Raw genomic sequence first — 144,179 nt, 5'->3', positions numbered from 1 at the left:
GTGAGGATGCTCGACTCGTAATGTGAGGGTCGCAGGTTCGAATCTCCTTTGTACCAAATATGCGCGTTCTTTCAACTGGTGTGTGTAGAGAGGGGTTTATAATGCATTTGATTGTGAAGTTGTTAACAATACATCGATATGAAACATTTATTGTGAAGTTGTTAACAATACATGGATATGAAACATTTAGTTTGTTCGTTATCGCCCATTCTCATAAGTAGCCAATGCTGGTTGTACGACTTTTACAATCAAGAGATACTCAACTAATAAGGAAGGAACCCGGAAATGTGATTTAATCGTGAAACCAAACAGCATCCGGTTGTTGTACGTATGTATATTTTATACCTAGATTATAAAAAGTCGTAAATCATATTTAATGGAGTCCAGGTCTTTAAGTGTATTTGATAGAATGTCATTTATCATGTGATATCGTGTGTCTGAAATTGGATAGTTTAACAACATACAAAGCAAGATTGGTGGGTTTATTCACAATACCATCTTACTATAGTGAACTTTGCTAGCCTGTTTTAGATTTAAGCATGTGAGACACTTTTACATTATAATATGAGAAATGGCTGCAAGCACTTTATGTCACTTACATACGGAAATCCTACTATTTTCTGTAGGATTATAACATTTTTCGACGGAAATCAGAGAAAACGCTAACTTATCTGAAGGCTCTTAGTAATCAGACGTGTTTTTTTGTAGCCCTCCTTTCAGAAAAACGAAAGACAAATGTGAAATCGATAGCAAATTTATAAAATTTGCTTAGACGGATGCTTTGTGATTGCATTTTTTTCCCTTTAAACAACTAAATAACGCCCTTCAACAGATGTAATGTATTAGTTGAAAATAATATCTTTGAGAAATGGGAGAAAAATTGCGATGAGTTTTTATCCTTCTGAAAGCAATAAGTCTAAAAGTTATCTTAAGCAGAAAATGAAGTCATTTTCTCTCCAAATCTTCCATTTATCTACTTCTCATCTGAAAGTCTTTTTGAAATAAATTCATTTCGCTTAACACCACCAAATAAACACATACTCACCATGTGCAATGAATGAGTCATTGATTGAAGCTACGAAGGTTCATGTAGCGTGATCTTGATTTAACATTAAACTGTAGGGTAGCGCCACCTATCGGACAACAGTTGAATTAACTATCAACATCATATGCGTGTCAGCTTAGCATTAAAAAAAGGGGTCATTTGACGGCAGAAACTCTTTTTTTCTCTTTTAATGTGCAATTCTATTATATCTACTTAAACTTTAGATTCCAGTAACATCAAATATAGCAAAATACCTCGAGACCTTAAATCACAGAAAGATCAGTAGTAATTATTAACTGAACGAAATTAAATGAACAATTTCAATAAGTTTTTCAAAATTTTCACAGCAATAGATTACAACGAAAATGCTCTAAAATGTGCTTGTAATAACAACAACGAAAAATACACACTGCTTTAATGAGGTTCAGCACAATAAATATGACAAGGAGAACAAACCGCCACTGTAAAGTGAAGTTCGTTTCTCACCGGCTTGGAATTTTTTTTTTTATTTGTGCAAAGGAAAAATATATCCTATTTGAAAAACCAAACTAAATTTTGCTAAAGTAATGCAGATTGCAGGCACGTGCGCTTCGTATTCATTTCGTTGTAATTACTTGAGTCGGTGAAGTATGTTTTGGTTTTTGTTTTTAATTTCGCGCAAAGCTACACGAGGGCTATCTGCGTTAGCCGTCCCTAATTTAGCAGTGTAAGATTGGAGGGATGGCAGCTAGTCATCACCACCCACCGCCAACTCTTGTGCTGCTCTTTTACCAACGAATAGTCGGATTGACCTCCGCATTTTAATGACCTCACAGCTGAAAGAGCCATCATGTTTGGTGTGACGAGGATTCGAATCTGCTACCAACCCTTAGATTACGAGTCGAGTTCCCTCACCACATGGTCATGCCAGGCCAAAATCGGTTAAGAAATGTCCCATTAAATTATGTCAAAATTTCTCGGAATATGCGCATATGTGTGTGTGTCTATGATAGATACTATAATCCTGAAAAATAGGTAAGAAAATTCTAAAACAAGAGGCGACTTAATACCCTGGTTATCTTTCTCAGGTGACACGCAAAACTTCTATTTGACCGCCTATCTAAAGATGTGTGTAAAATTAAAATGTTGAAGGTAAGATTTATGAAGTTTTTAAGTTAACGCTAAGTGAGTGAAAAACAATAACATACAGAGCCGAATTAGGCCCTAAAGTGAAATGCCGAACAAAAGTGTGACTGGAAATAAATCACAATCCATTGATTAATAAAACGACTGTCAGAAGTGGTGATATATTATCGCTTCATAGGATGGCATAAGTACATAAAATGGTCATAGTCATTAGAGGGAATATGAAACCTACTAAACACGTATTAACTTATTGTTAGTAAAACTCGTCTATAAACGACTTTGCCGTATAAAGGTTTTACTTTGGTTTTCTAGGATACATTAACCACGATTTTCATAAATCTATTCGATAAGTATTAAAAATGAACAATAGGTGGCGAATGTTTGATTACTTGGCGATTAATGTAATTTTATTAAAACAGTGTCTCGTCGTTGAAACTGTGTGATGGACTTGTTAAAAAGCAGTTTTTGGTTTGACCTTCAGTACGAAACTGATAGGACATTTTACTAAATCACAGTTTCTTTGTTTCGTCGTTGTTAATATAAATTTTATGAAATAGAAATATTCACACAAATAAATGTAAACATTTACTGATAGACTATGTGCTACCGTCATATATTTATTAAAATAATCAATTTTTTAAAACAATAATATTATGTTCAGTTATGATATATCATAATGTAAGATATTGTACCTTCTGGATGCAAACACTATGTATTATAAAAAAAACTCTAACACATCTATAAAAATTCCACTTCGCATAAAACATTTGTCGCTAACTTAGCAAATTTATATACGTCATGCTTATGTATGTTCCACATCTACCATAAGTTCAATATTGATTTTTGTACAGGAAATATAATATCGATCGACTTGTGTTACAGAAGACAATATTACTATGTCCATTTCGAGTATTAACTTGCATTGTGTGAATATAATGACATTTATTTGTATCGTGTGAATACAGCAAGATTAAGGCCTAGCACGGTTAGGGTTCTTTACTTACAACCTAAGGTTTCAAATCTTGTCCCACCACACATACTCGCCCTTTCAGCCACGTGGGAGATACAATATGTGGCCAATCCAACTATTCGTTGGTAAAGGAGTAGCCCCAGAACTGGCGGTGGGTGGTAATAGTTTGCTACCTTCTCCTTGCCCCCAAGTGGCATAGTGGTATGTTTGAGGACTTTTACCGCTATAAACCGAGTTTCAATGCTCATGATGGACACAACAGAGATAGCCATTTGTATGGCTTTCTACGTGATAACAACAAACCAACAATAATAACGTTAACGGCGCCATCTGGTAGCTGTCGAACAAGAGAGAAACCTAATGATGTAATTTATTATAATATATATATTAATTATTTTAATATTTGTTAGTTTTAGGATATATTTCTGTAGGGCACATTCTACATCTACTTTAATTTTAAAAGCATAGATAACCGTATGTATCTTAAAATTAAAACAAATGAGCTCAAACTATAATCATGAACTCGGAAATGAAAATGCTAACTACTTTTATTGTTTCTTAGTCTTAAAAAACGTACACTCGAAATTAAAGATATATTTACTCTATCGTCGGTAGATCGGTCGCACCAAACATGCTCGCTCTTTCAGTCGTGGGGCGTTATAATGTGAAGATCAATCCCACTATTCGTTGGTAAAAGAGTAGTCCAAGAGTTGGCGGTTGGTGATAATGACTAGCTGCCTTTCCTTTAGTCTTACACTGCTAAATTATGGACGGCTAGCGCATATAGCCCTCGTGTAGCTTTACGCGAAATTCAAAAACAAACATATTATCATTGGTTATAGCAAAAAAAACACAAGTTCACACACTGGCAGATAATTAAAAGTCTTACTGTTAGGTTGAAACTATCTAGTACCTTGTAAGTTATGTTTATTGACTAATTACAAAGTAAAAAAGAAAATAAAGAGTAAAATATCAATATTTCAAAATTTAAAAAATCGATAATATATAAAAAGTTAACTATTGTTTTAACAATTGTCAGAGAAAGTTCATGATATTTAATCGATTTATATGGTTTTTAGGTTTCAGTTTATCACCTTTCTTTGCCACTCCTTTTGTGTAGGACACTAAGAAGTTACTTAGGGAAAATTAATAATTTTTTTTTTATAAAACTGTTGAAACTAAAATAAACATATTTTATTTTCGTTGGTGAAACAAATACCTTTAAAATTGTTTGTTGATTTTGTTCAAGTACCATTATCATTTAGAACAAAAGAAATAATATTTATTTACACGTAAAAAAATAATCAGAATATTTATATGAAAAGGCTTAATTGTTTAAAGAGATTGGGAGAAAGAACATTGGATAATTTATCTCTTGTTTGTATAGAGTTACGCACAAAACTACATAATAGGCTATTTTTACTTTTCTTACCACGGATATTGAAGCACAGTTTCTAGGGTTTTAGATCTGTTGTGCTATTGGTGGATATGTTTTGGCAAAATTATTATTATTATTATTTTCTTAGCTAACTCACAACCTACCTGTAGCACGTCTATGTTTGGATTTTGAAGTGTAGTAATTAAACAAAGGCTGTTACTGCTGTAAATAGAAATCAGGGAAAGCCTTAAACTATACCTACATACATAATTAAAACACAATTAAGACTTGAGAGATAACCTGTGGAGTAAACAACTAGAGAAATTGTGCGTTAAGTGCTTAGTAGATGTGCTTATTTCAGCACGGTAGTCGATAGGATTCGTTTCTTGATACAAAAGTTTTATCAACGGTTTGTTACAAAGTTTGACAGTCTTGTATCGTATCGCTGTCTCGCCACACTTTGAGTATTTAGATATATAGACATTTACAAGAATTAACATTTAAGTTATATTAACTTAGTTAACTTGGTTTGGTTGTACACCTGGTGACCTAATACGTGGACGTATAAAATGCATATTAAAAGATAAAAGTAGTTTCTTTCGTTAAGTGATCTCTTTAAAATATCTCACGTACACAGATATATAATATTGACAGTTATTTCAACTGTTTTCTATTAGGGGAATTACATTATGTTTTTGCATTAAATGAAGATCACACTACCTAACACGTCCAGAAGGCTAAATAGTGGGTGGCCTGATACATCCAAGAGATTAACCTGTAAACTGATACGTCCATAAAAGGCTAATTGGTCACCTCATTGGAGTAAAGTGGTTTTATTCTTTTATTTTATTAAATATTTCTGTGTGTGTTATATATATTTGCAATTATTGCTTTCTACGATCATAGTGATGGCCTGGCATGATTAGGCAATTAGGGGGCGCTCGACTCGTAATCTGAGGGGCGGGTGTTCGAATTCCCGTCACAACAAATACGCTTGCCCTATCAGCCGTGGTGAATGGGTGGGTTATAAAGCTAGAGTCAATCCCACTATTCGTTGGTAAAAGAGTAGCCCAAAAATTGGCGGTGGGTGGTGATGACTAGCTGCCATCCCTATAGATTTACACTGCTAAATTAAGTATGGCTAGCGCAGATATCCCTCGTTTAGCTTGGCACAAGTTCAAAACAATCTATCATACTGTAAATAATGTCAGAATATGAATTAATTTGGACATTGTTATATGATTCAGTTTTTAAACGTTGTAATAAGTTAAGATATATTTTATGGATTTGTAAAGTTTAAATACATTATATCTATTTGCCTCCTATGTTCACATTAAAAACGAATTTTTTTCAAGGAGAAATCGTTAGTTAACATGAAGTATTTCAGAAATACTTTCTAAAACATCAACTGATTTAGTAAGTCTTCAATCTCGTAGATACGTACAATAACTTACACACTTTACAAGCAGTTGCTAATTCTTACACAATCCCTCAATATGTATGTACAAATACATGTTTTTCAGTTTATTTCTTTTCACATAATGCAATTTGCATTCTCAAAAACAAAAACAAAACAGTAATCGCAGTTATTTTATATTTTGTCACTAGATGTCAGAAGCATACAATTTAGAAATACTGTACTTCCAAATTAATACTCCCCCGTGGCTCAATGGTATGTTTGGACTTATAAAGCTAAAGTACTATTTTGATACAAGTAGCAGGAATGGGATATATATATATATATATTGTATAATTTTGAACTTTATAGCAAACATACAAGGAACCCTAAATGTAGCTAGTTGAAAAAGAAACAGAAACTACATTGAATTAAAACATAACGACCCAGTAAAATTTAATGTACGAGGCAACCGTTACAACAGAAATACCTAACTTTTCGAGGACAACTTCAAACCCATTTCTGAATTCGAATATACACTTGGAAAATGCTCTGGCAAAGCCAGAACCACAAACATTCAAACATTACTATATAAATATAGTACCAGAGTCAATTGCTACGTGGTAAAAACAATAATGATAATTTGAAATTAGAGAATTAGCATCTTTTTACAATTACTTTTCTTCCCACGCATGTCTCAAGTTATAGAGCTTGACATGTAAAACGCATGAGCATAATGATGTTCAAAGAATAGCTCTAAAGGTTAGTATGTGTTTTTGCTCTTCATTAAAAAAAATAAACCATGTACTTTACTAACAGGAACTAAACATACAAACTTAGAAATGTCTAAATTATGAACTCACTCCCGACGGGCCTGGCATGGCCAGGTGGTTAAGGCGCTTGACTCGTAATCCGAGGGTCGCGGGTTCGAATCCCCGTCACAACAAACATGCTCGTCCTTTCAGTCGTGGGGGCGTTATAATGTGAAGATCAATCCCACTATTCGTTGGTAAAAGAGTAGCCCAAGAGTTGGCGGTTGGTGATAATGACTAGCTGCCTTCCCTCTAGTCTTACACTGCTAAATTAGAGACGGCTAGCGCAGATAGTTCTCGTGTAGCTTTGCGCCAAATTCAAAACAAACCAAACCACTCCCAGCAGTGGCTCAGTAGTATATTCGAAGGCTTATACGCTAAAAATAGAATTACGCTAACTAACCAAAGTGGGCCGAGCACAAAAAAAAAGTAAAGTATGCATATTTGTGCTTAATATCAAATAATACAATTTGAATAATGCTATTCAAACGGTAATCACGAAACAAAATGTTCCTAAAAGTTTCTGTATATGCTAAGATGAAACGTCTTCTTGCATTAGAATATACGAAAAAAAACTGTTGAAATATTGTAAACTTGTAAAAATCAAAGCGACAGTTATGATAAAAAGTATTGAATGTTTATATACTAAACATGAGGAAAAGTTGGTAAAACACAAATGTCATAAACATGACTTATTGTTGTGATTCTGGGTTTGGTAGCTAACAACTATTACTTTTCTTGGTTGAGGGAATCTTTTTTTTTTTTTCCTTCAAGCACTACTTTGGGTATATGTCGGTATTTGTGAGTTTATTATTTGTTTGTTTTTAGAACTTTCATGAAAGCCATACAAAGGTTACCCTACCTGCTGTCAGGTTTTCTTGATTTTGACTTAAGAGAATAAAGGAAAGGCAGTTAGGTTAGTCAACAAACAGAAGTCACCGTGAGAATTCTTGAGCTACTCTTGTCTGACGGGATATTACGATTTAAACGTTGCTCTTAAAGCATATATGTATCAATGACTCAAAGTGAGATTTTTTTTTTTTTTTTAAGCAGCGAAACGTGAAACGCGATCATTCAGAATTATAGCCAGATAGAACGAGTACGCTCATTTGCATCTTTACAAAGTAAAATACAAATGTATTCAAACTAAATGGATGGGAAAATGTCAGACACACATGATACAATTTACTCAAAAGAGAGGTTATGCAAAGAAAATGTTTACAGTTATTTCGTTATACAATAACTGTAATTTCAGCGGATCTGTTATCCTTACGTCTTCTGAGATCAAAACATAAATTTCATATATTATTACTCATAGTCTTTTGATATCAGTACTTCACCTCAAAAGTAAACATATTCATGTACTAACTGGCATCAAACTAATCGAGTTTATTTTGTAATCATGCACAAAGCTACACATGGGCTATCTGTGCTCTGCCTACTTCGGAAACCCGGATTCTAGTGTTTTAAGTTCGCAGATATAGAGTTGTGCCACGTGGGGGGTGAGGGGTAACTAATCAGGTTATAAAACTACGAGTTGAAGATATCTGTGCTCTGCCTACCACGGATATCGAAACCCGGATTCTAGTATTTTAAGTTCGCAGATATACAGTTGTGCCAAGTTATAAAACTATGAGTAAAAGATATCCGCGTATTAAACAGGTAATAAAAATAGTACACATTATTCTGAAATAAACGCCTAAAGTGCTTAAAGATTAGTTTAAACAAAAATAAACAAAAAAAATTAATGTCCTCCCATGAGCCAACAGTATCTTTGAGCGAAAAACAAAAGCTTCAAATACATAACTCGTCCTGATCGGAAGCAATTATTAATAAACCAACAATACAAATATTGAACTTATGTAGCAGCTCTTACTTGTCACCATTAAGTGATGACAGATGTTAGTAAACAAGTAGCGAGATTGACCGTCAGGGTTATGAAGCTCTCACAGATTAGAATGTGGAGCGTGTTCAGCAGTACATCACAAGCTCGAACCTAGGACCTTTCAGTAAGCTGTCGTAAATTAACTTCAACGTCTTGCACAGCTCGTGTTCCTTTTAGACATTTTAACCAGCTCCATAAGATACTTAAGTCTTTAAGACAAAACTGTTTGTTTAGTCTAGTTTTCTGTAATTTACAGCCTTTCTTTGTCTTATTTCTCTAGCGAAAACACAACGCTATAATGAAAAAGAAAACAAAACATAGCACAGTGTGGTTTTTCTGAGGGCAAAACTTTACAGAAAACATATGTTTTCCAAGGATTACACAGGGGAACTGCGTGTGACACGAACTTGAATATAGCTGTTATGGAAACGATTAAAATAAGTTACATCAAGCGGCCTTCTTGTCTTAACGTGTTAAAAGAACACGGAATATCTCAGGTAGGTGGCCCATTCTGTATCTTTACTATACTTTATAGTTACTGGGATATGATTTGTTTGTTTGTTTTGGAATTTCGCACAAAGCTACTCGAGGGCTATCTGTGCTAGCCGTCCCTAATTTAGCAGTGTAAGACTAGAGGGAAGGCAGCTAGTCATCACCACCCACCGCCAACTCTTGGGCTACTCTTTTACCAACGAATAGTGGGATTGACCGTAACATTATAACGCCCCCACGGCCGGGAGGGCGAGCATGTTTAGCGCGACGCGGGCGCGAACCCGCGACCCTCGGATTACGAGTCACACGCCTTACGCGCTAGGCCATGCCGGGAATTGGGATATGATTTGAAACCATTGTTGTGCTCACTACAAACCCTTCTTAAAAAAAACTGGAAGAAGTACTGTACAAAAGACAAAACGAAAGATATTTTGGCACATTGCCAACTACCACTAACACGTGCTATAAAACTCAAATAGTTTGTTTCCGTGTGGCCATTAGTTGTAATAACTATCAAACGTAAAGACAACTCGTATTTAATTATACATCTAAGGCAGTGGTCTCGTTTGGTTCGTTTCAAAAGGCCTCAGTTCCTTTCCGCGAAGCCGTGAGTTGCAGTAGCAAACCAAAGACGACTCGCGCTCAAAAGTGCTTAGCACAGTTCGTTTGGTTTCATGAATGTGCTAGTTATCAATACGTATCGAGACCTTCCAATATTAACATTAAATGTTTTCGAGCGAAACAAACTCAGTTCTTTTACTAAACAAACTGAGGCCCTCTCTTATAGTGAACTCTGTTCGGTTCGGTTTTTGTGTTAATCGAACTTTGTTGTCCTCACTATTTTCTACACGAACAGATCAACATTGAGTGCGAAGATATAAAATTCAGTAAGTTACTTTTAAGAAACAATATATAAAAGTACAGCCACCGTTTCTTTTGGTTTTTTTACACTCGTGTCATGATTTATAGCGAAGATAAATTATATCAGTGTTAAGTAACTTTTGTATTTAATGTGGATCAGAGGTAAAAAAATAGGTATATTCTCGTCCATCGTTTTCTCAATCTGAACTACTAAATGTCACCAGCGACATACAGAGAGAAGGCACTTTTTGCCATGTTCTTATAATGATAAATATATAATTAGAAATTTGATTTTACGATTTTTATTCATCTTTAGCTTTGAACTGATGGCCTATAAAGGAAAGGCAGCTAACTCAACGACACTCACTGCCAACTACTATCCTATTCTAATTGAAAAAACGGTATTTTTCTGTCATTCTTATAACGCAGACACAGTTCAAAAGTTAGGAGCACAATATAGAGGTCGCATTTTAACTTTGTTTTTTCTATTATTATATTTAATGGTAACAATAACTAGAAGTTTTATTTCTGACACAGTTTATATTTTGCCTAAATCTGTAAAATACATGTTTAAAAATATCTACTTTAACCCTTAAACGGTGGCCATCATCAATTGATACTGCTACCTACAACATTCCCGCTGTTTAAGGCTTAGTGACTATGTTACAGATTTATTTTAGTTTCACCCAAGGTAAAACTAGCCCTAATGCATTCTTTGACTCTGCTCTGCTCTGCTGCGGACTATAGTTTCGCATATTCAAGGCTTGTCGAATATTGAGCTTACTGCAATGCCATAATAAAATAATTACACACCCTATTAATTTATATTACTGCATAGTGAGTGAGAAAAAAGAATCAGTACTCCATAAGTTTTTTTTATATTTTTGAATTTCGCGCAAAGCTACTTGAGGGCTCTCTGCGCTAGCCGCCCCTAATTTAGCAGTGTAAGACTATAGGGAATGCAGCTAGTCATCATCACCCACCGCCAACTCTTGGGCTACTCTTTTACCAACGAATAGTGGGATTAACCGTCTCATTATAATGCCCCCATAGCTGAAAGGACGAGCATGATTGGTGAGAGGGGATTTGAACCATCGACCCTCAGATTACGAGTCGAACACCTTAATCCACCTGGCCATGCCGGGTCAACTCCATAAGTATTATCTGGTTTAATTGTTTATTAGACCAAGTTTGGTTCCATTAACTATAGAGAATAAAATGTTTTCATCACTTATTTCATTTTAGATATTCATGCGAAGCTATACAAGGGCTATCCGTGATATTCGTCCTGAATTTTGAACTGATGGACCAAATGAAAGGTAGCTGCAGCACTTACTACCAACTCTTATCCTATTCTAGTTGAAAAACGGAATTTTTCTGTCATTCTTATAACGCAGCCATAGTTTAAAAGTGCATAGCACTATTGTGTTGTAGCAGGATGCGAACCACGAATCCTCCACTTCGCAAGTCGGGACGCTAACTACCGAGCCACACCTGGCCGTAAAGAAACGACCCTTTGTCTATACTATACACATAATGCGTTTGATATCTCTTCTTTTGTAAGCACCAATATGGCTTAGCGGTTAGCTTGTGAGCTTATAACTTTAAAAATCAGGGTTCGACACATCGCAAGTTGTTCGTTGTGTAGTTTTGCGCTCACATTAAACAAACAGACGGAATTCGATTGACTGAAACATTTGCTTATTCTTACATTTATACATAAACATTTGCTATAAAGAAATAGTTTGTTTTAAAAAAATCAATTAGCGCCAAATTGATGTTACGTAATTAGGAATTATGGCTTACATTTTGTCACGAGGGGGCGCTGAAAACCCTAGCTACGCAACTGATATTCGCTACAGGATTAACATCGCCGTTGATTAAAGGTTGCGACGTAATTCGTGCTAGGTGTTCAAAAGATTTCGAATTTCTATATTGCACTTGAGTTTTCTCAGTGTTGTTGCCAATTATACACATGTAATCGACTTATTCTGTCCTAAATGACTATAGCTACCTAATCATACTTGGCTCTGTTTATTCCATCAGAAGGCAGTTCATTCCAGCAAACGTTCAAGACAACTTTACTAAAAACAGTAATTTTTAAACTAGGTCAGTTATCTTCTAAAGAGAATCAGACAAGTCGAATTTCGTCCTTTACTTTTCCAAAGGATTCTCCGGAAATATCTGAACATTTTACGCTTCTGTAATTGTGTTTTATTTGTTTTTCAGCTGAAAATAAATAAGCTGAGGATAAAATGTTTTCCGAAGACATTTATTAAGATTCAGGTTGTTAGAACTGACAAAAAAAAAATATGATTGAAAGAAAATATTCGTTCTTAATTTTCAACCTAAAGTTTCAATTCCTTATCAACTAACAAATGCTGTTATTTTGCAGCTAACGAAGCTTGTAAAAAATATAAACAAAACACGTTTAGTTGGCACGAAAAACGAAAAACAAACAAACTGAGAGACAGTTGTATGCTCTTGTAACATGTAGCATCGTTATATCCAGTTCGATGTAGCTATAACATTAGCAATTTACTTTGGTCCATAATGTTGATAAAAAAAAAAAAGTTGTTCATTATTCTGTAACCCTCTCACAGAAAGCAGTCCAGCTTAAACGAAGACCATTTGCAAATATTATTGTCAAAATAAGACGCTCAAATGATTAACGACAGACTTGCTATAAGAGGTTTATTTTCTAGTTTTTTGAAGTTATTTTGGTACTTTCAAAGAAATAAAACAAAATGTATTCAATAGTTGATGGCTTATTGAGCTAATGACAATTTAAAGAGAATTATTGGAATACAATTGTTTTGAAGAAGGGTGTCCAGATTCAAATAAATCAAAGAAAAACACTTTACCAGAGACGATCCAATTTGACAAGATGTCTAAGTTTAGTGTACTGGTACAAACTTTAAGAACCTGTTAGTAACGTTAGGAGAAAAATCCTACAGGTATAAAGTGATTAGAGAATTTTGTATCCGGTTCAGGAAGTATGACCGCCATGACATGCCGAAAACATACAAAACAATACGTCGATTAGCGGCGTAACCTCGCTACAATGCTTGTGTAGCATCGCTTTCTAGTTAGCAGTAGGACTGCACTAATGTTGCCGCCTCTTCGTTTTACAAGAGGTGTGAAAAAACAAGTCACCTGTTGGCGCGGTCACTGGGTATGTCACTATGTGCTGCATTTCATGACAGTCAAACCATACGGATTTCGACTCTTGTTTTTGTTTGTTTTCAACACAATGCCACGCAGTAGAAGTTCTGTCCACTGCGGGGAATTGAACCCTGGGTTTTATCATTGTGTATCCGCACGCTTACCGCTGACCCTCCAGGGGATGAATTTCAACTCACAATGCACTGTTTTTCTTCAGCTACAATTATCTGAACCAAGAGCAGGACTCTATAAGAATGTGTCAGCTATAAAATGTGTCAACTAGAATGTTCGGTTATAGAAACTCACAGTTTAAGGTACAGAGTAAGAAGTCAAAACAAAGTTGAAACTTTGTGTTAGTAATAATTGGAAACTAGCTATTTATACATCAAAGAGAGAATTCTAACTGAAATAGACATTTATTTATGGAAATTATTCGTAGCTTAATAAGTATTGGTGAACACACATGTGAAACGTTTGTTTGTTTGTTTTTGAATTTCGCACAAAGCTACTCGAGGGTTATCTGTGCTAGCCGTCCCTAATTTAGCAGTGTAAGACTAAAGGGAAGGCAGCTAGTCATCACCACCCACTACCAACTCTTGGGCTACTCTTTTACCAATGAATAGTGGGATTGATCATCACATTACAACGCTCCCAAGGCTGAAAGGGGCGAGCATGCTTGGCGCGACTGGGATGCGAACCCACGACCCTCAGATTACGAGTCGCACGCCTTAACACGCTTGGCCATGCCGGGTTCAAATGAAACGTACGAGTGAGTTTTGTAACATCATCCAAAAATTCTGGTGCCTAGAATAAAAGAAAATTATGAATATTCTTCTAGTTTTGTTGATACTTTTGCGAACGAGAATACTTGGTTTTACAAAGTGGGTTAAATGATGTATGTGAACTCCAAGCATTATCTTTTATGGCTGTATTTATAAGAGTCTTTATAATGTAGAAGTTTCGTCTGCTTTTATAACGCACAAATATTTCTGTTAAGTGAACATCACCCAAAAAGTAAGTTCGATTATGTTGTTAAGTGCAATGGACTATCCGTGCTCTCTTGTCCGGCATGACCAGGTGGGTAAGACTCTCGACTCGTAATCTGTGAGTCGTGGGTTCGAATCCCCGTCACACCAAACATGTTCGTCCACTCAGCCGTGGGGGCGTTATAATGTTACGGTCAATCCCACTATTCATTGATAAAAGAGTAGGCCATGAGTTGGCGGTTGGTGATAATGACTAACTGCCTTCCCTCTGATCTTACACTGCTAAATTAGGGATGGCTAACCCAGACAGACCTCGTGTAGCTTCGCGCAAAATTCCTAAACCAAACAAACAAACAATCTGTACTCTGCCAATCACGGGTATTGAAACTCAATATTTAGCGCTATAAGCCTACAGACTTACCTTTTAGCCACTAGGATGTACAAAACGATTACGTAAGAATTAAATTTCTTGTCATCATTAAATATATACTTATGTACAAATCAATGAAAGGTTAGATCTTTTAACCAGAACACCAATACAAACCAATGAAAGGTTAGATTTATTAGCCAGAACACCAATACAAACCAATGAAAGGTTAGATTTATTAACCAGAACACGAATACAAACCAATGAAAGGTTAGATCTTTTAACCAGAACACCAAGAAAAAGTATTTGAGGTTGAACTTTTTAATATTCTTTCATGATTTTCTTAAAGAGAAAAAAATGTATATCTTTGTTTATTTTTTCATACTAATATTTTTCTTTTATAAGAGGATAAGACAGCGGTACGCCTATTATATAACATTTTCCAGAAGCTTCTAATAACAACAGTAGTGCTGAAAGAGTCATAGTGAAAAAGAATGTTCGAAGAATCAAGCACGTTGTGAAACTGCAGTAGATGTAACAAATGAGCATGCGCATCTCTTTAAACTTTCGCAGATATAAATACATCACCGATTCTAAACCAAACAACTTTGGAATGAAGTAAAAAAACACCAAAAGCTAACTAACTAAGATGTATTATTAACAGATACACTTAGGGTTATTGGTAAAGTTTTGAAATCATTTTCATTCGGTGCAAAATTTAATTATGTGATAGAGGTAAGGTGCGTTAATTATGTGATACAGGTAAGGTGCGTTAATTATGTGATACAGGTAAGGTACGTTAATTATGTGATAGAGGTAAGGTACGTTAATTATGTGATACAGGTAAGGTACGTTAATTATGTGATACAGGTAATATACGTTAATTACGTGATAGAGATAAGATACGTTAATTATGTGATAGAGATAAGATACGTTAATTACGTGATAGAGGTAAGATACGTTAATTACGTGATAGAGATAAGATACGTTAATTACGTGATAAAGATAAGATACGTTAATTATGTGATAGAGATAAGATACGTTAATTACGTGATAGAGGTAAGATACGTTAATTACGTGATAGAGGTAAGATACGTTAATTATGTCACCATTCTTCTATTATTTTCCCTTTTTCTCCCAAACACCTTTCAGCCGACTTCATTTCTCAGAGGGTTATCTTGAAAGCCGGTAGGGTTATACTTTGATCCAAGACACCAAGACATCTTTTAATTTTTTTTAAATTTATATTTCTTTCGAGGATTATATGTAGCCAAAGGGCATAGAATCCGCCATTATTACAGTAGTCAAGTTCAAAATTGACATAAATATAAATGTTCATGCACCCAACGTATTTACATACAAAGTAATTCGATTTTTTCTTTTTAGGGCGGAGTCATGGCTCACAAAAAAGCATAATTTTGGGGTCTAGGATCAATTACTCGACCATATTTTAACAAATTTACTTTAAATTTGATATAAATATACTTCTCTGCAGGTCCCACACATTGACAAACAAAAGTGGTAGATTTGCTCATTTTAGTAATTGTATGAGATCAAAATTACCACAAAAAGCATAACTTTTAGGTGTGCTTTTTTTTAAAATATTACTCCGCCATATTTCTACCAGTTTACATGAAATTTGGTAATACGGTACTTTTTTACAGGTTCTATATAAATACATACTCCACTTTGGGTTATACCCATTTTTGGTTGTCTTTAGGGAATCAATAGGTTAAACAAATTCATAATTTTAGGGGTTTTGGTTGACTACTTAGCCTCGTTTTAACCAACTTACATGGCATTTGAGGGGCAAATATATATATTTACAGGCTCCAACACAAAACTATAACGAATTTGTAAGATTTGTCTTTTACTCATTTTTTTCAGTGAGGAAATTACAGTTGGGGGTTTTCGTGAATTTTTCCTGCGTTTGTCAACCAACTTACGTGGGATTTAGCAAAAAATATCCTTTTTTTTTTTTGCAGGTCCCAAGCAGTGATATCGGCAGTTGTCGATTTTTTAGATGTTTTTCACGATATTTTCTGGTGTCAAAATTGGCCATGCTAGAATTACTTGTAAACGTTGTTCACTTTAAATTTATACTTCCATATTCTGTGTAATTCATAAATCTTTACCACAGTTTTTCACGATCTTGGATCAAGTGTTTAATTTTTTTTCTTTAATTTTGTTGAAATTTATTCAGGGGTAGAAATCTCTTTACTTTGTTTAAGTAAAACAATAAAAGTGAGGCAGTTCAATCAACTGCTCCATCCGTCAATTATTGGACGACTCTTAGTTAAAATAACAGTGAGATTCAATTGTCACTCTTATAACGCACTCAGCACTCTAAAATGCAAAGTGAGTTATTGCAGTAACAGGACGCGAACATTGAATTCATAGCCAAGAAACTTAACCATTAGTCTACACCGGACCATCTGTTAAACACCCGTTAATTTTTAATTTAACACCAAAACTTGTTGACACGATAAACGTAAATTCATATGAAGAGGGTGCATCGTATGTGACATTGCATAAGTCACTGACAGCAAATGTGTCTGTTTGAGTCCTCTTCGTTGTTCATTGCATGACATTGCTAGCTTCATGTTGTGTGCGTATGCCTTTGTTTAAACATCGTTCGAAAATTCTCCGATCAGTACCACGCTCCCGTATAGAAGGTTTCTAGAAACTTCTTTAATTCAGAACTTGCGCAAGATATTCATCGCAACACGATAAAGTACTTAACTACGTAACGACGACATTTAAAACTAAGACAGTGTTTTACGTTAAGCAGTGCAATGTGAAGCCCAGACAAGAATTAGCTATTTTTGTTGTTACCGGCTGGTACTGATAACTATCTGAAATGTCGCCATTACTAGATGTATCGTGTCAACACACCGAATATCGATTAGGAAGTAGTGGACAGCTGTTTCAAAAACATATATGCGTTATATTGTTGAATAATTATCCTGTACTTAGCAGCATAAAGCGACAATTATTAACTTTATTTATTGAGGTTTTCTTGATCAAACAACGATATTTACACCAAAAACGTTGTTCAGAGATAAAAGCAAACAGAAACCAGTATATTGTGGGCAACAGAGCTTCAAATATTGAAATACAAAAGGTGAGAAAAAACATGACAAAATGAGATATTACATCATGTTTCAGTCTCGGCATGGCCAGGTGGTTAAGGCACTCGACTCGTAATCTGAGGGTCGTTGGTTCGAATCCCATCACATCAACTATGCTCGCTCTTTCAGCAGTAGGGGTGTTATAATGTGACTGTCAATCCCACTATTCGTTGGTAAAAGAATAGGCCAAGAGTTAGCGGTGAGTGGTGATGACTAGCTGCCTCACCTCTAGTCTTACACTGCAAAACTAGGAACAGCTAGCGCAGATAGCCCTCCAGTAACTTTGCGCGAAATTCAAAACAAACCGTCATATTTTAGGTTAAAAACTCGGATTATAATCGGATTTACACCACTAAAATCAGTGAATCGATTCCCCTCGGAGGGTTCAGCAGATAGTCCGATGTGGCTCTGCTATAAATAAAACACACACGCGTATTATAATATATTTAATACACATGTAAGTTCAGATTTCGTACTTAACGATAGAAACGTAACCATCACATATTTCATACTCAATTAATATTAAGAAAAATTGAAATAGTACATTTTTCAATTGCGTAATGGCACAATCAAGTAAAATGTTTTTCGTTTAATTTTTAGTGTAGTAAATAACTGAATGTATTACATGTATTTGTGATGATTGTTTGTTTCTTTGTTTATTTTTTGGAATTTCGCACAAAGCTACTCGAGGGCTATCTGTGCTAGCCGTCCCTAATTTAGCAGTGTAAGACTAGAGGGAAGGCAGCTAGTCATCACCACCCACCGCCAACTCTTGGGCTACTCTTTTACCAACGAATAGTGGGATTGACCGTAACATTATACACCCCCACGGCTGGGAGGGCGAGCATGTTTAGCGCGACGCGGGCGCATTTGTGATGATACTGATGTATTTCGAAATTGAAATTCATGAGTACAGGTAAAATTTACTAAATTTATGAAACGAGAATTTTCGCTGTTTAATATAAAACGTTTGTTTTTTGAATTTTGCGCAAAGCTACCCGAGGGTTATTTGCGCTAGCCGTCCCTAAAATTAGAGTGAAGGCAGCTAATCACAACCATTCACCAGCGCCTCAGCGGTATGTCTGCGGACTTACACCGCTAAAATCCGGGTTTCGATACCCGTAGTGGGCAGCGATATAGGTAGCTTTTTTTTTCTAAATTTAAAAACAACAACATAACTAAGATAATCGCATAAATAGTTATGGAGATACATGTTATTTAGATATAATATGACCCTCACATACTTGATAAAATTTCGAGACTTTTGGTTTTTTTCATTTTCATGACTTTGGAATTCTGCTACTCAGAATCAGACTTACATTGAAGCTAGCCGATAGCGGAATTACTTTAGACGAAATTCACAACGGCCAATTATGGTAACCATATTTTTTTGTTTATTTACTTGTGTATTCTATAAAATTAAGTTGACAATTTTACGGGTTATGTATTTTAACTGACATCGAAATATTAGGTCATTCCAGCTCCTGGAGGTAAAATCAGTCGTTTCTTCAAGACTTTCATTTTCCAGGAATGCTAGGACTTATGCTGATACTTAAAACTGTTAACTGTCACAAAATGATGTATTTTATAAAAAAAAAATAATGCTTTTACAAAAGCAACTTAAATTTGCTTTTAATACTGATATAAGTAAAAAGAAACAAACACATATCTATGTTTCGTAACATATCAAGGTCACATCTGTAACAACTTGCAAAATATATCCTTAAATGCCATTATACATTTCTCCCTGAAAGCTCTTATAGGACTAGTTAACAGAAATGGAATTAAAAGTTACTGTTAGTGGTATTGAGATGTAACATCACACAAATTACCAATAAACATGTCATTGTCTGTCAGTCTAGATTTGATGTACAGGACTGTATCATTCCTTATCTATCGCCCTTAGTTAATATGTAGCTTTTCCTTTAATTATTGTGTTCTAGAATTTTGGACGTGGTAAGATGCTCCAGTAACGTGTTTAACTTTTCGTTTCTCTATTGCACAGGCAAGAGTATTCACTAACTGGATTTTATTGAGGTTCTCCTATAGAAAGATGATTAGTAACAGTGTGAGAGACCCAGCTGTTTTTCTTATCGGCAAATCGGATAATAGTAACAAACTCGGATTGCTGAGACATTGCTTATTTATTTTTTATATTTAAAAACCTGAACTGAATTAATAAAGAAAGCTCAAGAACTTAGAAATTCTTAAGGTTTTTTCTTAGGAGCGATTTAACTTAAATTTGTCTTTTCCTTTAATTTTTACTTTAGTGAACTTATCTTGGTATACTTTTAGTTCATAGCTTACCCTGATTTCTTAAGTAGTTGAGGTTGGTTTTGGGTAAGTTTTATCTTAAATGTCTGAATTTTTTGTTTTATTTTAACATAACTTGTTGGAGTTATTCCACATTTTATATTTAATTGGATTTTATTGTAACTTGCAAGAAGAAGTTCAATGAAATGGTAAGAGAAACTATTATAGGTTTTTCACGTATTTCTTATCACATCAACACATCTGCTAACGAATCCATTAGCATTAGATACTTAGGCAGTAGGTGAGATGGTGAGTCCTCGTGTAAGAGATCAATTATAGGTAGGGTATTAGGAGAGCTTTCCCATGAAATAAGTTGCCCAACCTTATTCAGGGAACAAGTTGTCATTGGTGAACAAGCTACTTCTACATATCGTGCTGATTTTATTGTACCCTCATTATAACAAATTGTCCAGTCTGGACCACCAAAACTCGAGCTACTTCAGTGAGATCTCCATTTAGACCATGCATTCACATGGTGGGAGCAAAGTACGACGCTCCACTGATGTTTTAGAAGGCAGCAAAGAATGACCCACACCACTTCCTTAGAACATTCTGAAAAGTAATTGCATGGAACTTCATGTTTCAGGAGAAAGCAATGTAATGATGGGTTTGAATCTAAATTATTCAGCATACGATGTTACTGGGTAGTTAATGTAGGTACAGATGACTGACTGTGACAAAGTCGTGCTTCAGTTATACCGGTGTTTTGACCCATTGGAGAACAAAGCCAACCACCAAGCTGTATTTAAGGTTGTTAACAATTTGAACGCCTTCAATTATGAGCTGTGTTGTAATGACAGACCAAAAGAACACTCTTGTCCAACTTAATTTACATGGTATGAGTGGTGATGAGGTTTGAGGTGACAACCTTGGACCATTTGTAAGAAACGATGAAGCCAACAGCAGTATCTCTCATGGTACCTCAGAATACATCTTGCTCAAACCAGTGCCTCCAATTGAGCTTGGATTCCAGTAATAGAGAGCCAAAGACACTTTAAAGTGCAGTGGCATCAGCAGACTGGTATCCAGTGATTTAGCAAAGGAATCAAACCTCTTTTGACGTTCTTTCCACAGGAAATGCCTTCATCAGGATTCAACTTTGGAAGGGAGTATTCTATCATTTGTTATGGTTGTCGATTCCAGGGATATTTCTGCTTGAATTTATCACATGTTGCCAGGCAAAAACAGACAGGTCCCTCTGTCATGACAGACTGGTTATCTCCATAGAAAAATATAGCAGGCAATTTGTACCAAAGGGTCTGGTAATCAGTATAGCACTTTTATGGTTGGGTTGGGTATATGCTTACGAGAGTGCATGGTAGGGTATTGGAGTTCCTGGTTGACACAGGTAATGCTAAGGAAATTCAGATACTGCCATGTATCAGGTGCTGGAATATGACAACAAATTAAAAGTAAGTAAAAAGCCTTGTCTTCAATTAACTCTTAACTTTGCTTGTGCAACATATGTGAAATCAATTCAGTGCTAGTCAAAAGTGACCTGAAGAAAGTGGGCCACTCATGTGTACCTTATGGAGGGGATCATAGTACCTCTATGTGCGCTGGTTTACGATGGACTAGAGTGAGTGTATTGACACCATCCTTTATGACGAGAAACCCACTTGAAATAAAATTGTATCTCAGAACGACTGGTGTTGATAAGCCATATTACAATGTTGTCAAATCAACACAAGTCACACTATATTTTGTCCAAAAAACAGGGAGCAATGATATAGATATTGATTTTTCCAGTTTACATGAAATTCCAGTTCTGATATGCAATTTTTGGATGATTGACTGTCCAACTTCCTGTTGAAATTGTCATTAAAGGAGAAAGCAAAGTGGAGATGACCAGTACTAGCTGTGATGATATGGTTGCTTCTTTTGTACTATATCCAAAAATGATTGCTAGTTAGGGGTTGCAGCATACATTTAGTCTTAACACAGTGCCAGAACGTCAGTGACCTGCCTGGCTAAATATGCCAATGAATTTATTGAACTAGATGGCCAACTGAGAAGAACTAATTATGTGTTAACACTTAGAAACAAGTGTGTGTTTTATTCAACAGCATTTTTGTATGCTTCTCTGTAGCACTAAGAATCTAGTGTTTGCACTTAAAGGGATGCAATGAGGAAAACGCCTGGTACATTTGAAAAAAATATATTTTGTATGTGATGAAACCTTCATGGTTTTTCCTCTGTTATGAATCTGTCCGTGGTTTTAGAGGAGATAACAAGAATAAGTTTGTAATCTGGAAGGTGTGCTCTCATGCACACACGAGAATAACTTCTTGATCATATAATGAGTAGAAAAGGCATCTCGACTGACATTCTTTAGTGCCAAACAGTTTGGGATTAGACCCAGCTGGAAAGAGACAAGAAGTTCAAAATTGCCAAAGTTTAATCTCATGTAATTTCCAAGATTACCACACCAAAATTTGCTTTCATTAACATTAATCTGCATTTCAGTGTGTCCAGTAGAAGTATCTGTCCTGGTGTACAAATAACAACTCTGTGAATTCTTATTCAATACTTATTATATTAAAGCACATTGGATCACAACATTTCGGGGAATATGACATGATTATATGGCATCATATGCAACAAGAAAATGTAGCCTATTTTGTCACACAAAGATATTATCCATGTTTGTTAAGTGGCCTGATTCAGTACATCAAATGGCTTTCATCTCCAATGCAATACAGGAGGCAATTTGACTAGTGATTGGATGCCAAATCATATCCCTCAAGAGCTTTATGAAGAGCATTTGAGCGAACCAAAATTAGCATGAATACTCCGTGTTGTGAAGTTGCTGCAAGAGTATGCACATTCAGTGCGGGTTGAGAAACTGAGTATGGGCACATATAATTTGTGACGTCTGTGCAAGTGTTTGCAGATGCACAATGTCATCTTATACTGATCATACCAACATTAAAATGTGATAATCAATCTATGCTACTGCCAATGGGCCCCTGTGAGAGTATTTCTTCATATCTCACATAATATAAGGACTGTAGTTTATCAGGGAGGTAACCAAACTAGTGTTAACATTTGACAGTAATTCTACTGGCTGGGTTTTAATTGAGATGTTTAGTGCTGGTACCAATACTAAAGTATGTTTCCAACACAGTGAATACCTAGCACATAGTTAGTGGGTCTTCTTGCCAAAGAATAGCCCTAGGCATTGCCAATCCTTTCTCAGAAACCAAGAGAGGTGATCAATATTTAGTGGTCATAACTGCTTACTTTACTAAGTTGGCTAAAGCATATCTATTGACAGACACTTAGGGACATTTCATCAATGACGCATTGGTAGAGCAGTAAATAGTATGTTTTGACACCAATGGAGAAATACATGGATCAAAGAACCAATTTCAACATCTAGTTATTCTCTTTGTTCTGCACAGTGTTTGGTGTGATGAAAACGTTCCTTTCACCCTGTTATACCCAATTAAATGGTTTGACAAAAACGGTGAAACAGACTGTTAAGCACATGTTTGTGAAACCTGGTATGAATATTTGACATGTTATGACGGTATACTGTGCAATAGAAAATACGTAAACTGTTTGGTTCCTTAGTATACTCATGTTTGGATGGGAAATGGTGTTCTCTGTAGACGTGATGTATGGTCAACTTCCTAGTTCTGCAATACCACAATATCAATAAGTCTATGTGGAATATCTGAGGACACTACTGGTAGATAAACATAGGTTTGCATGCTAGGAACTAAGAAAAGCAACTATACAATAGAAAAGATACTTTGAAAAACAGTCAAGGAAAATACCTTTTACCATTTTGACTGACTATAGTAATGATACATGTCTGCAGCACAAAAACTGCTTGGCTCTGGCCAAATTGGTTCATTTTTGGTAACAAGTCACTCGCTAGTACAGCAGTAAGTCTACGGATTTACAACGCTGAAATCAGGGGTTCAATTCCTCTTGGTGGACTCAGCAGATAGCCTGAGGTGGCTTTGCTAAATGAAAAAACACACATTTTTTTGTAACAAGAGAATTTAGTTTTTGACATACGAGATCCAACATTCCTACAACACACTCAAGCACATGGATGAGTTGTGACTGTATGTTCCAGAAAAGCTCTGGCCTGGTCAGGAATCAGAATTTGAGGATCATTAGTCTGAGAAAGAATGAGACTGTTATGAAGCATCTCAGCTCACCTGATGATGATGGTCATAGTACTCATCTGGTTGTGTTTCATTTGTCAGGTGTAGAAGTACCTAAAGAGGTGTGAAAAGCTCTGAGGTTGGCTGAGTAACCAATGACAATCTCTTGACTGTTATTATTTGGATTAATTGTGACACCAACTAGGATAGTTAAGTCACGTCATGACTGAATGAAAGTGTCCAGTCACCTTCATTTGGTGGTGATATATGATCCCATGTATGCACCGTTAACACAGTTGATTGGTCAAAAATAAGTTGCTAAAAAGGCTTAGTGACTCTTTCGTACTGAGTCCCATGGTGCCATGTAACATATCAGCTGGGATGAAATTGAAAGACTACTAACTGAAAGGATTTGATATCCTTTGCTTTCTGGAGCATCAGGTGGTAATGTGAAATATGATGAATGTATTATATTGTACAATTATTTGTACAATATTGTACATCCAGTTATTACAGCTAGGATGTTTGTTTGATTGCAAATCAATAACTGAAATGCTTTTGCAACCCTTATTGCAAGCTTCCAAGCGATGTTTTCAGGAACGGCTATACTGTGCAGTTAAATGTAAATAACTCTTCCATGTGCATAAGTGTTGAAAGATACATAGGGAGCTAATTTCAATGAAATAAGTATTTTTCATGAAGATTATTTAACATTCTAAAGAGTTTCGATACTTACAGACAGTAGGATGTTACTGTCCGTGACCACTGACAGAAAAGACATGATCATAAGCCTGCAAAAACTACTATAACAACAATGAGCATACGATAGGTAGTATGTTGAAAATAGGAAAACTGTAGAAGTTGGGATATAAGTACCCATCAAAACATGTATGTAATTATATGTAAATAAACTGTTTTGTGTACGCGTAAAATTTTACACAATTCATTTAAACATGTTGGATAACAAAACGAGAATGTAAGCTGTAGTTATTAGCCTGTCAGGTATAAGTTTAAGAAAAAATTATGTGTTTTGTTTTCATTAACCTTCTGTATGTAAAACCATGGTTACTACACTAATGGGGCTTAATATCTTAGTTTCCTGGATTTTCTTAGAACTGAATTAACTTTTAGTTTAGTGCATTTGCCTCAATGTACCTTTAGGTCATAGAAGATTCTGACTTCCAAAGGAATCAGAGTTTGTTTTGATTACTTTTTAGCTTAAGTATTTGAGTTTTCTCTTTCGTTTCACTTTAACCTGTACGGGTTATTTTTCATTTTATTCTGAACTTAATAATAGTATAACTGGTACAAAGGAAAATATATTGAACTGGTTATAGTTTTTATATACTCTGATCAGTTGCCCCCCTCGTTGGTAAGTAACAAATTTAATCGACTTGCAATGCTAAAATTTGGGGTTTGATTCTCTACTGTGTAGCTTTTGTGCCAAGAAGACACACTGGCTTTTGTGTTTTGTTTTGTATTCTATTGTGTTTCTTTCAGTGTAGACACCCGCTAGTAGAGCGGTAAGTCTACAGATTTACAACACTAAAATAAGTGGTTCGATTCCCCTCGGTGGGCTCAGCAGATAGCCCGATGTGGCTTTGCTATAAAAAAAAAACACTTTAAATGTATAATATTTTTGTTTCAATTGTGAAAATGTGAGCAATATATTTCTGTGCAATGGGCTTGGTCACAGCTGGGGTAGAAACACACTCTGTCACTTGATGTCTTTAAGCCTCCAGTTAGCAGAAGCTATTTTGTTTTCGTATTTCTTTCAGTTTATCTACTTTGGATTCCAAATCAAAGGCGTGTAAAGACAGATATGAAATGTTCTTTTAAAATGCATCTGATTGTGATTACGAAGTAGACAAATTAAAAAAGGTTTATAAAGCAGTCACAGTATATGTGTGATTTTTATCGCAAATCTTAGGCCTATTGGTTTTTAATGCTTCTCCAGTTCTGTAACTTATAATGAGGAATTCTAATCGTGCTTGTTAGTAATACTGCAAGGAAATAACAGTATACATAAAAATTGTTCAGACAACTTTTAACTAAGAAAAAATGTCTCCGTATAATGTTACATGGAAATAATCTGTTTAAAGTTGTTCTTAAATGGTCAGCAATGCAGTGATTGAAAATAAAAGTTTTTGACACTCACTAATGAATACATATAACCTTTAAAAACAACATAGCTATTACTAATACAGAATTGATAATTATTGATAAATGTTTCTCTGTGTAATAAATATTAAAATAAAACTTAAAACTCTACAGTATTGATACGCCCGTTTCAAACTTTAAATCTGTTGGACAGAGGGAAAGCAACTGGTCAGCAGAACTGAGTCAAAAAAGAGTTCGTCTGCCTTTGGATCAAATAACAGAACTAAGTGTCACAAGGACTTTGGTCTTGAGCTGAATAACGTACTGAGTGATACCTTTGTAATGCATTCACACATGAACATTGGGAGCTTCTTTAGTGATATCGCGACTTGAGTCTTTGAATTATTCTTCCTCTGCAGTCCTGTACAGTAAGCACTAGGTCACTTCCGGTTCCTGCGAATGTGGATATTGTGTTTCAAACTCGGGTTAAATTCTACAGCAAGCGCTGGGTTAGTTGAATAAATAAATCGTGGTAAACTATGTGTTTAATTGGTCTGAATTAATTATTAAAAATATTTAGGAACAGCCATTTTTAAATAAATAGGCGAATGGCAGCGAATGAGCAAGCCATAAGTGCTTCGTCCGGCTCCTGGAACCAAATAACATGACAGACTATCACTTTTATAAAGCGCTCACAATTGAAAGTGTGAATCGCGTCTCGAATCTTAACCTTTCCGATTCATAGTCTGGAACACTATAATAACTATGCCACATCTGACAAGTTAACCACTAGTTCATATCTCTGTGTTTTCCTTATGGCAAAGCCACATCAGGCTATCTGTTGAGCCCACCAAGAGGTTTTTATTTTTGTTTGTTTTTGTAATTTCGCACAAAGCTACTCGAGGGCTATCTGTGCTAGCCGTCCCTAATTTAGCAGTGTAAGACTAAAGTGAAGACAACTAGTCATCACCACCCACCGCCAACTCTTGGGCTACTCTTTTACCAACGAATAGTGGGATTGACCGTCACATTATAACGCCCCCACGACTGGGAGGGCGAGTATGTTTGGCGCGACGCGGATGCGAACCCGCGACCCTCAAATTACGAGTCGCACGCCTTAACGCGCTTGGCCATGCCAACTCCACCAAGAGGAATCGAATCCCCGATTTTAGCGTTGTAAATCCGTTAGTCCATATCTATCAATTTTATTGTAGATTTTTATTTTGGTTGCGATTGATCATATATTAGGCCCGGCATGGCCACGTGGTTAGAGCACTCGTCACACCAACCATGCTCGCCCTTTCAGCTGTTGGGGCATTGTAATATTGCTATAAATACCTCTATTCGTTGGTAAAATAATAGTCAAAGAGTTGTTGGTGGTTGGTGATAACTAGCTGCTTTCCCCCTGTGTAAGCCCGGCATGGTCTGGTGCGTAAAGGCGTTCGACTCGTAATTTGAGGGCCGCGGGTTCGAATCTCCGTTGCACCAAACATGTTCGCCCTTTCAGCCGTAGAGGCGTTATAACGTCACGGTCAATTCCATTATTCGATGGTAAAAGAGTAGCCCAAGAGTTGGCGGTGGATGGTGATGAATAGCTGCCTTCCCTTTAGTCTTACACTGCTAAATTAGGGACGGCTAGTTCAGATAACCCTCGTATCGCTTTGCGTGAAATTCCAAAAAAAAACCAAAAAAACATAAACCCTCTGTGCATAGAATAGTGTACTGCAGTGTTTGATTAAAATGCTTTTATTTTGTAGTTGGGAAATTTGTATTGCAGATCAAGAGAAAGAAAGACCTGTCCTTGTTGTAGTTGTACCAAGTTCTTTCTTTTCTTGAAGAACAAGTAAATATATTTAAAATTATTTGCTATGTCACGTGAAATGGTGTTTTTTATTTATTCAAACAATATTTTATAGAGTTCACGTCCAAACCATATCGTCCTTATATCGGCTGTTGTAGTATCTTATGAGATTACAAACAGATAAATAAAAAAATAAATTCTTTGAACTTAAGACTCATTGCATCACGTTAAAGAACTGAACATCTAGACGAGTGCAAGAGATATCTCTACGCACCTGTATTTAACATTTTAATTCCACAACCGTGATACTCACTGCTTCAGTCATCAGTTAATAAATTCTGTCATTTACTTTTATTAAGTCTACTACACTTTGCTTCGTTACTTCTTACGTATATGTTCAAAGAACACTTTTGCAGCGGTTGAATAACCTCAACTAGGTAGGTGTTTTCTTATAGCAAAGCTAAATCAGTCTATCTGCCGGGTCCACCACGGGGAATCGAACCCCTGATTTTAGCGTTGCAACTCGTAAACGTACCGCTGTATCAGCGAGGGACATTGAATAACCTCATCTTAAAATAAGATACTTGTTCTTTTCGTTTTGTTTACGAGGCAGTATATGTGCTATACTTTTCACGAGATAATGACGAAAATTTTTTTGAACAGAATATTCATCTAAGATAATTCTTATTAGCATAGAAGGTTATTTTATCGTCAGGTTATAGTCACGAGAACTTGAAGAATATTACAGAGAAAATCGAAGAGAAAATGAACAGAAAGGCAATACACAGTGAAATAACTGTTCTTGACACAACCAGGAAGGTTTTAACAGCTTCCTGAAGTGACGTCAGCATGACAGGGCTTTGTTACAAGAAGAATTCTTAAAACGCTTGAGACAAACAATTTTGGCTGTCTGTGGGTGAATACGCTCTATGTCTTTAAAATATAATCGTTTTACAACAGAACAGCAAGGATGTCCCTGGTTAATTACACAGGTCTAATAATCTGAGTGAAATAAAACTTTTTTATCGAAAGTATTTGTTTGTATGTTTTTGAATTTCGCGCAAAGCTACACGAGGGCTATCTGCGCTAGCCGTTCCTAATTTAACAGCGTAAAACTAGAGGAAAGGCAGCTAGTTATCACCACCCACCGCCAACTCTTTGAGTATTATTTCACCAACGAATAGAGGGATTAATAGTAACATTATAATGCTTCAACGGCTGAAAGGGCGAGTATGGTTGATGTGACGGGGATTCGAACTCGCGATCCTCGGATTACGATTCCAGTGCTCTAACCACTTAACTTTGCTGGACCCATCTATAGTATTATAATTGCAAAAGGAGTGCCATTTTCAGTTTACAAGTGCTTGTTTATATGCTAACTCTTCCTTGTAAACTTTTGCATGTTATAGCAACTATTGATAACGTTTAGAGTACTCACATATTGATAATTCAATGTAGTATTTAAATAAACTCCTTGACAATGAAGAAAGAATTTTACACCTCGGATGTACTCTAATTACACTGGGGAACACTCATTTTGTTGCATTAAAAAAAAGATCTTTCTATAGTCAATTTGAGTGTGTTGATTTCAAATCTGAAGTCGGTTTTTGTCTGCAAGCTACAGATTTTATGCAATTTGACATTTGTATTTATTTTTTAATTTTTCGTTATTATAGGAAATTATAGGAATAGCTTATCAATTTGTTTGTGTATTTTATTCAGGTAGGAATTTGCGTTTGTAACTTTTGCGTTTGTACACTTCATCTGGACAATCTCGTTTAATGCTCCAGCAGTAGTCAGCCATCATACTTTTGTCCCAGCGCCCTTGGTAGCGTTCTTCCATGACCTTTAGGTCTTGGTGGAATCGTTCTCCTTGTTCGTCACTCACAGCCCCCAGGTTGTCAGGGAACTTATCAAGGTGGCTGTTCAAAAAATGAAGCTTGATGCTCATGTTGCACCCGAGATCACGAAAAGCGAGGAGCATTCTGTTCACAAGTTCACTGTAGTTCTCCGCCTTATTGTTTCCAAGGAAGTTCTGAACGACTGCCACAAAGGATAACCATGCTGCCTTTTCTAAAGCGGTCATCTTAGCAACAAACTCATCATCACGAATTAGGGTTTGAATCTGTGGGCCATCAAACACGCCTGCTTTGATCTTCTCAAATGATAACCCTGGTAAAGCTGTGATGATGTGTTGGAAACATTCACCTTCGGTTTCCAGTGCCTTGACAAATTGCTTCATCAAACCTAATTTGATGTGAAGAGGAGGAAAGATGATCTTATCTCTGCTTACAATTGGGTCTTGTATGATATTTGGCATGCCTGCTTCAAGGGTGTCACGAATAGGCCAGTCCTTCTGGACCCAATGTCTGTCTCGTGCTCGGCTGTCCCACATACAGAGGAAACATGGAAACTTGGTGAAACCTTTCTGTTGTCCAAGAAGAAAGTTGACCATCTTTAAGTCTACACAAATGATCCAATTGTGCTCATGATATTTTAATAAGTCCATAATCATTCTCATATCATCATAATCTTCCCGCAAATGTACTGAGTGACCGACAGGTACTGCTCCATAAACATTCCCATTATGTAAAAGAACACACTTTAGACTGCGTTTTGAACTGTCTAAAAAGAGTCTCCATTCAGCAGGACTATAGTAAGGTACACCCAGTTCTTTGAGAAGCCCTTGGATGTCATGGCAGTAAACAAACTGTCTGTCTTCTGAAAAGAAGGTCACAAAAAGCTGGTCACGCTTTCTGAAATATGATACTTTAACAGAGTGATCAACAAGATTTCTGCCTTGTAATCTTGATGCTAAAAGCTCTGCTGCTTTCTTTGAAAGACCTAAATCCCGCACTAAATCATTCAGTTCAGCCTGGGGAAGAGGCTTGGGGACGGGGAAAGGTTCAGTGTCTGAAGAACAGTTCTCTGATTGTGTACACTTTTCTGACAATTCACTGTCACAACTGTCTTGTTCGCTTGTATCATGTCCAATGTCTTTATCGTCCAATGAAGGCAAGCCTTTGAAAACTGGAACAGGAACTTCTTCAGAGTGCGGAGCAGGCCGAATAGCTGAGGGAATGTTCGGATACGTAATCTTATGTCGGTTTTTCTTCCCAACACCCGTTGTGTTTACCATGCAGAAATAACAGTCAGTTACATGGTTGGTGGGTTCGCGCCAAATCATTGGAACACCAAAAGGCAGACCATTGCGTTTTCCTTTGGTACAGTCTCGAAGCATTTCCTCACAATTGTGGCACACAACATGAGGAGCCCATTGCTTGTCTTGATCACCAAGATGAACTTCAAAATATGCCTTGTAGGCACGCTTGACGAACGAGGATATGTTACGTCTCTGACGATTGAGTGTGTTGCATCCACATATGTAGCAGAAGGCATCAAGCTTGTTTCTGCAATGATATCTATTTTTGGAAACCATGTTTGATCTGAAACAAAAGAAGAATGATCAAAATATTAGAAGCTATCAAAATATATGGACGTGAAAATGCTAAAACATGGTTTACGCAAGTTCACATTTGTACAATTTCATTAACCTCAAATTGTATACAAACTAGAGCTTGTAGAGAAAAACTGATTTCAGATTTGAAATCAGCGCCTAAAACTCCTTCAGAATCAGTTAAAATATCCAATGCAACTCAAAGTTACTGAAAAAAGTGTTTCCCAGTGTCATTGCTCTTTGTCAGTATATTTACCTATAAACCATTGAGCTGTTCGGGTGAATGCTTTGGTAAACCTATAATCACACAGCAAAACGATTGTCATTAATATCGTATTACTTCGAATTTAAGACGCACCTTTTTCACTTCTTTCCGAACTGAAAATTAGTGTGCGTCTTAAATTCAAGGTATTATTTTTCACTCTTCGAAAGTCTCGAAAACATCATTTTCCTCGAAGAATAAAGATTTTCGAAAAGCTCCCACATTAAAAAAACATAATGGACTATATTTTAAAAAGAACTTAGCTTAGAAAGTCCAAACAAACACGTACAAAACGTCAATTTTGCCGATGTCAGCACCTATAGCGGTGTAGTTAGGTATCACCATCCACAGTCTTTGCCTCCCTTTCCTGTTGTTCAAACGTTAGTTTATTGTGTTTTTTATTATTTTTGTTGCGTTATTTTTACCAATAGAAAAGCGTTTTACGTACGATGCTTAGTTTTAAAAGAAAAGTTATTTTGTGCGCCGCAGAAAATCATTTTCTGGCCCAAGAAAAAAGAAGACATCTTGAAATTAAGTACAAAATCATTTTCTGGCCCAAGAAATAGAAGACATCTTGGAATTAAGTACAAAATCATTTTCTGGCCCGCGGAAAAGAATACATCTTGAAATTAAGTACAAAATCATTTTCTGGCCCGCGGAAAAGAATACATCTTGAAATTAAGTACAAAATGATTTCCTGGCCCGAGGAAAAGAAGACATCTTGAAATTAAGTACAAAATGATTTTCTGGCCCAAGAAGAGGAAGACATCTTGAAATTGATGCCGCCGTTTTAACGTATTTCAGAAAGTTTGTTTCTTCGTTTTTTGAATTTCGCGGAAAGCTACACTAGGGCTATCTGCGCTAGCCGTCCCTAATTTAGCAGTGTCAGACTAGAGGTACAGCAACTAGTCATCATCTACCACCGCTAACTCTTGGGCGCCCTAACCACGTGGCTATGCTGGGCCTTTCGGAGAGTTACGAAATAAAGGACTGTCTGTAACGAGGGAAGTCTTAATGTTAAAAGCAACAGAATGTTCTATAAATTGTGGTATTTCATTCAAGGGTAGTCGTGGCTGGTGTGAGAAATTTATGAAAAGAGAAGGTTTGTCATTACAGCGAAGGACAACAATTAGTAAAAATTGCAGTCAGATTTTGAAGATGTTACGCAAGATGATATTCTTTCGAACAATGATGAATCAAGCGATGAAGATGCTTCAAGTTCAGAATGTAACAGTGAGTCAGAAAAAAACATCAGAGTAACATTCCGATTAAATAAATAACCATTGTTGTAATGAAACTTTCTAAGTGGCTTCATATTGGCCTGGCATGGCCTAAAGTGTTAAGGCGTGCGCTTCGTAATCTGAGGGTCGCGGGTTCGCGCCCGAGTCGCGCCAAACATGCTCGCCCTCCCAGCTGTGGGGGCGTTATAATGTGACGGTCAATCCCACTATTCGTTGGTAAAAGAGTAGCCCAAGAGTTGGCGGTGGGTGGTGATGACTAGCTGCCTTCCCTCTAGTCTTACACTGCTAAATTAGAGACGGCTAGCACAGATAGCCCTCGAGTAGCTTTGTGCGAAATTCAAAAAACAAACAAACAAGGCTTCATATTGTATATATTTTTATTACATTTCACTTTAGATACATTATTAACATTTTTGATTCGTTAATAAACTTTTTTAAAACATATTTACTCATTTCTAATTATCATCCTTGTTTTTTTGTTCCTGAATCTCTCTTTTCAAAAGGAAACGCATCTAGTCATCACCACCCACCGCCAACTCTTGGGCTACTCTTTTACCAACAAATAGTGGGATTGACCGTTACATTATAACGCCTCCACGGCTGAAAGGGTGAGCATGTTTGGTGCAACGGGGATTCGAACCCGCGACTCTCAGATTACGAGTCGAACGCCTTAACCCACCTGGCCATGTTGGACCTAAATTCGAAGTAACACGATTCTTCCCACCGTAAAACTAAAACAGTACAAAAGCGCTGAAAATAATACATTACAGGTAGGGTTTGTACTAGCTACAAAATAAGTGCAGGTGTGATCATATCGTAAATGTATGTCGACAAAGTGAAGAAATCACAAGATCTAACGTGAAGTTAGAATTAATTCATCAGCTCACCTGTTTTCACTGACGTGCAACATACAAGATTTTGATTCGCTGTTTTCTAGTGATGTCATTAGCCACGTGTTGCGCGTGTTCGTGCGTTATAAGCTCTAGTAAAAGTAGCTTGCTAATATTGCAGCTGACATCAATACGCAGTACTTATAAAACACACTGAAGTTACCTTCAACAAGTTTACTTGCAGAAACCAGCTCGTAACACCAGAATCCTCGACATACAGCTATCAGAGAAAGTAGAAAATCGCGTATCTGTTTAATATAAAGTTGAAGATTTTATAAGCTCGAATGGGAATCAACATCTCTTCAGTTTACAAGCAGGTAGAAATATAACTGAATTTCATTATTCATATCTTTACTGTCTTAATGTTATAATTCAACTTCGGAGTTTTATTCATTCTATCTTCGAGGATAAGTGTTGGCTACAGTCTGTCTTATTACTTGTCACTCTTTGTTTTGTTTGAGATAATAGTTTTTAGTAGTGATAAAAGTAAGTCTGATGGATATTAAAACTATACATGTGATCAAACTTTACAAAGAAGTAGTAAATATATGCCTTTAAATTTAACGAAAGATGTTTTCTTTACAGAACATCGGTTTGTTTCATAAGTATGTTTAATAACAAAGTTTTCATTTGTTTTATTTGTTATGTAGTTAATGTAAGTCTTGTATTAATACGACGAAAGGGATATTTTTTAGTTTGATGAATTCTGCGTTTGAGAGAAAAATCGCAAAATTCGATACAACTCCGTAATTTTCACTCTGCATCTAAAGTGTATTTTTAAAAAACCGGTTTACAGGGGAAGTAAAAAAACTAATATAAAAATGTCTCGTATGAATGTGAGGCCTGTAAGATAGATACGTAACAAAGATCAACCTACAAGTCATGAGTACAAAATACATATTAAGTGCAAAATACTGTTATTTGTATTTGTTCTATCTATTTGTTAACTCACGTTTCACTATTTTTTATAGTTTGGTTTTCAGAATCTAAATAATTTCATACAGGGAGTTTAGTGTTCATATGGGGAGTTTGGTTTCCATACAGAGTTTGGTATTCATATGGGGAATTTGGTACCCGTATTGGTATTCTGTGTTATATAGAAAGTTCGAGTATTTATTTTTATTTCATAATTTGTTTCAGAATTTTCGCGCAAAGCTACACAAAAACTTTTCTGTGTCTTCTCATAGTCTATCCTAATCTTTGATTAAATAGATCTGAATTTAGAGGAAAGCAGCCAATAAATAGCAGCCACCGCCAAGTTATGAAGTATTGTAATCAAATAATGCGGTTTAACACGGCCCCGACATGGCCAGATGATTAAGGCACTCGACTCATAACCTGAAGGTCGCGGGTTCGAATTCTCGTCACACCAACCATGCTCGCTCTTTCAGCCGTGGGGGCGTCATAATGTGACAGTCAATCTCACTATTTGTTGGTAAAAGAGTAGCCCAAGAATTGGCGGTGGGTAGTGATGACTAGCTGCCTTCCCTCTTGTCTTACTAGGACAAATTAGGCTAAATTAGGGACGGGTAGCGCAGATATCCCTCGTGTAGCTTTGCGCAAAATTCAAAAACAGACAAGCTGTTTAAGAGCCACTTTTATACGGCATACACGGTCCGAACGGGCTGCGAACCATAAACCCTCATATTCCCAGTCGAGGCACGCTAGCTGCTTGACCACGATCGGTCCATTCAGTGCTTAAAAGAAAGTATAACTCTTTATTTTAGTTGTATTTGAAAGTAAAATATTCAGACTCGTGGATGTATGAAACTAGCGACAAGAGGGATTGAAATTAATAGGTGAGGTTTTGTGGTAGAATTCTAGATTTCGGAGCAAGCGAGCCAGGCTCGAATCGGTACGATACTACAAAATATTATAAACGACAAAGAGGATCTTTCAGGGTTGGTGGTAGTGTTCTGGTCTATTCCTTCTGATCAGAAGTTCAAAATTATGAATCGCGGCGGATATCATAATTAGCTCTGCCATAAATACAGAATCGGAACACCAATGCAAGCTGCTGTATGAGATATTTGTAGAATGGATTCGCTTCTCGCTATTAATAGTAAATTTTATATTTCTTCTTAAACACTTAGCTATTAGTATTTGCTACACTGAAAATTATATTTATGCTAACTCAAGGTTATGTGGTTGACGTCACCAGTCGGGTGTACCTAAGTGTCGTATACAATTGTGCTGAGTGCCTGATGATGCTACGTTAACAATGGCGAAACGGCGTTTTTAAAATGATGCGTACGTCTTCCATCTCATTTAGCATTTTTTTTCAATTCTAACTGCTGAAGAATATTTATCGTCACTATTAAAATAACCAAACAAAATAAGTGAAAAATACCTGAATACGTATCACGTGCATTGACGATTCTATTATAATAATTGCTGTACACACACCATGTTAATTTGTAATTTAGCACAGTCGTAATATATATATATGTATGTGTGTAATGGATTCTTTTGTGTAGCTACAAGTTCTTATCACACTATATCCTAGATTTGCTAATCTATCTATCCATCAATAGGCCTGTGCTCATGTGTCTGTCATATATTATGTGTCATTCTTTCTATCTGTTTTTCCTCCATGACACCCTATGCCTGTTTTTGTCTAACTTTCTGTTTTTGCTTTTGTATTTATATCTGTGTGATACTCTCTGTATATTTCTATGCATGTCTTGATATATTTATGCACTGCCACCTATTTTTGCTAGTTAGTTTTTGATTTTTTGTGTCTTTATATTTATGTATTTTTTCACTATTTTCATATTTCTATTTTTCTCTCTACGTTTCTATCCCACCTCTCTTTACTTGCATATTTTAAATATTTTCCTCTTTGCCTAGCTTTCATTTTTTATCTCTTCTTGTTTAGTTTTTTACAGTCAACAACGTTTTCACATTCTGTTGTTATCTTCGTAGACACAAGATTCATAACCCAGTTTAAGAGATGATATTTATATTGTGTTATATAATCTGAAACATTTGTGGCTAATTTAATCCTCATTTAAGGTAATTCCAATATGTTATATTACCTCTGTGGGCTATATAATCTGAAACATTTGTGGCTAATTTAATCCTCATTTAAGGTAATTCCAATATGTTATATTATCTCTGTGTGTTATATAATCTGAAACATTTGTGGCTAATTTAATCCTCATTTTAGGTAATTCCAATATGTTATATTATTTCTGTGTGTTATATAATCTGAAACATTTGTGACTAATTTAACCCTCATTTAAGGTAATTCCAATATGTTGTATTATCTCTGTGGCTCCTAATAATTAACAAAAAAACACAAAAAGTTAAACATTTCAGAGAAGTTTCTTTTTTGCGTCTTATTACACGTTCCACTAACAAGAGGTAATCCTAGAAGCGTAAAACTAACATGCTAGAATAATTAAACAACATGATTAAGCTAGAGTTTAACTTTAAGAAGTTAACTTATCTTCTAGTCTCTGATTTCTGTTATCAGTAGATGATTACTTGTCTTTGGTAATATTCGATATTGGACTATAATTTATATTTTTAAAAAATTCTTAACAAAAGATAAAAAGTGTTTGTAGCTGCTAGGATGTTAAAATTATTTGTTTTGAGAACATTTGCTCTCCCTTAAGTTTAACAACAAATTAATTCTGTGTCATTTTATCTTGAGAATTTTATTTAGTGATACAACAAAAATATTCAACATTTGTTTTCCAGGATATTTATTTGTATTATCGAGTTCATCATTGGTTTTTACGTCAGGCTGATAAGGAATAATTATACTGATAACTGCTTACTTAGAGTTAAGCAATAGGGATATCTGTATCGAAACCCGGCTTCTAGCGTTATAAGTCAGCAGACATACCGCTTTGTCACTGGGGGGAGGGTGCTATACTCATAATAAATACTGTATTGTATGTTATTGCAAATAATAGATAAATATATAGATAGATGGATATAGAGAGGTAAGTAGGTAGATATTAGATTTCTGGAGAAAAAATCACCGTAAAAATCTTTAACTTAATTATTTATTGGCTTCACGATGTTTGCAACAAACTTTCTTTATGAAGCCTAAAACAAGCCTGTTAGTTAATGGAAAACTACTGCATAATTATGAATAATGTTTCCATTTTAACAGTAAAAAAAATGTTCAAGCTATGTAGTGTATTTAATCTCCGCTTTAAACCAATTATGAGAACAGCGACTAAGTGAGAAGGGGCGACTTGGTGATGGCCCATACCAGGCTCCTTCTGTTAGCGTACACACATATATACATTCAGGTAACAGTTTATATTAGCCCAGTATTTATGCTAATAGCATAGCGTGATTGGTACAAGAAAACTTCACAAGCTGTGAAGGTACAGAGCTCATAGATAGCAGACATGAACTAATGTTTCATTTTTCTTCAATCGGTAGAGAGAATGTTAATGTATTACGTCACCCTACATTGTGCCTTCAAATTCATAAATTTAGTTCAGTGTTGCACGGAAACTGTGCACATTGATACTGCCGCAAAAAAAGATAGTTCGTTTTTTTTATAAACTGCATATTTTGCGTAAAGGTTAAGAGGACACACATGTATTAGAGACAAGTACAGAAAATACGTGTATGTTCATAGCTTAATTTTACAGTGAAGTACACGTAAAACCAATGGTTACATTTTATCACCGATGTTTAATTACAGTTTATTTGGATAATGAAGCCTAAGTAGTGTCAGACTTAGAGTGAAAAAAAAATATTTAATGAAAAATGTTATCGTAGGTAGAGTCGAAAATTACGGTACGTTAATTCATCCATGCCATTAAATAGTCCCTGAGTCTAGCACATGGTGTTATTGAACACGAAAGCAATCACGCACATACATGTTTAAAAAAAGAGAGAGAACACTTAGAACTACATTTACATTGTACATTTGCGATACACATACACAATCTGTATAGTTGAAACAGACAATGTGTAAGCAATCAGATAGGCGTACAATAACAAGGAAACAAATCGTTTCACTAAATAAATAAGCTAATAATATAATTAGGTTACAAAGAGTGGGTTTTGCACAAACAGAGATATAAGTCGATATCACTTGTTGACAAACGTACACATCGACTTATATGCACACTTGAAATATACATTTGCGTGATGTTAAGTTTCTTTGTTTATTAAACAGATTCTTACGGAATTTAGGAAACCTCCTTTTAAATGGCAGTTCTAAACAATTTATATGTATCAGTTTAAAGTACTTATCATGTTCAGACTCGCGTGTCATAATTATTGGACAAAAACTGCATGCGGTAAGTTACTGTGTTTTTGTTATACATGATAATTTTGGAATATATCTGTATATATATGTATATTCTTACACATTCTTCCTCATAACTTTCATTAAACTATTCCTAAGATACGTTTGTAATGTTTTAGAGAAATTTTGCTAGCTTTCAAATAACTTTGCGAATAAAAAATATAATAAAGATCAAATATTAACATTTTGCCAAAATGCGTCAATGTAATGGAAAATATTTCACACAGAAGAGTTCTAACTCTTCCATAATTTAAAAAAAAAAATTCTAATGAGTACGCTCGAGGTTTTCGAGAATTCCAAAATGAAATTTCTACTTTTAAAAAATTTAAATGTTAAAAATTAAAATTTAAAGTTTCTATGAGTGAAGTTTGAAAATGGGTTTCGACACTTTCAACAAACATGTTTTCAACCGTAAACACCTTGAATTAAATACCACTAAGTTTATATTCTATATTATTTAACTTTACGAACAAAATATAAGTAAACGTTGTCACATAAGGGTGTTTTAATACAGAAAATGAGCAAAAGGCCTTCGGTGACTTCGAGAGAATACAAACACACAGTAAGTTTTATCCCAGGTGTTATTAGTTGTATGACAATATGTGCCACTGATGATAAAATATAACGGTAGTTATAATACAAGACAATATATTGATTGACTGTTCGGAATTAACCACAAAGGGACTATCTGTGCTCTGCCGACCAGGGGTATCGAAACCCGGTTTCTAGCAGTCTGAGTCCGCAAACATACTGTCATGCCACTGGAGGGCGACAATATATCGGCTCACAGTGAATAAAACACACGCTAAAACTACCTGAGATTAGAAACTTGGATCAATATCAGCTTAATTAGATTAACGATAAAAGATGTAAGAGCCAATGGAGTTTGGTGGACGTGGTGTGAAATATGGCTTTTGTTAGTTTTATGGGCGAATAAAATCTACCGGCTACAAGAACTAGTTGAGAACTGCATGTCTGTCAGCTCTTTTTTTTTACTATGAAAAAGGTATTAGGGGGTAGGCGTGATGGCCCGGCATGGCCAGGTTGGTTAAGGCGTTCGACTCGTAATCTGAGGGTCTCGGGTTCGAATCCCGCTCGCATCACACATGCTTGCCCTTTCAGCCGTGGGGGCGTTATAATGAGACGGTTAATCCCAATATTTGCTAGTAAACGGGTAGCCCAAGAGTTGGCGGTGGGTGGTGATAACTCGCCTTACACTGCTAAATTAGGGACGGCTAGCACATATAGCCCTAGTGTAGTTTTGCGCGAAATTCAAAATAACAAATGTAGGTGTGAATATATATATATATACATATTAACAAGTTATTATATTCCCATATTTTTTGTTCAGTTTTGTGATAAAAGCTCTATTTTTGTTCACTGGATACTTTGTTTTTGTTTTTTTTATTTGCCATACTTTACATATGTTGCTCTACTCTATACCCACCAGCGGAACAATAAATCTCTGTTGTCAAGTACACTGGCTGAAACTGGAGGAATGGAGTTGTACAAGATTGTTTTAGTAGTGGTTTATAATACCAACATATATTTTTATGTTTTGGTTTCTCTCAGGAAAATTTATCAATAAACATACAGCTTAAGCTTGATATGAAACAAACGCACAGACTGTGTTTATACAAATGGCTAAACCATTTTGTTTTATCTGAGCAAGCAGGAGTGTTAAATAATCTACACAGTTTGAAAGTAGTGCAATAGTTTGGTTTGTATAAAAGAAAGGTGTTTCTAACAAAGTTTTTAGTCCACCTCGTATTCAACGGTCAAAATTTATATTTTATTATATTACTTAAGTTTTCACAGCTGAAGATTTAGAGCTGGTGAGCTCATTTTATTAAGAGCTTTTTTTCTCAGCATATGATTTAGCATTCTAAGGAGGAATTCTTCCTGAGAATGGAGAATGAAACAGAAAAAAACTAGTGGTAGACACAAAATCGCATACAGTGATTGGTAACGCTGAGGGTGTGGTAGATTTTTTGTGTTGCAGCCTTCTATTATTTAATCGCAGACCCTCAACCAAGAAATGGGTGCACTGTCACTACAACTTCAATTGTAGAAATGTAAAGAAAAAAACAAAACACGAACTTCTATCGCTAATCTATTGCACATGGAACTGTCGTACATGGTTTATTTAACCTCACCTTCTTCATTTGTTTCTAATTAAGCACAAAGCTTCACAATGGGTTTGTTTTGTTTTGCTTTGAATTTTGCGCAAAGCTACTCTCGACGGCAATCTGCGCTTGCCGTCCCTAATTTAGCAGAGCTGAAAGGGCGATCATGTTTGGTGTGATGGGGATTCGAACCCGCAACTCTTAGATTCCACAATGGGTTATCTGTGCTCTGCCCACCACGGGTATCGAAATCCAATTTCTAGCGTTATTAGTCCACAGAAAAGACCGCTGTGCCACTGGGGGCAGGGCCCTTTTTTTGAGTTCAGATAAATAGTGTGAGCTAAGGTATGTTAAGAAGTATTTAAAGATAAGCGCCAGGATAAGCTACGTTATCAAGATACTATCATGACTATTATGAATAAATAATATTTCGTTATGGTATCCTTCACAAACAAATGTGGTATGTGAGATTGTTAATATACATACGCATTCTTCATGTATTAATGAAGACTTAATGCACACTGGATCGTTTACTAATATCAATAAAGATGATCAACGTTACGTTCGCATATCAATACGTTTGGACAGAATTAGTTAGTTCTGTACAGACAAGTTACTTCAGAAGTAATTCACAATTGTTGTTTTAAATACGTTATTTTTTGTTTTATCGTTGAAGATATCGCAGAAGCGAACCCAACTATGAATAGAAGAGTCAAGGTTCGAGTTGTGATGTCGCTGAACTCACACCACAATTTCAAACGTATATGTGTTATCCAAGTGACAGTCAAACTATTTATTCGTTCAGTAAAACGGACAACGTACTTCTGGCGGCGAGTTTGTCACTTTTTTCAAACTTTTGGGACGGTTATGCCTAATTCTTAGTGGTCCCAGACTCGACGGATTGGTAAATTTGTGCATAAAATCGAGAATTACAAGTCTACATACAAAAGTAGTTATTGCATTTCTGCATGATGAATATGAAATCGCACTGTTCATGCATCAATTGTGTGGTTTTGACAATTACATTTACTTCTTCGGTTATATTAAAGTCCTATTAAAAAAGGAAGATATCTGATAATCTCCCAAGGATTTCATCACTGGAAAGCTCGTGTTTCATTCTAAATTTGTTTGTATATAGGGATTCAAAATGGAAGCTACAATGTTTATAACATTTTTATTACGCTTTGCAATACTCGTAAAGCTTCCCAGGAGAAAACGTGTTTTTGTTGCGCTTTGCCAACACGTGTTGATGTTAGATTATGGAAAGACATGTTGATATTGGGTTATGGTGACAAAACCAACGTAATGTTAGGTTAGTGCGACATATTTTGGGATTCCATTACACGGACAGTATATTAATTTTTTGGCTCAAACTAAATAATACGGATCCAAGTTTACACTGAATTACTGAGACGTGTTTTGGTGTTATTTTATTGGAACACATATTATTATTATTAATTTATGGATTTGTTTTTTAATTTCGCGCAAAGCTACACGAGGACTATCTGCGCTAGCCGTTTCTAATTTAGCAGTGTAAGACTAGAGGGAAGGCAGCTAGTCGTCACCACCCACCGACAACTCTTGAGCTACTCTTTTACCAACAAATAGTGGGAATGCCTGTCACATTATAACGTCCTCACGGTTGAAAGAGCGAGCATGTTTGGTGCGACGGGGATTCGAACTCACAACTCTCAGATTACGAGTCGAACGCCTTAACCGATCTGGCCATGCCGAGCCTTAGGTTATGGAAACACATGCTGTTGTTTTAGTACATATGTAATGATAAGTTATAGTAACACATACCGAGATTGGGTTACAAGATCTGAGATTATTATACATATACATGGGTGTGTATGTGTATATCAAAAATGTAGTTGCGATTTTATCTATCTTTTCAGTAAAAGTTAATTAAAGATAATTTTAAATGTAAATTTCATAAGACAATTAAGTATAATGCCACCGTGTCGCAGTAAAATAGTCAGGCCCTAGAACATTGCTTGAACGAGACATGTACTGTAAAATTTGCTTTAGAGGTATATCTCTGACAGGGCCGCGTTATGATTCGTTACGACTACCTGTCATTAGACCTAATGATAGCAATATATTTTATTAAATTTTGAACTCGATTTTCAGTGTTTATGTACATACGTATAATAACCTCTTTTACATGGCATTGACAACATTACACTAAAAACATTCATAATGTAAATGGTTGTTTTCTAAAAACTATAGCCTAATTGAAGAAACAGCCTAAAATACTATTTTTAATACAAAGTACAATAGATTATATCATTATTAACTTAAAACTTAATATTTACATGACCTGTTGTCACTTGAGTATTCATTAAAACGTCTTAAAACAAATCACTAGTATGATTATAATAAAAGTTCGAAAATGAAAAGCAATCGTAACGCAGACCTGATGTCTGGGAAATAGAAGTGCAACAAGTGATAAGGTTTTGTACCATTTAAATACATATTTCTTGAATAGTTTAAGGGAGCATCTGTTGAACACATGAAAACTGTAGACACACAGAAAATGGTGCTAAGTTATTACGGAAAATGAATTTCACATTTATCAAATCGCATCTGAATTGCAATGCAACGTTTTTATAAACAACTAATCTTTTCCAACGCATGTAACACATCCAGTCACTCTGTACAGGCTGTACAGTGGTTTATAATTTTCGGGGATATTTTGGCGTAAAAGTTAATAGTGTCATGCAGGTAAGCCATAAAGGTTTTACATCTCTTTTGACATGAAAATCTATAAAACCAGTCAATTTTTACAGACAGATTGGTAGCAATAACCTTCATACGTGGGAAATTCAGACACTGTTTGAATGTTAGAGCATATTTTCACTGAATATATAAAATATATATACTTATTGAACATACTATGTTAAACAGATGTGTTTTCTTAGAGAAAAGCCACATCGGGCTATCTACTGAGCCAACCGAGGGAAATCGAACCCCTAATTTTAGCGTTGTAAATCCGAAGACATACCGCTGTACTAATGGGGAGTATGTTAAACAGAGAAGATAGTCTTTCCTGTTTTAATGGGTAGAGAGTTTGAAACTTATAACCTGCCAGAAAGTAGTAATAATAATAAAATTCAGTGTCTCCACCGTTACTCGGTAATAGTTGCAGAGAGCATGTTAAATTTGTTTCATTTGTTTTTCAAATTTCGCGCAAAGCTACACGAGGGCTATCTGCGCTAGCCGTCCCTAATTTAGCAGTGTAAGACAAGAGGAAAGGCAGTTAGTCATCACCACCCACTGCCAACTCGTGGGCTACTCTTCTACTAACGAGCGGGATTGACCGTCACATAACGCCCCCACGGCTAAAAGGACGAACATGTTTGGTGCGACGGGGACTTCATATTACGAGTCAAACGCCTTAACCCACCTGGCAATGGGGAGCACAGCAAGTTAAGAGTGCTTGTAAATCCATCACATTACCGCTTAATAAGCTTGAAATATCGTATCTTCTGAGAAACTAACTTCCCGGACTCTAACGCTTGACCAATTGGAGATCTAGTAGGCCCCGAAATCCTTTTTAAACTTATTTTGGCGTGGTGTTTGTACGTGTGTCTTTCAGTCATGTTTTTTTTTTTTTTTTTTTATAGTTGGAGGGGTATTCTCAGGAAGATTAACGAATCAGAGAAAAATTAATAGTTTTTGACATACTTGCTGTAGGAACTCAGAACACACTCTACACAACATTTATTTCACTGACAAGATGATCTAATGGATGCTGGTGAGAAGCGTGCTAATTTGATAAAACTTCCGTATATAAAATAGGGATAAACTTTAAATCCATTCTTACATCAAGAAAGGTTTACATTATCCATTTTAATTTGCGAACAGTTTAATTTAACACTGCACAGGAAGAAAAGTTTGTTATTAAATGAACGTTTATATAGTGAATAAATAACTGTGACCATGTGCTCGATCTGTAAATGTCATTTGTAAAGAAGATTAACTGACCTGGGAGGAATAATGTCATCTGTTTTTCTATACTCCTCAAATTAGTTCTAATATCGTTTTATCTCAAAACCCTTTATATGCAACGAAGTCACAGGAATTCTTTCCTTTTTCTGTGGTTCTGTAAAATTACTTCAAAGCTACCCTGAAATTAACCTGCAGGGGTTGAAAGCTCGGAGAAAATGGCTGTATGTTTGTTGGTGCTTGATAGATTTTATATGGAACTACATACATCAAACACAAAAGAAAGACAGCATTAATTTCTTGTATTTGAATACAATGAACAATTAAACAGATCAAAATTACAATTATCTGTAGAAATTATGGGAACAATTTTTCTCAAAAGTATAAATTATTTTTAACTTTTTTCCTTGCAAATATCACTTTATTAATACGCTAACTATTACAATTAATTATTAAATATGCTATAATTGTGAAGTTATAAATTAAGAGCTTTATACTATGTTATGTCAAATTTGTAGTTTATTACATTAAATATTCGATAATTTCTTTCTGCTACAAATGTTTAATAATAGTTTAATTATTGAAGTAACAAAAATTACCGTTTGTGCTCCGTAACTGCTCTTACCCCAGTAGAAAATATTTCGAAATTCATGCGCTGAATTTTCCACTAAAAAATAAACAAAAAAGGTAAACATGCATGTATACATACTCACTGCCTGTTAGAATACGACACATCTTTTGATTTCTCTCTCTCTCTCTATTTATTTTCTGTTTGCCATGTGTAGATTACTGATAATGAAGTTCATAACTTGGCAAATTATCTGTATTCTGTTATACAATATATAAAACCTTTTAGTTGTCAGTAAAACATTTGTCAAGTTATCTGAATGTACGATTTAATAACATTAAAAGTTCTTTTGTTTCAGTTACCTTCGTGAATTGAGGGATTTATTAATTAAAATATTACTTCTGTCATGTAGAGGTAAATATATAAATAATTCTTACGAAAATACTGATAAGCCAGTTTTCTCTGCTCTTCAATGTCACAAGCGGGCACAAGAATATTAAAGTTGAGAGCAGCTGCGCCAGACGATATATGTCAATTCAGTTACCTCATTCCTTTAATAATTTATACATATATTAAAATAAATTAAATGTCTCATGATAATACTAGTTTTCGCTGCAAGAAAGGTCTTCCAATTCGATGATTTTGACGCGTTTGGGTTAAGTTTATCAGCGTCCACTAACAGCAAAATGAAGGATATGTTAAAAATGTAAAGCATGATTTATTTTGATAAGTTAAATGACGGTTGAAGTTTACGTTCTATTTAATAGTAAATCTCAACATAACCCTTGGAAGGAACTTGTACGTGTGTTACAAATAAAAAAAGAAACATTGACAGACAGGTGATTAATAGACTTGGCACTTTGCCATACATAACCAGCTGTTGATTATGGAAAGCTGTTATCAGAAGCTTCTTTTGTACCATTCTGGAAGAGTTTGTACTATAACATATCTGCAAGACCTCTACACGCTAATGTTTACACTTCGTACTTATCAACTGCTCACGTTCTCATATTATTGTGCTGAAACCACTCGTACGAATCCACTTAAGCCATGACTGATCTTAAGTATTAGATCCCAAGGTAAATTTTATGTTATAAATGTTACTAAAATTAGGGGAAATGAGAGTTAAAACATACTACTAGTGAATAGAAAAAAAAAGTCCAATCAATTACTGTTACTTGCTACACGGACAAGAACATTCAGCGAAGCAGAAATTCCACACACCAGACTTCTTAGCAGTTGGGTGTGCAGATGAAATAATAAAGCGATTAATGCGACGAGGCTTAAAGTGCTTAGCTCCACTAACACATGTATTACGAAAGGCAAGTTACTATATTGGGAACTCGGTATAGTCACGAACAGTACGTCATTTCCGTGGACTTGTCAATAGCATTTGCTCGAATACAAATTCTCAGTGAAAAAAATTAGCTAAAAGAGATATAACCGTATGGCCCAATCAAATATGAAAATATTATATAGGAAGCTCTTTTGAAAGAAAACTAAAATTCTCTAACAATTAGTAATTTACGAGTAATAAAACCCGGTAATGTAATATATATAGATACATATCTAGCGTGCTTGTTTGGTTTTTGAATTTCGCACAAAGCTACACGAGGACTATCTGCGCTAGCCGTCCCTAATTTAGCAGTGTGAGACTAGAGAGAAGGCAGCTAGTCATCACCACCAACCGCCAACTCTTGGGCTACCATTTTACCAACGAATAGTGAGATTGATCGTCACATTATAACGCCCCCACGGCTGAAAGTGCAAGCATGTTTGGTGCGACGGGGATTTGAACCGGCGACCCTCGGATTAAGAGTCGAGTGCCTTAACCACCTGGCCATGCCGGGCCATCTGGCATGAAATAGTAATAATATGGTGTATATATATATAGCTCATTATATTGAGTTTTAGTTCGATTATTAAAACAAATTAAAGCTTCACAATCAGAAATATATTCAAATACCACATAACCATATATACATATATATGCATGTATAAAAACACGTATACAAACACACAAATATACCTAAAAAATGTTTTCGTTCACGTTTAAACACGTGCTTACACACAGAGGGAAAGAGAAAAAGATAATTCAGACTTTTTTCTTTTCATCTTGGTCTTTGTCTTAATATTTCCATTTTGTTTTAATAAAACCAAAATGGTTGCATACATATACCAGTGTTTTATCTTGTGTCATTTGGTCAGACGTGACTACCATCACCTGGTTGGTATGCTGTGTTGTTAGTAGTTAAAATGCAGCTGAGGTTTTGCTATGAAACACATGTTAAAAGGCTGTTCTAAGAAGTAAATGTATATAAAACTGGGAGAACATCTAAGGAATTCTACATACTGCTACATGAAGTTACATGTTAGTTTGAAGTTAGATTACTTGATATTATTTGGTCCATTCGTGAAATCATGTTTGTTTTTGGAATTTCAGTCAAAAAGTTACCTATTTCATCCACATCCTCAACTTCGAATGTTAAATTAATCGTAAGCAGTCTTTAGTAAAATCAAGTATAATTTGACATATACTACATAGCCAAAAGTATGTGGAAACCACTTCTAATTTGTGGGTTCGGCTATTTCAACCATACCCATTGCTAACAGGTATAGAAAATCAAGCGTACAGCCATGCAATCCCCATAGGCAAACAAGGGCAGTAGAATGGGTCGTACTGAAGACCTCAGTGACTTTCAACGTGGCACTGTCATAGGATGTCATCTTTCTAACAAGTTAGTTCGTCAAATTTCTGCCTTGCTGGAGCTGTCCCGGTCAACTGTAAGCGCTGTTATTGTGAAGTGGAAACGTTTAGAAGCAACAACAGCTCAGCCACGAAGCGGTAGACCACACAAGTTAACAGAAAGAGACCGCCGAGTGTTGAAGTGCGTAGCGCGTAATAATCGTCTGTCCACTGTTGCAACACTCGTTACCGAGTTCCAAACTATCTCTGGAAGCAACGTCAGCATAAAAACTGTTCATCGGGAGCTTCATGAAATTGTTTTTCATGGCCGACCAGTCACATACAAGCCTAAGATCACCATGAACAGTGCCAAGCGTTGACTGGAGTGGTGTAAAGCACACCGCCATTGGACTCTGAAGAAGTGGAAATGTTCTCTCTGAAGTGATGAATCACGCTTCATTATCTGACAGTCTGACGGACGAATCTGGGTTTGGAGGATGCCTGAAAAATGCTACTTGCCTGAATGCATAGTGCCAACTGTAAAAGTTTGTGGAGGAGAAATAATGGGCTGGGGCTATTTTTCATAGTTTGGGATAGGATCTTCAGTTCCAGTGAAGGGAAATCTTAATGCTACAGCATACAAGGACATACTAGAAAATCTTGTGCTTCCAGCTTTGTGACAACAGTTTGGGGAAGACCCTTTTTTTGCTACAATTCCCTCGTACACAAAGAGAGGACCATAAAGACATGGTTTTCCGAGGTTGGTGTGGAAGAACTTGACTAGCCTGCAGAGAGCCCTGACCTCAACCTCATCAGACTCCTTTGGGATGAATTGGAACGTCGACTGCGATACAGGCCTTCACCCCGACATCAGTGCCTGACCTTATTAATACTCTTGTAGCTGAACAGGAGCCAATCCCCTCAGTCATGTTCCAAAATCAAGTGAAAAGACTTTCCAGAATAGTTGAGGCTGTTATAGCAGCAAATTGGGGACCAACTCCATATCAATGCCCATGGTTTTGGAATCAGATGTTCAACAAGCACATATAGGTGTGATGGTCGGGTGTCCATATACTTTTGGCCGTGTAGTATATCTATTTACATAACATCTTACATTGGCTAAAATTTTCAAGCTACACAGAGCAGGTTTATTTGTACTCTGATTAGTTATGTAAAGGTTTCATGAATAATGATAATTGTGTTTTCTAAGTGTACAACGCTTGCTAATTTCTCATTGGCTGTTTTTCAACGATTCCACGATCAACATGAGAAGAAGTTGGATTTTTCTTCGTTACTGATAACTGCTGCTTAATAATTGTTAAATCAACTCAACGTAAAATTACATTCTTGATGTCAAAGAAGTAATATTCATTACTTTGTCATGCGTTTCATTATCAAGGATTTCATACGATTCAGAAGAAAAATAACCTTTCTTATATAATAGTTAGAAATAAATTATTATTAAAGTTTTTAATGAAGTCTGACCCTGTTTTCTTTAGTTCATATAACATAAGCAGTCATACGGCAACGTAGCAAAGGGAGTATATTTAAATTTCATATCTGTCCTACATTTTGAAGTGCCTTAAATAATCATAGAACAGTACAATTTGTGCACTATTCGCGACTTTTATATTCATATTCCACATATCTGTCTTAATGAAAATTTCGAAGTACGATACTTACACACCGCACGTGATTTATTAAACAGCTTACAATGAGTTAACTTGCATCATACTGTGTCCACCTAGGGGAATCGAATCTCTGATTTTAGCGTTGTAAATCTGAATATTTATAGCTGTTTCACCGGGGGACGCAACCTAACAGAACAATTAAGTAGCCAACTATAAATATATTTTAGGTTTGATCCCATCTCGAACATTCATTCGTTGAATGGAAACAACTTCAATGAATTAAGAACTCTTTAGTGAACATACTGAGCTAATTCGTTCAGTTGTGAAAAATGCTGAGCATAAAGTATTCACTAATGTTGAACACTACTTAATAATACACAATTATTTAAATTACTTATATTTCGATTGCTGAAAATATCACAACTATATTGGCCCGGCCTGGCCAGGTGGTTAAGGCGGGTCACAGGTTCGAATCCCCGTCACACCAAACATGCTCGCTCTTTCAGCCGTAGAGGTGTTATAATGTTACGGTCAATCCCACTATTCGCTGGTAAAAGAGTAGCTCAAGAGTTGGCGGTGGGTGGTGATGACTAGCTGCCTTCCCTCTAGTCTTACAATACTAATTTAAGGACGGCTAGCGTATATAGCCCTCGTGTAGCTTTGCGCGAAATTCAAATCCAAGCCATAATTATAAAATATTAGAAACAAATATGATAAAAATTTTAAATCTGTTGCTGATAAATATCTTAATTCAAAAGTACAGTAAAATATAACTGTTTCACTGTAAAACTAGCATTTATTGCAGTGCTTGTGAATATGTTTTTAAACCTTATTTTTCGGGTTGGAAATTTTCATCTCCCCTGTCTTCCATTTAAATTTATTATGCATACGTCTGACTGGACCCGTCTTAGCTTTCAACATAATTTACAATATTTACTCTTTTTGGTCTTAAATTCATTGATCATTTCTTTTCAAAAAAAGGAAAAAACATAATTTAGACAAGTGCCCTTCTTAAAAAAGAAAAATTTACAGGAAGTAAATATTTACAGACAGTCGTGTTTTCTTCTTCTTCCATGTTTGTATTTCCTTATATAGATCTACATAGATTATCGGCAGGAAGGATAAAATCTTGGTTCGTTGAGAGCAATGACCTAAAAGATGAATTCAGAGAGCACAAAACAGTCTTTGGTACTAGGTTTCAATAAAGACTCGACAACGTGACTCAATAAAGAAAATCTTCGTCCTCAATAAAGACTATCCAAAGGGGTCGTGTGTTGTAGGTACTTCTCAAACAGAAGTAAATTATCTTTGATAGTCTTCTGTTCATCTTAGTTATTCGTTTTTTCAGAAGAAAAAAACGTTTTAATAAGGTTCCTGTAAAAGATGTCATAAATATTTAATAAGTAAAGACTTGTGAAATATAATTTTCATTACAGTATAGATTTCTCCACATAAATACTTGAAGTTAGATAAATGTAAAACTTGAAGAGGGTTAAAACACAATAATTCTAGCTCATGGTCAGTTACGGTTTCAAAGTTGTAACTATATCTTAACAAGTTCACTGAATACGTTAAATATCTAAACATCCACTCAGTTAACTAACCTGCTACTTCAACCACTTTAACATTTTGATTACTTTTCATTGGAATTTTATAAAGCAAAAACTTATAATGACTAAAATACATTCATTAATTAGTTGAGTACTCTCGTTAATATCGATAATTTTGGCCATAATTCCAATAATATCTCATGAGATTCGGCCATCTTTAATTTGTGTTAAATCAAACGTGGGTCGTAAAAAATTGTTAATACCCAGTTTCAGCTGTTATAACACTTACTTTTGTCGGAACAATAACTTACTTAAGCAAACAACGTATAGAAACGCTGATAACAGCTTCAACAAAATCTTATATAATTTATTTATCAGCTCTAATAACAGCTGGACCAAAATGGAATATATGCTATCAATCAACACAAAGTCGTAACATATTGGTAATAAATATTTTCTGCTGCTATACTGACTTTTCGAACAGGAACCGTTGCTTATCCAAATTAATTTTGCTGAACCACTATATAAATCAATATATAATGTAATATATATCTATACACAACCAAAACAAATACAAATTTCCTCCTATGAATAAAAATTAAAAAAACACACTACAATACTTTGTTTTTCTTTCCTTAATTAATTTCTTCCACCGGTTTGGTAACTTCAAAGGTCCCTCAATCTTCAAGGTGTAACTTTACAAAGAATCAATAATCACATATCACTTGTGTGTTTTCTTTCAGCACAGCCACATCGGGCTATCCGCTGAGCCCACCGAGGGGAATCGAACCCCTGATTTTAGGGTTGTAACTCCGGAGACTTACCACTGTACTAGCGGGAGGCAAATATCACTTTTTAATTAAACATAACCTGAAATAAATGCATATGTTTTTTTCAAAAGTTATAAACATAAAATACAATTATTGTACAAATTAGATATACTAAAATATAATACAAAATAAGTGAAATTAATTTAAACTTAATCAAATATAGTTTGCTTTCTTTACCAGTTTTATTTTTATTAAATTTGATATTAATTATCTCAACTTTTATTATCATATTATATGATATTATTAGAGAAAAGTTGGTTATTTCTATAATGTTTAATTAGTTAATACAATAATATACTTCCTATTTATTTTATTGCCGTTCTTATGGTCCTAAGTAATAGTTTTTAAGGATTCACTATTCCAAATAATTTTATTTATTCTACTCTCTTATTTCTGTCTTTTTAAAGTGATGCAAAATATCTTCATTTTCATGAAACATTTAGAGAAAAATTATATTTTATGTTTCACACCACATGCTCAGAAAGGGAAACATTGATTCATTAAAACATTTGCTAGCGTGTGTGTATTTTCTTATAGTAAAGCCACATCGGGCTATCAGCTGAGCCCACCGAGGGGAATCGAATCCCTGATTTTAGCGTTGTAAATCCGGAGACATACTGCTGTACTAGCAAGGGGCGTTTGCTAGCATATAATAATATTTTTCGGGAAGTCTAAGATTGGATTTACTAAAATTCATCCTTAATCGTAAAGTATGAGTTTCAGCAATGCAGAATCCATTGAAACGTGTAAATTCTTAATACATATATTAGATTCTTTTGAATTGTAATTAAATAAACTAGTGATAAAAATATTTTTAATTATTTTTCTTTGTTGTTTTTGTAGTATACTTGAGTATACTTCCATAACACAAAACAATCATGTAGAAATCTTTTCAAATTGGTTTTTACGTAAACTACAAAATTATCTTCAAAGTAATTACACCCTTATGCAAATTAATTGAAACAAATGGTCATTTTACAATATTTTCAGCATGGCGGCCGGTGTAGGCTTGCTGATTTCCTTTAATAGTAATTTTTTTACACAGACGGCGTCATTAGCTGTGTTTTGCAGTACGGTCGGTCTATTTTTGGGATATATGACGAAATTATGAGGAATATTACGTCATTCGAAATTGCGTTAGAAGGGCAAGGAGACCAGTCAAAAACAACTTCTTACCAACTCAATGAAGAAAAAACGGTATCAATGGGGTCTGAAATACAAGAACTGGACGCAAGAACAATGGAGAAAGGTGTTATTCAGTAACGAGACTCATTTCTTCGTACAGGGTCAAAGAAGTCTGCATGTTCGCAGATCTCCAGGTGAGAAACTTCGAGAATATCACATCAATCAGTTCGTAAAACATCCCTTAAAGAAGATGTTTGTTGGCTTTTTCAGCAACTATGGCGTCGGAAGCTTACATATCCTAGAAGGTATGATGCGAGGACCACAGTACATCGAAGTTTTGCAGAGAAGAGTTGTTCCAGAATTGAAAAAGAGATTTCCAGATAGATCTGACATTTTTCAGCAAGATCTGGCTCCGTGCCACATCGAAACTTGTGAAGAATTTTATGACTACAACGCGAATAAAGGTGCTGGACTGACCTGGAAACTCTTTGGACTTAAATCCTATTGAAAATCTTTGGGCGATTTGTAAAGAAAGACTTCGGGGAAAAGACTGCACTACGACAGATAAGCTAATTGAGACCATAATTGAGATGTGGTACCGCGATCCAAAAATTAGTAAAGATTGCAATCAACTCGTGAACTCGATGCCAAAGCGGATTAATGATCTTCTGAAAAATAAAGGCGGTCATATCATGTATTAATTTGTGAGTAATTTTTTTGATTCTCAGAAATAAAACTCGAAAAATTGAAAAAATTGTAATTTTCCGTCTTGTTTCAATTAATTTGCATAAGGGTGTAGGTACTATATTACGTAACAGAAATGGATTGGTTAAATATTGCCGACCAAAAATGTATTTATTAGTACAGTACATTTCGGGTTACTGCTCCTCCTTACAGTTTACAAGTCATGGATGCAACAGTGCGGCCCGGCATGGCCAGGTGAGTTGAGGCGTTCGACTCCTAATCTGAGGGTCGCGGGTTCTAATCCTCGTCACGCCACATATGCTCGCCCTTTCAGCCGTGGGGGTGTTATACTGTAACGGTTAATCCCATTACTGGTTGGTTAAAAAGTAGCCCAAGAGTTGGCGGAGGGTGGTGATGAGTAGGTGCCTTTCCTCTATTCTTACACTGCTAAATTAGGGACGGCTAGCACAGATAGCCGTCGTGTAGCTTTGCGCGAAATTCAAAAACAAACATTTTAGGAATAGAATATAATTAGGGGTGTAGCATGATGGAAACACGTTAGCACGTGGTACTTTTTTTAACTATTCTTTTAGCCGTGACATCAGTAGATTTCGTGTTCTACCACGTCTTTATTTAGCACTACACAACTGACAATAATTATTATATTCAGTTATTACAGGTTGTAAATCGTTTCGTATCGATTCTGGTTTAGGAATTATTATTTTAAAATTTTCTAATCTTAATATTATATAGTTGTTGCTCTTCCAATAGTATTGATTCTTGATTTGCCTTAGTAACATACTTTTACGGAATAACAGGTAATATAATAGCCTAAACGGGTACAACAGTTCAGTACTTTGGCGATAAAACATATCATTCACATGTACTGTGTTATAAGAGCTACAAACTCTATCCTGTTTTGTAAGGTATTGTTCTGGTCTTTTCAGATGAGTTACACACTTGTTAGAAAACAAAACAAATAAAAAATTTGTTAATTTATTTTAAATGTTTACTTTACTTACATTACTTTAGCAACCTCTTTTAATGTAGCTGAAAGAACAATTTCCTAAAGTTTCACTTTTTCTTTTAGAAACTATATATAGTAGGTATCTGTCATCTGTAGGAATAGTAATCTTTCGTGACTAGCAATTTCCTGAATACGCTATGAATACCGTTACGTGTGCATTAGTAAGTGGATCTAAACTATGCAGTTCATAATGGTAATGAGAGTTTTTTTTTTAGTAGTACAGTTATATACAATTAAATGGTGAAAGCGCTTCGATGGTGAAAATTAGATACAAACTAAAAAACAAAACATTGTCACAAAAACATTTAAAGTTCTTATTTGGGTTTAACACCATTAAATTTAGAATAAAAATAGTGTGTAATTTATACAAGTAACGATACAAAAATGGTCATTCTTTGTTACGCCTTTAACTATTGTCAATACTTTAGATATACCGTATACTTGTTGATGACGGTATCGCCTTGTTAACATCATATGACATAACAGCAACCGAATTAATGATTTCCACCATACTCAGTGGTTATTTTATTCAATGTTTTTTAGTATCCATTCTATCAAAGCTGCTCAAGCATCAATTCTCTCTCTCTTCTTTTTCTTTGGAAAATATTAGTAATTTCTAAACTTCTTTGGATATCTAGCAAAGTATTGGAAGCTAAGAGTTAGGACTGTATTTTATAACAATGTGCAGTGTAGGTAGCAAATGAGAGCCAGTCGCCTTGTAATATTCACTAACTTCAATGAAAAACAATGAACAATATTTATAATTGCTGAAGTTTCACTGGAACGTTATGCATGTGTTGTTCATTAGCGTGATTATTGGAAAGTTGACTCATCAAAGTTCTATATGAATTTCTCAGAATTTTCTATACACATACAGTGATCAGAGCGCTCGACTCGTAATCTGAGGGTCGCGGGTTCGAATCTCCGCTACACCAAAGATGCTTCCTTTTTCAGTTGTGGGGGCGTTATATGTGACTGTGAGTCCCACTATTCGTTGGTAAAAGAGTAGCCTAAGAGTTGGTGGTGAGTGGTGATGTTCAAGTGCCTACCTTCTAGAAATGACATAAGAATCATGACACTGACGTAAAAATTATATTTGTCAGAAACTGATCTGTAAATTAAAACACTTCTTGAGAAAGAAGTACAAGGACAAATAGATAACAGTGTGGTTTATTAACCAAATGTACGTGGTTGTTCTGGCACCCCCACTTTAAACTTTCTTGTTATATTTACGAACATTTGAGAAAATATTGCAGACTTCTATCATATATAAAATGGAAAAATGCATACTAATAAGCAACGTCATCTGTGTGAATCCGAAGGTTCCAAGTTCGCGCTCCGTTTCAAATCAAACGCATCTCGCACTTAGGGGTCGTATCTACACTAATCGGGGAATAGTTAAATCCCTTTGTTCGGTTTGTTTGTTGTTAAACACACAGACACTCAAGTGCCTTTCTTCACTCTGTCCACCACATGGACACGAACCCAAGATTTTAGCGTTCTAAGTTAGAAGAGTCACCGCAGATTTTCTGGATAATTTTCTGTATGTTCAAGGTGTTTCCATACAAAGAGGTAAAATGTCTGAAAACACATTTACCTTTATTATAACGTTTTCTCCTGGTTATAGGTTTAAAAAATTATAATTTATCGTAGAGACAAAGTAAAACAGGGTGATAAATATGGTATTTGTGCAACTGTGATTTAACAGACATTGGCCATACATGCAAAAATTTATAACTTAAAATAAAAAATGATAAAATAACTACAAGTTTACAATTAGTAAAGTTATTCAGTCCTGTGAGTATTGATTCTGTGTTTAGATGAAGAAATAGATACGGAAAGTACTGTACATAGGAGAAAATTAGCAAGTAATTTTACAATACATTACTAATAGTTGTGAGGGGGCGAGGATATCTTGTTAAGAAAAATAACCATCTTCAAGATAAAGACGAGATTTAAAAGTTAAAATAAATGATGAAACGATAGAGAGGAGATAAGAGAAAGAGTTGGAGGGAAGTTTGGATACAAGTGTTCTCGTCTGGGTTTTACGTGATGTAGCTCAATACGTGTCTTTCTTTTTAAGCACAATGCTACACAGCGATGCTTCATGTTTTGCCCAATGTGGGTATTGAAACTCGAGATTTAGTTTTTTTGTGCTCCGTTTGGCCAGATGAGTAGGAGCGCTCGACTCCCAATCTCAGAGTTGAAGTTCGAATCCCCGTCACAACAAACATGCTCGTCCTTTCAGCTGTGGGAGCATTATAAGTTGATGGTCAATTCTTTAACTTGATTGCAAGTCCACTTACTTGCTTTTTTGGTTTCACAGAAATATAAGTACGGGACAATCCAGTGAATCAACGATTATTATACTTAGACCCACAGCAGTTGTGTTTACAATCCCCGTTTATGAACATGTACGAAACAACTGAATACAGTCTGCTCTACTGAACTTCTATCTGCTCCTCTGTTGGACAAAATGAGAACATTTCGCAAAACGGTTGGATGGTATAGTGCTTCGAAAAATCGCTTAATAACCTGGAAAGCAAGGGTCAAAAATTAACTGCGTTTTTAAATTTATATCACTCATTCTCATTTATGCAAACTATACTAAGTATAACTAGCTATCTCATGGATATTTATTTATGAAACTCTGTTCGATGGCTCGGAAAGAAATGGTCGTAACGCTCTTTTCGTCCTGTTAATTGTTTGTTTGTTTGTTTTTGAATTTCGCACAAAGTTACTCGAGGGCTATCTGCGCTAGCCGTCCATAATTTATCAGTGTAAGACTAGAGGGAAGGCAGCTAGTCATCACCACCCACCGCCAACTCTTGAACTACTCTTTTACCAACGAATAGCGGGATTGACCGTCACATTATAACACCCCCACGGCTGGGAGGGCGAGCATGTTTTGCGCGACAAGGATGCGAACCCGCGACCCTCAGATTACGAGTTGCACGCCTTAACACGCTTGGCCATGCCAGGCCTGTTAGTATAATGATCAATAAAACTTCCTACGTTTGTGAATAATGAGGTAGAAATTAGCTAATATAGCACTTACATCGTACACTTACATCACTTGTTATCTCAGTATAGCACTTACATCGTATACGTACATCACTTGTTATCTCAGTATAGCACTTACATCGTATACTTACATCACTTGTTATCTCAGTATAGCACTTACATCGTATACGTACATCACTTGTTATCTCAGTATAGCACTTACATCGTATACGTACATCACTTGTTATCTCAGTATAGCACTTACATCGTATACGTACATCACTTGTTATCTCAGTATAGCACTTACATCGTATACGTACATCACTTGTTATCTCAGTATAGCACTTACATCGTATACGTACATCACTTGTTATCTCAGTATAGCACTTACATCGTATACGTACATCACTTGTTATCTCAGTATAGCACTTACATCGTATACGTACATCACTTGTTATCTCAGTATAGCACTTACATCGTATACGTACATCACTTGTTATCTCAGTATAGCACTTACATCGTATACGTACATCACTTGTTATCTCAGTATAGCACTTACATCGTATACGTACATCACTTGTTATCTCAGTATAGCACTTACATCGTATACGTACATCACTTGTTATCTCAGTATAGCACTTACATCGTATACTTACATCACTTGTTATCTCAGTATAGCACTTACATCGTATGCGTACATCACTTGTTATCTCAGTATAGCACTTACATCGTATACTTACATCACTTGTTATCTCAGTATAGCACTTACATCGTATACGTACATCACTTGTTATCTCAGTATAGCACTTACATCGTATACGTACATCACTTGTTATCTCAGTATAGCACTTACATCGTATACGTACATCACTTGTTATCTCAGTATAGCACTTACATCGTATACGTACATCACTTGTTATCTCAGTATAGCACTTACATCGTATACTTACATCACTTGTTATCTCAGTATAGCACTTACATCGTATACGTACATCACTTGTTATCTCAGTATAGCACTTACATCGTATACGTACATCACTTGTTATCTCAGTATAGCACTTACATCGTATACGTACATCACTTGTTATCTCAGTATAGCACTTACATCGTATACGTACATCACTTGTTATCTCAGTATAGCACTTACATCGTATACGTACATCACTTGTTATCTCAGTATAGCACTTACATCGTATACGTACATCACTTGTTATCTCAGTATAGCACTTACATCGTATACGTACATCACTTGTTATCTCAGTATAGCACTTACATCGTATACGTACATCACTTGTTATCTCAGTATAGCACTTACATCGTATACGTACATCACTTGTTATCTCAGTATAGCACTTACATCGTATACGTACATCACTTGTTATCTCAGTATAGCACTTACATCGTATACGTACATCACTTGTTATCTCAGTATAGCACTTACATCGTATACGTGCATCACTTGTTATCTCAGTATAGCACTTACATCGTATACGTGCATCACTTGTTATCTCAGTATAGCACTTACATCGTATACGTACATCACTTGTTATCTCAGTATAGCACTTACATCGTATACTTACATCACTTGTTATCTCAGTATAGCACTTACATCGTATACGTACATCACTTGTTATCTCAGTATAGCACTTACATCGTATACTTACATCACTTGTTATCTCAGTATAGCACTTACATCGTATACGTACATCACTTGTTATCTCAGTATAGCACTTACATCGTATACGTACATCACTTGTTATCTCAGTATAGCACTTACATCGTATACGTACATCACTTGTTATCTCAGTATAGCACTTACATCGTATACGTACATCACTTGTTATCTCAGTATAGCACTTACATCGTATACTTACATCACTTGTTATCTCAGTATAGCACTTACATCGTATACGTACATCACTTGTTATCTCAGCGAATAAGAAACACCGCTTCCTTTCACTCATTTTTCAGTAACTGTCTTAATTGCTTGATGGTTTAATCCAAACCCGTACTCGGTGGTATCATTTCGGCCGATCACCAATCACTGAACCATATTGGTTTAGCATCAGGCACAGCACTGTCTCTCCCTTAATCTATTCATTTCAGACAGTGACCTATACGAAATGTTTAAAGAAGTGGTCTAAACCTACCTTAGGTGTGCTACTAAAATATCAGGGAAGAAATATGTTTAGCCCGACTGACGAGAAAGTGTGATGATGGCATAAGTCTTCCTACATGGAATTTTACTGGCACCACACTGAGAAAATATAATGTTGTCAGCAGTTACAAGAATCACTACACTTTGACAAGTGTTAAATCCTCGTTTTTCAGTCGCAAAATAATGCGTTACTAGAGGTATTTCATCCACTATTTCTGTCTGGCCCCAGGCTTTCCTTGGCTAGTGACAGGTAGTATTACTAGAGCCTGGGTTGAACTGACTATTCTGGCAGGTAAATACCTAACATTCCTATAAAGACTACTCCATTTAGTCGTGGATGTGTCAGATTATTTGCCATAATGAAGATCCTCAGTCAACCATGCCTCCTGTGGACTGAGGTAAATCTATGAGGAATAGTATTATCAGTCATTATGGATGCATAATATTCTGGTGCTGCTCCCTGTTGGATCTTGTCAGTAATGAGAAAGATGCATAGGCCTTTGTGGAAATGACAAAGTCCTATGTCTAGGAAAGGGCTTTACCTGGACTTGAAAACTCTTTCTGACAATAGTTGGTCTTCAGCTTCTACATCAATCAGCTGACTCAGGAAAAGTATTATTCTCTCGATCTAGTAACTTCAACTCAATAATTTGAGTGACAGAAATGCACTAACAAACACATTAATCAGAAAGAAAAACATTCACTAGGCAGAAACAGATCCTGATCATGGCACCAATTTTTCTCTTTCCTACTTACTCTGTATTTTCAGATTCAGTGATTTACCTTTGGGTAATCGGGTAGATGGTTTGTCAAAATATGTTTTTACGAAACAAAATCTTATTGTACCTTACATTGATTGAGTCTGAAGTAACCATTGTATCACATCAAGAAACAATCTTTATTCTCAGATACTTCGTAAACACAATCAAGATTATTCAAGTCAATTGTTTAATTGTACTTTTCATGATTACATAATGGATTAAAGTGAATCTATAATTACTGTAATTACAACGATATTTCTCTCATTTATCTTGTTCCAATACGAGAAAACTTGGAATTATGTATGTAAAACAACAAAATAATTTCCTGAAGCTATTGCATTTTTAGGATGTCATCTTAATTGCTGGTTAAAAAGATAACTAGTGGCACATGTAGTATGTGTTATATGTGAAGGCCAAGCTGATTAACCCAGTTTATGAGCAAATAGAGTGAAAGGAACTTAGTGGACTTTTTTTTACCTACTTTCCATATTAAGAACACAATACTCAATATCAATTTCATAAAATATTAATTACACAAAAAGGAGCTTATTAATCCATCAAGGATGTCCCTTCCAGCTTCCAACTGTAACCACCATTTACTACTTATGTACATCATATCCTTGATACACATAGAGGACTTATGCTCAGTGTTGTTAGATGTCTGACGCAGAATTTAGGAGATACTGGCTATCCGGATGATCATGAAATCTTCATCTGTCAAGAGCATATGTAACAAATCATGAAGTGTTGAATGAAATACATTGTGATAGGTTACTGAAATCCTGTATGGTAAACATGTCGTTTTCTAACAAACATTACACTTCAGATATCTTTAAAAAGAGAATTTACATGATGTATAAAGAGAAGAATCTTTACAAGTGACAGAAGATTACAAAAAAATAAGAGAGAGAAGATCAAAAGCACATTTGATGGAGTTTTGTGAAACCTATAATTCATACAACTTGTAAAAAAAAACTATTAGATTGAACAAAGAACTAATGAAACTTATTGGAGAAAATAACTGCAATACATAACCCGAAAAAAGTAGGTAGCGGGCAGAATGTCCAAATTCACAAATGGTACCCTGATAATTCAAATAATTTTACAATAAAATATCTTATAATTGCTTCATCCTATCTGATCAGTGACTTACATCTGAAAACACAGAATCAGTATATCAAGTGAATTAAGTACAATCATAACCTTTCTAACAAGTCTACAAATTGTTAACAATTGTTAACTGTAAATTGGGATTCAAATATAATGAAAGGATACAAGCTGCTATTTTATGTCCAAGTTCTTTGAAAGGTGTAATTATTGGTGTTGTTAAGACTACTTATATTTGTCAACAAATTGTCATTTTACAACATTAAACTGTTCATTTATCCAAATTATTTTAGATTTATACAATGATTAAAAGTTGAAGTTTTTAACAGATTTTATTAAAACATATACCTTATTCAGAAGATTTAATCTAGTTTTACAAGCTGTTTCCCTGTAGTATTTTAAGAAGTTTGAGTTGCACCTCTAGCTTGTTCTATATAGTGTAAGAATTTGTAGAAATATCATGAAATTTTCATATTGAATTTTATACTTACAATTATTAACATTTAGGGTTAGTTGGAAGAATCACATATGAAAAAACCTGGTACATAAAGTCTACATCACATTTTAAACTTTTAGAAAAATCTCTGTCTTAGTAATTTCTTTTTTTACTTGTTAAAAAACATTATAATTTATTTCCAACATATATGTTTCTCTCTCAAATAAGTCACACATTTAAAAAAGTATCAGCATATGGATACTAGATAAAATATATATGAAACTCAATAGTAAATTAAAACAAAGATTATATGTCGGTATTAATACGTGTTGACACTTTTTTAAAGTGAAATGTTAAAACTCAAAATACAGTACTGCTTACAAATAACAGTGATATAATTTCTTTAACAGTAAAAACAGGATTCCTTAAAAACTACAAAAAGTACAAGAATGTTGCTAACTATCTAACATGACATTGTAGAGCATCAACAGATATATACATTATGGAAAGACTGTCCTTATTTTACAATTACTATCTTCATTTACAAGTTCTTTTTATATATACTAACGGAAATATTTGTTACAGTGAAAATAATATGATTACATATTGTGCGTGTGTATAATATATTGGTATATATTACAATCACTATACAGACTGTTATTAAAGTGTTAACTTATGTGTAAAGGTTTTAATTGAGTAATGTATGTGAGTAATCAGTGAGAAATTTACACAAAGACAGTTTCTATAATAGAAACTTTCACTGTGATTATTGTTTTCACCAGTGTTGGTGAAGTAGTCTCCAGACCAGATAAAGGTTCCTAATGCCAAATATAAACAGATATAAGTTCATATGTATAGACTTAAGGTTCTTTATCATATTATAATAACACAAGCCTGTGTTCACACATTATTAGTTTTAATTTAAGTTATAATACATGACTACACACTGATAAAAAAATGTTTTATCAAATTCCATTTTGTTTATTCATTTATATAATGTTACAAGATATATTTTCTAGTATAGAATTGTATAGAAAGCAAAGAAAAGCTTTACCAATATATGCAGTGTTATCTGTGACCATATATTTGTTATGACTAACTCGGGCAAAAAGAATTTTTCATTTAGCTGCAGAATATGTTGGCATTATAAAAAGTTTCTGAAGAGAAATTATTTATAAGTGCTTGAAAGTAAATAAAATAAAATCTTTTATACTATTAGAATAATTTCAATGATTTCATTGCAAGAATAACAAAATGAACATCTGTAATAACACAAATTATTCAAAAGTTTCCATTTTGAGAACAAGAAAATAAATATGTTAATAAAATATTTTTATATGCTTCATTTTAACAAGAAGGAAATATATTTCTATTTCAACACAATAATTTCTCCTGTTTCTTTGCAAAGAAATACATTTCTATGCTAACAGAATAGAGAGGATGAGAATATTAAGTTAAATAATTTTGGATCTTATCACGTCATTACAGTCCATATTGCTATGTCCAGTTGTGCTTCATTGGATAACCATACATTTTGTATCCAAAGCATGCCATTCCTCCATGAAGGTTTTCCATAATTCATCTAGTAAATGAGCATGATCTTTTCCCTGTGAACATTTCAACAGTATTTTTCCAAAGGAAAAAACATTCACATTCATTTCATTCTACCAGTACAAGAAAGTTGCATATCTGTGTTGTGATAGCAATTTCTGCCACTTTTCAAGAAAGAGATCCTTTCTTCACTATGTTTTGCACTACTGTCTGGGGCATATGTGGTTGGCTTTGGCAACTGACCTTTCTGTTTGTGGAATATCACCAAATAAAAGGTATCTTATCTTACTTACTGTAGCTGAGACAAAACTTTTATAAATGGTTGTTGTTCTCAAAGTTGATCCATGTTCTTTTGTTTTCCAATAAAAGGAATATCCTAATACAAGAATTTCTAAATCCCCAAACTAAATGCATCTTTAAGATCAGATTATATGAATATTTTTCATTGGAAAAAAACTGTTACATAACCTACAAAAGCAATAACTTTTCAGTGTCATTCCTGTCAAAATGTAGTGCTGATACATTTCATGCCACCATAACTTTATAGCAGCTGTGGTTGTCACATGAGTTGTTAATTTGCATATTAAAAATCATTTTAACATAACATAATCAGCCTACTTTCATATGGTTTCATAATAAGAACAAGAAAATAAGCTTATTTACTAAACTAAGGGAAGCCAAGGAACAAAGGAAATATGTCATAGCAGAACATGTATTATTCCACTAACTGGCTAAGAGATGCACATGTATTTGCCTTTCAAACCAACTTTTACACAATAGTGCATCATTCTCAGTCTTTTCTATTTATAACATTAATTTGTTTTCCTTTTTTTTCACTTCACATTATGATAAGATTCAATCAGTACACACTAAACAATATTCATTCAATGTGCATTATGTGCAGAGTAAATTGCCATAATATTCTTTTACAGTTTATTAATAATTACACTCAGAAGGCATGTGAAATAACTGAATAGTGCAAGAAGGTTAAATTCAGTTTTAAAACAATATATTAGTTTCAAAGTTTTATAGTACAGATATCTATCATTAAATAAAAATGTGTACATGAACACACAAGCCACTTGGCACATAAATAGTTTTGAAAAATACATTTTAACATTATGGTATTTCTAGGGCTAATAAACAGCTCACTTCAAATTCAGACTGACATCTTGTACCTTATTTTTTGGAGATCTTTCAATCTTTGATTCAATGATGTCCTAGAGACTAACCAACCTGCCCTTTCTCTTCAATAATGTCTGTTGTACTCTCTCATAATAAGCAAATAATATGGTGCCAGATTAAATGAAGTTTTATAATACTGATGATGTTTTAAAGGTGTAGTAATTCTAGTAGAATAAAACATGAAAAGATAATTATATCAGAACAATATAAAAGATAAGTAAGCATAGTAATAAGCTTGGTTTCTTGATATCAAATAAGTGGTAGCTTTCATTCTATTATTAATATTTATAATTAAGTACCATAATTTTATTCAGTGATTTATAAATTTGTGATTTCTTATTTTAAACATTTGTCTGTAGTAAATACGATATAAATTGTGATTGCTACTCCAATATATAATGATAATATTTCATTTGTCTTGTGTTTAAACACAATATTTATAGTTACTTTATCTGTTATCAAACTATTTTTTAAATTAGCTAAACATATAGCATGGTCATTTAGGATACACATCTATGCACATATTACTATATTTGATTTACTCCAATGAATAATTACCATATAACAAATATGATACATAACAGTGCTACAAACCAAGTTTTGATAAGATTATTTTTTAGTCTCATTGTTTTTTTTTACAAATTTTTATCTTGTACAATAAGTTACTTGTATTTCATTGAAATTTTGAGACTGGAAATGGTTTCATTTTTAGAATTGCATGTAAAAATAATTGTTTTTTTTTTTAAAAAATAGGAGTTTTTTTAATATTGAACATTATACAAAAGGCAATGGATTTTGGAAAAAAGAAGATATTTGATTTTTACTCAATGAAAAAATTGCACCAAGTGTTAACAAAAATTTAATACCAAAGTTCTTGTATGTAAGTGATTTTTATGATTAACAGCTGATATAGTATGCTACAGAAATATACAGAGATAATTTAAGTTGGAAATTTTATAAATGTACAGTATCAACTTCTAAACAGTTTCCTTACATTTAGTAGATAATAAAATCCCTCTGACCCGAGCACTTTCAAAAGGTAGAGCTTTCTTCTTTAGGGTCAAACTGAATACAGAAATATATTTATTATAAAATTACATAACTGCTTTTAAATTGTTTAAATGCAGAATGTACAAATCAAAAGGAAATTGACATTTCCCACTTGATATGATTAATATAATAAAACAGACTAGCCCAACAGTTTAAAGATTTGCATATAGTCTTTTGTAATTTCAGACAGTGATTGAGAGGACAGGTAAACTTGATGCTGGTGAGTTTGAACTACAGTTCTTTGATTCCCGCTACATGTTAAAAGAAGATGATGATGAAAAGTGGAGTGGCTGGTTGAAGCCCTCTTGTATACCAATTACTATTATTCTTATATTAATTATCTTGGTAGTTCTTCTTCCCCTGCTCGACCATGAAAAGAAAGATGAAAATGCCTTAGTAGATTTAAAGAATTTAAGGAAAAACTGTTCCAGTACATGTGTGTAAGTACCAATATTTAATATAACATTTAAAGAGAAAAAATGCCTATTAGTTCATCACACCTGCCCCTTAAAAAACGAAAATAACTAAAAAGAATAAAAATACCCTCACAGATAGCCTTTATCACCTAAATACTTGTCAAGCTTTCTCTTACATTTCATAAATTTGCCATGTCAACCAAAACTGAAGGTAATCTCTTCTAAAGGCCAACCACCTATTGTAAAAGTACATCATATATGCTGAAGATACCTCTTACTTTCCCAAATTTTATATTGCCCCTCCCACAAATTCCTAGCATACTCACTTTTAAATATAAAATAAAAATATGATGCACCAACATGATCAGTTAAAGTTTTTGAACACCAGATGACTCAAACTATTCTTTTCTCATTTTTGTTTTTATTAATTCAAGGATTAACTGGCAGTTTTTAAGATACTAGATGTATCATCACTGAAATTCTCAAGGCTTGCTGTTTAAAGTGTTAATATATATTTTCAACAACAACAAAATTCTTTATAGATGTAATATTATCTATCAAATAAAAATGTTTAGTAGTCCTCTGTTCTTAATTTCTACAAACTTGTCATTGTTGAAACATTTGTGTAAATAAAAAAATGTTTGGTTTTAATATTATTGTTTGTTTATTCGTTTTTGAATTTCATGCAAAGCTACACAAGGGCTATCTGCACTAGCTATCCCTAATTTAGTAGTTTAAGACTACAGACAGGGCAGTTAGTCTTCACCACCCACTACCAACTCTCGGGCTACTCTTTTACCAATGAATAGTGGGATTGACCATCACACTAAAATGCCCCCACAGCTGAAAGGGCGAGCATGTTTGGTGCGACAGGGATTCAAATCCACAACTCTCAAATTACAAATCGAGTGCCTCAGCCATCTGGCATGCTATGCCTAACGTTATTGTAAATATATTTAAAAATATTTTTGTTCATGAATCATTATGCAACTTTACTACAATTCAAAAGTTATGTGTGGGAGCATGAAGAAACTAATGATAAAAATCTTCAAAGAAAATTTACAAAAGTGAATTATTTGATTAGACATGTTTTGTTTTTTTTAATTCAAGTACCAGTCTATAATATAATGTATGAAATATATTATTACATGTCATTTGCAAGGAGGTACAATTATAATCAAGAATTTATAACTCATTACTTCATTTTCTATTTTTAGGGCATTAATTCAAATAATATAGTATTTAGGTCCACAGATATCAAATAGTTCAACTTAAAACTGTCTGCAGAAAGCAGATTTGGAGTGTTAGAGTGTAAATTGAATATGATAGAAAAAATATGAAACATGGACAAGAGAACAAATTTAAAAAAACCTATGTTGATAGTAACTGTATAAATCTTCACACTGATTGCCCAGCTTCCAGTTTTCTTTGGCAATTGTAACTGCACAGCTAATTGAGTTGAGAGGAGTTTCTTTAAATTGCACCTACTTTGTATGAAGAATTCTAATTTTCCCCTGAAACTCAGACAAAACTTTAGTGTAGCATATAAGAAAGGCATACATCATTTACTATTCCAGTTAACATTTGTGTGAGAAAAAACGTCTTCATTTAGATCAAGCTGAACACGTATTTGAGTTAGCCACCTCATGCTTGAAACTAGAATGTTAAAAACAGAACCAATGGTATAAAGTACAGAACAGCATTTTGATCTTTTTAGGTCATTTTCAGGTTAACAAAGAGAAGAGCTCAACTTGAAGATGGCTATAAAAGGTCGAAACATTTTCTGTGCTTTATTTTAATTAGACCTTTAATACCCATACCAGCTGTCTTATGAATACATTTGTACTTCAAGTGGATTTATTGTTATCATGAATAACCAATGGCATATAAACTAAATCAGAATAAAAGGATTGATATATGTTCATGGCCTTTCAACAGTCCTAGTTTTGTGATACAATGAATATTTAATTAGATAATCTCATAAAATGTTTTGTAAAATTAGATATATGTATATTATAAAGATTTATTGTGTTAGCTAGCTGTAAATTATTCTAAATTTGATAATTATGATACACATAAATATACTCAATATCAATAAACAACAGCAGTTATTGCTAAGAAGGTGAGAGTTAAAAGACGTTATGACATAAAATTATCTTCCATAAAATAACTTTTTTATGGAAATCTTTCTTTAAGGCCCAGCATGGCCAGGTGGTTAAGGCACTCAACTCATAATCTGAGGGTTGCAGATTCGAATCCCCGTCACACCAAACATGCTCACCCGTTTCAGCCATGGGGGTGTTATAATGTGACGGTCATTTCCACTATTCATTGGTAAAAAAGCAGCCCAAGAGTTGGCAGTAGGTGGTGACGACTAGTTGCCTTCCCTTTAGTCTTACATTGCTAAATTATGGACAACTAGCACAGATATCCCTCGTGTAGCTTTGTGCAAAATTGAAAACAAAGATACAAACCTTTCTTTAGTTTTTGCCTGGTAAAAATCTGAAGTGAAGTTTCACTAGTTCTTAATATAGTCCTAAAATCTTCTGGATATCTATGCAATCATCGCTTTCCTCCTAAAATTCAACATTTAATTTAGTTTGGTGAATGGTGGATGTTCTTTTATTCCAGTTTTCAACTTGTTGAAAGCATTCCTGAAAACATGACATACACTAAAGGTTCAACTCTTCATCCATCAGTTTTCATGGTTGGCTTGATTTAATTGAGAAAGCTCAATATACTATTGATATTGTCTCATTTTACTGGACACTTCAAGACAGTGATGTCACACCAGATCCATCTGCTTGGAAGGTAAACACTTGTTTTTCATAACATTTTGTAATAGCTCCTCATCTTTATTCTGACACTGTTTCAGCTTCTGAATAAACTTGAGAATAACACAGTAGGAAATTATGTTTAATGTATAAAGAAAATTATGATTATATGAACTACACATGAAATAACAGTTTGTTTATTATATGTATGATATTACTAGTTAATAATACAGCATTAAAAAGCTAGTTTGTGCAATTTTTCAAGATGGTTACTTACATGATAAAACATAATTATACTACATTTTTATGTTTTTAATCTGAATTTTCTTTATTTATTGAAATATATAAACAATGTTACTCAAATATTTATTTGAAATATTTTTAGATAACTCATTTTCAGCTAATTCTTATGAAAAAATTCAAAGTAATATATATAAGTATATTATTAATTTGCAGGTAAACTTTCTTGTTGATTTATTATAGGAATAAGGGAATATACTCAATAACCACAGCACTTGAAATTATTTTAGGAAGGATTAGACCAAATTAATCTACAAGATCCTTTTTTTCACTTTTATTAGCTATATTTTGTGTGCCAGCAACACTGAAGATGGGAATCATGTATACTTCATTTGGTTTTATTATTCATCAGGATCTCTACCAGCCTACACTCAGACTGAAATTCTTTTAAGTAGGATTAGAGTAAATTAATCTTTGAGACCTCGGGAATGGCCAAATATATCAAATGAAAGAGTTTGAGCTCCTTAGTCCAAAATTGTAATTAGATCTCTATCATCTCTTGACTGAGTTTCATTGGCCCTAAGCTTTTCAACTTATAGAGGCCCCCTTGAGCCAGAATGTCTGCAAGAAATATATTTATAGTCATAGGTTGAAGCCCTGGGCTTCAGTCTGGTAAGTCCATGCCTTAATTTAAGACTGACAGAGATATGAGCTAAATGTTTGTACTTGATAAGAAAACCTCAAAGCCATTTTATGAGCTGATATGCCATGGCTAATAATGGGTTAAAATTGTTCTTTTTAAAATTATTGCAGGAATATAGTTAATTAATTATTCAATTATGTTTTGTTGGTTATCTTAGAAGGAAATGTAGATTTATTAATGATGTTACTGTTTAACAGGGTGAACGTGTTTTTCAAGAATTACTCGATGCTGGAACCAGACGGGGAATTCATATAAGGATAGCCCAAAATAAGCCATCTATATATCAACCAAATTATGATACTGAATACTTAGTGAGAAAGGGTAACTTCTGCTATGTTTGATTTTTGAAATATTTACTAATTTTTTCTTTTATTGTGATGTATCTAAACAGTACTTAGAAATCTGTCAGTGTGCACATCTCAATTGATGTTCACTTAACAGAAATGATTTCAGAAGTAAGGGCATCTCATTCTTGAAGTGTTAATATATATATATATATATATATATTTGTCTGTGTGTGTGTATACATATAATAGGAAACAGTTCATTATTCAAACAAGAAAAGAACTATATGTATGAAACCCACAATATTAATGTATGTATTTTGATAATGATTAAATATGTTTGAGAATGTAATGTTTAATGGAAACTGTTTTATTACACTACAGATAGTATTAGTAGGAATCCATGAATTGAAAAACAAGAGTTATAGATGTGTGTTATTAAAATGTGCTGATTTATAAAAATTAAGGTATATCACATCTAAACCATTTTAAAAAGTTAAAGTAATTTGAGAGTAATGTATTAGGACTGTAAAACTGTTAGTGTATAAATGAAATGAAACTTTGATATCGTGGAAAAATGTCACATTTTTATTAATAGTTCAGTCAATCACTCAGTTTCTACAACTGTTAGAAACTTTGCACTTGTAAAACTTAAATTTTGGTTACTATGTATAATGTAATAATGTAATAAATCTAAAACACTTAGATCTTTGGTAGTACAAAACTAATAACTTTAAATAATTTATACAGTCAAATGTTTAGTCAACAAACAAAACTGTTTGATCAAAACTATGATGTTATAAAATTAATTGTAAATTATTGACACATTCCAATAATCTATCACCAAAATTTGAAACCTCAGTCTTAGAAAAGTATTATATATTTATTATTTGTACTATCAATAGGTCTGTCTTGTACTTGATACATTCAGATAGTCATTCTATACTGTTTGAACTCAAGGGTTTTGATAATGCAGTTTCTGTTTGGTAAATTACCAGTGGAGAATGCAAAAGCAGGTTTGAGAAATCTTATTTTGTATTAGAAAATATGAATGTCCCTTTACAAAAATTTGTGTCAAATGATTGAAATGAAATTATTTTTAATTGAAACGTTAATTTACATTTACCTAAGTAGACGAAGATGTTAAATGTACTAGTAATAAAATTCTAAAATATATGGCACATAAATTGAAATGTGTGCAGTTGGGTATATTGTAAGAGTGGGAGTCAAATCCCACTATTTCGTGTGGCAAGATTAGTCCGAGAATTTGTCAGTTTATCATTTCAAAATTATGGGTAACAACTGGCAGACAGTCTTCACGTAAAAAATCAATAAAAACAAATTAAAGGTCACATCACAGAAGTTAATAGTTGTGCTGTATGTACCATGTCCGAGAAGTGCAAAGTGAAATTACAAACAAATTTTATTAAGGATAATTGTTATTGACTAATTTGAAAAATATACCATAGCTTATATTCAAAACAGTTTATTACTTTTTTTTTTTTTGCATTTGATAGAAATTTTGATGTTTTTGTTTTTGCTACCAAATTATGAACTTTTTGATAGAAGCTTGTAAAGTTGTATGTACTAAACTATGATTACACTACTTAACACAAATTTTGTTCCTGGATAGTATGTGTTATTTCTTAACTGCTTATATTGTAAAAGTACAGAAAATGGCCATCATTTGCTTCAAACTTTGCTTTTGTGACCTAGATAATGAAATTTAGAAATTAACCTATTTTCTATATAAAAACGGGCAATTTTTCATAATTTCATTTACATAAAGTCTGAATAAAACAACATATGAATCAAAATTTACATGTATTTATACCAAAGTTGTATAAAAGTGTTTATAAGTGAGTAGGTTTTAGAGATTTGCGACTGTAATGTAAATAAACTTTCATGTATTAGCCCGCAAATATAGTCTCCCATCATGTTTTCGTAAAACGCTCCTTGGTAGCGGCAATCCAAGTCCAGTATATCTTGGTGGAAGCGCTCGCCTTGCTTCTCTGAGTATGCTCCATGTTCTCCTTGAATTTATCAAGATGAGCGTCAAGGATATGGGCTTTCAGGGACATCCTGCAGCCCATTTTGCCGTAGTTATTCACCAAAGCCTCAACCAGTTCCACATAATTTTTGGCCTTGTGATTGCCCAAGAAGCCTACAACCACTGCAACAAAGCTGCCCCAAGTTGGTTTTCCTTCCTACTGAGTTTTTTGGGGAATTCTGTGCATTCCATAATCTACTTTATTTATGGTCCAAAGAAGATATGAGCTTTGACCTTTGCCTCACACAGCTTAGTATCAAGAGCTGTGACAAATTGTTTCATAAGACCCAATTTTATGTGCAATGGTGGGAACACCTTCTGGAGGTCCACTAGTGACTCACACTTGACATTGTGGCTCCCCACAGAGAACTCAGTCCGTTGTGGCCAGTGCCTTCTGTTGTAGTGCGCTGCGATGACCCTGCTCTCCCAAAGGCAAAGATGTCAGGGAAATTTGGTAAAGCTTACCCATTAGGGATGCTACCATTTTGAAGTCTCCGATAACCTCCCACTCCCACTCATCATACTTTAAGGCAGATGCTGTCACAGAGTACTTTTTCGCTCTTATCTTGATAAATTGGGCTCACACATTGCAGAATGCGTCTGAAGAACGCTCGCAGTTTCTTGGTACCATCTCTGATAAAATCAGTTAGGTCTATGTGTTCACCTAGGCAGCTATAACTGAACTGAAGTGGTGAGTCCTTGTATATATATATTACTATAGAAAGTTCTAAAAGGTTCTTGAAATTTTTTAAGTTCTATAACATGCTAGAAAGTTTTTGTAAATTCTACAACATTCTAGAAAATTCTCGTAATGTCTATAACACTCTAGAAAATTCTTGTAAGTTCTACAACAGTCTAGAAAGTTCATGAAAATTCTTGTAAGTTCGAGAAAATTCTCTACCAGCTACTCAGCACTGAATCTACCTAGAATGTTCTGGAAAATGGGTAAATTTGAAAATTTCAGTACCCAGGTCACAATGGCAAAGTTTGAAGAGATAAATAGGTATTTTCCATTTACTTTAGGCATAAGCAATTGGCAAATAACACTTTCTGTCCAGGAACAAGAAAAAGTAAAAATTTTGTTACACAGTATTATTGTTACAGTCATATAGCCAGTCCAGGGAAATTACTCCCAATATTTTATATTGTATATGTGTCCCATTTGCATTTTTTCTTTTAAATTGTGTTGTTCCACTGAATATAAAACGAAAATGATTTGCAAAAATTTTCAATAGTAAATTGACTGATGAATTTCTTCAATGATTTGAAGCCTTAATTCTCTTTTAAATATATAATTTTTACGTAATTTCCTGTTACAAGAAGTTCAGTGACCATATTATTGTTGTGCTTATGCAACTGTTGTACAGGATAGCATTAAGTCCTTACCCATCCATATGTTATTATAAACAAAGTTATAATACCAATGATGAGTTGAAGGCAGCTGTTACCGCGGCATTTGGAACAATTGCTCCTGCTATGTTGAGGAAAATGCCTCACAGAACATAGCGTCGCATAATATTATGCAGTGAGAATGAGGGACAGCACAGAGACACTGGATACATAAGATATATGGATGGGTAGGGACTACGGGCCTCCCTGTACACGAAGCGCCTTGTTTTAGTATATTGTGCTGTATGTTAGGCATTATAAAAAAAAAGCCACTATGTTGAAGAGTTGTACATATAGTAGTAGATAGAAGCTAAATTATTCTTTGTGATCACATTTTACAAATTACTGGCAAAATGTTTGTGATGAAGTATTTCACTTTAAATAATTCTGATTTCCATAGATTGAATTAAGTTATGTGTCTCTTAAAAGTATTGGAATCCCCACGTGTTTTTTTTTTTTTTTTCTAGGGGCTGCATCAGTACGAAGTGTAGACTTTGACAGATTGATAGGTGCTGGAATCTTACATACGAAAATGTGGTTGATTGACAGCCAACACTTTTACATAGGTAGTGCTAACATGGATTGGAGATCTCTTACTCAGGTGACGAACACTTAATATTTATATCACAATTATTTGAAATGGTAGTTACACTAAACTTTACCTAAACGGAGTCAAAACTTAAACATTTACATAACCCAGTCGATGTTAAACTGTTAAAAGCCGAACTCATTTAATTATATAATTTATAGTTTCCTAATGTATCAGAGATAAAAATACTAAAACACGAGGTTTGATATCCATGGTGAACAAACTATCCACTAGGTAGCATTACACAAAACAAATCTACAATTTCAATAAAATTTGTATTGTTAGGAGTATACTGGTGCTTTCACTATTTTTATGCTTTCATCTTTATATGTCTGAAAAATTTCTCTATCTCACAAAACAGACAAAAAAAAACAAGACAACATTCCAACACAAAGTTAAATTTACACGTCTCTTAACTCAAAAATACCTTCAGAGCCAAACTTTTATTGTCCCAAGTATAGTTGAAGAAATGAAAAGCATAAACTGTTAGTATGTTGCATTTGATTACATAAACTTTTAATACATTGTAATTATTTATAAAAACTATAAACATGTACTAGATAGTTGTTGTTTCATATTAAAATATTTTGTAAGTTTGACTTATGATTTTTAACTTACCTGTAGAATATTTAGAGATTAAAAAGAATTTTATATATAAAAGCACTTTATTGCTGTTCACTATAGAAAGCCTCCTTGGGTTGAGAGTTCAGAAAATGGATGGTTGGGTTGTGGTGTGTGACACTGTATAATATTTTATGGATTATTATTTTCAGTGAATCTTCTATTTTACTTTCTTTCTTTTATATATACTTTGAATATCCTGACTTGTATATTTGAAACTTACACATTGAATTACCTGTAAATTACTGAGAAAACACCTTGTGTTGATTTTTAATATTTATTTTAAATTCACATGTTAATGATGCAGATTGTATCTCGCCAAACTCTCAACAAATTTTGGAAAAGAAAAGACAGTGTTATGTCCATATAATTGTTATTTATTTTTCTAATACTTTTTTTTGAAGACATCTTGAAAGTTTGTTTGTATGCAGTTGTAGATTTGTTTGTTTCAAAGTGAGAATCTAATTAGGTAGGTAATTTGGAAATTATAGCTTGTATTTTTTAAATGAAAAATTTCACATTGTTAGACAATTTCGGCACTTTATTGTATAAAATTGGGTTTCATGTGGTTGTCAAACACATTTTAAGTTAAAGACTATTAAATTTTCAAAACACGATTGGGATAATATAAAAGACATCAAAAAATATTTTCAGCTGAACACAAAAAATACGATGACTCAATTCACGTAAAGAAAAATTTGGAGTAACTGCCTACAATTGAAACATAATTAAAAAAAACAAACTTATTGAATATCTATAAAAATTAGAGAAATTTTGATGGTCGACGTCATTTGATTACTTCATCTAAGGCTTATAGTTATACGTTTTCACGAAGTATGCATCTTATGCTTTATCAAAGTAATGCTAATTTTTTGCAACAAAGTACCAAATTTTTGCAAAACTATCTATTTATGAACAGGAATGCAACATCAAAAGTTAGTTTGTTTTTTAAAGCGAGAGTCAGTAATCATGGAGGTGAGACATTGTCCTGGATCTATGAAATCACATGTAATATTTATATATAAGCATAATAAAATAAACACATCTCTTTTCATACAACTGTTTTCCTTTCTTTTATCTATCCACCAACATATCAAAATTATTAATTGATATATTATTATGCTGAAGAAGATTACTCTTCTCATATATGTATATATTTCATATTTTGGATATGCATATAAATAAAGCAGAGATGTCCATATCCTTGTGTGCTGTCAGTAGTTGTTCTGAGGAACTAAGTGAATCAGTTTTGACAGAATTCAGCAGAGGAATGTTCATTGACCTTCTTAAGAAAGTGTTGATTGGATAAGCAAGTGAACAAACAGTTTTAGATCAGCAGGCATTTTAATTTTGTCATCTTAATGCTAAGAATATGGGCTCAGTGAAAGGTCAACACACAGGTATCTTTGTATAGATGTATGATTAATTAGCTATGTATCAATGTATGCTATGGCTCAAAATAGTGAAAGGGAGTGCTACACACTTTCTAACATTTATTATTCAGTCCATAGTTGCTGGATAGTATATTAGTTCTGTATATTTATAAATTATATTATGTTTTTTTTGGGGGGTAGGGTAATTATTGACGAGTAAAATGATCTTGGAAATTAGTTCCACATATTGTACTTATTGTTATGTTTTTAATGGTCTTACTAATATCACAGGTTAAAGAACTTGGAGCAATAGTGTACAACTGTAGTTGTCTAGCAACAGACCTTGCTAAAATATTTGAAGTGTACTGGATGTTGGGAAAAAAAGAAACTGATATTCCTTCCACATGGCCATCTTCTCTTTATACCAACATCAATGCTGAAACACCATTAGCTGTGTCACTGAATGATACATTAACCAATGTCTATCTGTCTGTAAGTGTTGATGTTATTTTTGAAATTTTTAATAATATTTTAAGTTTTGTGAGAGTATAAATTATAAATGCTGTGTAAACAAATGAATAAATAACAGATAGTTTCCCAAGAAATAAGAATTTTTATGATAAAATAGCTTCATGTCACATATTTAACAATTTTCAATCGTTTTAGTAATTAAATATTTTAAAGTCTTTGTTTCATATACAGTTTTTAGGTATAAATTCTTTACTTTCTATTTCCTAGACTAGTAATTGTTGTCATATTGCATACAGCAGTGACCAAAAAAAATAAATACAAAATGTATGTTATTTTAATGTATCGTTATTGAATCCTTAATAGATTTAAATTATTATTTAATTTTGATAAATGAATAAGCCGAACAACTTACTACAGTATTTCTTTGATGCAAGTATATATATATTTTTTTTCACCTTATTGGATGTTCAAAATAATTTTCCTGGCTTTTTTTCAAGGTATTTCCTGAAAACCTGAAAGTGTAATATTTATTTTGAATCTGTAAATTGAAAAGTAACAAATAATAATCTTGCACCTAGTGTCACAGTTTAGAACTAATTTGGTTCAATGTTTAGGATGTGTTGATTAAAAAAAGAAGCAGTTTATGCATTAAGTAGTTCCCTTTTTAAGAGAATTCAGGCTGGTTTCATGTAGCTTTATATATAAGCTTTTCTACACATCTTTAATAGGAGTATATCTACATGCACAATGTTTGGTACACTCTTTCTATGCATTTTTTAGCCAGTTCAGTGTATTTGTTTATCGCAGATAGCCACGTGAATTTGTTTATGAAACTCTTTGTATTTATTCATACTATGTGTAAACAATGGAAGTGAAATCAAATTATTTTCTTAAAAAAAAAAACTACCTTTTTTTTTTTTAAATTTATCCTATAATATGTTATGTACCTATATACTAAGCCTAAGGAAATCCTCTCAAGTGTTCATAATCATTATTCCAGCTCAAAAATATACAATATCACTACAGTTATATTACTGACTTGCCAGAATGTAAGCAAAACAGAGTACAAAATTGTAGATCTATTCTATATTGTAAAGAAAGTGAATACCTGTTGCTTTGGCACTTACTTGGAAGGGCTCTGAAACTTCCCTTTAATTAAACAATGGGTATTTTCATGCACACTTTCTGCTTGTGGCTTTTCATACATTTTCTGACAGGATATCTTGAGTTAAATACAAACATTACTTTTCGTAGTTATTACATTTTCTTTGTAAAACTTTGCCAGAAAAGCTACACTTTATGAATTAAGATAATTTAAAATAATCTTCTTTATTTAACTGTGAATGAAGTAAGGTAGCTGCAAGGAACAGTGTGGTAAATGTTTATTTTTCTAACATTTATCAGTGCACATGTATCATGTACACAACAATAGCATGTAATCCAGTGTGAATTTAAATCATCAATTTTTTTTTTTTTCAGTGAAAAGGTAAAATAAGTTTCTGGTATTTCTTTACTGTAAATAGACTCTTTTAAATCAATTATTAAAAACTGGTAAAATGGCTGTTTTTATTTGTTACAGAGTTCACCACCACAGTTTTGTCCTACAGGAAGATCTAATGATATTGAGAGCATTTTAGACGTAATCAGTAAAGCACAGAAACACGTTTATGTGGCTGTTACAGATTATTTTCCAAGTACACTTTATACAGAAAACAAAAGGTAATGTATAGGAAAACCAGAAGTTAACATTGCTAATTTAATGAATATAAAACTAACCTGAAAGCCTTTTTGTAATATTAGGTAATATCTTGTTTATGTATTTTACACATTAAAACAAATAAAAATATTAATTTTATATGTTTACATTTCACTTTAACTGTTACTGATTCCTAAGGAAATTTCAAAAATAACCCATAGTTCAAAACAAGTGATATTTTATTGCACATTGGTTATTAAGAATAAATTGTTTGATTTGCTACCGCTTTTTTTATACTAAATAAAAAAAAACAAATGGACTATAAATGTGTACTAGAATAAAAGATAAATAACACTGCACAACAATTTTTTAAAAGTTTTGCTTCCTGAAAAGTTTCTGCTGATTGTGACAGGTACCTGGTGGGTGTGCACAAATATAGTTTTGGTTTTGCTTCATCACGTAGGAACTCTGAGAAATAGACAGTTAACTGTTTACCGGCAATAACGTATTTAATTGCGTTTATGGTTCCAATATGCTATTAAGTTCAACATAATTAAAAGTGGTTTGCTCCTTATTTTTGTTTGTATTCAATGTCTGGTGCATCACGTTGCAGTGTCCAACAGTAGTCGGCAAGCATTGACAGATTCCAGTTGCCCTGATATCGTTTTTCCATTGTAGCAATGTCCTGGCGAAAATGAAGATTTTGATGAAACGGTACATGATTGGCAAATTTGGATGTGTTTTTTGTGATCAGCTGCCAAAAATCTATAAGGAACACCCAACAGTGTTCAAGAAGCAAAAACTTTGTTGTGCAGTGTTATTAGTTTTTTTATTTTATTGTTGAATATTTTTTATAAATTTGTTTGTCTGTGGTTGACCACAAAGCTACACAATAGGCTGTCTGTGCTCTGCCCACAATGGATATCAAAATCTGGTTTCTAGCATTGTAAGTCTATAGACAGACAGACAGACCACTCTGCCACTGGGGACATTTTTATAAATATACACTTAAACCTTTATAGTTTATAAACAATTAGAAGTTTTAAAGATATTAATTCATTCTTTGGTGAGGCATGGCCTTGTGCTTAACATGCTGGATTGTAAATCCAAGGGTCTATGGTTCACACCATATTACTGCAAAATTATGCTCTAATCTCTGAGGCTGTGGGAGCAATATAAAAGTAATAATAAAATCCTGATATTCAATTTTAATGAAATGAGACATGATCTTCTGTACAGTGGACTAAAGAGTTTGGATGGATCCTAAACAGATCTTAAACCCAATAATTTCAACTTACTGGAAATAAAAATGGCTGTGAGGACTATATGAAATCAAGAGAGCTGATTAAAAAGAAAGTTAAAAGGGCAAAAACTGTATATAAAAGAAGCTTGGCTGAGAGAGTTAAATAAGATAATGAGGAATTCTTTAGGTATGTGAAGGGTAAGCAAAATGTTAGGATAGGGATTAGACTTCTTAAAATGATAGCGGAAACTGATTTCAGAAGATAAGGAAATGGTAAACCTATGAAATTATATGCTCTCTTCAAGTTTTATGAAGGAAGATGCAGATGTTCTGCTCCAACCACAACACTTAATGTAAGGGGAAAATATTGAGGTAAAAGATGTCATTTTAAGTTTAGAATCTGCAAAAGCAAAGTTAGGAAACCTCAAAAAAGATAAATCTCCTGGACAGACAACTTTTATCCTGCAGTTTTAAAATAACTTAAGGATCTTATACGTGAAACACTAGTTAATATTTTTATTGATCACTGAATAGTGGAAGAGTTTTAGATTATTGAAAGTTGACTGAAGTTAGTTCTATATTTAAAGAAGGACATTGAATTGCTGAAGAAGATTCAGAGAAGAACCACTAGATGATACTTGGGATGGTGAGACTGACCTATGAGGATAAACTGAAATCTCTAAACTTGTTTTCTCTGGAAAGGAAAAGGGTCATAGGATATTTGGTTGAAGGGTTTTAAATTATGAAGGGTAATGATAATACAGATCCATGGAACTTTTTTGTGTTTAGCAGTGAAAATAAAAGGATAAGAGGTCATAAGTTAAAATTTTGGGAGCGTAGGAGTTGTCTGCAGTTTAGGAAGTATCACTTTTCAAACAGGGTGGTTGGTTTTTGGAATGAGTTGTCTTCAAGGGTGGTAGAAGAATAAACTTTAAATAAACTTGAGAAAAGATTAGATGAATACATGAGTAATGAGGGATGATTACAGTTTGGAGTTGGAAGTGACAACCTTGATGGATTAATAAACTCCTTTTTATCCTTTTAAAATTTTATGAATTCATGAATCAGAGTAGTCAAAGAAGTGATAGTTGGTGCCGTTTACTAGCTGCTTCCCTTGTTTATCAGTTCAGAATTATGGATGGTTATGCATATGTAGCATTTGTGTAGCTTTGTGCAAATATCTGAAACAAAAAATAATTGGTACTGATAGTTAAAAGTTGCCATCTAACTGAATATTTAATATGCATTTTCTCATTTTCCAAACTCGCAATAATCTTGCTTAGTAATTAATTTTTCAAATAGTGTTAAACTAGGTTTTAGGTTATACTGGTTAGCAAATATGAAGTGATAAAAGTAACAAGGATATCTTTAATAAATCTTTATTTAAGACATTATTTTTTCATGCATGAATCACTTAAACAAAAATGTAGGGTTAATGATTCTCTAACTGTCAAATATTATTTGTGGTGTATGTACATTTTATTTTATGATAGATATCTGTGCTATAAAACTTTGAAACTAATATATTGTTTTGAAACTGAATTTAACATTCTTGCTCTATTCAGTTATTTCACATGCCTTATGAGTGTAATTATTAATAAACTGTAAAAGAATATTATGGCAATTTACTCTGCACATAATGCACATTGAATGAATATTGTTTAGTGTGTACTGATTGAATCTTATCATAATGTGAAGTGAAAAAAAAGGAAAACAAATTAATCTTATAAATAGAAAACACTGAGAACGATGTACTATTTTGCACATTCAGTTAAGATATTAAAAGTAAGTTCATTTCACAATCATGTAGTGCATGTGCTTACATTTTACAAGTGTTAACAATTTCCATTTTTACCACAGGTACTGGCCTGTCATTGATAATGCTCTTAGAAAATCTGCAGTAGAAAAGCAGATACATGTGCGTCTCTTAGCCAGTTGGTGGAATCATACACGTTCCTCTATGATATATTTCCTTCGTTCTTTGGCTGTCATGAACAGTAGTGATTGTTATATTGAAGTGGTGGGTCATCAGTTTGTAATTTAGCAAAAAAAAAGAAAAGAAATTGTAAATCTCTTCCACTGCAAAATGGATGATATACTAGTTATAATGTTTTTAATAGGTGTGTCATGTTCAAATGCTATAAGATGTTGCATGATTGTGTAAGGTTTGTGAACACTAACTTGGTGCATTTGTTCCTTAAAATTTGCTTAAAGGTTTTAACTGAAAAGAAACATTTGTGATGAATTTTTGTTTTGTGATTTTTATTGTATTTCTGCTGATTTTGTTTTGAACATAATATATTGTCAAATTTTTTTACCTTTTCAGGTATTTCTGAATATTTCACAGGATAGTAAACGTTCTTTTATGAAGGCAAAATGAAATAAAACTTTAACTTTGAAAAAGGTGTAGAAAATGTTTCAAAATTTTCACTGTCAGTATTTTGAGTTTAAGACAGTAAGTAAATAACAGTAACTGGTTCTATTTGCGTTTTCCAGAATGACTTAATTAATTTTTATTGCAATTAAATTTTTTATGTACTTGAAAGTTCAGACTAGATATTTTACCAATTGCTAAAATGCTGAAAAGATCTTCAAGGATTAATTTAAAAACTTGTAGTTTTGCTTGTGTACTCATTCAGTGTTAAATATTTATTGAGGTTTTGATTTTGTGATGTAAAAAAAGTGATTTTATTTACTTATTGTTCATTATTTTGGTTACTGTGTTTAAATGAAAAGAAATGTCTGTTTAAAGAAACATATAATTTTTTTAGAAGAGGGAGGTATTTTTTTGTTATACTAGAAACATGCATTACTCTTTTAGTATAGGGTCTTATTTTCTTATTCTTACAATGAATACATAAGAAAGTAAAGTGGGCTGATTATGTTATATTAAAATGATTTTGAATATCCAAATCAACAATTCATGTGACAACTACAGCTGCTCTAAAGCTGTGGTAGCTTGGCAACTATCAATACTACATTTTGACAATAATGATACTGAAAAATTATTGCTTTTGTAGGGTATGTAACGGTTTCTTTTCCAATGAAAAATATTCATATAATCTGATCTTAAAGATAACATTGAGACAGAGGATTTATAAATTTCTGTATGAGGATAGTCCTTTCACTGAAAAATAAAAGAAAGTGAATCAACTTTTGGTACAACAGCCATTCACAAAAGACATGTAATAAGTCTTATCTCAGCCATGCTAAGCAATACAAGGTAGTTTGTAATTGGTGAAATTCCATCAAAAGACAAGTCAGTGGCCAAAGCCAACCAAATGCCCAAAACATCAGTGCAAAACATAATAATGAAGGATCTCTTCCTTGAAAAGTGTCATAAATTGTTATCACAACATAGGTATGCAATTTTCACATTATGTAAACATGAAATGGATATGAATGATTTTTCCTCTGGAAAAATATTGGTAGTTGGAGGCACAATGTATGGATTTTTGTGCAACTACTGTTGAAATGTCCACAGTGAAAATATCATGCTCATTTATTGGGTGGATTATTGAAAGCCTTCATGGAAGAATGGAGTGCTTTGGATACAAAAGCCTTATGACAGAGCCTTTTGTAACAGAAACTAAGCTACATGACTATTATCAAAATGCATGGTTATCAGACAAAGCATGACTGGACATAGCAATATGGACTGTAATGACATGATGAGATCCAAAATTATTTTAATTTAATATTCTCAGCCTCTGTGTTCTGTTAACATAGAGATGTATTTCATAGTTATTAAAATAAAGCATATAAATATATTTTATTAACATATTTATTTTCTTGTTCTCAAAACAGAAACTTTTCAATTATTTCTGTTATCACAAATGTTTATTTTGTTATTCTTGAGATGAATTATTTGAAACTTGTTCTCACAGTATAAAGATTTATTTTATTTTCCTCTTTAGAAACTTTTTATAGTGCCAACATATTCTGAAGCTCAAGAAAAAATTCCCTTTGCTCGAGTCAGTCACAACAAATATATGGTCACAGATAACACTGCGTATATTGGTAAAGCTTTTCTTTGCTTTCTATACAATTCTATACTAGAAAATGTATCTCGTAACATTATATAAATGAATAAACAAAATGGAATTTGATAATACATTTTTTTATCAGTTTGTAGTCATGTATTATAACCTAAATTAAAACTAATAATGTGTCAATGCAAGTTTGTGTTATCAACATATGATAAAGAACCTTAAGGACCATACATATGAACTTCTATCTGTTTATATTTTGCATTAGGAACCTCTAACTGGTCTGGAGACTACTTTACCAACACTGGTGGCATTGGTTTTATTTTGAATCAATCACAAACTGGAACAGCTTCCAGTCAACCAATCATACAGCAACTTACTGCTGTTTTTGAAAGAGATTGGTTTTCAGAGTTTGCCCATTCACTTTCAGAATTTGAAGAATATGGTTGAAACAAATGTCTTTCATATATGGATGCATAACGTAAATGTATTAAATAATCTAAAAAGTTTTGAAAAAATATAGAATGAAGGACCAAGATATTTTGACTGGTTGTATTTTATTTAGCTTGAAATAGTGGATATTTAAAAAAAAATTATATTCACAATGAAAGTTTTATTATAGACATTTTATTTCTCACAGATTACATATTTTGCTCAAATATCTTACATCTAAGTTAACAGTTTTTAACAAAATAGTTTCGAGTATGTGCAGTGATTGTAACATATACCAATATACATATAGTCATGTGAAAAAGTTAGGACACCCTATGAAAGCCTGTGTATTTTTCTAACATTTTTGGATATTAGATATTTAATCTCAATTTTAACAATACTGAGAGATCACAGAAATATAACTAAACAATTAAAACTGAAGAAAAGACTTTTCAAGATCTTCTGTACATGCAATTCTACAAAAATGCATATTCTAACTGAGGAAAAAGTTAGGACACTTTACCCCCTAATAGCTAGTGTTACCCCCTTTGGCTGAAATAACTGCAGTGAGATGCTTCTTGTAGCCATCTATCAGTCTCTGACATTGGTCTGAAGAAAGTTTGCCCCACTCCTCAATGTAGAATTCTTTCAGCTGTGAGATATTTGAGGGGTTTCTTGCATGTACAGCCTGTTTCAAGTCACCCCACAGCATCTCAATTGGATTAAGATCTGGGTTTTGACTCGGTCATTCCAGGACTCTCCATTTCTTAGTTTTCAGCCAGTCCTTGTTGGATTTACTGGTATGTTTTGGGTCATTGTCGTGTTGCAGGGTCCAGGTCTGCTTCAGCTTTACTTTTCTTACAGATGGTCTCATGATCCTCAAGAACCCTCTGATACACAGTAGAATTCATGGTGGATTCTATGATTGTGAGCTGTGTGGTCCTGCTGCAGCAAAGCAGCCCCAAACCATGACACTTCTACCTCCATGCTTCACAGTTGGTATGAGGTTCTTTTCCTGGAATACTGTATTTGGTTTATGCCAAACATGTCCTCTGTTCTGGTGTCCAAATAATTCAATTTTGGACTCATCTGTCCAAAGAACATTATTCCAGAAGTCCTGGTCTTTGTCTACATTCTCTCTGGCAAACTTCAGTCCAGCCTTGATGTTTCTCTTAGAGAGCAAAGGTTTCCTTTTTGCACACCTCCCATGCAAGTTACACTTGTACAGTCTCTTTCTGATTGTATAGGCATGAACTTTCACATAAACAGTAGCCAGAGCCTGCTGTAGGTCCCGTGATGACATGTTAGGGTGTTTGGAGACCTCTTTTAGCATCTTGCAGTCTGCTCTCGGGGTGAACTTGCTTGGACGACCAGACCTGGGCATGCTGGCAGTTGTTTTAAAAGCCATGCACTTGTTGACTATTTTCTGGACAGTGGAATGGCTGATTTCAAAATCTTTTGGGATCTTTTAAAATCTCTTACCAGACTCATAAGCTGCTACAATTTCCTTTCTGAAGGCCTCAGACAGCTCTTTTGCTGTCACCATGGTGCTCACTCTCACTTCAACAGTCAGGAGCACACCACACTAAATGTCTGAGGTTTAAATATGGCAAGCCCCATTCAAAATGCTGAGTATCGATCTTCTAATCATGTGCACCTGGTGTGATACACCTGTGTGTGAGTTGAGCCATTTTAACTGGGAATAAATGTGGGGGTGCCCTACAAGAATATGCATTTTTGTAGAATTACATTTACAGAAGATCTTGAAAAGTCTTTTCTTCAGTTTTAATTGTTTAGTTATATTCCTATGATCTCTCAGTTTTGTTAAAATTGAGATTAGATATCTATATATCCAAAAATGTTAGAAAAATACACAGGCTTTCATAGGGTGTCCTAACTTTTTCACATGACTGTATGTATATATGTATACACACACAAATACATATATATACATACAATATGTAATCATATTACTTTCACTGTAACAAATATTAAAACAAATATTTCCGTTCGTATATATAAAAAAAACTTGTAAATGAAGATAGTAATTGTAAAATAAGGACAGTCTTTCCATAATGTATATATCTGTTGATGCTCTACAATGTCATGTTAGATAGTTAGCAACATTCTTGTACTTTTTGTAGTTTTTAAGGAACCCTGTTTTTACTGTTAAAGAAATTATATCACTGTTATTTGTAAGCAGTACTGTATTTTGAGTTTTAACATTCCACTTTAAAAAGTGTCAACACGTATTAATACTGACAATTCATCTTTGTTTCAATTTACTGTTGAGTTTCATATAAATTTTATCCAGTATCCATATGCTGATACTTTTTTAAATTTGTGACTTATTTGAGAGAAAAACATATATGTTGGAAATAAATTATAATGTTTTTTAACAAGTAAAAAAGAAATTACTAAGACAGAGATTTTTCTAAAAGTTTAAAATGTGAATGTAGACTTTAAGTACCAGGTTTTTCATTTGTGATTCTTCCAATTAACCCTAAATGTTAATAATTGTAAGTATAAAATTCAATATGAAAATTTCATGATATTTTTACAAATTCTTACACTATATAGAACAAGCTAGAGGTGCAACTCAAACTTCTTAAAATACTACAGGGAAACAGCTTGTAAAACTAGATTAAATCTTCTGAATAAGGTATATGTTTTAATAAAATCTGTTAAAAACTTCAACTTTTAATCATTGTATAAATCTAAAATAATTTGGATAAATGAACAGTTTAATGTTGTAAAATGACAATTTGTTGACAAATATAAGTAGTCTTAACAACACCAATAATTACACCTTTCAAGAACTTGGACATATAATAGCAGCTTGTATCCTTCCATTATATTTGAATCCCAATTTACAGTTAACAATTGTTAACAATTTGTAGACTTGTTAGAAAGGTTATGATTGTACTTAATTCACTTGATAAACTGATTCTGTGTTTACAGATGGAAGTCACTGATTAGATAGGATGAAGCAATTATAAGATATTTTATTGTAAAATTATTCGAATTAGCAGGAGTATCATTTGTGAATTTAGACATTCTGCCCCCAACCCTGACGGAAAGATTAAATATTTTATATTGCTCTTGATAAAGGAGTCTTTAATCATTACATGCTGGCAATTTCTTGAGTAACAAATTTAATTCGTATAATCTAATATTATATTTATACGTAGTAGGATTTACAGGTGCCAACAAATTTCCAAACAATGTACATCGGACCATCCAACCTCCTTTTTTTTTTTTTTTTTTGTCATCTTTTATTACTTGTAGGGAACTAGAGCCATTTATTAATGAAACAAGTAAACTCTTTGAAGTCATTTGAAGAAGAATGTTTATTAAAAATCAGCACGTGCTCCATGTGTGAGTTGAGTAACCTCCAGTTAACACCACCAGCTTTGGGTTATTCTTCACCACACACACACAAAATTTATCGACGCATTATAACTCTTCCACAACTGAGAGGGCAATTATGTTCGGTGACGTCATTAGAACATGCAACTCTCAGATTATGAGTCTATTGGTCTAACCACTAGGCCTTAAATCATGTTAGAAACAATACATATATAACAAAGATAATATTATAGCTTAAAACATTATGTTAAGCTCAGTTCATAGCTCAAACTGTTTATAATTACAATGGAGAGAATGGACTAAACATGCAACAGAAATGACAATAATTATAATTATATTTATGCCTGAACAAAAACACCTTTTACATATATATATATATATTCACATACAAATCAGTCAAATTAATTACACAAACGTGTTTAACATTATTAGTTATTATGATCACAAAATGTATTTTTATGCGTAAACACAATGAGAAAGATGTTTTTTTAACAGGACAGAACACTATATTTTAGACTTGGGAACAAAAATGTAATTGTTATTTTGGAAAGATTTCTACCTAATTAAAATTTTTATCATTAATTTATGCTGCTTTTTATGATATACATTAAATACGTGCACCATCATCTGATGCAGCTTGTCTGTGTCAACCATGTTATTCAAACATCCCGTTTTTCTTGTTTTTTTATTTTTAGAACAGTTATATTGTAGTATTTTAGGAGCATAATACTTCATTTCAACGCTAAAACTCTTATTGTAAACTACATGATTTGATGAACCACTAATTTGTCATACATGAGAACAAAAAACAACGACCAGTATTTATTTAGAAAGCTCTTCAGGTCAAACCTATCATTCTATAGTTGATAATAAATCATTAAAAAATACGTTAAACTTGGGAGTAATAAAATTATCAGACTACTCAAGACCGAGAATTGTCCACAAAATCAAATATTTCCATCAAATTGAGACCTTCCCCTTGTGAATTGAATTAGATGGTCGTTCCGCAGTATTATGAACATGGGGAACTGAATAATGGAACATATTATGATTCATTCAGGTGTATAAATATAAGTATCGAAACCGAAGCTTTTGTTTGTTTGTTTTAGAAATCCTGGCTGAAGAAAACACGGATATCAGCCTGTCTACAAGATACCTCTTTCTCCTTCAGAAGTTTTTGCTCTAGAATTTTCAACGGCATTACTTCATGTGCAAAATAACAATTCTTCTGCTCAGTAAACTTCATAAATTTTGTGATATATTTCATAATATCTTCTCATGAAATATTTTCTTTTTTTATATCAAAGCCTGTAGGCTGGTGTTTGGGATTAATTACACTCTGTGTTATTTCTGTATCTGTAAATCCTTGAGTAATTTTATTGTTCAAACGAGTGTTCATCCATTCTTAAATTTCTGTCTCTTGAAGTTGAAAAGGAAGGTTTTATTTTGAGGTAGCTTTGGGAATTTCCATCACAGTATTAGTACTCCTTCGTGGACATCAGGACATCACCCAATGATACGTCTTTTAGCACAACTTTGGGACACAGTTTTTTTAATTCACGTGGCAGTGTTATATTTCTCACATCCCTCCAAAAATAAAAAATAGGCAACGTTGTAAATAATCTCTCAAATGGTGGAGACTCTTTGGAAGTTAATATAAATACCACTATAATTCAGTAACTTACGCATAAAATAAATTATACTTGCCTTGGTCGTTCGGTTGAATTTCCGATGCCATATTATCAGATAGATAGGTAGTAAAAATATTTCCAGAAACAAATTCAGAATCATAAGGATGGGTTCAACAATTGTCCCACAAAAGAATAGCCTAACTGCCCTCTGTAACTCCAATTTTTTTGAAATGGTTACTGATTTTATAAAAAAATTTTGGTGTAACGAATCATGGAAAATGTCTTTAATCATCAATGCATTAGTTCATGCTATTTAAATTACAGACCAATTAGAAACATTTTAAAGCCTCTTTGCCAATCAAATAGTTTAATTTTATACGTACCTGCGGTATTTATACAACTAAGAACCGTTAGTCGTTGTTTTACTCGTTGTATCTGTGAGATACCTTTTCTGTACCATCTGCTAAACTCGTATCTCACAGACAACACCAAAACAAACCTGTTTCTTCAACGTTATATAATTATTCTGCACTTAAATTATCATTGATAATTATTGATTAAAACTTGTCGCAATATTTTTTAGCAGCATCAAGATCGACAGATTTCTGCTCATCAGGAATCTGAAAAACACAAGGTTCTGTTAATTGTAGCTGTTCACTAAAAAAATTGCATTTTCAATAAGTATAGGTCTTGAAATCAGTGCACCTTCTGCGCGTTTTGCTTGAAACCATTCACGCATCTAACTGTTTTAATCTTGACTAGCTAGATTCTTCGTTTATCAGTATCCTTGCTTGATTCAATTTCTGAACAAAATTTTAACATGTTGTCATTTTGTTTCGTAATGTGAGAAATAGATGAAAAAACGTGTACTCGTTCATTAAATCTATTCAACGAACACAACGCTGTTCACGTTTTACAATGTCTGTTTTCTGCGATAATGGAAGTACAACACGCGTTTCTTTTAACTCCTTAATTATGTGACACACTATTTAATCTTTGATGTGAAGACAGGATAGAGAATTCATACATACACTAAACCGAAATCTCAGTGATGGCAAATTTTGTCACTGTTGCTTTGTTTCAATTGTACACCAGCGCTATAGTGCGGCAACGTTTAATAGCTTTTAATTATAAAAGTAGGAATTTGAATTACTTTGGAACTAATGGTAGAAATACCTTAGTATTAAGTATTCTGTTAGGCTCTCAGCATATTTTAGCAGGCCCTTATTCGTTGGTAAAAGAGTAGCCCAAGAGTTGGCGGTGGGTTGTGATGTCTAGTTTTCTTCCCTCTAGTCTTACACTACTAAATTAAGGACGGCTAGCACAGATAGCCCTCGAGTAGCTTTGTGCGAAATTAAAAAAACAACAGCACAAAAAACATATTTTAGTAGTCTTAGCCATTGAGATAGGAGGTCTTGAGTGTTGTTTTAAAAAGCAGATTATCTCAATGGCTAAGCCTACTTAAATATTGATAACAGCAAAACGTTGATTTTTCGATCGTTACACGAAATTCATCCATTTGTTCTTATTATTATTATCCATATTATTCTTGTTTCACAGAACTATAGAAAGAAACAGATATGTATTATTTTTTCAAACGTGGCAAATCTACTAAAAACTCATGCGCATGTCACAAGACTATTTTCATGTTGATTCTAGATGGAGAAGGAGAGATTTTATCAATTTTTCATCGCTACAGAATAAGTTTATCTTCGTAGCCACTCAAGCACCTAAACCTATAGCAAAAATGGCTTCATATATTGCGTCAAAATCTATACACAGCTATTAAACAAACCCCCGTAAAAGTTGTAGAGCTATTTTTAAGTTGATTCTTGAAAGTCAAGATTTACACTCTAACATTTTCTAAGTTTATCATTGCTATCAAAATAGCTTTTCAAAGTCTTTCAGGCATCGCAGAAAAATAGAAGCCATTTAAGCACCATTATACTAGTCGGATATGCTTCGTTTTATTGAAATAAACGATGTATTTATTATATTATTATTATTGAATATAGTTTTTCAAACCGCTGCAGAAAAAAAGGGCCAAGGATATTTTACCAAAATATGGACAACAATAATTAATATAATACTAAATATTGTATAGGGTAGGTTTAGAATTAATTCAGGCTCTCTGAAGAATTTCTCTAAGCCCTCCACATCTTGCCATTGAAAAAATCCAGTAATTTACTGATGTGCATTAATAGGAAATAATTGTGCCACTTATATTGTTGGAAAGCGCCACGTTGAGGATTCATCATTTTCCTCTCGAGTTAGTTGTTGTCATTTATCTCTACGTAATTTTCTGCTACTATTTCAGTGACTATTTTAACAGTAGATGATCGCCATAGTAGGTTTCTATACTCTTGTGAATAGTGAATTATTCTACTGATTTTCGTTCTTCGCTTACTTAACACGTGTTTAAATGAAACCTCAGGCATAAAATCATGTAGCTAAGTAAATAATTATTGGGTGGAATATAAGCCGATCCAGTAGTAAACATGTAGCATTCTACTGAATACGTATGTAAGTATGAAGCTTAAAATTTATTCTCCATAATTAGATATAAAAAAACTTAATAAACAGGATAATTAAAAACTGGAAATTTTAAAAAGGAAAGTAGGGGTCATGAAAAAGTACAGAGTTTAATCAAATGTTAAGATCGTATTTTCAAGTTTCCAGCTGGAGACTCTGAAAGAGCAAGCAGGAAAAGCTGGAAATAGTGTTTACATAATTTTTTTAAGCTACATATAAATAACTATTACAGACATGGAGTCTAAACAGGGATTTGTAGCTTGAAAACTTAATGTAGACGCTAATTCTAGGCTAATATGTTTACTTATTTCAGAATTCTCAACTGCAGGCTTGTAGTTATAATTTTTGCATTTTGATTAAACTTGTTTCTGTACTAATTGGACGATCTCTATTCGCCTTTTTAAATTAACAGTTTTTAATTACCATGTGTATATATACGTATGTATCTTATATATATAAGACAGAGGGCGCAGATAGTCCATTATGCATTTGAGCTAAAACAAACAAATAGATAAACTATTTATTTGTTTACGTATGTCTACATAAAACTACTCCACGGCTACCTGTACTAGCCATCTTTAATTTTGAATTAAGAGGCGAGATGGAAAACAACAAATCAACAACACTCACTACCAATTTTTGGTTTACTTTTGTCTGACCGAAAAGTGAGACTTCAGTTATATTTGTTACGTATCATAATTTATCTTTGACGAACCTCCAATTTGTTAAATTTCGTATTATTATCGCAGAACTAAGGTGGTCTATTAAGAATTAATAACAGTTTTTTATATTCTAGTCATGTCAAGGCATAATTAGTGTTAATGAATATCTTAAATGACACTCACGAGCTCAATTTTATGCAAAATAAACGTCAGATGATAAGTCATATGATCTTATATTCAAATATTCTGGTGTCATATGGTATAGTTACGACAGAAAGTGTTCATACCCCCTGCTTCGTGAGTAGTTTTTTCCTCATAACTTAAAAAGTTTCATGATTAGGATAATAAAAGTATAGTATATTATAAATATTATACTATCACACATCTACATAAATTTTTATGTAAATTGAACGACAGATAAATTGTTTATAAACAAATAGCCAAACATAGAAGGGGTAGAAAGTGTCAGTGCGTCTACTTTAATGGTTAGTTGTGTAGCCTTTCAGGTGAATTACTTGGCGCAATCTTTAATCAATGCCCTCCATGATCGTTTGACAGTACTCGACTGGTATTTTCTTCCATTCTTCTTTACAGAAGGTCTCCAACTCTTGCAAGTTTTTCGGATGACGCTGATGAACCCTGGTCTTCAACTCATCCCAAACGTTTTCAATTGGGTTGAGATCAGGTGACTGTGATGGCCACCCCAGAACGCTTATATGGTTCCTCTGCAACCAGGATTGCACATATTTTGATGTGTGCTTGGGGTCATTGTCGTGCTGGAAGATCCAATGACGCCCTTGATATAACTGCTCAATATATCAACGTACTTTTCTTATTTCACGATTCCGTTGACGCGGTGAAGGCTGCCTACACCAGAAGAGCTGAAGGAACCCCGTAGCATGATTGAGCCACCTCCGTGTTTAACTGTAGGGACGGTGTTCTTTGGAAGATTTGGAAAATATAGCAGACATCATTGTGGCTGAAAAGCTCGATTTTAATCTCGCCTGACCAAAGAATACTCTTCCAATAGGTAAAGGGTTTATCTACATGTTTCTTGCATATCTCAATCGTGCTTCTAAATGAACAGGCTTTAAATATATTCGTAACTGTAGAAGTGCTTACTTCAACCCCAGTTTCCCTTACCCATTTCTGTATGTCATTACGTGTTAAACGAGGGTTCCTACTAACTTCTCTGAGAACCTTCCTCTTGGTTCTCTCTGGAATTTTGGTGGGGCGTCCGGAACGAGGGAGGTTAGCAGTTGATCCTGTAAGCTTAAACTTGGCAAATATGCTTTGAACAGTAGATTTCGGCACATTAAGTTGTGTAGCAATACTGGAAAGAGACACACGAGACTTGTATTTTACAATAATTCGGTTTTTTAAATCACTGGACAGTTGTTTCCTGTTCGCCATGATGACCAAGCAGATGACGGAGACGGAGCTAAATTGCCGGAAGTATATTTTTTGCTGGCTAAATTCCAATCATTATGAACCTAGTGTCTACTTCTGGAATGGTATAATGTAGTTTATTCGCCAAACTAAACAAAATGTTTACGGGAAAATAAGTTTTTTCACACGTTCCGAACTGTACGAATACTTTCTGCTCCTTCTACGTTTGGTTATTTGTTTATAAACAGTTTATTTGTCGTTTAATTTACATAAAAAAGTTTATGTAGATGTGTGTTAGTATAATATTTATAATATATTATACTTCTATTAGCCTAATACTTTTTTGTTATGAGCAAAAAACCACTCGGGACGTGGGGGTACGAACACTTTCTGTCGTAACTGTCTTTCAATTCTTACAGCCCAATAAATGATAGAAAAAAAACACAACTTTTTTAAAATAAACCAACACAATTATGAAACGTATATTAAAATGATAGCTTAAATAAGCGAATCATAAGTTGCTTGAGTAAAGAATACCACTATTATAACTAAAGTTCCTCGTCAGAACATTCCATACAAGTTCAGTTGAATCTAAATCCGGTGAGCTTGCTTGTAACTCCTTGCATTCGCTGTGAAAGCCAAAACAAAACAATGGAATAAACTGCACAATTTTTAGAGGTCAAACTTTAACTTTGTGAGAGATTATAAAACTTTAATTTCATGGCATTTATTTCCTAATTGTTTTTGGTTTATTAGGATTGGTTTGGCTGTTTTCAAAGTCATGTTCAAATTTGAGGAAATACGCATAATAAACTCTTTAATAACTATGTTCTTTCAGATGGAATACTGATGGGTAAGAACAAAATATTTAACTTAAATTATATATTGAAAAATACATCTCAGATCATATAACTGGCTCCTTGATATTTGTCTTCTATATTAAAATGAGGTCAAAGAGGTCGTTTACTTAATTAAAAAGAAATGGTTTTTGCTGTATCGTAACTGGTATTTATAAAACGCTAATTATCCCTTAATTATTTTGAACAGTGTTATAAAACGTCAAACAAAAAATTCTACTAATTTTATATGCTACTTTGGTCTTATTATAATTAAGGCAAGTAATTTATTCTTAGCTTCAAAATACTCACACTTTAAAAAAATTCAGGAGTTTTGTGCGTTTTATTATCAAGGGTGAACGTTCCTAATAAACTTAATTTATACTTGTTGTAAAATATTAATGTAAAGAGTACAAGGAGACGATTCAATACGGTTAAATTGTGTTTGAGAATTTGGTTATAAAAAGGAAAGAAGCGAAACTGGTGAAACTTTACTGTAGCTTTCTTACCATTAATGATTAAACACTTTAAGTAATATTTTCGTTCATAGATGGCAATAACTTAGCTAATACATACTTGTTATTCGGAATCGTATTTTTTGTGAATATACGTCAGAAGTTTAGGGTAGAAATCTTTCCTACCCTAATGGAAATGATAACGAATATATCATATTGTAACTATGTAGCCTATAATTTTCTTTTATACATAACGTAATATATGTTTTACGAGTACTATTACGAATTCTCAAACCGATAAAGTTACAATTAATATTTCAATCGATAACTAATTTAAGCAGTGTATTAATGAAACAAAGGTACAAATAGACGGCAAACTTTCAAAATGTTGTCACTATAGTCTTTTCATTAATTGTGATATCAGAGTAGCCAGTTCACTTTTGTTTAATCAAGATACAACTATATCTGAAAAAATATGTCGTAGATATTATGACATATTGTGCACGAGATACGAAATAATTCAAAAACTTTGAAGTTCAACAGTTCTGGAAGACTCTGAGATAACATAAGTTTATGCAATTCATGTCAAAATGCGTCTACAGGTTCGTGAAATACGGTATGGATACAATTTCGTAAAAGGTTTAGCTGGCCTATAAATTTGTAACATAAAATTATACCTACTTGTTTGGAAATTTTCTCTTTACACGTTCATACGATAGAGGATACAAGTTTATGAAGTAAAGTATTTATAAAAATATATTCAGTAAAATGTTTGTACAAACTGGAGATATTTATTAATACAGAGTGTTTATAAGTTCAGATTATAGTGGGGCTTATGATAACAAGTTTGTATGGAAAACATTTAATTGTTGTCGTTTGTCATTAAGTACAAACCTTTGTGTTTTTTTTTTAATTTCGCGCAAAGCTACTCGAGGGCTATCTGCGCTAGCCGTCCCTAATTTAGCAGTGTAAGACTAGGGTAAAGGCAGCTAATCATCACCATCCACCGCCAGCTCTTGAGCTACTCTTTTACCAACGAACAGTGAGATTGACCATCACATTATAACGCCCCCACGGCTGGGAGGGCGAGCATGTTTGGTGCGACTGGGATTCGAACCCGCGCCCCTCGGATTACGAGTCGAACGCCTTAACACGGTTGGCCATGCCGAGCCAAGTACAAAACTACACATAGGACTCTCTGTGCTCTTCCCATCACGAGTATCGAAACTCAGTTTCCAGCAGTACAAGTCCGCAGATATTCAGTTTTGTTACTGAAGGGGATCAAACATTTGGTAGTTACTTCTTAAAAATAAACCATGGAATTCAATATACTACTCTCTGAAAACTTTAGTTTGGTGTCGCTATTGTCACTTTGTAACTCGATCTAGATCATTATAATCAGCATTGCAGTCAGTACAAGGTACGGCTGTTAAAATATATCAGGAGTTATACCTTGCAAACATGGAAGAGGTAAAATAATCTTATGTGCTCTTCCAAGCGAACAAACTTTCAATGCCAAAGCTAGTAAGTAAAGTAAGGACATTGAGGAGTATTCACTGTTTAGAGGTCCTGGCCTTTTTCAAACATTTATTTTCTATATAAATTGTACATTGTTGTGCATGAGTGCAAGATGACATTAAATTGGATAAAGTAGAAGTCAAATTAATTTTGTTATTAATAATCCGAAATCGGAAATCTGTCATCGATGAAACATGTTTTGATGGAACTTTTACGGATTATTTTATGACGTGGATTTGTTTTTGTAACGATGGTCTTTTAAATTGTTAAAACTTGTCAGCCACTCTTTTGTGCATCATAAGTTGTGAAAACGTATTGAGTCTTAGCCTAGTTTGTTGGCCTGGCATGGCCAAGCGTGTTAAGGCGTGCGACTCGTAATCCGAGGATAACGGGTTCGCGCCCGCGTCGCGCTAAACATGCTCGCCTTCCCAGCCGTGGGGGTGTATAATGTGACGGTCAATCCCACTATTCGTTGGTAAAAGAGTAGCCCAAGAGTTGGCGGTGGGTGGTGATGACTAGCTGCCTTCCCTCTAGTCTTACACTGCTAAATTAGGGACGGCTAGCACAGATAGCCCTCGAGTAGCTTTGTGCGAAATTCCAAAACAAACAAACAAAGCCTAGTTTGTTAACTAATACGATTATTTTTACCTCTGTTCTGTACCTAAATAATACGTACTAAATATATCGTATAAATAAATTACCACAATACGACATGTAAGTAATTTAGAACACGGGATTCATGTCAGAAGCGTGAAAAATTACGACTACAATTAGATTATATTGGTTGGATAAATATTAAATTAAGATGATTCGTTCATTTTGATTAATGGTTTAGAAACGTTTTAGTTATTTTTAGGTGAAAATGATAATTTAAACAGATAAAAGGTTTGTGTGGAATTAACCATAAAGCTACACAATGTGCTACTCTACCTGCCACGGGTGTCGAAACTCGGTTTTAGTAGTGCGAGTCCGAAAATAATACTGTAGTACCATTGGGAAGTGGGTTACAGATAGGGGGCGAACATTAAGAATATACATTGAAAATATATATGAAAATAAACAAATGTTGAGTTGAAAGGATGAAGCTATAATACAACTAACAAAGAGAGATGTCGCTGAAAAGACGAACTAAGATCGCCGAAAATGATACTGGTACTAAAAATAAACGTAAAGGCCAATCCATCGTTCGATTCACCACATGCGATCGAGTTATTCTGGTTTCCATATATTCGACCCATTATAGGTGACCATGGACAAGTGCAAGTCGATAGGAGTAAGACTGGGCTTTATATAGTGTTGGAGAGTTATATTATAGAATGGTACTGGTATAAACTATTGCTACGTATTAATTTATTTTGGGAAAGTCTCTGATTTATTGTATTATGTACGTTACATATTACTATTTCAAATAACCGAAAATTTGAATTTCGAAGTTAATTCATCATTAATATGCATCCAATTTATGATATTTGCCGACAAGAATGATACACACAATTTTCTGTTTTAACACAATATATTTTAATATACAAACAAAAACAAAAAAACAATGCAATTTATAATAATAGTTGTTACTAATAGTTATTACAAATGATGGTTTATATACAAGAGTTTTACAAATTTACAAACAATACTGATTCTTATATTCAGTCTAGAACAGAATATTTTATGGATTATTCAGGTCCACGATGAACAAATTAATTCTGAGTTGATATGGTCACACCTCACTTAAGCTAGCCAATTTGATTGGTCTCACAACCTTACAAATTTACTTTTCCGGTGAAGATTTTTAATGTCCACGTAGATATACTAAAATCCGAAGTTAATTCATTGAATTTGAACGGTTTTTAATGTTCGAAATCTAAAACGTTCCTGGCTAAATTTTGTATTTTTCCGATTAATAGGCGTTAATCACAATTATAGCTTTCGAGGCCTATAGCACATTGTAGCTGACTAATAATAATCATAATCCCCTGTCCCTCGATTAGCTGCTATTTATACGAATCACGCGAGTTTGTGAAAATGCCAACAATGTTCTAGCGCATCTTCGTGAAATAAATATTGTTGATTCTTACTCCCAAGAATCTTTTGCACATTTCGAGAACAGGCAGGATTTACGCAATACACTGTCAAGAATACGTCATGTGCAAAAAAAAAGAAAACTGTAACAAGCGGAGGTATTAAAATAAACGTATAACGGTAAATCCATTACACTATTAACAATATCACAGGAGAATTCACTTGCTCAAGTTGTAGAATATTATAACCGAAACTTTATCCTTATTTTAGTCCTTTTAATTTCATCAGACTAGAAAATATTTTGTACCATTAACTGCTAATCAAGTAATGTATGAATTACGACCACGCCTACTACCTATGACGTCTATTTGCAACGGCCCCTCTGTTATTTTTCTGCATTCTCCAGTGTGGGAACCTTGATCTAGATATTGGCCGATAACTACGAGTTCCATTACTGCTTTTATAGAGTAATACTAATACTAAAACACATTCTTTCCTGAAACAAGCAGTTTTGATGATAAATTCATTCTAACACAAGAAAGCATAAAAGTATATGATTTAATTAATTAAAATAGTATTGAAGTTTCCTATACTGCTTTACAATTCGTGTCATTTGTTTGTTTGTCCCTAATTTAGCAGTGTAAGACTAGAGGAAAGGCAGCTAGTCATCACCACCCACTGCCAACTTTTGGGCTACTCTTTTACCAACGAATAGTGGGATCGACCGTACATTATAACGCCCCCACAACTGAAAACGCGAGCATGTTTGGTGTGACGGGGATTCGAGCCTGTCAGCCTCTGATTACAAGTCGAACGCCTTAATCCACCTGGCCATGCCGAGCCGTCATATACATAGTAGCAGATTTGGTTTTAAGAGTTTCATTTTCTTGGTATATTTTCAGTTTGAGAGAAGATCAAATGAGGTAGTTTTAATTAGTGTGAGTGTGCCCAATTCTAAACTACGTCTTTTTTTCTTTAAGGGTAACATTTTTTGCCCATACTTTCAAAGTAAATTGTATGATGCTGATGTCTCATAGTCCCCCCGATGGGACAGAGATAAGTCTTCGGATTTATAATACTAAGAACAGGGGTTCGATTCTCCTCGGTGGACTCAGGAGATAGTCCAGTGTGGCTTTGCTATAAGAAATACACCCAATAATATTTATTTTATGGTAACAAAGAAAAATACAAACGATGTGAAATTGAATTTGTTTTAGTTGACTTGAAACGATTAGAATATTTCAATATATTTTTGTTTCCTCACTTCTGGCCCAGCATGGCCAGGAAGATTAAGTCGTTTGACTCGTAATCTGAGGCTGGCGGGCTCGAATCTCTGTCGCACCAAACATGCTCCTCCTTTTCAGTGACAGTCAATCCCACTATTCGTTGGTAAAAAAGTAGCCCAAGAGTTGGCGGTGGGTGGTGATGACCAGCTGCCTTTCCTCTAGTCTTACACTGCTAAATTAGGGACGGATAGCGCAGATAGTCCTTGAGTAGCTTTGTGCGAAATTCAGGAACAAAACAAATTCCTCACTTCTTGCAATTCATAATGATTAAATGTACAAAAGTTAAAGTATTCTTTCCTTTAAAAGACTGATTAAAAAACTATGCTCTTTTTACAATACGAAAAAAACTACATTTTCACTTTCCATACCCGATAATAAAAACATTGCTGCATCTTAGCGTTCTTTACTTCCCGGGTTCTTCTCTTTGATGTTTACTTGATATAAACTGTAGAGATTCTCTAAGGAATTTAATGATATTTTTAAAGTTCAAGGTCTATTAGCAACATTTTACATCTCATTTCTTTATTTATTTTTACAGTAAGACTATCTTAAGTATAGGCAGTTTTATAAAAAACTAAGATAATATTCGGTTCCTTTATTATACTTTATGGTCCCCCTCTTAAGACCTGGTATATAAGGCAGACACATTTTATGTCCTTTGTGATTGTCAAGTTGTGGCTCATTAATAGTTGAGACAGGTTGAACATACAGCACACTGCGTTTCGGTTTCTTTGAATGATCGTTATTGTTGAAAATATTCTCGAATGTTTCCTTTCTTCATCTGGGTAAAAAAAGTAACAAATAGTTGTAGCTCTAGATATTAGAGCTTTTAATAATCCCACGGTTTTGATAGAAACTGTGTAACATGAACAGAAATTTACATATTTATTTGTTTGAGTCTGTTTTTGTTGAGTCTGAACAACAGTGGTCAGCTTTTCCAGACTCGTGTCCTTGTGAACCGGAATGGAAGTGTGTTATTGATTTCAAGTTTTATGGGACATTTTATGTTGTGAAATAGGCTGTTCAGATAAGTCTGAAAGGTTTTGGAGAACCTATTCTCCATGGGTTCACAAAATAAATTCATCCTGCACGAACTTCGTGAAGACGTTACAATGGTGTGTTCAAACTGCTGCATGAGTTTATTTACTACTACTGGTGATAAAGGTGAACTGATCGTTTTAATAAAAATAATTTACATCGAGACAAATGTCCAATAATTGCATGATGTTTGGAATATCATTCTAACGAACTTTTATTTTCGAGAATGAATTTTCTTTACTCAACCATTAAACTACTTATTTAAAGTACTATTTTAATGTTAACTGGCAGGTATTCTGGAATAAATCTACGTCTGGGCTGGTCGTAATGTCGTTTACTATATCTTAAATTACAAAAAGAAATTCCAAATTTTTTAAAACTAAAACCATAAACATTAGATTCGGCGTATTCTATTAAAAACTCACAAGAATTCGTTAACAACATTACTGATCCAACAATTTCCAAAGGCAATATTATGGTTAGCATACACTGATTTCACTTTTTAACGAGATGCCTACCACGGATACCGTGAAAATAATATAAAAGAGCCCGACTGACGACATCCATTTTGCCAATAGGAATGCCCATGTATATCAGGTTAGTGATGATTTTAATGCGAACAAAAGTAAGAGAGGAAACATGGAAGGGAAGGACACTTGGTAGCATTTAGCCAGTTTTATCAGGCTACATGAAACATGTTTATCAGAACCTGAAATGTTCACGTACTCACACAGTAAAATACTTCACTGAGAAAGGATAACAAGTGACAGAATTTATCACTAGTAATAAGATTTTCTCAAAGATATATTATTTGAAGATTATAACAGAAGGTATTTTAGTCTAAGTATAATTATGAAAAACATTGTTTAGAAGAGACAAACAGGAAGATGGTAACAATTAATTTGTGTTCTTTTTTTGATGTTTGTCGTATTGTAGGGAAAGCACTTATACAGGGTGAAATGAAAGTGAGTAATGTTTGTTTGGTTTTGAATTTCTCGCAAAGCTACACAAGGGCTATCTGTACTAGTCGCCCATAATTTAGCAGTGTAGGACTAGAGGGAAGGTAGCTAGTCATCATCACCCACCACCAACTCTTGGGCTACTCTTTTACCAACGAGTAGTAGGATTGACCGTCACATTATAAAGCCCCCTCGGCTGAAAGGGCGAGCATGTTTGTTGTGACGGGGATTCGAACCCGCGATCCTTGGATTACGAGTTGAGCGCTTTAACCACCTGGCCATGCCGAGAATCTAAAACATATTATCGTATTCGTGAGTATCCCTTTATTTAAGGACTGGTTGAGATCGTATTCTTGAGTATACCTTTATTCAAGGACTGGTTGAGATCTAAAAACATTTTTCGTTTTTGACTTTAAAAACAACGTTGTTTGTATTCTAAGGAACATCTCACATACATTAACATCTCACATACAAACAAATAACCATAATAATTACATTACTTTTTAATGTCTGAAACTGAAAGCGTTACAATAGCATATTCAAAATGAAACGCATCGGAGTGTTTTATAATGCTTGATAACAACTGTGTTAATTTCTTGCATGCCCTTTTGCTTTTTGATTTCATCGTTTAAAAAATTACATGTGTAATGCATATTAATGTATAAACTCAAAATGTTTTGATATCTTTCTTAATTTGCAGCGCATAAGGGATTTACATATTTTGATTATAAAGTTAGAAAAAAGTCCGTTAAAATGAAAGTTGTCTTTTAATCATCCGTTACATAAAAATCTGGACTCGGCATGGCCAAGCGTGTTAAGGTGTGCAACTCGTAATCTAAGGGTCGCGGGTTCACATCCCCGTCGCACCAAACATGCTCGCCCTTTCAGCCGTGGGGGCGTTATAATGTGATGTTCAATCCCACTATTCGTTGGTAAAAAAGTAGCCCAAGAGTTGGCGATGGGTGGTGATGACTAGCTGCCTTCCCTCTAGTCTTACACTGCTAAATTAGGAACGAATAGCGCAGATAGCCCTCGAGTAGCTTTGTGCGAAATTCAAAAACAAACAAACAAAGAATATAAAAATCTTTTTTTTTCTAATTTTATTATCATAGTATGTAAACTGGAAATCAATGTTGCATACATATGTGTTTTATATAAGGAGAAGAAACGCGCATATAAATGTCCTGGCATGGCCAAGGGCTTGACTCGCATTTTGAGGCCCGAGGATTCGAATCCTCGTCACACCAAACATGTTTGCTCTTTCAGTCGTGAATGCGTTATAATGTGATGGTCATTCCCATTTTTCGTTGGTAAAAGAGTAGCCCAAGAGTTAGCCCCTCTAGTCTTACACTGCTAAATTAGGGACGTCTAGCGCAGATAGCTCTCATGTAGCTTTGCGCGAAACTTAAGAAACAAACAAACGCATATTAATAAATTACTCTCAACTTTATACAGGTTATCTTAACATAAAAATTATATGGGTGAAGTTTGCCTTAAACCTAGTTGTGAATGTTAGCCACTAAAATATATGTCACAATTAAAGACCACGCGAAAGGAAGAACCATAAATAAACCATATTTAAGAAAATATCTCACATTAACTATACGTAAAAAATATCATAAGTATACATAAATCACATGTAAATAGTCTTAGAAATACCACAAATACAGAAGAATCATACAGAAATTCATAGTTTGATATCTTTAAACTCCAGATATACAGGGTGTTCGGAAAGTCACTGTGCAGTTTTGTAATTAGCATTCATTCAATCTATTTCAAGCCAGCAACTGATAGCGGTGTTTAGAAACAAAATAAGAAGGATCCAAGCCTGTATTGATGCCAACGGGGGTCACAACATTATTTATAATTGTCATTTATATTTACCTCCTGTATCCTATACTGAAACATGTCTGCTAATAAATATATAAGTGCACAGTGACTTTCCGAACACCCTGTACTTGCTAGTAACATTTTGGTTAATAATTTTGTAAGCTGTTTTCTTATTATCTATAAATTAAAGGCATGCGCAACTCTCAAGTCTTCCCGAAGTGAACATTTATAATTTAGAAATTCAAGAAAACTAAATCACTTATCACTTTATTTTTTATTAGCTCACACGAGATGAAAATGTTTCTAAATGTGTTTAATTAGTTGAATACATGAAACGAATATATAAATGTATATATTAAAGGCAAAAACAGGACAAATATATATATATATATAAGCATTTCTCGAAATAAGAACTTGATATTAATGACAAGTTGCTAATGTCAAAACTTTCGTTAGCTGTGATTAGTTAGCATCGAGTTTCTCAGTGTGTTAGCTGTATCATATTTAAGTTCTATGTGACTGTTATGATAACTTATGTAATTTAATTTGGTATAAGTATTTTAATAACCTCTAGTTTTATATACATAATCTTATATATATGATGATTCACGCGACAGCTTATAATCCATCAATATCTTTCGTGTATCTTTATATAATCTATACTCGTTAATGAAGATGTATTGGAGAAACTTACGAGTGGCCTGTTAAGCAGCAGTTCTTCTTAGTGAGCTATTAAATTCAGCTAATGACATATTAATGACCGACCCAAGACTTTGTAATTACGTCGTAAGTTTCAAATCTAAGAAGAAAAAACACGAGCTTGCAAGCTTTGAAATTATTTATTTGATTACATTCGTAATCTCTAGGAAGATTTCTTTCTGTGTGGCAAAAAAAGTTTAATTTTTAACACGATTAGTGTTGTTTTGTACTAAGATTATTTATACTCAAGGACTAGTAACGACACTCAATGACACATTTTCTTTGGAGAAGTGATGTAAACCCGTGCTACGCATAGCATAAAACGTCACTTTTGTTTGGCGCAAGCTTCATTTGTTTTCCTACCGGCTTATGGATTAATTAACCCGTGATTCGCTGCACATTAAGGCAATAACTTGAAATATTTGCCAAATTCGACCTTTTCGTACATTTGCTTGTCAATTTAAACTGGATTTTGGGAGTCTGCTTAAGTTATTTTACTAATTTAATCACAAGTGAACAAGCGTCAAGTACGAAAGCAACAGTTCAGAACAACATTGTATTTATTATGTATTTATAACCACGTAAAGTAATTTCGAGTGAGAAATAATCAACTTTTTAGTAGGTCTTTTGACAGTTGCAGAGGTCCATATAATGTATCTTCCTAGGTTTTGGTGTAAAATACCCAACCAGTTTTGCTGTAAACTTGTGAAACAATGAATACTATGAATGAATAAGCAACTTTTGTTTTTGTCTACCAATCGTGAAATCGCTTATTTTGCTTATTATCAACGTTTGGGTGGCCTTAACTAAAGAAAAGGAAGGTTTGGGGTATTGTTTCAAGAATAAGTCAGGTTTTAAAGGTTTTTTTTTACCCTGTGTTCTGTTAGAGTGTTGAACAAATTCCTGTGCGATCCTTGTTATGAATCATTATCATAGTTCGTGATAAATTTTCTTGACAGCTGTGACGAACTGGTAGTATTTTTTTTCCTTTAATGCAGAGAAAACAAAAAACAAAAATATTCTTAATTAATATGAAAACTATTTTCTTGTATTTTGAAGAAAAGATGTATTTAATTTAAACTATCTGGTTATAACTTTCAGGTATAAAATCAGCTTGTGATAGCTTGTGCGAATTTTCTTTCTACACAATAAATTATTCCTTTATTTACAAGGCTTAACTAAAACAACGCGAGATGTTTTTATGTCTTGGTACAAACACATCACTTCCTAAGTCCCTCAGTTTGTTAAAACTTATAATTAATTATTCATACTTTCACAACTTAAATGTTTTTATCAAGAATTTTAAGTTAGACGATAGAGATTCGTTCCAACGTGACCTGTGAATATAATTTTGAAATGTGTTTGATGTATTAGAGAGTTATGATACCTCGCATAATAGATATGTGTATATTTTGTGATTTAAAAAAAAAAGACAACATGAACTTCCCTTATTTTTCTAATCAGATAATGCTTTCCATAATGCTTTTCCATGCTGTATTCCTGAAGGAAAAAAAAATGTTTTAGGCTGATTGCAGAGACGTCTTATCCTGTTATATTGACACTTCTGGTTGGTTCATTCGGCTGAATGTCGCACTTGTGAATTAGCCAAGGTTCAGACCTATTTTTTTCTATCACAGAGAAAAAAAATCGAAACGTCCGTTTCTGACTTGATCCTTTAAGTTTGGCAACTCTTCCTACAAGTTATAATTCTCATAATTTGCTATTATTTTGAAAAGTTCTATAGAAGCCATCGTGAGTTGATTTTTTCTTACATTAATGGTTTGATTTTTGTTTTTAAAGCTTCACAGTGGACCACTTGTGCTTTGATCACCAGAGGAACAAAAACCAGTTTTAACGTTGTAATTCCGCGGACACCCCCCCCCGAGTCACTGATGGTGGTGGTTGTGGTTACATAAGTAAGCCAGTGTTTGGCCATCATGCACCTTCATGTTGTCAAAAACAATAATAAAAGTATTCTATATTATCCATGGAACATATTGTTGTGTAAGTTCTACAGTATCACAGGTTTCTTTACAAAACTACTTGTTATATACATCAACTGTGGTCTAAGTGATACAATTACTTAAATTAACAAAGAGATACATGCAGTTTTAACCAAACTAGTTGGCACTTAATATTTTCGTAATAACGTTAAAAAGAATCAAATAAGTTATTTCGCAGAAAATCTTCATAATTTTGAATCAAGATCTCTATATCTCTTTACAAACAATGATAATTAATCAAATTGTGTTGATTTTATTTTCGTCAAGTGTTAACTTTCAAGTTCCAAGCCCGACCACGTCATATTAATTATCCGATTCAGGCTACCAACATATCGAAAGAAAGCTCTCATTGTTCTTCAAACACACTGGTTAATAAAAGCATAAAAAATCAGGTAATCATTAAAAAAATTGCGGATTAATGCACGTACTTGAATTGATTATTATGAATTACAAACATAATACGTGAACTAGAAGCAACTTTAATTACTTAGAAAGCTCAAGATATAAAAATTCCCTTCTTGTCGGTATAATTGATTAAATATTACATATCGGGAGTTTGGTGGCTTATCCTCCCTTTGGCACATTTAACACACAGTTTGGAACGATAGATTCGAGGTTATTCAAAAAAAATTGAACAAATTACTTCCCAGGCGTTTATTTTATTTTAGTATTTGATTAGTGGCGTCAAGGAATTATTAGATAACTTCATCACTGAGACAGTGAGTTGAATAGCAGCGAAAAATATTCAGAAAAACCTAAGATATTTGATAACTTTTACAGCTATATGCTACCAATTAGAAGAACGAAGTATTTCCGCTTCAAGTAAGTAGGCTTGTCTGAGCTCTAATCCGATATGCTAAAGCAAGTAGAAAACAAACAAACAAAATTTAGGTATTTCGAACCCTAATAATTATTTTTAAAAAAACTAGATGGAAAGGTTCATAAAGCTGCTATTTTACAGAACCCTGCGGATTTGTGTTTGATGTATTTACATTGAAACCGGCTGAAGGAAAACGTGGGGTTTGGAAATTGATAATTGGAAAGGGATCATATAGGATATAAACATAGTTTTTCACTTCAGGGTAGGTTGTAAATTAAAGAACGCATGTATTAAAAACACGACCGAATTTTCAAACTTTTTTGCCAATTTAATGAAATAAAGAAGACATAAAAACGAACTTTCAAGCATAGAATGTGTTAAAAGTGAATACAAAACACAACTAATGGCGCTACCTAGTTGTCAAGACTGAACCCCTAAAGACTTCCATTTATGATTAAAAAAATATAAAGACTGCGCTGGTGTTACTGATAAGGTAGAAAAAAAAACTTCGTTCAAAAACTCGAATTGTAATATCGACGTTTGCTCTAATTTCTACAATTCCTACCAGCACGGTGCCTTTAGGCTTCTTAGTAGGTGTCGAAGAACGACTTTTGAGTATTCTAGTCAGGTCGAATCTGAAACATCAACTTTATCTGAGATGCCAGAACTAATGAACTTAAAATTCCTCTCCCATTTTAAATTTAAAAGCAAAACCACTAAGGGTCGTTAAATGTCTTATTGCTAATGCACCACTTAAAGAAAACAAGCCGAGCACAGTCATGAATATACATAGTGGTTCTCAACTAGTTAGACAACTTTTTCTTTGTTTTCCTCGGTAGAATTGTTCTTTTTTTGCCGCTAGGGGGTATATGTGTATGGAGATGTTCGTAAGTAATTGAAAGTACCACTAATTTATGTAATTCAATACAAAACATGGATGTTACCGGAATTAACAGAGCATGAAGCTAGAAGCTTTTCGAGGCATTGTAACAAAGAAATGACTAATGTCAGGGAAAAAGAAGTGATTTTGAACTGTTGTACCTATTGGAAAATTATTTGTAGGATTTCATATATGAATTTTTTTATTTTTTTTTAGAAAGACATACTTACAGGTTTCAAAACAGTACGTGACTTAATAGACGAACGTTACTGCGAGAGTTATTTTATTGTTTGAGTAAAAGAAGTACCGAGGGTTTGTGGTTTGCGACCCGCTGTCGTATATAAGAACACCACACCTTATGAACGTGGGTGCGTTATAAGAGCGGTGTTCAAGTCCCATTATTTGATTAAACAATGATGGACCAAGACTTAGCGATAGATGTATACTATGCTTTCCATTTAGTCGACCAACTCTACATTTTGGACAGTTATGCTCAGAACCAACTCTACATTTTGGACAGTTATGCTCAGAACCAACTCTACATTTTGGACAGTTATGCTCTGATAACGTTTGTATAGTTTTGCGCAAATGTTGAGACAAACACGTAAACGTTATCGATGAGTGTTAACTCCAACCGAGTGAAAAGCAGAATTAATAGTATAATGTTCATCACTAAGAGAACAGCAAAGTACAATATAGCCAGAGACATGCGTGGTATTAAAGAACAAAGAAATTAATCCAATCTACCTTGTTTTCGTTTCTAAACTGAAACATTTATTGATTTTTAGTCTTAGCTTTGCTTTTTGACTTTTCACGAGGTTTTGCTGGATATGTTACCTTAACGTTATTACAAAAGTAAAAAAAACAAAAAACAAAAACATATATATATACATATATATCTATAATTTAAATTATTATTCGATTGCTATATTGACAGTTTCTATTGTCTGAGCATGTCTTTACAACTTACTTTAAAGGTAAGGTTTAAAGGTTTAAAGCCTTCTTTCGAAGTAACTGAATGTCAGTTATTACGTCCAAGTTTAAAGACTTGTAATTTACATCAGAGGTTCTCCAAATAGGAAGTAGAAAAAGTGTATTTTCTAGAGTGAAACACTATCGTAGTATTCATGATACAATAAAAGTGTTGGTATTCTCTGTGACATTTCATTGTTTTCTATAGAAAGAAGCGCTTCCATAATATTCTATACACGGAACCACGTCCATAGTATTCTCTGCACATCTTATATAGAATAACATAATTTTCTCCAGAAAGAAACGTATCTTATACACAGTTACAAACACTGACATAATACTCCCTCGAAAGAACTGCATATTTTATGTAACGATAAAATCAGCATAACTCTTCTTATAATAGGTAATGGTTCTTATTTATGATAACAAGCATCTGTATAATATCCCACGAATAATATGAAGTATTACGAACCTTATCCATTACAGAAGACTGAGTACGTGATATTACAGTTATTTTAAACATGTAAATCAGTAAGTCAATCGACAGTTACAGTTGACAGTTTAAAAATTCACGGTGGAACGAAAAGTGTCAGAATTACGTGTTGGAATTACTTAACTTTACGGAGGTAATGTGATCACGATGGAACGAAAAGTGTCAGAATTAAGTGTTGGAATTACTTAACTTTACGGAGGTAATGTGATCACGATGGAACGAAAAGTATCAGAATTACGTTTTGGAATTGCTTAACTTTACAGAGGTAATGTGATCACGATGGAACGAAAAGTATCAGAATTACGTGTTGGAATTACTTAACTTTACAGAGGTAATGTGATCACGATGGAACGAAAAGTATCAGAATTAAGTGTTGGAATTGCTTAACTTTACAGAGGTAATGTGATCACGATGGAACGAAAAGTGTCAGAATTAAGTGTTGGAATTACTTAACTTTACAGAGGTAATGTGATCACGATGGAACGAAAAGTGTCAGAATTACGTGTTGGAATTGCTTAACTTTACAGAGGTAATGTGATCACGATGGAACGAAAAGTCAAAATTACGTTTTGGAATTACTTAACTTTACGGAGGTAATGTGATCACGATGGAACGAAAAGTATCAGAATTACGTGTTGGAATTACTTAACTTTACGGAGGTAATGTGATCACGATGGAACGAAAAGTGTCAGAATTAAGTGTTGGAATTGCTTAACTTTACAGAGGTAATGTGATCACGGTGGAACGAAAAGTATCAGAATTACGTGATGGAATTACTTAACTTTACAGAGGTAATGTGATCACGATGGAACGAAAAGTATCAGAATTACGTATTGGAATTACTTAACTTTACGGAGGTAATGTGATCACGGTGGAACGAAAAGTATCAGAATTACGTTTTGGCTTTACGGAGGTAATGTGAATCCACGGAAAATTAACCACTTTTGGGAATGATATGTAGAAACGTATTTTAATGCAAGAAATCATTAAGCTCCAATCATAATGATGTGTTCTGATCGGAATTTTGGAATATTCAAGACAGATATATCCCTTGCTCTTAACAGCATTGAAAAACAGGGGAATACGGATTAACAAGGAGGTAGCAGGAACATCCATAAAAAAATATATACCAGCTGTTTTAAGTAGGGTATGACCCCTTGTAACAGTTAATATCCTACAAACATAATAATCTGTGACAAGCATCTTCCACGTGATCTAGGCAAGAATATGCAAAATAGTCAGGAAAGATTTCCAGTCTGGAAAAGTGAGACAAAGTGTTTCCACAATATGTTCATTCACCTATCACATATATTGGGAATGAATTAAATATCCATGCTATTCCATTTAAAGACATATCAATCAAGTCACTAGATGTAGTGACTATGAATTTATGTGTCTTTGGATGGGTTGAAAGAGATACTGACAATTGTTGTTCTCATACATTAGGGAGATTATGAAAGGCAAGAGGGAGGATTTGCCTGCATGGGTCATGAGAGTTTTATTTAAGAGCTTTTTGCAATAGAAACTATATTTCTGAGCTACTGTTGAAATGCAGGTTTGTGAGATTAGAACGTGACCAGACGTGTGTGTTGAAGCTCCGAAGTTGTTTTAATACAATGTACTCAACCTCTTTACTCTAAATGTTAAAATAATGTTCAGTGAATTGTTGTTTTCAAAATATACGATTTTAACCAATACCAGAGTAAATTCCACCGAATAGCAGATCTACGTGAATACAAATATATCAATAATTATATATATCTCAACAAACAAGTAACATTTTATTTGACTGGAAATACATTAACAAAGTATCGTCTGAAAAGTATCAGAATATAGTATTCAATCAGAACATTTCACAAGCTAAAAATTAGTTACTATAAGTTTGTAATAAAGCATCTTATTCGAAGTAGACAAACATATCAGATAATAACGATCGACCTATCCATCCATCCATATATCTATCGATTCCTTTCATGAATATTTTTATTCTACTAATGAATAATTTTTTCCTTTTGTAAATTATGTTGCCTCTCTTTAGAAGGGCCCGGCATGGCCAAGCGTGTTAAGGCGTGCGACTCGTAATCTGAGGGTTGAGGGTTCGCATCCCTGTCGCGCCAAACATGTTCGCCCTTTCAGCCGTGGGGTGTTATAATGTTTCGATCAATCCCACTATTCGTTGGTAAAATAGTAGCCCAAGAATTGGCGGTGGGTGGTGATGACTAGCTGCCTTCCCTCTAGTCTTACACTGCTAAATTAGGGACGGCTAGCACAGATAGCCCTCGAGTAGCTTTGTGCGAAATTCAAAAACAAACAAACAAACAAACAAAACTCTTTAGAAGCTGCAACTTATACAATAAAGTAATTACGAAAAATGGTTATTGTAAATGTTGTCTTGCTAGTATTGTGAATTTCAGTCAACATAAGGAGTGATTTATTTGATGTATTTTTCAATTTCGCGCAAAGCTACTCGAGAGCTATCTGCGCTAGCCGTCCCTAATTTAGGAGTGTAAGACTAGAGGGAAGGCAGCTAGTCATCACCACTCACCGCCAACTCTTGGGTTATTCTTTTACCAACGAATAGTGAGATTAACAGTCACATTATAACACCCTCCTGCTGAAAGAGCGAGCATGTTTGATGTGATGGAATTCGAACCAATGACCCTGAGATTACGAGTCAAACGCCTTAACCCACCTGGCCATGCCGGGCCTCAATTTTCATCAGACATTTGACTCATGATTCCTTATGCGTATACGTAAAATATTTTGTCCGCACGTTACACGTTTCTTATTTGTTTTGGTTGATTGGTTTTTGTTAAGCCCAAAGCTATACAATGGACTTTTTACACCCTTTCCACAACGGGCATTGAAACTCAGTTTATAGCGTTATAGGCCTTCAAATCTACCTCTGAACCACTGAATGGCATGTTGCACGGAAAAAAAAATCTCATTTTAATAATGGATGTAAACAGAAACATGATTGCATGAAGTCGTATGCACTCCATAATTTAATTCGCTTTGTTTATAACACGAATAGTGAACACTTAAAGCTGTTCTTGAAGTTTGAAGTCTAATAAACCATTTCTCTTACATGCAATAGGAAAAACGCAAGTGAAAAAAACAATTAGTCCACCGTAACGTAGAAAGCCTTCTTAATTTTGTGCAACCATAATTAAAGTTTCACTGCTCACTCTCAATAAGAAAATAATTTAAAAATGACACATCTAATCCCACCATGAATATGTAGTAACGGCCGTTACTTCAGTGCAATATTCAAATTACAAGAATTAAAAAAAAAACAACTTGTCCTTCTCTGAAAGCTTGAAACATTCCTAAAAGATAGTCGTACATACTTAGGAGGAAAGGAGTGATTTAAATAAATAAAACTAATCACTTTAAAACCAACTTTCTTAGTTTATCTCAAACCTTTCTTCACCCCACCCCAAAAAAAAAGTTTCCATAAAACCGATGGCTGAAGAAGAGAGGGGAAAAAAGCCTTCTAGCATACTCATTTGTTACTTATAGAAATTTATATTGAGTCTGAAGGATTGTTGACTGAGTTTCTCTGCATTATTCATTTGGAGGTTCTTATGTTCACTGTTGAGAGTCTAAAAGTTGCCTGATCGATAGCTTTATCCGCGATTACTTTCTTGCCTCTGGCCACAGACGATCTGGGAAGTTAATAACGACATTCTTTTGGCACTGTAACTTCATCAAATATCCAAATATCTTTTGAGAGTAGCGTATCTTTCACTTTCATTTTGAAAATCGTTTTCATGATTTGCGATATCTGTGTCGTTACGTCTAGCTTTTCTACTAACACGTAGTTTATTCGAATAAAAGTTTTAAAAAAGTACGACATTTACAAGAGAGAAAATCTAATTTGGTAATTTTTATATAAATATACTTATGCAGAACAGAAGAGGTGATGTGGGTTTATTTTATTAGAAGGGATCGCTGATCACAGCTTGCATCATAAAGGCATGATAAAGAAACAGAGCAAGTAATAAAATGAATCGTCTAACCTGGTTTGGAATATAAAAAAAATTGATACACGATAAAATATTCTGCACAAAGCTTGTACTTGTTTGTTTCAGTGTTCGATGCTAACCTTATTTCATGGTCATCTAAATATCAAAAGAGCCACATAAAATCTTTTTTCCGGTTCACCAGATTGCTTTCTCATTGATTGCCAAACACTATTTGTCAAAGTTCCGGAAATTGAGTAACCAGTGTGTGTATTTTATGATTGCAAAGCACATGGAATAATTGAAATTCCAAACAAATGTCGTATAATATCCGTTAACTTTTATCTCATTCGGACTCATTAATAACCAATAAAACTGCAATCTACAAATAAGAGAATTATTATTTAAGAAAATTATTTCCGGAAAAAAATACCAAAATGTTTTCTCACATCAACGTGTTATTTGAGCGTAAATATAACTGATTGGCTGTAATATGTTAGCTTAGATAAAACGTGCAGGCACCGTTTGGGCTTTCAATAATATACGCTTATTCATAATTCCGATATTCATAATCATAAACGCAACTAACCTTCATTAAAAGGCTGTAATGAAGAAGTGATTTAAATATAGCTACAGTTAATCTCTATGAACACGAGATCTGTTTCTAGCTAGAAATTACTGTTTTCAGTCGAAATTCCGGTTGAATAATTGCAAGCATGTCCCTTCTGGTTGATACTTTATCAATGAATAATTCATAACCAGATCTTATCAGAGCATACAGAGGAAACAGAAACCAGCGAATGAGAAAAATCTAATGAAATAACTTGGTTGGTATGACGTTTGGAGGAGTCTATTGGAAATATGAGAAGTATTCCTTATTAACTTCACCAATTACTCCATGTTTTATAAATACTGATTAACTGAAATTGCTAGAATTTTAATGTCCGCAGTTTCTGATAAAATGTTATCTAGCCGACGTTAGCTTCCTTTAAATCCTCCATGATTATTTTACTCAAATCTGAACAATGATTTGCTGCTAATATTTCTGGCTTGCATTGTTAAAGTTATTCTACATCATTACTAGCAGATGGCGCCACATTCTTTAAATATCGACGTTAAGGTTTTGTGTGCCCTCACAATTACGTGATTCGTAAATTAAGAAACTTGGAATGATATTTACTTAATGAAAGAGAAAAGTTAAAAAAAAAATCAAGAAAAAAAATGAGATTGCATCAAACTTAAATTTGTATATTTAAATTCTTTTAGGATAATAATAACAATAATACAAAGAACGTAAAAAATTGAGACATACTACTCTCTTCTAGCCAGTACATGTGCTTGTACATTTTCCAATATCTTCCATAATTCTTAACTCGCCCTTGGTTCTCTTTAAGGAAGCCCAGCATGGCCAGGTGGATAAGGCACTCTACTCATAATCTGAGGGTCATGGGTTCGAATTCCGTCACACCAAACATACTCGCCCTTTCAGCCGTGGGAGCGTTATAATGTGACGCTCAATGCCACTATTCGTTGGTAAAAGAATAGCCCAAGAGTTGGTGATGGGTGGTGATGAACAGCTGCCTTTCCTCCAGTCTTACACTGTAAAATTACGGACGGCTAGCGCATACAGCTCTCGTGTAGCTTTGCGCGAAAATCAAAACAAACCAATTCTCTTTAAGGGAATATAACGTTAAAAATCAAGGTTTGATATCTGCGGTGGGCACAGAATAGCTTTTTGCTTAACAACAACACGCTTATTCAACATCACACTGAACTTCAGTTAATTGGAATTGGATTTTGATATTTCAAAGTAGAAGACTGGAATCACCTGTAAACAAACACACGTTATTTGTGGTTATTTTTGTTTGTCGCTTTTAATGAATGATATTCATGTCTACAATATTGTACACCGTTATTTTTTCGAAAAAATGAAAGGGCATATTATACGACACATAGACTAGAAGAACATGTGATCATTCTCTAGGATCCAGCCGTGTACCATGTTTGGCTCTTTGGTCCGAATAACGGGATTGACTCTCACTTTTATAATGCAACTACAGCTTAAAGAGTACAGTCTGTTAAGTGGCACCATGCCGAACCTCGGGCCATTCGACATCCTAACCACTCAGCCAAGCAATAGGAAAGGAAGAATCTAATTAGATTTTCAACGAGTTCACTTGTACTTTTATAAGCGTTTTACATAATATTATTGATGTTAACCCACTGGGAACAGAAATGCTTATGTATAAGTTATAAAAAACAAAACCAAAGCCCTCATTTCAAGCTGGCATATTTAAAGTCAATTTTGTAAATAAAGTTGAACTTCAGATCCAAATAAATGACAAGCTTTTACGAACGTGGATGCAGGATTGCTAATTCTTTATTATTTTCTCTCAAGTACTTCATTTACCATCTTCTAATGGTATTCTAGCATAACTGTGGAGGTTATTTATATTTTACATCTACACATACTGTAGCAGCACCCAAGGGACTTTATGTAGATTTCCTTGCTAAACACACAACTTTGAATGTTATTATTTCATTCAACTGCTAAAGCTCGGCATACACTAGTAATGTTACTGAAACTTGTTTCGCTAACCTAATAAAGTTACTTAATGAAATTACTTAATAAAGGTATCTAATAAAGTTGCCTAATAAATTATTTAATAAAGGTATCTAATAAAGTTGCCTAATAAATTACTTAATAAAGGTATCTAATGAAGTTGCCTAATAAATTTTCCGTAATAAAGTTACCTACTAAGATTGCTTAATAAAGTTATCTAATAACTTTTCCAATAATAAAGTTACCTAATGGAATAACTTAATAAATATACTTAATGGAGTTACCTAATGAAGTAATCTAATAAAGTTACTCATTATAGCTGTTGTTGTTTTGAATTAAGCACAAAGCTACACAATGGGCTGTCTGTGCTCTGACCACCACGAGTATCAAAACCCGGTTTTTAGCGTTGTAAGTTCGCAGAAACACCGCTGAGTCACTGGGGGGCTACTTATTATAGATACCTAATGAAGTTATCTAATAAACGTGCTTAAGAAAGTTACCTAATAAAATTATCTTACAAATTTTCCGTAATAAAGCAACCTAATGGAGTTACTTAATAAAGTTACCTGAGAAAGTTACCTAATGAAGCAAACTAATAAAATTACCTAAAGAAGTTTTCTTAATAAAGATACCTAATAAGATTACCTGATGAATGTTAGAAAGTTTCTAAATTACTGTAATTGATAGCAGGTTACTGAGCTTTTGAACACTGCTCAGAAAAATTCTTAATATGTTTTAGGAACTTTTTTACTTTCAACAAATCAGGAAAGAATGTCATATCGTGTGACAAAAATATTCTTCTTGTCACGAAATGGCTGCTACATGTACTAAAATGTTCTGTGAAAGTGTGTTACATTCACATATGTGTTAGAAAGTTTTTGAAACATGTGTAATGTATCCTGAATTAAAGGAACTTAACTAGGAAAACTTAAACGATGGCACAACGCTGTGAGAAGAAATGATATTTCAGATTGGTCATGATTCGAATTCACGATTATTTTACCCAACTTTAGCCAATTCAAGAACTGTATCTAGAGTACCTCGATTTTTAGTTTTCACTAAGCTTTTAAGAATTTTTGTAACTTGTAATAAAAAAGCTGATAATATAATAAAATGATGGAGTAAAATAAATATAATATGATGTAATGTTAATGAACTACGACAGTGACAGAAAAGGAGACACAGAAAATAGCTACAGACTTGTAAGTTTAAACATATATATCATAAAATATTAAATAAAATGAATATATATTTTTCTCCATCAATGCATTTTCTGCTGGTCTCAATATTTTATAGGTAAAAAATAATACATAATACTGAAATAACAAAATCTTCGAAGAAATGAATTAACAATTACAGTTTATATTGAGTAAAACAATACATATCCTCTGGGCTAATCTTTTATTCAGCTTTGTACCTTACTAACACTATGTAAGCCCTGGAAACAATAATACCACTTCATAAACATACAACTCAAACCTGAAGAATCCAGTTTAATGGCGAGTCAACAGAGATCGTATTGATCTCATTATATCTCTTTGAATAATTTGTTAATTAAAAGTTAATAAAAATATACGAATTTTCAGATTCTATCAGTGTTAACCTGTTGACTACCAAGTTTTTCAGCTGCTACCACAACTCCGAACCAAGTTCAAAATACAACTCTAATGCTTCTTCATTTTATAACTTCTCTCGTGACGCCATTTTGGATCGAAAGTGAAACAATTTGTAAGTAGGCCAAATGCATATATGGTGCTGACATCTAGTGTTGAAGTTAGGTATTATTGAGAACGAATTAACTCGTCCGTGGCACTGTGTTACCGATCGGCTTGGACGAATTATTTTGTTTACGGCACTGAACAGGTTAAGGTTGTACAACAGAAACGTTCCACGATCTTTTATCTTGTTATGTATTATTATGACTCTTATTAACAACTATATTTAACAAAGGTCTATGACCTGCTTTGACTATATTTTTGTTTATCAGACTCTTGTTGCACATCAACTCCGTATCGAGTTCGGCTCAACTTTATGAAATGCTTTTTTAACGATTATTTACGAGTACAGAATACAACATACTTCAATAATTCCTATGAATGGTGGGAGGACTTTGATGTATATATAATGAAGAGGGCTACGACGTAATTTGACTGTATAAACAGGCTGCAGTTAGATCCTGGATGCGAATAAACATGTGTTTGTTTTGAATTCCGCGCAAAGCTACACGAGGGCTGTCTGCGCTAGCCGTTCCTAATTTAGCACTGTAAGTCTAAAGGGAAGGAAGCTAGTTATCACCACCCACTGCCAACTCTTGGGCTACTCTTTTACCAACGAATAGTGGGATTGTCTGTTACATTATAACGCCCCCACGGTTGGAAGAGCGAACATGTTTGGTGTGACCGGGATTCGAACCCGCGATCCTCGGATTACCAGTCGAACGCCTTAACCACCTGGCCATGTCGGGCCCTTATAAACATTTGACTTTCAAGCTTCTTAATATAATAATCAAATGTTCATAGTTAAACGTTAATAATTTGTTTTGTTTCCCGTAACTTACAGTATCCAATCATATATAAAACGTACACATAATCACAACATATATATATGTCTTTAAAGTTCGTGTACTATATTATTCCCCTCGTACGCCACGCCCTCTCGTGACAGAAGAAGGCTTATTTGTATAGTGTGGGAAACAAACAGCTGTGATAGGTAAAGACCATTAGTTTACATAAAAAAGTCATTCAGTTGTTGATTTTGCTGGCGCAACTGTATAAGGATGATTATTTCCAGGTCTTGTCTTCCATGAAAGTAAACAAACACACACACGAGTATATAGATTCATAATTTATACTCTTTTCACTGCTTTTTATAAAATAACTAAACTACAAGCGAGTAATAAATAAAAATTTCTCTGCTAATAGAATGCAATCCAATTCAAAAATTTGAAATCCAAAAGTCACTTCAGACATCATAGTTGATATTAAATGATAAAATAAAATATAGTGGAATTGTTACAGATATTTAAGTTCACATTTTTTAGTCATGTAATCGATTACATTTATATCATGAATGCATGCTAAACCCTACTTTCAGAGGGTTTAGTTCAAATATGTTACTATATTTATTGTACTTTCTGTCGTTTCAACCTAAAACAGAAATTATCTGTTTATCAGTTGTCGTTTCCTCAGTTGTTGTCAATCTAGGTTGTCTCTACCTTCTGATTGGTCCGATAGGCCATGCTGACTACCAGTAGTTGATGGTTAGCAACATGGCAGTCATGTGTTAAGTTCAAATTAGCTGAAAAATCACGTGTGCTAGTCATGATTGGCTCAATTCAAAAAAAAAGTGGAGAGACACAACTTCTCAGTTTGGTTCGCATTCGAAGCTAATTCTTCTTGTAACATAAAATTTGTCACAACCCCTGTTTTATGGTTACAATTTCACTTGTAAGAAAATATTGCATTAGTTAAGAATACCATAACTACAAGTATTACTATAAAAATCTAAATCTGAATAATGGTAGGAGGAATATTAGGCTAGTGAGGGTTTTCTTATAATACTGCAAAATTCACCAGACTCGACAATTCTGATGTGTAGCTCAGTTTCTTGGATAGTTGGATAGATGCATCTGATTACTGTCATCCTTGAATACCTTAGTTTCTTAGACAGTTGGATGGATACATCTGATTACTACCATCCTTGAATACCTCAGTTTCTTAGACAGTTGGATGGATACATCTGATTACTACCATCCTTGAATACCTTAGTTTCTTAGACAGTTGGATGGATACACTGATTACTACCATCCTTGAGTACCTTAGTTTCTTAGACAGTTGGATGGATGCATCTGATTACTGTCATTCTTGAGTGCCTCAGTTTCTTAGACAGTTGGATGGATACATCTGATTACTACCATCCTTGAATACCTCAGTTTCTTAGACAGTTGGATGGATACATCTGATTACTACCATCCTTGAATACCTTAGTTTCCTAGACAGTTGGATGGATACGACTGATTACTACCATTCTTGAGTACCTTAGTTTCTTAGACAGTTGGATGGATGCATCTGATTACTGTCATTCTTGAGTACCTCAGTTTCTTAGACAGTTGGATGGATACATCTGATTACTACCATCCTTGAATACCTCAGTTTCTTAGACAGTTGGATGGATACATCTGATTACTACCATCCTTGAATACCTTAGTTTCCTAGACAGTTGGATGGATACGACTGATTACTACCATCCTTGAGTACCTTAGTTTCTTAGACAGTTGGATGGATGCATCTGATTACTACCATCCTTGAGTACTTCAGTTTCTTAGACAGTTGGATGGATGCATCTGATTACTACCATCCTTGAGTACTTCAGTTTCTTAGACAGTTGGATAGATTCACCTGGTTACTGCCATCCTTGAATTTAACATCACTTAGTAGCAATGTCACAGAAATGTTTTCTTGGTCCTCGGCTCTCTTAGCCTCCACTTCATTGCTTTTTAATCAATCCTCACCGTTCTCTCTCGAGAGAACCCTTGTATCCCAGGTAACCTCCCAACCCCAACCCCTGGTACCATACTTTTCATAACCTTATGTCCTTTCCTTAGAATTTATAATATTTTATTCCACAGTTGTTTCACAGAACTATACTGTTCATGTTATTTTCCATCTTATTTATTTTCTGTACTCATATCTTTCATACCATTTTCGTATGTTGAAAATAAAAAGATATTTTATTACCTGAAGTAGAAAGATTAAGAGCAGGATGAAATGATGGAAGCATTCGAACAAAAAATGAAATACAATGGTACCGTTACCTGTGAAGTTATCCCTAAACAAATCCACAACCGTTAGCTGTGAAGTTATCCCTAAAAAAACCCACAACAAGAATAAGAAAAATCAATAAAAAAAGCAAAGTCAGACATCAGAAAATGTGTGTGTGACATTATGCATGTTCATCAATTTTATTTTCATACATAATGCCCCTAGTGGCACACTGGTAAGTCTGCGGACTTGCAACACTAGAAACAGGGTTTCGTTATTCTTGGTAGTGGGAGCGCATGCAGCTCACTGTGTAGCTTTGTGCTTAACTATAAGCAAACAAACAATTCATGCATAAAATAGATACAAGGATTTAATAACTAAAAAAATTTCCTTCATAAAAATACGGTTCGTTTAGAATCCAATCAAGAGAAAAGAAAATATCTGTTAGCGTGACATATTCTTTCCATTTGAGGTCCACAAGAATCGACATTAGTCGAGGATGCTTTGATTATGACATTCTGTTTCATAACTTTGATGAATGTGTTGAATTCATTGTGCTCTCCATGATGTCTTTATTCGCAAGAGGAGGTCACACAACTCTAGAACTCATAGACTCGAATAAACTTTCACCACTAGTGAAATCCATCACTAAGTATACTTCTAGGGTGGATGCGCCGAAGAAGTGAGTTCGATTTTAACTAGAATTATAATTTGTTACCCCATTCCACCCACTGCACCTCCCTACTCTTAAAATATACTGATTTCTAAGATGGGATCAGGATAAGGCGAGTTTATTTTAATAAACTTCTACTCTGACTTTTTAGAGAGTGTAGCTTATTACAAGAAGCAGGTGTGTCCGAACAAGAATACCCTTTGGGAAATGCAGCATATTTTGTGCGTCATCAATGTTCCAAAAACGTCAATTTATCCATCAATAAAACGACCCTTTTATCTTCGATCCAATTTAAAAATAGGAAATGATAAAATGGCAAAATTTATGGCTTCAGAAATCGCGTTTTCTAGGAAGCAGAGGTTACACCCTCAAGTGTTGATATATTTCACAGAAGAGTTTGTGAAATTAGGTGAAACAAAGATTTATGGGAAGTCCTTAAGGGATCGTATATTCGTGTATGAATGTCTCTAATGTTAAAGATATTCATCTTGCCTTACAAGTTAAGTTAGAGAGGTAGCTGCAAATGTATTTCATGTTTTGTGTTGAACATTAAAATTTGCATATTAATTTAATTAATGAATAATTAGAAGATGTAAATATTTACTATCCAATCGCTTGGAGAAATTCACTCTTAAAATATACATTTACTATTCACTTATATCTAAAACAGTGTAATATACATTTTAAGTTATCAGTGGAGAATTATCTGACTGTTTAAAATATTAAATTCAGACCTCAATTCTTGTTATGTTATTGGTGTTAACAAACTTCACAGCTCATTTAAGTTTCAGCTTCCTCTGTAACTAATAACTACTTTGTCTTTTAGTTACACTTTTCCTCATTGATCAATTCGACTTTACAGGGTTGTACAGAACGGCTTTGTGAATGTAAACAGTTAAAAAGGTTTGTATAAGTATTAATAATAATATGTACCAGGTATTCAGTATCGTTGCTTGCTTATTCTTCAGTTAAATGATGTAAAAAACTCTTTGATCTAGACTTCTATTGAAACTATCAATTTGTCTCTTCGTTTGAGTCTTATAGATTTATAAATCTCGGATTCAAGAACTTGTAATTCATTTAAGGATTGATATTTACAACTTGAATGATATGTTATGCACTTCTGGCCTTAACATCCAAGTCAGAGAGTCCTATAGTTAAGTTGTAAACTACTGACGACAGGAAGATAAGTGTCAATGGCTTTATTCAAACATTTCAATAAAAAAATGGCTGACTGTTGTTTGTGTAAGCCCACAAACAAAAGTATAGATTATGTTAAATTTCATCACAAGTAGCCCCTAAACTTTCGGTTTCATACTTTCTCGAATAAAACAATTCTACGCTTTTTTTTTTTAGATTATATTACGATGATACGTTTTAAAATAATCCTGAAAAATGTTTTAGAAACGTGTTTAAATACAAAGATAAGACAACAGAATTAGTATAACAAAATAACAGTTTTATTATCTTGTTGTGTGTGATAACAAAGGATAAGTTATGTGTATTACATATCAGACAGAAATGCCCATCGTTACTTCTTAATTACCAGTCATGTATTCACATAGAAGTCATGCCGGTTGACAAAAAACTATGCGCACAATGATACTTCTATGTCTTCCGAGACTTTTGGCCAGCGTATTTCTTCTCTTAAAGTTGGGATGGCAAATTCCTTTTCTACTATACGGTGGTAGATAGTTACTAATGTACTGAATGAATATCTGTAGATATTTGTATCTCCAGTTTTGTTTCAGCTATTATATCTTTCAAGACAGGTTTCTAATGTACTGAATGAATAGCTGTAGATATTTATATATCCAGTTTTGTTTCAGCTGTTATAGGCCAAGCATGGCCAAGCGCGTTAAAGCGTGCGACTCGTAATCTGAGGGTTGCGGGTTCGCATCTGCGTCGCGCCAAACATGCTCGCCCTCCCAGCCGTGGGAGCGTTATAATGTGACGGTCAATCCCACTATTCGTTGGTAAACGAATAGCCCAAGAGTTGGCGGTGGGTGGTGATGGGACGGCTAGCATAGATAGCCCTCGAGTAGCTTTGTGCGAAATTCCAAAACAAACAAAGAAACAATTCAGCTGCTATACCTTTCAAGGCAGGTTTCTAATGTACTGACTGAATAGCTGTAGATATTTGTATATCCAGTTTTGTTTCAGCTGTTATACCTTTCAAGGCAGGTTTCTAATGTACTGACTGAATAGCTGTAGATATTTGTATCTCCATTTTTCAGGTTTCTACATTGGTTTCGTGTGGTATTATTCATCTTTCCTTTTCAGGTGTTTTAATTGTCAATTTGTAACATAAGCGCACAAGTAATTTCTGTAGGAGTCACAATAGCTGTGAGAGTTGGAGATGGTGGAAGTTTGGTCACCAGCTCAATTACGGGCAATTGGAAGGAAACATCCAGGCCCGTCTGTATTGTTTATATCTAATATATCTTCCATGTGAAAGACTAGTGTGCATAAAAGATGTGATGTTATTAGTAAAGTGAATGAGGATAATTTACACTGATATATTGATCAGTAAGCAAATGATCTGCACAAAGCCATTCCTCATAGCTGTAATAAAGTAGGACCATACATATTTCACAGGGTATAAGTCAGTTGACATTGGGGAGTTTCATGTCCAACTCTTTCATCCTTCAAAGACTACAGAAGCTAAAAAAAAATCCAGACTTCTCAAAACATAGAACCAAATAATCCAGGACTTAATCTTATTATAATAGTACCTCAGGTCCACCTCTAAATCTCATTAAGGTGCTTAAAGACTTTGATCTTGATCATGCAATATATATATAGGTATGTTACACGATGGTCTCTGTACTCCACATTCAATCTCTGAAAGTGGTACGATGTCAGAACAAAGCACTATCAACTATATCCTCTATATATCTATATATAACTATATATCAACGGTTTCGGGTCAAGCGTGAGAGATTACTGAAAGCATTGCGTGGCTATTCCGCGAGGAAGCGCGTGCCAACCTGTGACATTTAATTGACATCGTCTTTAATTTACTTGCCACAGCTTTGTTTGTTCCATCTGGCTTGTTTCGTCTAATAGCCATCTTTACAGCCCATGTCAGAAATACATTCTCACCTGAGTGCTAAAGAGACTCCTTGCTTAGTTTTGTCACCTGTAAACACAGCAACATCGAAACATTATCTCGTTATCAGCGAATTTTCTCATATAAGGTACTTATTCTTTTATGTTCCAACGAAGAATAAATCCAGGCTCGTGGCACTAAAATGTCTGTATTTTTTCACCACTTTGACATTTTTGGACATTAATAACTGGCCGAAGTAGCTTACGGGAATCTGCAAGTAATCTAAACTTTGAAGATTTTGATCGCAAAAACTAAATAATTGGCAAAACGAGGAGAGTAGACTCTGTGAGATGAAGGGTCTCTAACAAAGGATCTTTGACAAATATGGGAATAAGGTATCTAAAACCTACAACGAATGAATAGTAATTAATACGCCATATAGATATGAAGTTATAGTATGGAAACAACACAATATTTTATGTACGAGTAACGTCCAGACAAATTGTTTTCTTCAACTTTAATTGGCAGGTGAAGAACTTTTTTCCCACTTGAGCCCTAAAACTTGTCTTATCCTTTCTTAATCACTAGTTTTATTATTTATGATTAAAATAGTATTGTTAATTTTTTTTAATTTCGCAAAAAGCTACTCGAGGACTATCTGTGCTAACTTAAGCAGTGATTGTCTTGTTAGATTCAATTTAAAGTGAATTTGCTGCAGTCACGTTGAGTTTATAAGCTTATCTGTGTATCAAATATCTGAACAATGTTTTGTTAAATCAAGATGACTGCTTAATGTTAATTAACAGGCGGTTTCTAATATGATTTCCTTCATTTATCTCTTTCATTAAGTTTTTTTTTTGTTAATTGCTTGGCTATAAAATTTTGCTTGTATACTAAACGTAACCAATAAAAGTATTATTTGTTCATTCAGACTTAAGAATTTATGTACAACTATAAATGGTCATTTCTTTATTATCTTTTCTGCAGGATATATTTTTTTTTTTTTTTTAAATTTCGCGCAAAGCTACACAAGGACTATCTGCGCTAGCCATCCCTAATTTAGCAGTGTAAGACTAGAGGGAAGGCAGTTAGTCATTACCACCCATCGCCAACTCTTGGTCTACTCTTTTACCAACGAAGAGTGAGATTGACCGTCACATTATAACGCCCCCACGGCTGAGCATGTTTGGCGCGACCGGAATTCAAACACGCGACCCTCGGATTACGAGTCGAACGCCTTAACACGCTTGGCCATGCCGTGCCGGATATATAAAATACTAGATTATTTAGCTGTTCGATTGTACATAATGTTTGATGCCAAACCAATGTTTACTTTGGTAAAAAACTAAAGTGAAGTTACATTTTTTTTCTTAGTTTCATGTTATTAAACCCAACTTTTATTTACCTTTTTTGTTAATTTGAATTTTCTTAAGAAGTCGGTCCTTAATTCCTAGAACCAACGAATGAATGTGAAGGAAAAGATGTTAGGATCTGCCAGTCACACTGCCACTGCTACGTACAATGCCGACGAAGCTTTTCGCTTAATACCAGAACTAATTCGGGCTGCTGGGATACGAAAAACAAAGTAAGGATTTGGCGCTACATATATCATCATAAACAATAATAACAGTTAGGGTGTGAATGAATCAGATTAAGGAAGTGAATTCTGGTTACTATCAACTTTATTTGAGTGATTTGGAAATCAGATTCTTAGGTAACAATTAACATCATAAAATTATTTATGTTACATATTTAAACGTCTTTATCTAACTATTATAATATTTGACTTTCAGTACCAGTATATTGAAATTCGCAAGATATTTTTAAGATTACTGCCGAAAACATATTTAAAAATGAAAACGTGCAACTGTTAAAAAAAAGTATTCTAATCAGGGTTTCCAACAGTACCGTTAGTACCAGGTTTCCAGTACCTATCAGGGTACTCAAACATCTCTAATTATATGACTTAAGTAAGTAGAAATTTAACTATTATTTCCAGTGTGTTCATATCAGACCAAATTGACAGTTATCTGTAAGCCCATGTGGTATGACGACTATGGTAATAAATTATTGAAATCCAGACTTTCTATTGGTCATAACTGCATTGGCAGTCGGTCTAAGAAAAAAATCTATTAACAAATGGAAATAAGAGCGTGTCAGAGGTAGGCGTGGAAAGTGGTTTTAAATTTTAATTGATTTAACTTTATCTCTCTTTATTCAGAATAATCATGTCGAAATTGTACAGAATATTAGATGTTACATTTCTTGGTTTTCTGGAAAATGGACAAAAAATCGAGAAAAGAGACTGTTTACGAACAAGTATCCAAATTCGCACACTAGGAGAACGTGAGAATGTTTTTAAATACGTTGTTATGCAATTAAAGCTTAAAACTTATATAACATTAGAATTTTATTTATCATTTATGGTTTGACGTAAAGTCTGTTCGTAAATCTAATAACTAAGTCGTTTAATTAAATTTTGAATGTAAGTCACTAAAACGTCGTGACATGCGCAGTTTAACCTACCAGCATGCTAAGGATTAATCACGCTTGGCACTTACCTAACATGCAATCATTGATGTAGGCACATTCACGTTATCTTTCAGACGGCCCGGCATGGCCAAGCGTGTTAAGGCCAGGTGGTTAAGGCACGCTACTCGTAATCCGAGGGTCGCGGGTTCAAATCCCCGTCGCGCCAAACATGCTCGCCCTTTCAGCCGTGGGGGCGTTATAATGTGACGGTCAATCCCACTATTCGTTGGTAAAAGAATAGCCCAAAAGTTGGCGGTGGGTAGTGATGACTTCCATCTAGTCTTACACTGCTAAATTAGGGACGGCTAGCACAGATAACCCTCGAGTAACTTTGTGCGAAATTCAAAACAAACAAACTCTTTCAGACCGTGGGGACACCAGCTTCCCATACTCCATACTATTACCAAATTTCACGGTAAGATTCACTTATCAACCAAAGTATGCACTCAAAACTACCACATCAAACTGTGAAAAGCAAAGGTGAAATTCCAGTCAAACTTCGAAGATGGGAAGTGATAACAGATATTATTTTTAATCTACGATGTACTATAAAGCAGTACCGTTACCACCAGTACTAACGGTTCTGGACGCCGAGAACTCGTACTGACTACAAACCCTGATTCCAATTACCATAAGTAAACACGTAAGAACAGTATATTAAATTAGCTATATTCATTACTAGATTACGGTTTGGTTTGTGATTTTCCCACAAAGCTACACGAGGGCTATCAGCGCTAGTCGTTCCTAATTTAGGAGTGTGAGACTATAGGTAAGGCAGCTAGTCACCACCATCCATCGACAACTCTTTTACCAACGAATAGTGGGATTGATAGACACATTATAACGCCCACACGGCTGAAAGGACGAGCATGTTTAGTGTGACGGGGACTTAAACTCACGACTCTCGGATTACGACTCGAATGCCTTAACCACCTGGCGATGCCGGGCGACATTACTAGATTAATATTTACTTCTGATCTATGTGTAGATCGCTTTCTTTGATCACAAGTTAACATTAATTAATACGCGTCCAAATTCTCTTCTTCTTGTTTTTTCTTTAATTCTAGGTTTAAATTTTGTTAATACGGATTGTGTCCATTTGTTTGTTGCACTTCATGCGAAGCTATATGAGGGCTCTCTGTAGCAGCCGTCCCACGTGATAGATTAGAGGGAAGGCAACTAGTTTAGTAAAGGAATTTGAATTATTAATTATTAACGAGATACTAGTGGATTAACCATCTTTGGTCAGCAATACTTACAATATGAACACTTGTACAAATGACGTCTGATCAAGATCCATGACGTAACAGTAGTATAGAAGCTCCTTAGAACGTTTTCTGAGAAAATATGAAGGACTTTCTAATTTGATGTCAAATTTTTTTCTTGTGAAACTATTTCTTGACATCTCTTCTAAAAGTTTTTGCTTGATAAGTAACAATGAAACTTTGTATATAACACTCTCTCTGATAAATGTTTAGATTCGGTGATATTTGTTACGGTAAAAGAAACTGCAAGTTTATATTTCTTCGTTTGTCTGTCTATTTATTACTGAGAAAAAAACAGTGACTCACAGCGTCGTTGCTATATAATCAATATATATATATATGTTGCAATGAGTAAATTTATATTTGCTCTGGGACAGAAATGAAAAAGTTAGGTCCTGCTCAGCAATATGCTGGCTCATATCTAATTCATCATCAGGACGTGGCCTTGATTCTATGCTAAGTGGTTCATCACTAAGAATAGCCACTTTCTAGCTAGGTTTAATTTTCCGCTGTACACTCTTAGATCTAGTACAGAGATTATAAGATTTCAAACGACTTTCTGATTCATAATTAAGTTACTGATTGTTTAACTTTGTGCGTAGAAGAATTATTCAGAAGCAATAATACTAAAATATTAAACAAATAATACATCTTCGCTTATGATTAGTTCTAACCTTTGAAACAATAGTCCATCAAATACGTTAGAGAATTTTATACAATCCAAGCTCATGGTTCTGTTTTAACATTGTCAGTAATTATTTCATAATTTTTCTTAAATCAAAATTCATCTAGCTAGCTGGTGAAGGAGAATTATCTATCTGTCTGTTCTTCTATCTATTTATCTTACTTATTTCGTAAATCAGCTCTCCAACGGTTTAGCGGCATGTCTGCGTACTTAAACCGCAGGAAATAGGATTCAACACTCGTCGTACGCAAAGAAAAAGTATCCCGCAGTGGAACAGCAGTAAGTCTTCGGATTTAAAACGGTAAAATTAGGAGTTCGATTACCTTGATGGATACATCAGACGTGGTTTTGCTATAACAAAACATACACACATATACTCACATGTGAATATTTACCACCAAGTCCACTTTACCTACACTCACATGTGAATATTTACCACTAAGTCCACTTTACCTATACTCACATGTGAATATTTACCACCAAGTCCACTTTACCTATACTCACATGTGAATATTTACCACCAAGTCCACTTTACCTATACTCACATGTGAATATTTACCACTAAGTCCACTTTACCTATACTCACATGTGAATATTTACCACTAAGTCCACTTTACCTATACTCACATGTGAATATTTACCACTCCAAGTCCACTTCACCTATACTCACTAAGTCCACTGTATACACGTGTGATATTTACCACTCCAAGTCCACTTCACCTATACTCACATGTGACCACCAAGTCCACTTTACCTGACGTGTGAATATTACCACTAAGTCCACTTTCCTATACTCACTTTATTTACCACCAAGTCCACTTTACCTATACTCACATGTGAATATTTACCACTAAGTCCACTTTACCTATACTCACATGTGAATATTTACCACCAAGTCCACTTTACCTATACTCACATGTGAATATTTACCACTAAGTCCACTTTACCTATACTCACATGTGAATATTTACCACTAAGTCCACTTTACCTATACTCGCATGTGAATATTTACCACTAAGTCCACTTCACCTATACTCACATGTGAATATTTACCACTAAGTCCACTTCACCTATACTCACATGTGAATATTTACCACCAAGTCCACTTTACCTATACTCACATGTGAATATTTACCACTAAGTCCACTTTATTTATACTCACATGTGAATATTTACCACCAAGTCCACTTTACCTATACTCACATGTGAATATTTACCACCAAGTCCACTTTACCTATACTCACATGTGAATATTTACCACCAAGTCCACTTTACCTATACTCACATGTGAATATTTACCACCAAGTCCACTTTACCTATACTCACATGTGAATATTTACCACTAAGTCCACTTTACCTATACTCACATGTGAATATTTACCACCAAGTCCACTTTACCTATACTCACATGTGAATATTTACCACCAAGTCCACTTTACCTATACTCACATGTGAATATTTACCACCAAGTCCACTTTACCTATACTCACATGTGAATATTTACCACCAAGTCCACTTTACCTATACTCACATGTGAATATTTACCACCAAGTCCACTTTACCTACACTCACATGTGAATATTTACCACCAAGTCCACTTTATGTCCGTTTCTCTATCTTTCTTCTGAGAGAAAAAAAACAACATGGTTGTAACCGAGATTAACGTTTACTTCTTGATAATGTTTTAGTTTTACATGATCGAGCATGCTTTTGTTGTTGTAATAGGTTACTTACATGATCGAGCATGGTTTGTTGTTGTGATGGTTTAGTTTTACATGATCTAGTGTGGTTTGTTGTTGTGATGGTTTAGTTTACATGATCGAGCATGCTTTTGTTGTTGTAATAGGTTACTTACATGATCGAGCATGGTTTGTTGTTGTAATGGTTTAGTTTTACATGATCGAGCATGGTTTGTTGTTGTAATGGTTTAGTTTTACATGATCGAGCATGGTTTGTTGTTGTGATGGTTTAGTTTTACATGATCTAGTGTGGTTTGTTGTTGTAATGGGTTAATTACATGATCGAGCATAGTTTGTTGTTGTAATGGGTTAATTACACGATCGAGCATGCTTTGTTGTTGTGATGGTTTAGTTTTACATGATCGAGCATGCTTTTGTTGTTGTGATGGTTTAGTGCTCAAAAGTACATGTTTTTTTTGATTCTACAAATCAACATTCACCCCATATGTTACAAAAATATACCTGTTTCTGCTGATCCTACAATAAATCAGTACCTGTCCATTATCTTACAAAATTACATATGTTTCTCCTGAAGCTACAAATCAACACCCGCCCTCTATCTTACGCTAATCCGCGTTTAATCTGCTATTCAACTGCTGTCTATAGGGGAGTTCTAAGAAAGACTGCACACGGTGGTCAGGAGAAGGGATTCGATCCTGGGTCATCTTGTTAGGTCTTCCATCTATATTTCGACATGAATGAATTAAATATCTGAATGTTTTCAAGAGGGTTATTTAGATTTGCTTGCTGACTTCTAAGACAGGTTTAACTCCGTTAACAGTTAGACGAATCTAGAAAACTTCTTTTATTATTAACTTCCTGACATGGTGGTTAAGGTGGTTAATGCAAAAAATTTGAAATTATAAAATCATTTTTTAATTTTTTTTTAATGTATTGGAGTCCACTTTCAATGTTGTAACTATATTATAATAACTAACAGTAAACTCATGTACTGTAAATAATTTTACTGTAGTTCAAACCACCCCAACGACAGACATTATAGATTGTTTACTTTCCACAATGAACAAGACTTGTATTGCAAATAATGCTAATAGTAATATTACTAAAAGCATATTGTTATGACTATCCTTAGAAATTCATAATATTAACACCTGAAAAAAATAAAATAATAAAAATGACAAATGTTAGGAATAAGCAGGCAGATATTAGGAAGTCACAGGCATGTTTAACTGTCTGAAACACATCCCTAAGCACATTTAAAAGATACATAAATAGTATAAAGGCAAGGTTCTCACAAGTCACGACACAATATGATCGTAGTTAGCGCAAGTGCACACCAAACCACCTAAATATCAGATGGAAAGTAGGAATACCATGTAATATATTGGGATTACGGATATATATGATCAGAAAATTAACAAAAGTCAATTTCAACAGCACAATAGCCAGCAACACTGTTCTACCGAACCATTTTCAGCATGTTAATATGTCAGATAATATAATCATGCAATGAAGTAGGATAATACTAAAGTTACCGCTCTCCAAAAGGACAGAACTAACTAATCTTTCCAAATCCAGCCAACTGATAACACACTCAGCCAAACTGTCGCAAAAGTTATCAAAACCTGTATACCCTTTTGATACCATTAAACATTCAGGTGGTTCAATCATTTCTAAACTGATATAGAGTTGTAAATGTAGAATTATAAGGAAAGATGCGTTTTTGTTACGTCAGTAGAGTTTACAGTGCTAAGGAAAAACGAAAGAAATTACTGATGTAGAGATATAGGTTTGTCATGAAGGGGTGAAATGCAGACTTTATAAACTGATACAAAGTTGTCATCTTATCAGGTTAGTAGAGGGTTAACTGTTTGTATAGGAACAAAAAAAGGTTTGTCGAAAAGTTTAGATATTTAAGCTTCTGGTATATTGTTACATTTAGATTTCTTAAGCCATTTTAACGTAACTAGAAAATGGTAAATATTAATAGGGTATTTGATTTGTTTGTTTCTAGGCAAACACAAAGCTACACAATGAATGAGGTGTTTCTGTTGTTCTTAATACGAGTATGAAAATCGAGTAAATCCAGACTCATCGTGTGCAACTGAGGGACAATGTAAATGAAGAAATGTAAGTTTAACTTAAAGACTATTGGGTTCTGATGGATGAGTGAAATGCAGGCTTACAAAATAAGGAAATAAGGCTTAAGAGGAAGGTGAAACGTGTGTAAGGATAAGAGCATTTTTGAAATGTTTAGTTACATTAGTTTGTGGAGGCAAAAGAAAATATGGATTTTTTTTTTCGGAGTAAATGGAGAAAGATACCGAATTGTGGGTTAAGTTAATCAAGTAATTATTTTCCATACTTATGTATATAGATGAAAAAAACAACAACAATGAAAATGTAAGATGACCTTTTATTGTTACATTTATAAACAAAATATACACAAACTAGGTTTCAATATGCTGTTATCACAACGTTTGAAGACTAGATGGTTTCGTTTGTTTTGAATTTCGCACAAAGCTTTTCGAGGGCTATCTGGGCTAGACGTCCCTAATTTAGCAATGTAAGACTAGAGAAAAGTCTTCACCACCCCCCGCCAACTCTAAGGCTACTATTTTACCAACGAATAGTGGGTTGACCGTCGTATTATAACGCTCCCACGGTTGAAAGGGCGAGCATGTTTGGCGCGACAGGGATGCGAACCCGCGACCCTCGAATTACGAGTCGAGTGCCTAACTATCTGGCCATGCCGGGCCACCGAAGATTAGATAAAACATTTACAACTCATCTATGTTTATTTGTAGGCCCAACAGAACATTATACATCATCTACGTGTATGCACATATAAAGAAAACAAGACTATAAAATGTATAAGTTACTAAGAGCTTAAGAGTGACTAATTTTCTTGTTTTGTATACAAAGTAAAAACGAAAGACGTCATCTATAGGATTTTTTTCAAGAGGAAGTTTGATTTAGAAGAGCTTGATTACTTCTTTGATTTGTTCTTTTAATGGATTTTGAAGACATCGACCACTATTATACGAACTTTTTTATCATTATTTTTTATACAGAAACATTTTCAATTTTTGTTTCTTTTTTATTTTGTCGAACAATGAAAAACGTCGAAGGAACAGAGAACACATTAAGAGAAACGATACATTTCATAATCAAGTCTTGCCAGACGCACAGTAATACTTCTTATACGTAGTACGCTGTACGTCCTTCATTTCGACCATAGAAAAGGCTCTGTCACCTTAATTTTTCCCCACCCCCTTGGTAGGAAATAGATTGAAACGATGAGAGAACAAATTGAAAGATGACGTACGACATATTCCTTTAATCCAGAAGAATTTTTTTTTACTAAGTTAGAGTATACACCAGTGTTTGCTATCAAATAGTTTAAAACTTTCAGTGTGTTATTGTAAAACTATTGATTTTGAATCTCGATGTGATCTGCTGGTTTTATATATAGCCAGCAGGTACGCTCTACATGATAAGACAGATGTTTGGTTTCCAGGGAAAGTGTTAAGTGATTGGGTTCCGTTTATTAGACGTTTTGGTTGTTTTTCTCTTATTTGTACATTTAGAAAGAGTAAACATTACAAAAGTAAGTGTAAGAAATTCAACATGGCTGATACCCTTTGTCCTCTTTCACATGAGTTCAGATACAACGATTAATCATGTCACTATCGCGGTTGAAGATATCCCGGTTAATACTTATCCCCACAACCCACATATTTTTCATATTTAGATTGTGTGGGGGAGAATATGTTAAATTATTTAATTATACTCTCAGTACGACCACTTTGTCCTAAGCTTACATCTGTTTACTTTCAGAAAATGTGTAATGAACGCTGACTGAAACTGGATAAAAACTGTTACCACAACTAGAGAAAAGATGATTAGACATGTAAAACATGGAGTGTTGAACATCCTGTTTATTTAAATTCAAGATAAGAACTTATCTTCTAAAATGACGGAAGGTACAATATGTGATTATTATTTGAGGTAAAATTCAGTAAACGTAAAATTAGGTTTCTAAAGTTTACTCTGATCACAACACTTATTTCTTTTGTTTAGGATTTGATAACCGAACAAGCAACATGTGTGGAGTTAAATCCTCGCATCGATTCACTAGGGCCCGGCATGGTCAGGTGGGTTAAGGCGTTCGAGTCGTAATCTGAGGATTGCGGGTTCGAATACCTGTCGCGCCAAACATGCTCGCCCTCTCAGCATGGGGCGTTGTAATATTAATGTTATGGCCAATCCCACTATTCGTTGGTAAAAAGAACAGCCTAAGAGTTGGCGGTGGGTGATGATGACTAGTTGCCTTCCATATAGTCTTACACTGCTAAATTAGGGATGGCTAACGTAGATAGTCCTTGGGTAGCTTTGCGCGAAATTCAAAAAATAAACAAACAATCGATTTACTAAAGGCGAGGTTTATGAAGTAATTCAGTAAATCATTTAAAGTGGAGGAGTTGCTGAATTAATTCATTAAAAGCAACTCAGGTGAAGGAGTTTCTAAACTAATTTTACACAGGCACTAGATGTGGACGACTTTCTGAAATAGTTCACCATAAACTTCTAACGCGGAGAAGATTCTGAACGACTATGATAAAAGTGCCTAAAATGGAGGAGTGTCTGAGATAATTCACTAAAGTTACCTAATGCGAAGAAGTTTCGAAACTAACAACTCATTCTCCAAAGTTATCATAAGTTGAGAGAAACGTATTGTTCCTATGCTGGTGTTAATTTCTATAACTTCTTGAATTGGTTTGGTTTATTTTGAATTTCGGGCAAAATCTACACAAGGGCTATCTGCGCCAGCCGTCCCTAATTTAGTAGTCTAGGACTAAAGGTAACGCGGCTAGTCATCATCACCCACCGCCAATGCTTGGGCTACTCTTTTGCCAACGAATAGTGGTACTGACTGTAACATTATAATGTCCCCACAGCTGAAAGGGCGAATATGTTTGGTGCGGCTGGGATTCGAACCCGCAACCCAATTTTATGCCAATTTATTTGGTTAATGAAATTAATTTCATTTATTTGTTGGTATACAACAATATTGTTATTTTAAAATTACGTTTTTTTCAATTTTTATTGAAAATTTCACTATTTTCTGAGTTTTTTATTGAGAATAGAAAAGCATTTTTAATATAACTTGATTAAAGCTCCAGTTTCCAGCATAAAATAAGTATTATATTTCTACAAGTGAAACGATAACTTGTAATACCACCTTTAGTCGCTTTCCAGTATCAACTCTAAACTGAAAAAGAGCATTTTCGTCACATAAATAGTAATTATTTACCACCAGGGTTTTCAGACATAAAAAATGAGAATATTGTGAATGTTTATGGTTATATTTAGGTATAACACGTGATAAGATTTTTATCTTTCCTATGGTAAATAGCCAGAGTTTACACTCGCTGTGAGTGCCAATTTGTAAGTCTTTAAACAATTCGCTGCATCCAGTCTTCGTTCATAGGATGTGGTACCCCATCATTGTTTGTTGAAACTTATTTCCGGGATGTATACCTCACAGAGCACTAACACTTCCGAGAGAGTACAGAAGCAGAGAAATGTTAATGAGGTAAAAACAGTTGATTGTATCATTAAAGGCTGAAGAAGTGGAAATTTTGTAAAAGGCAGGGAAAGTAATATATTATTTAAAATGGAAGCCATGTTAAAGAGTTGCAATGAATACATTAAATTAAGTGCAAGGTTAATAATGTTTTGAGAGACAAATCCAACTCTGCCCTTTGTGAAAGTTCGACAGATCCAGTGAAAGTCTACAAGTAAAAATAAACTCTTAAAAGTTATTTTAAGAAGACTAAACTCTTCCTTCATTTTGTTCTCTTGAAAACGTGGAAAACTAGCACAAGTTTGGTAAAAGTGAGCGTAATTTCTGCGAGGGTTTTCAGTAGTGTTTATTTTGCAAGAATATCATTGCAAGACAAGAGAAGTGGATCGTGACCAGAGAGGTGTAGCAGTCGGATCTAGAAACTTGACAGAAACGAAAAACCAGTAGTGTCACTTCTTATTCAAAGCAGCTAGTTTTACGTAAAAATGTAGTTAATATCTCTACTGTATGAATTTGGTACATTTAATGCATTAAGTTAAAAAATAATATTGGATTTTTGTGGAAAACTCAATTTTAAACCAAGAAGTAAGAAATATCCTAAAATATTTCAACCGTGAAATATTTTAATTCAGGCTTATTTTTATCATAGTATAACATGGAAGTTAAATGGTGTGAATCAGAGCGGGAAACTTAAACAACAGCAACATATTCATTCTCTGCAATGTAGCTGGATATTTTATTAGTGTATATTTTACTCATTTAAGTTTGGTTTGGTTTGTTTTGAATTTCGCGCAAATCTACACGAGGGATATCTGCGCTAGTCGTCCCTAATTTAGCAGCGTACAACTAGAGGGAAGACAGCTTATCATCACCATCCACCGCCAATTCTTAGGCTACTCTTTTACCAAAGAATAGTGGGATTGACCGTTGCATTATAACGTCCGCACGGCAAAACGGGCGAGCATGTTTAGTGGAATGGGGATTTGAACCCGCGATCCTCAGATTACGAGTCGAGCACCTTAACCACCTAGCCATGTCGAACCGTCATTATAAGAAACAAGTAAAACCGCTGACAATTTTACTTACAATCTTTGATATGTAGAACTTTATTGTAATGTGAGTTTTGTTCAAACTCAAGTGTCTAAAGTAGCTACCGCAGTAACACCATAAAATTTATTCTATAAAATATTTTAATTTTTCAATATGTAAGAAAGTTTAATATGAATTTAATTTCTTTTTGGATCATTAAATTAACGTGTCACATTTTGTCAACTCATTTAGGATTAGATACGTTCGTAGACAGGCAGTAATTTTCCTTGATATAAGATTATACAACACTGGCATGATGTTATATGTATATCATATATGTGAAGAACGCCCGCCTTTACACCATATTATATATATTCAATTCTGTCAAATTTGGATCAGCAGAGCTGTTAAATTCTTATAGAATGATAGGCCTAACATCAAGGAAAATATAAGTAAAGAACTTTAACAATGGATTTAATGTATGCTATTGATACAAAAAAAAAACAGACCAAAAACCACACGAACAAAACACTCGATTATAGATTACACGTCTTCTCAAATGAGTAAATTAATCTGATTTATACATTGAAGAACTGACAGAAATACTAAACCCAATATTTGAAAGAGGTTATACCTCAGAATGTTTATAGCAACACACAAAAAGAATAGAGAAATAGAATGTGGAGAGGAATTACTATTATGGATGATATTAGATAAAGTAAGGAACATGGTTTCAGGTGAGGAAGCACTAAAGATAATATTTATAATCTCAGAATAATATGAAAAATGGAATTACTGTGTGTGTTTGCTTATAGCAAAGCTACATTTGACTATCTGCTGTGCCCATCGAGGGAAATTAAACCCATGATTTTGGCGTTGCAAATTCACAGACTTACCGATGTCCCCCCGAGGGACAATAGAATTGGGGAAATAAAAATATTTATGTGTTTTGTAGATTATGAAAAGGCTTTGGATTGGCTAATTACGAAAAAGTACACAAAATACAAATACTTAAAAAAAAACAATAGCAAATCAAGTGGCACCATACATTGTCGATAAGAATAGAAAACAATTTGGCAGAATATGCAGAGAGAAAAAGTAGTGTAAGACAGGATTTTGCTTTCACTAACTTAAACATTAAAAACCTGGTCGTCTCTATGTAACCTAATGAATAAAGGACTTAACTTTTTGATACATTCATTCAACTAATAATCTTGAATATCAGTTGTACAGAAGACAGTGAGATGTGTAGAAGAATTATAGCAAGAAGAAGAAATGTATGATAAGCATTGCATGAAGGAAAACAACATTTCTTGGACAATAATTTGATGATTAAAATCGAACGAAGAAAGACAACATTCATTGGACATATAATTGAATGGTAACCATCGAATGAAGAGAGATATCATTCCATGGGCATTTATTTAGATGATAACCATCGAATGAAGAGAGGCATCAGTCCTCGGGCATTTAGTGAGACATACAAATCTACAAAATGTAGTATTGACATTCTTTATTGAAGGGGCGAGAGCGCGTGTCAGACAAAGACTTAACTAGATATCGTCAGGTTGATGAAGAAAAAGCAATTACCATTATGAAAGCCACAGTTACCGGAATGAGAAACTTTGAAAAAAATGAAGAATTGCTTTGCATACTAATTCTAGAAATCCTAGACTTAACTTCTTAAACTTTAGTATGCTCATCGAATGGCTAACCATCAAATAACGCTTAAGCTAAGAAAGTAAGACTCTGCATAGATTAAGAAATGTGATAAAATTGCGCGATAAAACGGATAGCATTTAATCACCTCGTTCCTTACTGTCTCAACGTAGATTTCTGGAAATATTTTGTTTTTGCATGTTATCAGGTTTATAAAATAGGTGGTGCTATATTCTACATATATAGTTTTAAAGATGAAGTATATATCTGTTACCCGTAGATGATTTAATGTAAATTAACATTAAGTTAAAATGAAAAATTAATTTCATAGTTTAAGAACAATAAAATTCTACTAAAATGCCTGTCAAACTATTCTAGCTTGTTTGTTTGTTTTACTTTATTGAACTAACACAACCAATTATTGTTAGATAGTCTCAGAAAGTTAGGTCAAAGAATGATGACCTCTCAGTAACTACGATTCCTTCTTGATGTAGGGGGGGTGGAACTCGGTTGAGTTCATACTGTAATTCACGTAAAAACGTTTCTTTTTCCTCTTTCCTCTTCTGAAAACCAGTAAGTTCTGTTGACTTAAGTACAAACCAAAGACCCTTCTTTGACAAGGGTGATCAGGGTGATAAATGTCAGGCCATTACCTCGCAGGTTTTAGGTCCGCCTTTTGGTCAGTCGTGGTTGTCACGTATCAATACTTAATTTATCTCTGACACCACGTTGGAACTCTCAACAGTAAATTTCAATCGCCTCTAGGCTACGAGATATATATCTTTCACATTGTAAACTTGTAGTACTAATTACTTTCTTACACCAGCTAACCCTTACCTGTCGACATTTTAAGTGTGAGGAATAAATATCGTTAAAATTACTCTTAACATGAAACAGTGACTTTTTTAAAGCTTTCATATAAGTCAGGAAAACATTGCTACCCTAATTAGCTAAAGCAGAAGCTCACTGTTTACTAGTGTACATATTAACAAGTCAATAATTTAGATAGTTAAAGTAGGACCATAACAAATGGTGACGTATAGTATTCGAACTGATAAGCTAATACTGTGAATGGTTAAAGAAAGAGCTTTACAGCTATTGACGTAGCATATATATATATATATATGCATTGAAACGTCTATTCTCCAGCTGGTTAATATATATTTATATACATACTTACACTGTAGTTGGTTAAAGTAGAAGTTAACTAGCTACTGAAGTAATATGTGCTATTGTCAAGCCGTAACGGTTGACTATGAAGTGACAGATTCAAAATAACAGTGATTCATAATTCTACACTAGTGTAATTTAAATCTTATACAATACGATCCCTTGGACCTAGATACTATATCACTTTAGAAAACGGAACAGTATTATCACAGTAATAAAACGCTCATATATTACTAATATATAATAAAAGTAGTGTTAACAGGAATGGTTGATATTGGATTGTTTAATTTTTATAAGAAATATTTTTAGGAATAAATGATATTACTTTTACAAGAAATTATAGAAACAACTTCACAATAACCATTCCTATCATGTGATCAATTGAACGTGGTGTATGTTTTCTGAACTTTTAATTCAATATAATGAAATAATAATTTTCCATCTCTTCAAGCAATATTCCTACAGTGGATTAACAGTTATGTTATCTCGAAATGTCTGATATAAAATAATTACGAAGCATACCAAAGAACAAACTGCTTGTATCGGCCTCTTGGGACATTTATAATTCAAAATGACAGCACAAATTCTACTTATTATGAACTTGAATTTACCATCAAGATAAAAACATTATACGAAACTTTTTCTAAGTAATTAATAAAATCAGACAAGCTAATTGGCAACAAGGCTGTAATATTATTAGCCATGCATTTGGTGTAATTCGAACCATTCGTTTTAGATATAGAAATGAAGTCCACAACGGTTTCCAATTAAACCGATTTGTTGACAAAAATAATTGTTTTTGACACGAGTATAAGTAATTGACTCTGTAAAAGGCATGAAAGAATAAGGTAACCCTCAGTGGTATTCTTAGTTTACCACTAGGACAGAGGATCGTCATTACCATATTGTTTTACCAATACAAGTTTCACATCAACATCGAAGTAATTCAAACCGTCGGTACAACTTTTTACGCTTATTCCAGATTTCAAATTCGGTTAAATGTTTTATTCTGATAACCAACTCACACTTCGTTAGCTTCGTGGTAATCAGAATGCTGAGGACATTAAAAAAACAAGTTTTATTAAAAGAGTATTTTTTATAGGCCATGATATTAAAGTAGAAACTTGCGAAGTTAAATTTTCGTTGTTAATAAGATTACTGATATATACATATATAAGTTGCACGTTTGTACATCAGTGTTGCGGACCACCTAGATATGGGAAGTTCATTATTGCGAAACTTAGAAGTTCACTCGGTGTTTATTTTGGAGGAGTTATAAATCAACTCCTGGTCTTAAACTGGTTTGCAAGAACAATATTTTACATTTTTATCCCACTTCTAATAGATCTAGTGAATTATTATAGGAGGGAAGGTCAGATTATTATTTAGAATATCTCTATAGAGGAAGGGAGAATTATTGGTCAGTTTCATGTCTTTAAAAGAGCAGGGTGAAACAATCAGTAAAAAACTCTCTTAATAAAATAGACTAAAATATGCAGCTTGAGCACACTTTACATTTCCAATACCAATTCGGGCTAGAACTGAAGAAAAATAGTCCTGTATTCTATATAATTATATTGTTCTATTGTCTTATAAACACGTGTATACGCTTGTTTACATTATTTTGTTTGTAGAAAATATCTATGTAAATAATATATTGTACAATTTTATACACACACACATATATATATACACATATTGTAGATACATTAATCGATAAATTGATAAATCATTAGTGAATATTTTAAATCTGCAAATCATCCGCATATAGAAAGGAATGGTTTGGTTTGTTTTGAATTTCGCGCAAAGATACACGAGAGCTATCTGTGCTAACAGACCATAATGGCAGCTAGTCATCACCATCCACCGCCAACTCTTGGGCTACTCTTTTACCAACGAATAGTTGGATTGGTATGAGAGGGATTCGAACCAGCGACCCTCAGATTACGAGTCGAGTGCCTTAACCACCTGGCTATGCCGGGGCCTGTTTATAAATGAAGGTGCCATAAAACGTTTGTACCTCTTAATCTACAGTAACAAATTCAATCTGAATATTAGCCGTTTAAGAATAGACGTTTTCAACTTTTTAGTGGATTCAGCTCGTACCTTTTACGATGTTCCTCCAAATTTCTTTCCTTAAATTTTCGGTGTATTTTGTTCTAGATGCAAACGAACTCCATAATCTAGATGAAATAAAGATTTTATACACGCAGGTATAAAAATAACTTAAAGAACGTCATAGTTTTGAGGCACAAATGAAGATATAAATTTGCATGTATTAAAGACTACGAACGAAACGTGAACAAGAATACCAGACATAAACATAAGTTGAACAAACGGTATAATTAAAAACAACGTGTAGTAAGTTACATGATAGTACAGCAGTGTGGATGTGTTTACAAAAGTATACGAACAGGAAGGTGATAGCCCCAAGACGCTGAGAAAACGACTGTTCACGCTCTCTTATTAAGCATCTGAACAAGTACTGTGGAAATAAAGTATATTCTCCATGCAGACTTCCTACCAGTTGGGAAAACGATATAGGTGGGTTGTGTCTGTCTGGTACATATCTTAATAAACTATTCCAAACGTGTTCAATCGGATTAAAGCAAACCTCCAACTACTCTATCCTTTCGATTTCATTGAACTGGATGTATTCGTCTAGAATCCTAGCTGTGTGTGGTTTGTCATTGTTATTCATTAGGATGTAGGACTAACCAAATAGAATTAGCATATTGGCATGCATAAGTTTCAAATATATCGTTCTTATATATATATCTTAGAACATTCATAGACCAAGTCTACAATGCATACACATCTGACCAACCGTTGACAGAGATGCCAGCACAGACTAATATTCCACCCCCTTCAAAGACTCTACCTTAGAACATCCATAAAGCCACTCTGCAAGACAGTCTGAGACAACATCCCATCATTTTCAGACACTCTGTTTTCCAAAACACAGCAATATATAAAGCAATTGTGATGCTTTCCCCAGGTATATGGAGTCATCCTCTGAATTGAATCTTGATTTGAAAAGAATACATTCCTACTTGCATTGTTCCTGATAACATCTCCTAACTACGCGATGACACTGGTTTAAGTGAACATAAGCTACAAGTCTTAGAGAATACGACTTCATTCTCCACAGTCTATTCCCAATAGCAATGTCATATAGTCGAGTACCGGAGACCAAACATAACTATTTGGATATAGATTATGTTGTTACTCTATTATTTCTCCTGGCTAATAGAATACCTAGAGGTCTAAACCACAATTGTGAACGAAGGACAAACCGTTCACTCTTCGCAGGAACTGTTCTTGTGTACTGAAACTATCTATACATTTAATTCATTTCGATATGCGA

The 144,179-nt window shown here is 34.1% G+C and overlaps 1 protein-coding gene across 1 annotated transcript; it reads left to right on the top strand.

Annotated features, from left to right (window-relative positions):
• Positions 1–33,906: 33,906 nt before the first annotated feature.
• Positions 33,907–84,887, top strand: LOC143228118 (5'-3' exonuclease PLD3-like). Its single transcript, XM_076459443.1, is given in 11 exon segments — positions 33,907–34,115; positions 66,698–66,951; positions 69,559–69,629; positions 69,632–69,738; positions 70,842–70,965; positions 74,835–74,968; positions 77,242–77,442; positions 79,001–79,140; positions 82,221–82,380; positions 84,278–84,380; positions 84,618–84,887. Coding segments are annotated over 11 exon segments (1,509 nt in total). The 5' UTR covers positions 33,907–34,082; the 3' UTR covers positions 84,800–84,887.
• Positions 84,888–144,179: the final 59,292 nt, after the last annotated feature.

Source organism: Tachypleus tridentatus, chromosome 1, assembly GCF_004210375.1.
Source record: "Tachypleus tridentatus isolate NWPU-2018 chromosome 1, ASM421037v1, whole genome shotgun sequence".
Taxonomy (NCBI): Eukaryota; Metazoa; Arthropoda; class Merostomata; order Xiphosura; family Limulidae; genus Tachypleus; species Tachypleus tridentatus.
Note: the sequence above shows the minus strand (reverse complement) of the source record. Positions and strands in the feature narration are given on the sequence as shown.